This window comes from Hyperolius riggenbachi, chromosome 10, assembly GCF_040937935.1.
Source record: "Hyperolius riggenbachi isolate aHypRig1 chromosome 10, aHypRig1.pri, whole genome shotgun sequence".
Lineage (NCBI taxonomy): Eukaryota > Metazoa > Chordata > Amphibia > Anura > Hyperoliidae > Hyperolius > Hyperolius riggenbachi.
This window is the reverse complement of record NC_090655.1, coordinates 127,117,260-127,261,438: the sequence shown is the minus strand read 5'-3', so window position 1 is coordinate 127,261,438 and position 144,179 is coordinate 127,117,260. Positions and strand designations below refer to the sequence as shown.

The 144,179-nt window shown below is 43.9% G+C and overlaps 1 protein-coding gene and 1 pseudogene across 1 annotated transcript; one reads left to right on the top strand and one right to left on the bottom strand.

Annotated features, from left to right (window-relative positions):
* Nucleotides 1-67,793: 67,793 nt before the first annotated feature.
* On the bottom strand, nucleotides 67,794-67,937 carry LOC137537365 (U2 spliceosomal RNA; annotated as a pseudogene).
* A 6,417-nt stretch (nucleotides 67,938-74,354) lies between these two features.
* Nucleotides 74,355-120,346, top strand: NOLC1 (nucleolar and coiled-body phosphoprotein 1). The gene is made up of 15 exons (XM_068257951.1): nucleotides 74,355-74,555; nucleotides 78,937-78,992; nucleotides 81,011-81,132; nucleotides 86,084-86,205; nucleotides 86,683-86,845; nucleotides 87,804-87,889; nucleotides 91,165-91,321; nucleotides 93,598-93,741; nucleotides 96,624-96,875; nucleotides 99,835-99,972; nucleotides 100,526-100,681; nucleotides 101,868-102,458; nucleotides 108,084-108,187; nucleotides 114,078-114,164; nucleotides 119,908-120,346. Exons 1-15 carry the CDS (start codon nucleotides 74,445-74,447, stop codon nucleotides 120,064-120,066), a joined length of 2,448 nt encoding a protein of 815 aa, XP_068114052.1. The 5' UTR covers nucleotides 74,355-74,444; the 3' UTR covers nucleotides 120,067-120,346.
* Nucleotides 120,347-144,179: the final 23,833 nt, after the last annotated feature.

The window sequence follows — 144,179 nt, the reverse complement described above, 5'->3', positions numbered from 1 at the left end:
CCTAACCTGCAGAGGGTGTGTGTTCCTGAGTGAGGTCTGAGGTCCTGCAGACATTAAATCTCTGCAAGCACCCCTGACATAAATTTGTTTATAGTAGAAAGTTATATAGAGGTCTAGCCATGATGTTGGATCTTCACAGACAGTGAAAAGGATCAGTGTCTTCTGAAAGGAGTTTTGGATGTGCAAATAAAATGTATTTGTGGAATGGTTGTTATGATGGGAACACATGGAAGGTGTAGGTTAGTGTTATGGATTCGGAGGGGGTAGGTGAGTCTTAAAGCATATCTGAACTAAACCAGAAAATGCGACTTTTACTCACCTGAGGATTCCTCCAGCGCCCCTTAGCGTGTCAGGTCCCTCTGCGTCTTCTGGGTTCCCTCCATTCTTCTCCTGGCAGCTTCAAAATATCTGGGACTGGAGCTCCAGGCACGCCAAGTGGGCGTGCGTGGTCCTGTCCATGTGCACTCCACAATCGTGCTCCCATTTCCGGGAGCGTGCTGTGCATATGTGGTTTATTGTTTTGGGACCCGTTCATGCACAGAATGCTCCCAGGGATGGGAGCGCCATTGTGGAGCGTGCGTGGATGAGACAGGGCATGAACAGTTGGCACAACTGGAGCTCCAGATGCGGATATTTCAGAGATGCCAGTGATAGAACTGAGGGGGGCCAGAGGACACTGATGATCCTGACTCACTATAAACAAACAAACAAACACAGAACATTTATATTGCGCTTTTCTCCTGGCGGACTCAAAGCGCCAGAGCTGCAGCCACTAGGACGCGCTCTATAGGCAGTAGCAGTGTTAGGGAGACTTGCCCAAGATCTCCTACTGAATAGGTGCAGGCTTACTGAACAGGCAGAGCCGAGATTTGAACCCAGGTCTCCTGTGTCAGAGGCAGAGCCCTTATCCATTACACTATCCAGCCACTATAGGGGGCTGGAAGAAGCCCCAGATAACTTAAAGAGGAACTCCAGTGAAAATAATGTAGTAAAAAAAAGGTGCTTCATTTTTTACCATAATTATGTATAAATGATTTAGTCAGTGTTTGCTCATTGTAAAATCTTTCCTCTCCCAGATACACATTCTGACATTTATTACATGGTGACATTTTTACTGTGGGCAGGTTATGTAGCTGCTCCTAGCTGTTTTGGCTGTTTGGCTATAAATGTTATACGCTATAGCAGCATAGAGGGTGGTATAGCGGCTGGGAACGCGGAAAATCACTCGCGTTCCCAGCCTGTCGGCGGCTGTCGCCGAACACGGAAGTAGCCGCTGGCGGGGACAGGAGGATCGGAGCGGAGTTGCAAGGGCACCATCCAGCTTCAGGGGGCTGAGGGATGCCCCGGGTGAGTTAATCTCATTTTTTTTTTTAACTTAAGTATTCCTTTAAGAACATGGAAATATGTTGTAGCAGACAGCATACATTCTTCAGAGGGTGGATTTGTGTGACCCATTTACTCTCCCTTTTTTCTTTAGTAATACTATCTGTAACTAGATTCATCAAGCTAGGCATGAGAAGACACACCAAGCTGACTGTCAAACAATCAACTCGATAATCCAGCTTAGTAGCTGCAGGGCACAGAACTATTTCAGATGACCATTGATGTAACTTGCTTGGTCAGTTCCTTCGCACACAGTTCTGTCTGGTCAATGCCTGTCTAATAATATCAGAAGTACAGAATAACATAGCCCTGGAGCATGGTGAAATCATTTGAAAAAACAACGATGAACAATATTTAGATAGCGGAATACTACTTCCACCACACCAACAACACATAAAGAAAGTAGGTGTATTTTCAGATAATGTTTATTCATAGCTGACAGTTATTCTATGACTTCAAAGACTAGAGCAGGATTTTGGTGAATTTTTCCTGGATATATGTCAAATCTTGAATATTAAAGAATTAAAAAAATCTTTATCGTATTTTATTATATTTTTTTCCAAGAAGAACTTAAATAATGAAAGCAGATTTGCGTAGAGCAATTTTTTTTTTTGCATTCAAAAATGTATTAAAGAGTGCACATAGTAGAGTACAAACACCACCATTAACGGTGGAAAAAAACAGTTATACAACCATAAGTAACAAGCAACAATGCTGCAGACAAGGTGTAAACATTGGATAAAAGTATGTATATGATGAAAGTAAGGCTATAATGGTGTTATCTTCGGTAGTTATCTTCAGACGCTGTTGACCTTTCCACTGAAGGAAGAGGCATTACCCAGAAGTGGATCTAAGCGACCACGGGTCTTCGCCCACACCCCCTTGAGGGGAGTGCAGGATTTCGCTGCCTAGTGCCCAGCCAGGTCACAACTGGGATAACCTCAGCAAGTGGTCAGGAGAACAGCGACGCTAATATGTGAGATGAAACAGACGTAGTCAGACAGTAGCCAGAGGTCCGGGGCAGGAGAGAGCAGTGTAGTGGGGTCACAGGCCAGAGGTCGGGGCAGGCGGCGATCAGGCAATACGAAGTACAATCCAAGAGTCGGGGCAGACGGAAATCAGGGGAGGTCGGGGTCACAAGCCAAGGGTCAAATCAGCAAACTAATCAACAAAGTTTCCACGAGGCTTACGCCAAGCTGTCTGAACGAGCAGCACTGGAGTAATGGCCAGTGCTGCCTTTATACAGGATTTTGGCGCCGAAATTAACGCCCTGCGCATGCGCACTGCACGCGCAATGCAGCCCCATGCACAGGCGCGTGCAAACGTCTGCACGCGCAACACCAACAGCTTGCGCGCATGCGCACACAGCGCAACTCCCTGCGCCGCCAACCAGGAAGTCCAAACGCAACAGCAAAGGACCCCCTGTGCGTGCGCACCCCGGAAAGGACACGAGACCGACGCCGGGACCTGAGATGGTGAGTGTGACATTGCCCCCCCCCTAAGGGCAACCTCCGGGTGCCCTCAGGGGCTGGCTTTTCAGGGAACCTCTGGTGAAACTGTCTGACCAGTCTTGGGGCATGAACATTAAGAACAGGTTCCCAGGTATTTTCCTCCATGCCGAATCCCTTCCATTTCACCAAGTACTGGACAGAGTTCCTAACCCTCCTGCTATCCAAAATCTTCTCCACCTCAAATTCTTCGGTTCCATCCACCAAGATTGGTGGAGGAAGAGCAACAGAACGGTCCGGGAAGTTACTGGGTATAACTTTCTTCAAACACGATACATGGAACACCGGGTGGATTCGCAGAGAATTAGGAAGGGAAAGCTTGAAGGCCACTTGATTAATCTGGGTCAACACTGGAAAAGGACCAATGAATTTAGGGCCCAACTTTTTGGAGGGACAACGCAATTTCAGGTTTGTAGTGGACAACCAGACTAGATCTCCAGGAAGTAACTCGGGACCCTCTCTTCTTAGTCTATCAGCGGCCCTTTTTCCTTTCTCCATAGCTTGTTTCAGGACCTTCTGAACCGTGCTGAAATTGTCTTTGAGTGCTGCCACCCTCTCCTGGACTCCAGAAACTGTTGACGTAAAGTTAATACCAGGTAGGAAGGAAGGGTGGAAGCCATAATTCACGAAGAAAGGGGACTGATTAGTAGCAGAATGGATGGAGTTATTGTATGCAAACTCGGCTGTAGCTAACAGAGGAAACCAGTCATCCTGTGAAGCCGAGATGAAGCATCTTAGATACTGTTCGAGGGTCTGGTTGGTCCTCTCAGTTTGTCCATTGGATTAAGGGTGATAACCCGAGGATAGTGATGAGTGTATTCCTAGGCACTTACAAAGTTCTTGCCAGAATCTGGACGTGAAATGGACTCCTCGGTCAGAGACCACATCCAAAGGTAAGCCGTGCAGACGAACAATCTCCCTGAGAAAGAGGTCAGCCGTCTCAGCGGCGGAAGGTATTCCTTTGCAGGGGAGGAAATTAGCCATTTTAGAGAAGGTGATCCACTACAACCAGGATGGTGGTAAAACCCTGGGAGGACGGTAACTCGACAACAGTCCATGGCGATATTTTCCCAAGGTTTCTCGGGTATAGGCAAAAGGTTCAGGAGACCCCATGGTCTTGCACGCGGAGTCTTTGAACGGGCACACACTTCACACGAAGCCACAAACTGTCTACAGTCCTTGGAGATGCCAGGCCACCAAAAATCCCTTTGGACCAGATCAAGAGTCCTGTATTCACCGAAGTGACCCGCAAGCTTACCGTCATGGCAAGCTTGGAGAACTGGGAGACGAAATTCAGAGGGAACAAACAACTTGCCTTGGAAAAAGTGTAGCCCCTCTTTAGCCGTTAAATCAGGGAGCAGGTCTTGCGGTATCTGAGATTGCTTGATGGCGTTCAGAAGGTTAGACTGAAGGATGAGGAAGTGCTGAGGAAAGAGTATCTTCTCTACTTCTGGACCAGGAACGGTTTCTGAATGGAACATCCGGGACAAGGCGTCAGGCTTGGTATTCTTGGAACCTGGCCGATAGGTTAAATGAAACTTAAACCGGGAGAAGAAGAGGGACCACTTAGCCTGGCGTGGCCTGAGTCTTTTTGCTGAGCAAAGGTACTCACGGTTCTTGTGGTCCATGAGAATGAGTATAGGATGCTCTGCCCCTTCCAGGAGATAACGCCACTCCTCTAGTGCGGCCTTAATAGCCAGCAGTTCCCTGTCTGCCACATCGTAGTTTTCTGGAAAAAAAGGCCACTGGATGGAGGATGGAGCTCGGGCCAAAGCTCTGAGAGAGAATAGCCCCAATAGCAATCTCGGATGCATCAACCTCCAAGGTGAAGGCCCTAGAGGGATCCGCATGCTTGAGGATGGGAGCGGAGGTGAAACTAGTCTTGAGTTGCTCGAAAGCCCCTTGAGCCTGTGGCGTCCATCTGAATGGAGTACAAGTACTTGTTAGCTGAGTAATGGGAGCCACGATCGACGAGAAATTCTTTATGAACTTTCTATAGAAATTGGCAAACCCGATAAATCTCTGGACTGCCTTCCGATCAGTCGGTACTGGCCACTCCTGAATGGCAGAGACCTTCTGAGAGTCCATCTCCACCCCAGCAGGAGAGATCTTTAGGCCTAGTAACTGAATGTTCTCCTTGTTGAACTCACACTTTTCCGGTTTGGCATACAGCCTGTGACTGCGAAGGCGAGCAAGAACCTTCTTAACATGCCCCTGATGTTCCTCCTCCGAGGTTGAGAAAATAAGAATATTATCAAGGTAGACCACTAGGAAGTCATCAATGAAATCCCTGAAGATGCTGTTTACAAAGTGCTGAAAAGTGGCAGGAGCGTTGCAGAGGCCGAAAGGCATCACTAGATACTCGTAGTGGCCAAACCGGGAACGAAAGGCAGTTTTCCATTCATCCCCTTCCCGGATCCGGATTAGATTATACGCCCCTCGCAGATCCAACTTGGAGAAGATACGGGCAGAACGGAGTCTGCGAAACAGGCCAGGCATGAGAGGAAGGGGATAGTGATTCTTCACCGTAATCTTGTTAAGTTCTTGATAGTCTATACAAGGGCGAAGTGACCCGTCCTTCTTCTCAACGAAGAATATTCCCGCTCCAGCAGTCGAAGTAGAGGGGCGGATAAAGCCTTTCTGAAGATTCTCTTCAATATATTCCTTCAGGGCCTGAGTCTCTGGTTCTGAGAGAGGATAAGTTCGCCCAAAAGGAATAGGCGCCCCTGGCTGGAGATCAACGGGGCAATCATACGGCCGATGAGGTGGAAGAGAATCTGCCCCAGTCTTATCGAAGACATCTAGGAAGTCATGATACATGGCAGGGACTATGTCCTTCTTAGGAGAGTTCAAGCAGAACAGGACCCCAGCACGAGGGAAACAGCAGCGTGCACAGTACTCAGAGTGGAAGGATACTTCCCCAGTAGCCCAATTAATAGTATGGGTCATGGGTCCGTAACCAGGGCATCCCCAGGATTACAGGAAACAAAAGTGATGGGAGTAAATCAAAGGACAGATACTCCTGATGCTCTCCTTGAACGGTTACTAATAAGGGTAAAGTCTCAGAGATGATGGGGCCAGATCCAAGACTTGATCCATCGGCCAGCTGAATAGTAAGAGGATGGCGTCTGGTCCATGTAGGGAGCTGGAGTTGTTGGGCCACTGATGCATCCAGGAAACAGGAACAAGCTCCAGAGGCAATGATGGCTCTAATTTCGATGATCCTTCCTCTGGGGCCCTGCAAAGAAAGGATGAGAGGGATGTGAGAAGATGCAGGCGGCAGACCAGGAGCTCTATTGAAATGCACTGTAGACAGAGGCTCACCCGAAGGGCAGACAGGGCATTTCAGCCGAAAGTGGCCAGGTGCTCCACAGTAGAGGCACAGGTTAGATGACCTTCTCCGTTGTCTTTCCTCCGAGGAGATAGCAGGCTGAGCCAGTCCCAACTGCATCGGTTCAGGTTCTTCGGATACAGGAGTAGGGTCAAAAACTGGACCAGAAGGAGAAGGCCAAGTGGGAAGGCTTCCTAATGGACGAGAGCTTCCTGACCTCTCCGCTCGTCTCTCCCTCAGACGCCTGTCGATCTGAATAGCCAGGCGGATAAGTTCCTTCAGGGTGTCAGGAACTCCCACCCTGGCCAGTTGGTCCTTGATGGCGTCTGACAATCCTTGACGGAAACGGAACTTCAGAGCCGAGTCATTCCATGACACATCAGCTTCCCAGCGCCTGAACTCTGTGACATAGTCCTCTACTGGCCGTCTCCCTTGCCGCAAGGTCTCAAGGGCCAACTCAGCAGAAGAAGCTCTTCCCGGGTCATCATACAACTCAGTCATGGCGGTAAAGAAGGAGTCCAGGTCGCTCAAGGCAGGATAGCGCTGTTCGACCATATGGAGAGCCCAGGCCTTAGGTTCTCCTTGAAGCAGCGAGATGACAGCCCCCACTTTAATCTCCTCATTAGAATAGGTTCTTGGGAGTAAGGAGAAATAAAGCCGACAGGCACTCTGGAACCAGCAAAACTTTGTGCGGTCGCCAGAAAACCGCTCAGGAAGAGGCAATCTTGGTTCGGGTGCAGGGCCCTGTGCCGCGGCAGGTTCGGGATTGACGGGAGGAGCAGGGGCAGGAGCAGAAGCTAGCACCGCGGATCCGGCAGGCGGAGCAGAAGGGGGCCGCAGCTGGTCCCGGATCTCCATATAGCCTTTCTGGATCTCGTCCACAGACAGTCGTAACTGCGTAACAAGTTCATATAGGATCTCCACAGGTGAACGAGTCTCACTAGTGTCCATAATGGCTGCTCGTTACTGTTATCTTCGGTAGTTATCTTCAGACGCTGTTGACCTTTCCACTGAAGGAAGAGGAGTTACCCAGAAGTGGATCTACGCGACCACGGGTCTTCGCCCACACCCCCTTGAGGGGAGTGCAGGAGTTCGCTGCCTAGTGCCCAGCCAGGTCACAACTGGGATAACCTCAGCAAGTGGTCAGGAGAACAGCGATGCTAATATGTGAGATGAAACAGACGTAGTCAGACAGTAGCCAGAGGTCCGGGGCAGGAGAGAGCAGTGAAGTCGGGTCACAGGCCAGAGGTTGGGGCAGGCAGCGATCAGGCAAAACGAAGTACAATCCAAGAGTCGGGGCAGGCGGCAATCAGGGGAGGTCGGGGTCACAAGCCAAGGGTCAAATCCAGGAGTCAAATCAGCAAACTAATCAACAAAGTTTCCACGGGGCTTACGCCAAGCTGTCAGAACGAGCAGCACTGGAGTAATGGCCAGTGCTGCCTTTATACAGGATTGTGGCGCCGAAATTAACGCCCTGCGCATGCGCACTGCGCGTGCAAACTTCCGCGCGCGCAAAACCTAACAAATTGCGCGCATGCACACACCGTGCAACGCCACGCACCGCCAACCAGGAAGTTCAAACACAACAGCAAAGGACCCCCTGTGCGTGCGCACCCCGGAAAGGACACGAGACTGACGCCGGGACCTGAGATGGTGAGTGTGACAAATGGTTGCACATGAATCAAATGAACAATTAAAAGAAAAAGTTGTGCACCTCTGTGTACACTAACCATATTGAGAATACAAAGTATATACCTGCAACATCTTAAAATAGTAAGGGGTGCAAGGCCAAGTACCTACCCACATGTATAGAGGTGATAGAGAAGAAGGGAGGAAGAGAAAGAGGGGGAGAAGGGGAAAGGAAGATAGAAAAATCAACAACAGAGAAGCCATAAAAAAGGTGTTCATCAATCCCATCAAATAAAAGGAGGCCATGGGCCCATATGCAATTAACATGTTCTCCTAAGTTTTCTCCTTTTTCATCTTCTACAGTATTTAAAATAGGTTTCAAGCATCTTTCAACTGAAAAAGTACTGAAAAGTAGGTGAAAAAGTACAATCAAAATTAATTTGAGTATTTTCTTGCTTTCTGGTCTCCTAAAGGGTATTTTGTTGACAAGTTTAAAAATATCACTTAGGGGAAAACTCAGGAGAAAAAATGAATTGCATATGGGCCATGGGCCCATATGCAATTCACCTTTTCACCTGACGTTTCTCCTAGGAGAAAAAATTTCACCTTTGATTTAAAATAACTTTTTAACACTTTGCAATGGAAAAAAGTATCAAAAAGTAGGTATAAAGTACTATTAAAATTATTTTGAGTATTCTTTTGCTTGCTGGTGGTCTAAAAAGGATTTTATTGACAAGTTTTAAAATATCACCTAGGAGAAAAGTCAGGTGAAAAGGTGAATTGCATATGGGCCATGGTGAGAAGGCTAAAGGTTTTGTCCTTTACATAATTTACAGGTAGGAGACCAATAAGAAAGGAATATACCCCAAACAACAGGAGACCACAAGTATAATATGTGTAACCACTTCACAACTGAGGGGTTTTATGTAACGATTGGTGTCCGCACCCAAAGAGAATCTGATTATTGGTGATCTGCAGTATCACCAACAATGCAGATATATACCTGATTATTGATGATCTGCAGAATCACCAATAATACAAGTATAACTAACCACTGGACACCTGATAACATGTAAGTGTTTGGTGCAACAGTAGATAAGCATGGGCCACCTGAGGAGCAGGTGGCCCTTGACCATATGAGGAATATCTCCTTAGTAAAGGGCTGGAGATAACCAGAGAGCCGGTGATTCCCTGAACTGCTGGGAATCAGACTCTACTGCAGTCAAAGGACTCCTATGGGATAGAGTCCCTGACTGGATTGCAGAGAATCTCCTCTGAGAGACGGAGTCTCTGCAGCTACCTGACACCTAACCGGGTGGTGTCACAGGTAGTACAGACAGGCTGATCACCCAAGGAGTGAGTGACAGCCAGAAGGGTCATCCAGGCCGGATCGGCAACACACGAGCAGATAAGGTACAGAGACAGAAGGCTGATTCGGTAACCAGGTACAGGCAGGGTCGGCAATAGGTAATCAGATGTGCATAGGTACCGAATCAGATAGCAGGAGAGAGGTCAAGAGAGCAATAGGTCATAACAGATATCAAGCAGAGGCCTAGTCTAGAGTGTGAGGTCTGTGGTCTCAACACTCAGGAACTGGTCTAAAGAATAACACAGTACTGACACAGTATCCCTAAGCTTGGGTGTGAGGTCCGTGGTCACAACACCCTGGAACTAGTCTAAGGTATAACACAGCAATGACACAGTATTCCTAAACTTGGGTGTGTGGTCCTTGGTCACAACACCCTGGAACTGGTCTAAAGAATAACACAGTACTGACACAGTATCCCTAAGCTTGGGTGTGAGGTCCGTGATCACAACACCCTGGAACTGGTCTAAAGTATAACACAGCAATAACACAGTATTCCTAAACTTGGGTGTGTCGTCCTTGGTCACAACACCCTGGAACTGGTCTAAAGAAAAACACAGCAATAACACAGTATTCCTAAACTTGGGTGTGTGGTCCTTGGTCACAACACCCTGGAACTGGTCTAAAGAGTAACACAGCAATAACACAGTAATCTGGCTAAGTGTGAATTCCCAGGTCCACCTGGTTCTAACACACTGTGGGATCTGACTATGGTCTGAGTGCTAACACATAAGCATTCACAACGGCAGACAACCTGAGACTGACCAGCGAGATCTATATATAGAGCAGCACTCCTCAGCGCCACCCAGCGCTGTTCAGCCAATGACGATCTGCGCTGGGATCAGCTGATCAAGCTGATCAGCTGATCCCTCTCCTCTTGGCATAAAGGTCCTGCCTCCCAGCGCGCGCACGCGTAGCTCTCCATCTGTGTGCACTAGAAGGCTCAGATACACCAGACGCATGCTGCTGTGCGGAAACCGGCGGACAAAACAAATTGGACAAACCCACATAATACTGTATATATAAAAAATGACTGTCCTTTACATGTTCTATTATATACATTTTTAATAAGAAAAAAATAACTATCCACCGGAAAACTACTGTTTTCAGTGTAGCAATAACACACTAATATATGGGAAAAACCCTTGGGAATTTATGTAAATGTTTTTAATGTTTTATCAAGAAAAATTAAACATACCGATTGAAAACACAAGTGAGAGATCACTCATCTGAATGTTTCCCCTTATTCTTCAAGAAATAGTTGTCATTAAGCCAACATTCAGTACATAGAGGAAATGTTCTCCAAAATTGAGGCAAGTTGCATGCATTTTCACCACCTAGTAGTAGATATTATCAGTGGCGTACCTACCCTACTTCAGGTGCTCACAGCACCAGGTGTAGCCATGTCTAGGGGTGCCGCTGTGGTGCTCAGCCACTGTGTTCTTCCACCTAGGACCTTTTCTCATAGTTTGGGCAACATTCGTGAAAATAGCAGCAGATAGTGCAGGGCACTGTACTACTTCCTACACTAGATATAACACCCCTACCCCTACCTGTCCCATGGGCAATGTGTCTGCTCGCTTGCTACACACAGCCTGCAATGAGTGAATGTGCAGAGCAGCAGGGTGAGTAGAGAAAATGATTGCTGTGCTGCAGCTGGGACATTAGCAGGGAGAGGTGGCAGGATGTGTTTAGTGCTTCAGAAGTTGCCTGTCATTAGTAGCCATGTGCACTGGCTGCTGTAATACCAGAGTATCCCGGGCTATTGATTATTTATCCTGATCAGAGTAATTAATCAATAATGCAGGGCAGTCTGCTGTTGCAGAAGCCAGTGATACAGGTGCTGACGGACAACTTCTGTAGTGAGCAGAGAAGCAAGCTTCTGGCAATTTAGGTTAGCTTGACTGCAGGTAATCTTATCTATTTTCCCTAATCGTACCATAGTGATTGTATAATGTCCTACCATATTATTATTGTGTATTTATGTAGCACTGACATCTTCTGCACCATTGTATATAGTACAGAGTTTCATAATGGTTAGCTACATCCACATCGTGACGACTCCTTTTCCCCAAATATCCCAAAATCCCAACCTATCAACGCTCCCATCAATTTTTTTGGGGGGGATGGTGGTGGTGGTGGTGGGGGGGGGGGGGGAGTCTGTAAATAATCAGCACCGGGTGTCAAATCCCCTAGGTACGCCACTGGATATTATTTTTTTAACTTCAGTATGAGTTTGCAGGATCAATTAGGCTTCTTTCAACTGTGTGCTTGTCAGGCAGTTTGGCAACCCATCTACCAACAATTCAGTACAGCCAAATGGTAGTGTTTGTAATTCCACCAGTTTGATCAGATGTGACTCCATGTGATGGATGTCTCTCCACTGCAAGCCGGTGCATAAAATCAGCTGAGAGTCAGTGGATATACCACATGCACCTGCCCAAGTGAAACTGGCCTTATGTTTTCTAGTATTCTCCAAACTCAGTTAATCAAGCCCTTGTAATTGTCTATTGTAGGTTAAAAACAGAAACCAATAATGGCTGAGCCTGTGAGGTTCACTTCAATTAACTTTCTGTCTGGTCTAGTGAAGATGAAAGCAAATGACAGCTCATACCTGAGAGCAACCAATTTGTTCCATCTAATTGCAGCCTGCTGGCAGCAGGGCACGGTTTCTATGAATGTAAAGTCCTCATTTTTGGGCCCTCCAAGTATTTGCGCCATTTTAAGGGATTTATGACTGCTTTAGGTAAGCAACCAATGCAATTTCAAGATGGAACAAGGCTGTCCTGGCATACACATAGTGCAAACATACATTAATTGTTGATTTTTTTTTTTTTAAATAAAAGAATGACAGAGAGTTTATTGAATAATGCAGCAAGAATCACATATCACAATACAGAAAAGCTACACAGAAAATGCAGGAATTTTTACTGTTTTGGACAAACCTCCTGTGCACTAAGCAGAGTTTGTGTTTCATAACCTCACAACGAAGACATGAGACAACTGCCTGTCCATCCTGTATGTAGCATTCCAGGTTTCTAACAAGGAAAACCACGACTTTTACGTGGTCTACTGTGAAAAAAACCTTCTCAGTCATCCCTTTCTCTCTATATTTAGAAGACCTTGAAGACTTCACCAGGTATCTCCGGGTTTAGCTCTTATAAGTAATGCTGTAGCGTTTCTAATGCTAGCACTCACATCAACTTGAATATGTGAACATTTATAGTTTTATAGTTTGGCTCTAGCTCTGTCTTCAGATCTGGTTAAAGATGCTTGAGCATAGCAGTTGTTCTACAGTCATCCATTCACGTGAAAGCATATATAGGAAACAACACTTCTGTTGATGGATATTTTGGATTGCAAATACTATTGATGATGTCAGGGATAACCATAGTTTATGTACCTTTACAGTTCTGTATTAAATACCTTAAAATTATACCCTAATGCTGATTTATTTATTTTAATAAGAATCTTATATTGTATAAAGCCTCTAATGAAGCAGCCTTCAGGAGTTGTGTTACATGTGACACATGTAACACAACTCCTGAAGGCTGCTTCATTAGAGGCTTTATAGGTCTTTGATTATTGTGACTGTTAAGCTTTAAAAGATATTTATGGTCGAATTAAACCCCTTGTTGTTGTAGCTTATCACACAAAGCAGAACAATAAGTGGTGCCTAACAATGCTGACAATCTTCATTTCATTCTCAAAAATGTTGATTGCAGTGTTGGATAGGGGAGTGGGTGGAGTTAGATACTTACCTCAGTACAGGGGTCTAGTCCTGGGAAAATAAGTGAGTGGACTCACTTGGAGAACCCCTGCACGGCGTGGCAAAAATGGGCGTGATCAAGCACACCGCGGGCGTGGTCATTGGTGGGGCCAAATATACATGACCTTAGCAGTGATGTAAAAGGTCTGCTGAGGAAGTTTGAGCTCTGCCGTAGTGTATCCCCCAAAAATAGATGTAATCTGACAGCATTTCACCAAAAAGACACATAATTTGGTAGAAGTTCCTCCAAAATACAGATAATATGGAAGTGGTTCCCCCAAAATACACGTAACACCCAAAGGACATATAATCTGGCAGTAGTGGTCCCCCAAACAGAAGCCGTTTCACTAACATACACATAATCTGGCAGCTGTTCCCCAAAATACATAACAGCGGTTCCACAAAAATGCAGATAATCTGACAGCAGTTCCCCCAAAATAGGTACCCCCAGGTAGCCAGGTCTATAGGTGTCCCCAGTATAAGTAGCCATGAGTATAGTAGTCCCCAGTATACGTAGCCAGAGGTATAGTTGCCTAGTATATGTAGCCAGGCGTATATGTGCCCAGTATATGTAGCCAGGGGTATATGTGCCCAGTATATATAGCCAGGGGTATATGTGCCCACTATATGTAGCTAGAGGTATATGTGCCCAGTATATGTAGCCAGGGGTATATGTGCCCAGTATATATAGGCAGGGGTATATGTGCCCAGTATATATAGGCAGGGGTATATGTGCCCAGTATATATAGCCAGTGGGATATGTGCCCAGTATATATAGCCAGTGGGATATGTGCCCAGTATATATAGGCAGGGGTATATGTGCCCAGTATATGTAGCCAGTGGGATATGTCCCCAGCATATGTAGTCAGGGGTATATGTGCCCAGTATATATAGCCAGTGGTATATGTGCCCAGTATATATAGGCAGGGGTATATGTGCCCAGTATATATAGCCAGTGGGATATGTGCCCAGTATATATAGCCAGTGGGATATGTGCCCAGTATATATAGCCAGTGGGATATGTGCCCAGTATATATATAGGCAGAGGTATATGTGCCCAGTATATGTAGCTATAAGGATATGTGCCCAGTATATGTAGGCAGGGGTATATGTCCCTAGTATATGTAGTCAGGGGTATATGTGCCCAGTATATGTAGCCAGTGGTATATGTGCCCAGTATATATAGGTAGAGTTGGGCCGAACCTCCGATTTTAGGTTCGCGAACCGGGTTCGCGAACTTTCGCGGAACGTTCGGTTCGCGTTAAAGTTCGCGAACCGCAATAGACTTCAATGGGGATGCGAACTTTGAAAAAAAAAATTATGCTGGCCACAAAAGTGATGGAAAAGATGTTTCAAGGGGTCTAACACCTGGAGGGGGGCATGGCGGGTTCACTGAACAGTACAGGTATACAGTGGTGGGTTCACAGAACAGGTATGCAGTGGCGGGTCCACTGAACAGAACAGGTATGCAGTGACGGGTTTACAGAACAGGTATGCAGTGGCAGGTTCACTGAACACAACAGGTATGCAGTGGCGGGTTCACTGAACAGGTATACAGTGGCGGGTCCACTGAACAGAACAGGTATGCAGTGGCAGGTTCACTGAACACAACATGTATGCAGTGGTGGGTTCACTGAACAGGTATGCAGTGGTGGGTTCACAGAACAGGTATGCAGTGGTGGGTTCACAGAACAGGTATGCAGTGGCAGGTTCACTGAACAGGTATGCAGTGGTGGGTTCACTGAACAGGTATGCAGTGGTGGGTTCACTGAACAGGTATGCAGTGGTGGGTTCACAGTACAGGTATGCAGTGGTGGGTTCACAGAACAGGTATGCAGTGGTGGGTTCACAGTACAGGTATGCAGTGGTGGGTTCACAGAACAGGTATGCAGTGGTGGGTTCACTGAACAGGTATGCAGTGGTGGGTTCACAGTACAGGTATGCAGTGGTGGGTTCACAGAACAGGTATGCAGCCAGGAACAAGCTAAGCCTAACTAATCTTTCCCTATGAGAGACAGTCTGCAGCAGCTCGCCCTACTCTCACTAATGCAGGCACACGAGTGACCGTAATGGCCGCCGCTGCCTGCCTTATATAAGGGGGGTGGGGCTCCAGGGGCTAGTGTAGCCTAATTGGCTACACTGGGCCTGCTGACTGTGATGTAGAGGGTCAAAGTTGACCCTCCATGTGCATTATGGGGTGAACCGAACTTCCGCAAAACTTCGCCTGCGGGACGCGAACACGAACCACGGAAGTTCGCATGGAACCGTTCGCAGGCGAACCGTTCGGCCCAACTCTATATATAGGCAGGGGTATATGTGCCCAGTATATATAGCCAGTGGGATATGTGCCCAGTATATATAGCCAGTGGGATATGTGCCCAGTATATATAGCCAGTGGGATATGTGCCCAGTATATATAGGCAGAGGTATATGTGCCCAATATATGTAGCCAGTGGGATATGTGCCCAGTATATGTAGCCAGGGGTATATGTGCCCAGTATATGTAGCCAGGGGTATATGTACCCAGTATATGTAGCCAGGGGTATATGTGCCCAGTATATGTAGTCAGGGGTATAGTAGTCCCCAGTATATGTAGCCAGGGGTATATGTGCCCAGTATATGTAGCCAGGGGTATATATGCCCAGTATATGTAGTCTGGTCTTCTAGCCGCACACAGAGCGGAGCATCCCTTGCAGCTGGAAGAAGGCGGAAAGTCTCCGCCCACTTTAGCCGCCCGGCCCGACATTTCAAAACACCGGAGGGGAGAGGCAGGAAGGGGAGCACGAAGGTCAGGGAAGGGGGGGGGGAGATGTCCGCCCATCCCCGCTGTCCCCATAGCTCTCCTTCTCTGCGCTGCTCCCCTCCACACAAGCCAGGGTGAACGGCGTCCACGCTGAAGAAAAAGTGGGTGGACGCCGTTCACCCGCGTCCACGCAGGACTCGACCCCTGCCTCAGTAGCTGAAAGCCTTTAGATGGTGTAGAGCAGCCTTTCTCAACCTTTTTACCCTGGAGGAACGCTGCAAATAACTTTTGGATCTCAAGGAACCCTTGTAAACAAATTTTTAATCTCGAGGAACCCCTGCATTTATTTTTCCGGAGGCATGGTCTTTAAAAGTAGGTGAGGTTGTTAATTTCACCAACTCCTATTACACTGCCACTCATTTTACTGTGTTCATTATTATTCTGACCCCCAATTTAGTGCTTCTTTTTACAGTACCCCCCTATTATAATGTGCTCTATTATCCTTCCTCCACGATGGGGGGAAATGCCAATGAACCCCTGCAGAGTCCTTAAGGAACCCTGGGGTTCCAGGGAACCCTGGTTGAGAAGCCTGGTGTAGAGGCTTCCCTGATCCATACCGGCACAGGATCCTTCTTCATCTGGACAGGGTATGTGTTAGTACGGTCAGCAAATGTCCAGTCCAGATGGAAACGTCCACAGCGGGAACACGACCACAAGAAACCTATTCAACAAGATTTTACTGAATAGATTTAGAGGGATGCTGCACTAGAACGGTGGGCTGTAGCAGGATCTGAGAGGACTCTGTACTATACAGATGCTTCCTACTACTACTGTAAATATCTAACTTTTTTTTCACTGCAGGTATGCTTTAAAGCCCCATCTACACGATACGATTCTATTTACGATCCGATTAAATCCGACATGTCCGATCGGGATTCGATGCGATTCAGTTCAATTTGCCATTGTTTTACAATGGCAAATCAAATCGAATCGAATCGCATCCCGATCGGACATGTTGGATTTAATCGGATCGTAAATAGAATAGTAATCGAATCGTAAAAAGAATCGTATCGTGTAGATGGGGCTTAAGTTTATCGTCCACATGTAGGTATGTGAAAATGGAAGTTTTGAGCAATGGACTTCCTTCAGCAACCCATACACACCTAGTGAGTGAATGGCTGGAATGCAGAAAGACAAGTTGAAATCCCCAGTCTTACCCAAACACTATTGTACACAGCCTGTGTCTGATAAATAAATGATTTACAGTATTCTGCTATTAAAGAAAACATACATTTTGGGAAAATGAACAAAGCAACTGGGGATGTTTTTATGACATGCTTGGCGAGATAAAAACAGCATATTATTTTGCAGGGAGAAGATATAGAAAAAATTACATGGGCTGAAAATTTATCAGAAACTGATCTGCACACCGAAGGTTCAAGATAATCCCATTTGTATAATGAATGTTACGTAGTAAAAGAGCTGGAACGTGAAATCAGCATTAATTACGCTTATTGTTTCCTTGACGGATTGAGAAGCTTGTTGTATATATCAGAAAAAAATGTGGAAAGACCAGTCCCTCTTAAAAAGGCATTAAAAAGGTAAGCTGACCTTTTCCCAGAGACACCTCAGCTGTTATTGATTGTGGAGAAATCATTTATCAATGTACAAGACTCTTGGATAGGTTTTTTTCTATTCTTTCTGTGCTCCATGGAAAATACAAACATTTTCTTTGCAAATATAAAAATCTGTTCGGATTAGTAGAGGGAAAACAACGTGCACCTTCCGTCCTTTGATGTGTGTATTTATTAGCAGCAAAATTATTCCATCATATCAGGTATCTTACATGACCCATGCGTAGACCGTGGTGGTGGAGGAGGTGGGTGGCGGGTGAGGATGGCGGAGAGCGACGGCCAATTCGTGTCACACGGACACTTGGTCACGCTGCGTACCACCTAAGACCAGAGGGCCCACGAGAAGGCTTATGTAAGATACCTGATATGGAATAATTTTGCTGCTAATAAATACACACATCAAAGGACGGAAGGTGCACGTTGTTTTCCCTCTACTAATCCGAACGATTACTCTTCCTTTTACTGTCACTGTTGTGACGGAGCACACGTCCTCAAGGCGACAGACAGCAAAGATCAAGACGAAGGTGGTGAGAGAATTTTTGCTTTTTTATTTCCTTCCACTGCAATTCTTATAGGAGTGCCGCACTATACTTTTCTTTCTTGTATGAATAAAAATATAAAAATCTGATTTACAGTAACGACTCACACAATTGCCCACATTTAGACACCGCATTTAGACACCTAATGACTTACTCACTTCGAAAATCGGCACATTGCACACTCATCAGTGTAAAAGCGTCATTAAAATATAATTTGGACCGTGTTTTGATGCAATTATACAGTAATGCAAGAGACATAGGGCTTGATTCACTAAGACAAATAGCATGCACATGTGCAGTAGCCACCGACTGCTTTGTGATGGTAGCCGCTGCTGGCCAGAGGGACTTGGACCAATGTGTGGTGGGCAGGACTCCGGGGGGCTGCTAGAAGCTACCGCTAATTTCAACTCATTATTTGTAGACTTACAGTACCCTTGACCTCGTTTTAAAATAAAATGTTTTAATGCTTTTTTTTTATATTTGCTGCGCTGTGACCTTTAGCACCCCCTCTGTCCCCCACTCTGCTCAGCCGTAATGCAGAGCTTGTTGATGGGCGGGGAAGAAGTGTCAGTACTTCCTCCTCTCTGCCCGTCCTCAGGAACGCCCACCCCACTCGCCGCTATTAGTTCCTATCTTTACAGTGCGCTGGGGTGTTGCACCATGTGTGGTCTTGAGGTAATTTAGCTCAGAACGATAGTGTACTTATAGCTGTATTAGTACACGATTGTTAGCGGCAAGTGGGGTGAATGTTCCTGAGGACCGCCAGAGAGGAGGAAGTACTGACACTTCCTCCCCGCCCGTCATCGATGTCCTGCTCAAGTCGAATATTTTGGCTGAGCAGAAAGGGGGGCGCTAAAGGGAGAGGAAGTTGCTGTGATTTCTGTCACAGCACAGCAAGAAATCACAGCACAGCAAATAAGCACTTGGACAGCCCAGCCTCTGTTGGTTGTGGACCTTGTCCCGGCCCTGGGTACAAACAATGCAGATAAGATAAAAGTGCATGAACCTAGGTCACATTCTGTAGGCCATATTAATGTAGCACACATTTTAAGTAGTCCTGGGGCTCTGTTTTGCAGGAGATCATGCTCGGGGGCGGAGCTCTGCCCCCTTTTCAGTCTCGAAACCGCCGTCTAAACACTTAGTACAGCGCTGCGGTCAGCAGTAGCGCTGTACTGGGGACAGCCGTGTGAAAGCCTGGGGCAGAGCAGGGACAAGGTCCTCCAGTACCCAAGGCTGAGACACCAAAGTGCCCCCTCCATCCCTCCCACCCCAGCTGTCACACGCTGATTGCTATTAGACTAAGAGGGCCACAGGGCCCACAACCTCCCCAACACCTTAATATCTAGTTTTCTGGCCTGCAGTCACTGCTATGTATCCCCTTTTCTTATTTCTTTCTGCTTCATACACAATTAGGAATGGCAGCTGAATGAATTGTGCGCCCCCTCCTACACTGCGCCCTGAGGCTGGAGCCTCTCCAGCCTATGCCTCGGCCCGGCCCTGGCCTGGGGGACAAGAGAGCGATCGGCTCTCATAGGGTGAAGCCTATGACAGCCGATCGCGTGATTGGCTGGCTGCAGGGAGGGAGGGAGGGAAGGTATTAAGAAAAAAAATAAACATTTTTTTAAAAAAAACACAGACATAAATATTTATTAAAAACAAACAAACACCTGGGGGGCGATTAGACCCCACCAACAGAGAGCTCTGTTGGTAGGGGGAAAAGGGGGGGGGAATCACTCATGTGCTGTGTTGTGCGGCCCTGCAGCTTGGGCTTAAAGCTGCAGTGGCCATTTTAGTTAAAAATTGGCCTGGTCTTTAGGAGGGTTTACCACTTTGGTCCGCAAGTGGTTAAACTTGTATATGACTGGGGCACAAGTTATCATCACTGTTTCTCTTGAGTTTCAGAGATAAATACATGGAGAAAAGAATAGAGGATGATGAGACCCTAACTGGTGCAATGGCTTGGGCCCTAGAGGACATGGGGCCCCTGTGCGGCTGCATGGCTGGCACATGCCTATGTCCGCCTCTGCATCGGGTACGTATGTATGTATACTATTGGCTTCTGAGGAAGCTTATTGTTAAGCGAAACGGCTGTCAGGCCTCTGTCACCCCCACCGCATAACCGATGTCTGTACACCGCTGCCTAAAGGTACCCTTTTTGCAATTTACAGTGCCTCAAGCCTTTTCTCTATTGTGGATGCAAGACATATGTAAGGAGTGCACATACCGTATATACTCGAGTATAAGCCGAGTTTTTGAGACCAAAAAAGTGGTCCCAAAGTGGGGGTCTCGGTTTATACTCTGGGCAGCACGGTGGCGTAGCGGTTAGCTCTCTCGCCTTGCAGCACTGGGTCCCTGGTTCGAATCCCAGCCAGGGCACTATCTGCAAAGAGTTTGTATGTTCTCTCCGTGTCTGCGTGGGTTTCCTCCGGGAACTCCGGTTTCCTCCCACATTCCAAAAACATACAGATAAGTTAATTGGCTCCCTCTAAAATTGGCCCTAGACTACAGTACTTACACTACATAATATAGACAGATTGTGAGCTCCTTTGAGGGACAGTTAGTGACAAGAAATATATATATACGCTGTACAGCGCTGCGTAATATGTCGGCGCTATATAAATACTAAATAATAATAATAATATACTCGAGTCGCTATTTTTGCAGACCCCCCCTCCCATGCTGGCAGTGACGGCTATGTGTCCCCCGGCATGAGCAGACTGCTCCTTGTTGTCCGCTGCCGTTAGATGGCCGTGCGCTGCTTCCCTCACCAGATCCCTCAAAAGCAGAGCGCTTTTACCAGTCTGCACCGCTGTCGACCTGCAGTCGTCTATCCGTGCAGAGGAATGTCTTCACAGGTTAATCCGTGTTCCCCCGCGGCGGGTGCCCGCCGGCAACAGCAGAACGCTACATGGTACTTCATGTACCAGTCTGCACCACGATGATTGCACGTGTTCACAGGCATCATAGCAACGGTTGCTATGATGCCCTCTAATGGCGCCTATGAACAAGTGCAATGATTGCAGCGCTCTGCTGTTGCCGGAGGGAATCCGCCGGGGGGAACACGGATGAACCTGTGAGACGTGCATCTGCACGGACGGATGACTGGAGGAGAGTGCGGTACAGACTGGTAAATAAAAGTGCCCACAGCGCTGTGCTTTTCCCGGGGGACACTCAGAGGGGGCGGGGGGGGGGGGGACACGGAGGTCTGTAAAACTACCACATACTACTCCGGTCTGGTTAAGGGGCCGGTGCACGGACATCTAATGGCAGTGCACAGCACAGAGCAGTCAGCTCATGCCGGGGAACATTAAGTAAATACAAACACCACATAGCTATCTTCTTGTGAAGGGGGACAATTGGAGGGGGAAACAGATGTGTGTATAACTACTGCATTCTTAATTTGCATGGTCTGGCAGGGGTGGAAGGGGGTTGCACATGGCAATCTGATGCTGACAAATGGCTCATGCATGGCTCATGCATGCTGCACAGGACATGCATTAGCAATTAGGCCATCAGGAGATGCTTGGTACACTGGACAGCTTTGACCCATCTCTTCAGAGGATTTTTGCAATTTACTAAGTGTGCTTCCTGACCTTGTGTACCCCCAGGAATTATTGTGCCAAAATCTGCACAATATTGGCAAACAACCATCAAAATCTGCACAAGACAGGGGCTCCACAATGCCATGCACATGTGGGGGCTGTATACCCTCAGTTTATATTCAAGTCAATCATTTTTTCCATATTTTTTAGGAAAAAGCTGGGGGGTCGGCTTATACTCGAGTATATACAGTAATTGTTCGGTTATTATCCAGTGTGTTGAGCCAGTCCACTTCTGATTCACATCTAGCGCCAGTTTCTCTTCTCCTACTTCTTGTACTTGGTAATGTAATGATTTGAATGCAGCTCCTCGACCATGGAAACCCATTCCATAAAGCTCTCCACGCACTGAATCTGAAGGCTATATGAAGTATAGAAGTATGTAGCTATTGACTTTGCAGAACGTTGGTGGGGCATACCACTTTGTGGCCGTGTTCTCGATTGCTTCTATCTTTACAATACTATTAACAGTTGACGGTGGAATATTTAGTAGCAGAGAAATTTCATGAATGGATTTATAGCACAGGTGGCATTCTATTACTGTACCACACTGGAATTTATCGAGCGATCCATTCTTTCACAAATGTTTGTAGAAATAGTCTGTATTTCTGAATGTTTGACTTTATTCATCTCTGGCCATGGAAGTGATTGGAAGTTTGGAACATCTAAATTCCATGATTTGGAGGGACGTTCAAGTACGTTGGAAATATAGCGCTGCGTAATATGTTGGCAGCTTTATAAATACAATAAATAATAATAATAGTGTACATTTCTCATAGTATACAGTATGTAGCATGTTTATTTTATCCTGGTTTGATACAGATATGCATATTTTTAATATGTAGGCCTACGTATGCTCAAAGCTCATCTAGGTGCTCAATGCTGGCACTAAAATTTGGCCTGAGAAAGTCAGTCTTAAGTTACGCACGAAACGCGTTGACTTGTTGCAAATGAAATGTCCTGTTATATTCTGAAAATTTCTGTCATCCTTGAGGTAAGCCACCTCTTATTTTTAGTTACCAATGTTCTGCAGCCACATGCTAAGTGATGCCCTTGGGAGAAAAGAGGTTAACATGACAGATGCATGTTAAATTAAAAAGAAAAACCTCTTGTGTAGCAGATAAAAGCAAATGTCTTTTACTTTCTAGGTGGAAGATACTGACGGGGGGAAGGGGAGGTCCATGTTAGTGCTGGTGTAAATGAAAGTTATTGATGTTCTGCAGACGGTGGCGGTATTGTGCCTGAGCGTGTACAGTTGTAGCTTCAGCTTACTGAACAGTTGCATCCCTACTCACACAGGTAAAGTAGGGCTATGCAAGAAAATAATTTTGACAATACTTTTTCCCCTGCGTTTTGGTATTTTTTTCAATTGCAGAGTGCTGAAAATATATTTTAAAAAGAAGATAAAAAATTATCTCCTAGGAGAAAACTTAGGAAGAAAAGTGAATTGAATAACCCTTATTCAATTCACTTTTTCTCCTAGGTGATATTTTGACATCTTATCAATAAAATGCCTTTAAGCCACAAGCAAGCAATCAAATACTCAGAATAATTTTAACAATACCTTTTCATTTTGTTGGTAATTTTTCAGTTGCAAATGGCTGAGGTTATTTTAAATAGAAGATGAAAAATTATCTCGCATAGAAATCACAGGGCAGGAGAAAAAGTGAATTGAATTTTGGCCACTGTATCATCTGATTATTTCTTCACATAATCACCTCCCTTATTTAAGTAGTTATCATATATTTCTACAAGGTTTTTAATCCCTTTGTTGGAGTAGCGACACACTTTTCGCATTTGTATTGGAGGAATTCAGTGAGGCACTTCATGTTAATGTTGCTGACCAAACAGTTACCGGTGTCCTGCAGTCACATGACAAATGGTGCAAGGAGAGAAGAGGTTAAACGGAGGAATGCAAGTTAAATTATACTAAAAGAATACCTTGCGTGGTAGGTTAAAGCAAAATGCTGTTAATTTCTGGATAACCCTCATATATACCAGATGTGTTTTGGACAAAGTTTAATTGATGTCTGTAGACAGTTCCTTTGTAGCTCTCTTCTAACACTGACTTGAAAGACTTTATTTGTTTTGCCTGATATAAGCTGTTCTACTCCTTTGTTATATTTCTGCTTCCAGGTGGCTTATTCTATGAATAGACTAATATGACTAGTTCCATTTAAGGCGAGTGTGTTCAAATACACATATGCATTGTGTTCATATGTACATTTTTACACTATACTAAATCCAGTCATGTATAAATATTTAGAATTGAAGATAATCTATATAATGCCCATTAGAGTACTTACATGGAATGTTCAACACTTTTATGAAGGTGTACTATACTATGTGCTGTCTAGTTAAATACATTATATTAACTGTACAACTTCTTGTAAAATAGTGAGAGTCATTTTAAGTATCGGGTTAATTTTATAAGTTCTTTTATATAACCTAAGGAAGTTAGTGTAGCTCATAAAACAATGGCCTCAATTCACTAAGATCATGCTGGAGATAATAAGGCAAGAGAAAACTTACCTCCACACAGTGAGAGAGTTATCTTATCTCTTCATTCCTTAAGTTACCTCCTCTGTAGTTAATTTACCTCCTCTGTAGTTAATTTACCGCCTTTGTAGTTATTTTCACACGCAGTTAATAAACAGCCTGTCTTTCACTGTGGAGTTATTTTAACCTATTTTGGTTCCTGGACGTAGTTTCTACGTCCAGGAACCATGCGCGCTACCGCGCGCCCCCGCGGCCGATCGTGCGCGTGCACGCGCACTCCCGGCCGCGGATTCGGTAGCCAAGGAATCAATGTATCGGGCTATGGAGCCCGATCATTGATTCCTCTCCCCCGCTGAAAAAGCGACAGCTTCTCTTGGAAGCTGAGCTTTTTCTGGCCGTCTCCTTCCCAATGCGTCACTCTAAGCGCGTGCTACGCTTAGAGTGACGTCATGTAAACAAACTCATGGCCGCCATCTTGTGGCCAAAAAGTAATACTACACCTGAAAAAAACAAAACAAAAAGAATTAACACACATTTACATTATAAATCTATTGTTTACCTCCCACCCTCCCAAAAGTACCCAAATAAAATGTTTAGTATAAAAAAAAAAACATTACAATAAAAAAAAAACCATGTAAATATTTACCTAAGGGTCTAAACTTTTTAAATAATGTAAAGATGAAATATTTCTATATTTTTTTTTTATTTTAAACTTGTAAATAGTGATAGATTTAAAATGGAAAAATTGCACCTTTATTTCCAAATAAAATATTGTCGCCATACATTGTGATAGGGACATAATTTTAACGGTGTAATAACCGGGACATATGGACAAATACAATACGCAAGTTTTAATTATGGAGGCATGTATTATTTTAAAACTATAATGGCTGAAAACTGAGAAATAATGAATTTTTCCATTTTTTTCTTATTCTTCCTGTTAAAATGCATTTACAGTAAAGTGGCTCTTAGCAAAATGTACCCCCCAAAGAAAGCCTAATTGGTGGTGGAAAAAACAAGATATAGATCAGTGCATTGTGATAAGTAGTGATAAAGTTATAGGCTAATGAATGGGAGGTGAACATTTATCACGTGAAAACGACGGAACCTGAATGGGTTAAGGATTGAAGAGTTAACTTAAAGACAGAAGAGTTAACTTTAGGTTTGCCTGAGGTAAAATGTTTGCTAAATACAACATGCCTCATCACCATGGTGACCACTCTAGACGCGTTATTGAAGACAGGAGATAAGATTAGTGAATTGAGGCCATTATTTAGTGCTAAAGCAAAAATAAATCATTTTGGCTAAAGTCTCCATGATCTTCTGAAAAAATACTCTTACATTTCATTTTGCTGATTCCAAATTTTTGAGTACCTTTACTTGTGATAGATCGACCTCTGTTGGTAGGTTGGTACTTGTACAGGTTTTGATAAATACATTTTTTGTTGACAAGCGAGCATCATGTTTCAAAAAAGACCTCCCTCCTCACAGCACCTGCACCCTTTTTAACGTCTGCCTGATGAACCCTGTGTGTTCTAGTAAAATGTATTGTAATTGTAGTTTGCTTTATATTATTTTGCACCTTATCAAAGTCATTCTCCCAGTGGACCTAAGTTACCCTCCTTTTTTAATGTTATATCTATTTATATATTTTGGTTTTAGTTTTATTTATTTATTTTCTATTATTTTTTTGGGAGGGGGGCAGTTATATTATACATTCTGTAATTGCTCAATTATTAATAGTTTTTTGCTGAATTCAATTTTTTGTTTGACTCTCATAAGTAGTCTAAAAGTGTGCCTGGTTTTGGCATTCGTTGTACCAACTAGATGCTGGCAGCATAAAGGTGGCCACACACCATACAATTTTCTTAATTACTTAATTCAAGGGTTGCAATCACGTTTTTCTGATTGATTGTAACATTTTAAAAACTTGACCAATATACCAAACATACAGTATTACATTTTCCCCAATTATGAAAAATAAAAATGACTATATATTAAGAAATTGACACTCTACCCTACACCATTCCATTTTCAAACAAAAAGGATCAGAAGAATCCACCACTCCCAATCAATTTAGATCAAAGAAAAACGGGAAATCTGATTGGATTTCTTGCTCGAATAAAAAGAGCTTTACATTTTTCGGACATCTAATTTTTAACGAATTGCCATGTGTCCATTAGTGCTGCACTTAGTTCCCCTTTCTACTTCATAGATTTGCTAAAATTGTACAGTCAAGATTGTATCATTGATGAGCATCGTAAGCTAGCATGCTTACCTTGATTTTTTTCCTTTTTCGTGCTCCAGTGATAATGCAGTGGTCACCTAGCCTGATGTCATACAGTAGTGGTTGCACAAACCTCTATGAAGTGCACGCTTTACTAAGGCCTAGTTTACAGTGCTCAGTTGCATTGCAGAATAATTTTCCATGTCAAATCACTGCCCATACATTGGGCATATATATAGTGAGTGTGAACTGCAATGGAGGCTGGGCATAGACTTAAATACAAAGACTTCATGCAGCGAATTAGAACAACATGCCCAGTTACAACACAGTATTGTGAACAGGCTCATAGAGTTGTATGGGCAGTGAGTTGACATGCAAAATAATTCTGCAATGTAACTGAGCACTGTGAACTAGGCCTTAAAGTTGCCATACACCATAAAATGTTTTAATATTTATTTTCAATTCAAACAATTCTAATCATTTTTTTACACATTTTATTTTTATTTATCAGAAAATGACAATAAAGATTGTATCAATTAATATCAATCAATAAAAAGCAACAAAACCCATAACCATCCCTCATTCCTCCCACATTGCTCTCCCCCTTATTCTTTGCTGTACAGTCATGGGCTCAGGAAAACATCTAAATTACCTTCTGTGTTGTTCTTTTTCTCCAAAGACCGAACTTTACAAATCATTTTTGATTTCCACTCTTCCCAGAGTGCCTTGCAGTTGTTTATCAGCATACCATTCTGAATATTTAAACAGTTCCATTAAACTGTCCATATCCGTTAGCAGGATTATATGAAGAAAGTACAATTTCCATTTTTTGGAGAAAAAGTAACTTCCTTTTGAAACATTATGGCTTAATTCACAGTGCTCAGTTGCATTGCAGAATAATTCTGCATCTCTACTCACTGCCCATAAAATTCTAGTAGCAGTACTACTACTACTACTGAGTAGAGTATTGTACTGTGCCCATACAATTCTATGGGCCTGTTCACAGTATTGCATTGTAACTGATTGTTTTATTCAAACTCGCTGCTTGAAGGCTTTGTAATAAAGAGAATCTGAAGTGAAATGATTTACTAAAAAAAAAAAAAATACATACACCAATAGATCTTATCAGTGCAATTAAATTGAAGCTGTTACCGATGCTCTGTCGCCTTCCGTTTGTCCGCCAATTCACTTTAAAATCTGTTATTTCCTGAAAAAGACAACCACGGCCTCTGAATAATTTATGGGTTACAGCTTTTCCCTCTGTGCGGCGATGTGCACACATAGCTAAGCCCCTTTTCATATACATACATTGGGAATACACAGGAACACGCAGTGCATCCAGCAGCTTCAGCTTCTCTCCAGCAGAGAGGCTGCTGTTAGACCCTGCTGCTGTGAGACTATGCTGCCTCACAGACTCGGGAGCGCGCATTGGAGGAGCGGCATAAATTGGAATGTGGCTGAAGGGGACAGAAATGGGCGGAGATTGGCAGTGATTAGCACAGAGAGGCAGAGCGATGATGACCAGCTCTGCCTCTTCCTGCAAGCATATTCTCAGACCGAGTGGGTCGTAGAGAGATAAAAGCTGCTTATCTGGACAGAGCCGGGACAAGGTCCTCCAGCACCCAAGGCTGAGACACCAAAGTGCGCCCCTCCATCCCTCCCACCCCAGCCCTCACACACTGATTGCTATTAGACTAAGAGGCGCCCCAGGGCCCACAACCTCCCCAACACCTTAATATCTAGTTATCTGGCTGGTAGTCACTTCCATGTATCCCCTTTTCTTACTTCTTTCTGCTTCAAACACAATTAGGAATGACAGCTGAATGAATTATGCGCCCCCTCCTACACTGCACCCTGAGGCTGGAGCCTCTCCAGCCTATGCCTCGGCCCGGCCCTAGGGGGGACTCAGTTTCAATTGGGAATACCACAGAAGACAAGGTGCTTAACTCCTAATTATGATTTAAGAAAAAAATAGCTTCAGATGCTATTTAACGTCTATGTCCAGTCTCCATTGCAGTTCACACTCATTGTAACACATTATAATGTGCAGTGCCGGATTTACATCACAGGAGCCTATAGGCACAGATGTTCTGACCACCCCATGCTTTGTCCTAAATAAACCTACAAACACCCACCGAACCACACCGCAAATGTACTGGCTGACCCAGCTGTCACTTTTCTCTTAATTCCCTTGTCCATCATAGGTAGCGCCCCTTAGTATAAGGTAGCCGGAGCTATCCTCAGTATTAACCTTCCTGGCTGTGCATTTCTGTCTGGATTTTCAAGAATTTGAGGCCTCCAATTCTTAAAGAGACACTGAAGCGAGAATAAATCTCGCTTCAGTGCTTATATTCAGTAGGGGCATGTGTGTGCTAAAACGCCGCTATCCCGTGGCTGAACGGGGGTCCCTTCACCCCCAACCCCCCCCCCCCCCCCCCTGCAAAATCAACGACCAACTTGGCATCGCCGCCTCTCCCCCGCCCCTCTCACTGAAGGAAGACTGACGGGGCGGGGGAGAGGCGGAGATACGCGCTGACAGACGCGCGTGAGGCAGGGCTGCGGCCATTAGCCCTGCCTGAATGCGGAAGTGATCCCCCGCTGCACGGAGGGGATTTAGGAGGTAAGGGACCCCCGTTTAGCAGCGCGATAGCGGCGGTTTAGCAGGGGCACACGTGCCCCTGCTGAATATGCACGTGAGATTTATTCTCGCTTCAGTGTCTCTTTAAGTCATAACTCACCAAAATATATCAGAATAAGAGCCTGGTACACATTCTGCATATAAATAAAAGACTGGAACACAAAATTGTTGAAATCATTAAATTTATCAATAAACCGAAAAAATTGCTAAACTGTACAAATAAGGCAGCAGATTATTATACAGTATGTTCATATATACATAATACACCTCCTGCTTGTGGTATATTTTGAAACAGGGAATGGCGACATCACAATCGGGGCAGTAGAAGTATGATTCCTTTCGGAATGTATTCCCTCTGCTATCAGTCTTAGACGGCAGACAGAGAGTAGTCCAAATCCAGGCAGAGGTCGGTGCAGGCTGCAAACAGAGAGTAGTCAAAATCCAGGCTAAGGTCGGTGCAGGCGGACTGCAGAGAGCAGTCACAATCCAGGCAAAAATCTGTAACAGTGAGGCAGAAGCACTTAGATCAGGAGCAGTTGGGAACCAAATGGCTACATAGTTACCAAACCTACTTTCAAATGAGCTTATCTGCCAGGGCAGTGAGCTGACACAGGGGAAAGATCAAATTACAACTTGTGATTTGAGACAAATGAGGAGGCATTAGACAGGCTAAACTCTGTATAACAGGGGCATATCTAGAAATCACTGGCCCCCTGCGAAAATTTGAATGGGCCCCCCCATCCAAGGCTCCTAGGGAGGGGAGTTAGCCGCCTTTCCACCATCAGGCGCCTGTAGGCACGTGCCTACAGTGCCTTATGGTAAATTCGGCCCTAATGCATGAGTGTGAACCTAGCCTGAGGGTGGCATCCAGTCTTTCCAAACTTGTAGATCAGGTAGGGAGGGGGACGTGGGGTATATCAATCTGTTGAAAAGTGCATCTCTGCAGAATGTTTGTTCACTAAGAAATAATTCCTAGGCTCGCAAAATGCTAGACTAAACATCACTGGGAGCTTGGGTTACATAACAATATATAACTATAGCAAGTGTTCCTAAAACCAGGATAATTTCCCACTTTACCATGATTTTTTTTTAAATTTAATGTATGCAGTTTAAAAATGGACCAGTTGAATGAAGCCAAGGTGAGACTTGATTGGTCTGTTTCCAAGCTGCATACATTTGTATAAAATGTGCATAATTCTGTATCAACTCTGAATCATTTGCATCTCATTGACCATCCCTAGCAACAGTCACTTACACTCCTGGGACATGGCAGTGGTAACTTAGGATCCAGGCACTGGCCTTCCAAGTTATGATATGAGATAGCAGAATATTTTAATTAAAAAAATGTTGTTAAGAGGAACCCCTCAGCACAGCTCAAGTCCCAAATACCATGAAAAATTCAATATGAAGATATATATTTTTAGCCTTTACAAACAATAAAAGAACTGTTTTAGTACAAGATTTGTTATTATAAGTCTGTGCATAGGACCTATAAGAAAGGCTACAGATGGAGAAAGATGGAAAGGGGTCTTTGGTTCACAAATAGGGGCTACTCTGAAATGAGAGACAGTTGGGAGGTATGAGGTCATAACATTATAAAAAAAAAGAGGAGTTTGGAGTAAACCCTATTTATCTTTATAAGAGTTCTGACTGGTTTCCATGAGCAACAGTTGCTCATGGAAACCATGATCAGTTAAATAGAGAGGATAGATACAATATATGAAGCTCATCAGTCAATTTAAAAGCATTGCATAAATGATGTATGAAAGCATGCAGCAAATTATGGGAAATACTGCCCTCTAGTGTAGGGATGGGGAACTCACAAAGGTAGAATTTTAGACACACTGTATTCACTTAAAGTACCCCTGAATTGAGAGGAGAGGGGATCTGGTGGTTGCCATATTTATTTCTTTTTAAACAATCTAGTCAGGCTTCAGTCAGAAACAACTGATCCGCATGATTGCACAGGGTCTATGGCTAAGAGTATCAGAGACAGAGGCTCAGCAGGACAGCCAGCAATCTGCATTGTTAAAGGTTTAGGTGTTTTCAGTTTATATTCACTTCAGGTGTGTGTTCAGTTCATGTGTGCTTTAGGAGCAGATAATAATAATATGCAAACTCTAGTAAACACAACAGCCAAATTTCAGGATACTATTGTAAGGTTAACAATTAATGCTAACAGACTACTATGGATTGGTGAAAAATCAGTGTTGTTTGATTGCAAGAGTTTGCAGACCTTATTTAGGTTTTATCCAGGGCCGGATTTGTGGGCAAGGCACCAAGGCTGGTGACTTGGGTGCTGGGAATGCTGGGGCAGTGTTGCCGTGTGTATACACCATGGCATGTCTAGACTGTGATTCATCTTCGCTGTCTATCTGCCACCCACATCCACAGACCCAATTCTGCAAGTTTGTCTGTGCTCGCTACACAGCATTTCCTTCTCTCGGCCCCCTTCACTTGCTACACTGGCCAGCATATTCAGACCTCAGATCAGTGCTGGCCAAGGCTCTCAGTGATGAGAGAACGAAAGGTGCTGTGCAGGAGAGTTGCTGCTCAGCTCATGGGTCGCTGCCTATAAAACTTACTGTACTGGGGAAGGGTGACTGTCTGTATTCTTTACTGTACTGTACTGGGGGAGGGGGCTGCCTATACACTTCATTATACTGTACAGGTAGTCCCGAATTAGCGAACGAGATAGGGACTGTAGGTTCGTTCTTAAACTGAATCAGTTCTTAAGTCAGAACACTGTGCAATCTCGGTCCTCTGTACCTCCTCTGTGTCCCCCTGTGCCTCCAGTGCCCCCTGTAATTGTTTATAAGCAATTTTTTCTTCTTTTTTTTTTCCAAAAAAATTTTATTAAATTTTCCATTTTCAAAAGATACATTAAGGCTAACAATATGGCCAAGTAGTATCGTAACAGTCAACGTAACATTGGTCAGACGTCATACAATAACCGGGTGATAAACATAACATTGGTCAAATATCATGCAGTAAGAGGAATGATAACATAATCAAAATGTAAACTAGGGAATAGTGCATATTAGAGACTTTATAGAGATGTGACCCAGAGGACCATGTCCAACTATCTGGGGCAAGTATATGGGTGGGAAGGGGGTGGTCCTAGACAATGGCCAGGGAAAACTGTGATCCCCCGTGCTCGTCGTCCAGCGATAGACGGGCAACAGAGAGGTCGCTCATGATAAGCTCAACTGGGGAGTTTAAGCGGAAGAGAAAGAATCAGGAAAGAGAGAGTGAAAGGAAGATGGAAAAGGAGAAAGAGAAGAGGAAAAAGAGAGAGGAAGAAAGAAAAGGGCCATCCCGACTCATAGCCTCCTGATCAAGGAACTCTCCATGAGGGGGTGTTCTAATTGAATCCAGGGGTCCCAAATCTTCTCGAATTTTTTGTGAGTGTCCTTCAGGATACTGGTTAGCTTTTCATTAGTCATGAAGGAGTTGATTCTGGATTTCACCTCATTAATGCTGACCGAGGGTTTTTTCCAGTTGCTGGCAATGGTCATTGTAGCTGCTGAAAGGACAAAAGAGGCCAGTTTGTTCTGGGGTAAAGTCAGCAATTCTATTTTTTCGTGCAAGAGAGCATGCCAAGGGTTTTTGGGGATGGTTATGTGAAAGAGGGATGAAAGTAGCCTAAAAACTTGACACCAGAATCTAGTGAGCCTGGGACAGGTCCACCAAATATGGAGCATGTCTCCGTGTGACCTACAGCCACGAAAGCAAAAGGGGCTGGCAGAGGGGAACACCTTGGCTATTCTTGCCGGAACAAGATACCAGCGGGTCATAACCTTATATGCCGCCTCTATGGTGTGAAGATTCGATGAGCAGCAGGAGATCCTGCTCCATATATTAAGCCAGTCCTCTCTGTCTCTCGTGCCCGACAGATCGGATTCCCATCTGGTAATGTAAGCGTGGGTGAGTGGGTGTTCTGGTCGGGTCAGGAAGGAGTGGATTGTGGAGATTAACCCTTTGGAGTTGGGGCGGTGAAGACATATATTCTCATATGGAGTGGGGTCGAAAGGGGGCTCCCTATTTTGAGTGAGGGACTGCATCCAATGTCTTATTTGTAGGAATCGAAAGTATTCTCTCGGTGGGACCTGGAAGTTTTCTTGTAGGGCTGGCCAACTGTACACCCCTCTAGGGTTAATAAAGTGCATAACTTTGGTGAGGCCGTTATCGACCACCATCTGAAGGCTTCCGGGTTCTCATACCCTGGGAGAAAAAGTGGGTTGTTAACCAGAGGTAGCAGGGGGAGGTGGGGGGATAGGAGATGGGAAGAATACCGGACTGAGTCCCAAACTTGGAGGCTATGAAGCATGGGGGGGCTAAGGGTAGTGGGCCGCATCTTATGCGGTACCCAAAGGAGGGTGCTCGGGAGCATAGGGGCACTATCTGGGATCTCGAGAAACACCCAAAGAGGGGTGTCACAAGTTTGAAATACCCGTGTTAGTTGAGTTATAGTTGCTGCTCGGTAGTATGAGCTAATCTGGGGGACTCCCAATCCACCGTCTAATTTATGAGCAAAAAGGGTTGACTTATTAACTCTAGGATGCTTACGACCCCAAATGAAAGATTGTATTTTATGCTGGAGGGTGCGTAGGTAATGGGGGGGCACTTTGACAGGGAGGGTCCGAAAGTAGTAAAGAAGCTTAGGTAAGAAAGTCATCTTAATTGAGTTAATTTTCCCTAGCCATGAGAGCGGGAGTGTAGACCATCTATCCTTTAGTGTAGATAGGGATTTGAGCAGTGGTGGGTAGTTGGCCACGAAAAGGGAGGCATAGTTAGGGGTTAAGGTGATGCCAAGGTAGGGTATAGATTGGACCCATTGAAAGGGGCAAAACTCTCGGAGTTGGGTAGCGAGGTGCGGTGTAAGAGAGATGCCTAAGGCTTTAGATTTTGCCATATTAATTTTTAGACCAGAGACCAGAGCAAATTGTTCAAGGGCTTTGAGGGCATTTGGGATGGAGATATGAGGTTGTGTGAGGAATAAAAGGGTGTCATCCGCAAACATAAGTAGCTTAAAATCGATTTTCTCAAAAACTACAAGTCCAATTTGAAAAACTTTTTTTTAACTTGTTCCAATGGAAACACTGAATGCATGCAGTTCGTATTAGCGGGTCATTCGTAAGTCGAGCGTTCGTAAGTCGGGGACTACCTGTACTGGGGGAGATGGGTGGCTGCCTATACTGTACTGGGAACTGGATAGACCAGCACCCGAATGGGGACAGACGTGTGCTAGAGTGGAAAGACCCAATAGCCCTCAGAGGGTCAGCAAAGTCCAACACGAGAAGTCCACAGCACCACGTCAGTAATGTATAGCTCTTTTATTAAAAGAAATACAAAGAGATAGCCATAACAGCGACAGACGCTGTTTCGGACAAAGTCCTTCCTCAAGCTGTATCAGGCTCTCTCTGAAATACAATCCAATTGCTACTCCTATATATACTAGCTGTCAAAACGACATAACCAATCAGGATGCAGGGTATATGGAGGACCTGATGGGGAACTGCAAGAAAGCCAAGTAAGCTACACCCACTAAGATGAAGAGCCAATCGCTGTCAGACCCAATAATTCAAATATTCCCTTACCTCCTCCTTCCAACTGACAAAAATGTAGAGGACCTGATGGGGAACTGCAGCTCACTCCCCGTGTGCCATGCCAAAACACTTCCTGGAACGTCATGGTGACATCATGACGTACGCATTGACGCATGCGTAAACGTAAATATACGCGTCAAAAAATCCGCATGATTACATGCGTACAAGTGTCTGCGCATCCGTAAAAATGTCCGCATGAATCCCAAAAGTGGGAAATAGAAAAAATGCAAAAAGGCACAATCAACATGTACACAAGTATAGAGCGTACAATATGCAAAGTGATGATGGCATGACAATAGGGGATATCAAAGACCATGCTAACCTACATTAGCCAAAATATGTTCACCCATAAAAAATTAATGGTTGAAAAATGGGCCTATCTGTGAATATCAAAGATCAAAATACAGGTTCCCCCATATCATATCTGCATCCCGACCACATAAAAGAGACACACATTACAAATATTAAAGCCATAGATATAAACCAACAACTACTTACACTAAAAAAGAAAGAGATTGTGGATCACAATATATCACAAGCATGCCACCCCCCAACCTCCACCAATAACCAAGCTAGACCAAGTATCGAAGACAACGGAGTTAGATACAAAAAGAGAGATCATAGTCCCTGTTCAGTCCACTATTACCCAATGCTCCCAGGCGTTTAATCCAGAAAGCTTCCCTCCTGAGAAGATCCTTCGCTCTATCCCCCCTAAAATCGCTGGGAACCCCATCTATGACTTGAACTCTCAGTTGCGAGACCGTGTGGCGGCACACAGTAAAATGCTGAGAAACAGCTTGTTCCATATTAAGTGTTCTAATAGCAGATTTGTGAGAGGAGATACGTTCGCGCAGCCGTTGTGTGGGTGAAACCACACAACGGCTGCGCGAACGTATCTCCTCTCACAAATCTGCTATTAGAACACTTAATATGGAACAAGCTGTTTCTCAGCATTTTACTGTGTGCCGCCACACGGTCTCGCAACTGAGAGTTCAAGTCATAGATGGGGTTCCCAGCGATTTTAGGGGGGATAGAGCGAAGGATCTTCTCAGGAGGGAAGCTTTCTGGATTAAACGCCTGGGAGCATTGGGTAATAGTGGACCGAACAGGGACTATGATCTCTCTTTTTGTATCTAACTCCGTTGTCTTCGATACTTGATCTAGCTTGGTTATTGGTGGAGGTTGGGGGGTGGCATGCTTGTGATATATTGTGATCCACAATCTCTTTCTTTTTTAGTGTAAGTAGTTGTTGGTTTATATCTATGGCTTTAATATTTGTAATGTGTGTCTCTTTTATGTGGTCGGGATGCAGATATGATATGGGGGAAGCTGTATTTTGATCTTTGATATTCACAGATAGGCCCATTTTTCAACCATTAATTTTTTATGGGTGAACATATTTTGGCTAATGTAGGTTAGCATGGTCTTTGATATCCCCTATTGTCATGCCATCATCACTTTGCATATTGTACGCTCTATACTTGTGTACATGTTGATTGTGCCTTTTTGCATTTTTTCTATTTCCCACTTTTGGGATTCATGCGGACATTTTTACGCATGCGCAGACACTTGTACGCATGTAATCATGCGGATTTTTTGACGCATATATTTACGTTTACGCATGCGTCAATGCGTACGTCATGATGTCACCATGACGTTCCAGGAAGTGTTTTGGCATGGCACACAGGGAGTGAGCTGCAGTTCCCCATCAGGTCCTCTACATTTTTGTCAGTTGGAAGGAGGAGGTAAGGGAATATTTGAATTATTGGGTCTGACAGCGATTGGCTCTTCATCTTAGTGGGTGTAGCTTACTTGGCTTTCTTGCAGTTCCCCATCAGGTCCTCCATATACCCTGCATCCTGATTGGTTATGTCGTTTTGACAGCTAGTATATATAGGAGTAGCAATTGGATTGTATTTCAGAGAGAGCCTGATACAGCTTGAGGAAGGACTTTGTCCGAAACAGCGTCTGTCGCTGTTATGGCTATCTCTTTGTATTTCTTTTAATAAAAAAGAGCTATACATTACTGACGTGGTGCTGTGGACTTCTCGTGTTGGACTATACTGTACTGGGGGAATCTGCCTGTACTATTCTGGGGAGGGGTGGCTGCCTATACTGTACGGGAGGGAGGCTGCTTATACTGCATGGGGGTGGCTGCCCAAACTGTACTGGGGGAGTCATCCAGCAATCTATACTAAAGAGGGAGTCATATGGCTATGTATACTGAAAGGGGGGGTCAGGAGGGGGGCTTTCCATAGGAGGGGGGAATCTGACTACCTATTTGCGGGGGTCATCTGGCTACCTATACTGAAGGGAGAGCATCTACTAATACTGATATCTAGGGGCACATAGCTACTTAATTATTATCTCAAGGCAACTTGTGGTTTCATTAATTTATCTTGAGGCACCTGACTACTTAATTCCTTTGTTTGGCATGTGACGTTTAATTATTTAATCTGGATATTTGTGACTACTGAATATTTTATCTGGAAGCATGTGGCTACTTAATTATTTTATCTGGGGAAATGTCCCTAATTTTTTTTTTTTATCTTTGGCACCTAGCTACTTGATTATTTTATCCAAAGGAATGTGACTACTAAATTCCTTTATCTATAGATATAATTGTTGACGTTTAATTATTTCATCTGGATATTTGTGACCACTTAATATTTTATCTGGAAACATGTGACTACTTAATTCTTTTATCCGGGGAAATGTCATTACTTAATTTTTTATCTTTGGCACATAGCTACTTGATTATTTTATTCAGAGGAATGTAACTACGTAATTGTTTTATCTGGAAACACGTGACTACTTAATTCTTTAATCTTGCGACACACGGCTACTTAATTCTTGTGTCTAGGGATGCCATGGATTCTTAAATTTTGTATCCGAGGGTAAACTGGCTATTAAATTCTGTAATCTGGGGAACCAAACTGCACTTTCGAGGAATAAAAGTGTGTGTGAATTGTTAAAGAGTGTTTGGGTGTGAGTGTCGGAGCGGATGGCCCATGAGGCCGGGTGAAACAGGTTCATCAGGCGGCATGGGCCCTAGAAAAAAAATGAAAAAAAAAATATTTCTCAGTTTTCAGCTGTTATACTTATAAAATAAAATGTGCTACGATAGATAAAACCCACATGTTTTACTTACCCATTTGTTCCGGTTATTACAACGTTTAAATTGTGTCCCTAGTACAATGTATTTCCTTTTAGTTTTTCTTTATACTGTATCAATAATTGCAAACCTTTATTTACAAAAAAACAAAAACAAAACAGTAATATACCCTCATGACAAATATTAAACAGTCCCTTAGGTAACTATTTATCTATTTTTTTATGAAATAATTTTTTATAAGTGTTTTTGGTAACTATGGGGCAGAGGTGAAAGAAGTTAAAAATGAATGAAAATGTATTTTTATATATAATAGTGTATGTGGGTGTAGTTTTACTTTTTGTCCACAAGATGTTGCCACACTTAATTCCTGTATACTGTGAACAGTACACAGGAAGTGGTATGTGTCTATGTTTTACTTTCACTTTGTGAATGAATGCCGGCATCTGGCTGACGCTGGCTTTAATTTAGAACAGGCACTGTGATCGGCTTTGGGAACAGCTGTTCCCATTCACTGATCATGGACCGGTGGGATGGCGACAGAAACGACCAGGAGGATCACGGCTATCTCGAGCAATGCTGTAAATAGTATCTACGCCCTCGGTGTGCAAGTGACGCTTTAAGGGGTGTAAATATGCGTACCAGCGGTAGGAAAGGGGTTAATCTTCCAACTGACTGTAAGTGCCCACTACCACAACCAAGTGCAGTTGAACTGCGCCTGAGCAAGTGCTTCCATTTAGTGGGCACCTTAAAGTGCGCAGACTGCTATAAAGTTTTCATATACTAGTTAAGAATAAACACAGGGCACACTTAATATTGCATTTTGTGCCTGTTTTAGATACCCTTTAAATAAAAGCCACTCCAATTTTTCAGGATCACACAGGTCCTCAGCTTCAATCAGTCCTATCATACTATAAGAAGATTAATGATAGAGTGGCAAATCAAAATTATAACATGTTCTGAATGAAAGGATCTACATATATATCACTTGCTTCAAATTCTGGTGTTGCATGGCTTTTCTTTAATTGGCTAGTGCTTAACTTATGTGTTTACTATAATTAAATCATCCCCTGCAGTCCTGAGCTCTTTACAAACGTTACATTGCTCGCTATTCACGGCTGGCAAGCTGCGCATGTTTCCATTCTCTTTAAGCTTTCCAAAGAAAGTGAATTTAAACATTATAATTTTAATGTCAAAGGAGATCACTTAGCTGAATGGATTTACAACAATCCTAGCACAAAAGAATCATGGCGAGAAACAACCACACTTAAGCATGTCTCGAGTCGAGACGTCAATAACCGCCTGGCATTTTATCTCGGTTTCTGTTCCTTCTACTGCTGAGGAATCACAAATACTTAAAAAATCCCACAGCTTTCAAACCAGTTACAGAGTTGAGTAAATTACATCTGAGTTAGTGTAGTATGTTTTCCATTATTTAAAGTGTCACTGTACCGAGAGCCATATGAAAGCTGCCATATTTATTTCCTTTTCAACAATGCTACCTGCCTGGCTGTCCTGCGTATCCTGCACCTCCAATGCTTTAAAGAGAACCTGAGGTGGGTTCTAAGAGCACACAGAGGCTGGGTCTGCATAATATGCCCTGCCTCTGGTGCTATACTGTCTCCCCCCAGGCCCCTCCTGTGCTCTGCTATCCCCCATAAACCACACAGCTGTGCTAGCGACATAGCTAGCCGGCTGTTTACATCTACACTAGTGTTGTCCGGATCATGAACGATTTGGATCTTTGCAGGCCCCTCATGCGTTCTGCTATCCCCCATAAACCACACAGCTGTGCTAGCGACATAGCTAGCCGGCTGTTTACATCTACACTAGTGTTGTCCGGATCATGAACGATTTGGATCTTTGATCCAAATCTCTTTTATGAGTCGAATCATCCGAATCATCAAAATTAGTGATTCGGTTCACAAAGGGGGTGGAGCCAGGAGGGGCACGCCCCCCTCTCAGTGGGCAGGGGGGTCCTGGAAGCAGAGCAGAGATGGATCGCTCAGTTGGAGGGGAGCCAGCTTTGCACAGGGACAGGTAGATGAGAGAGGGGACATGGGTGCCACTGCCAGATATGGCTCAGAAGCACAGCTCAGTAACTTTGTAGACAGCGTGCTGGGCTAGAATGACAGGGCAGGCACTGTGATTGCAGTGCAATATGATCCTCCTGCACTGCTCTAAACAGCAGCACTTAAAAAGAACCCGAGGCAGGGTTCTGCGAATAAAATCCCCATACAGAGGCTGGGTCTGTCTATAGAGCCCAGCCTCTGTTGCTATATAGATCGCTCCTAATCGGCCCCTGCACTCTACAATACCCCATAAATCACAGCCGCGCTATGCGCGCTGTGTTTACCTCACTCCTGTCACTCTCGCCACTCCCCCCGCCTCCTGCATCGCTCCGGTCCCGCCCACGTCCCTTCCCTCCAATCAGCGGCGAGGGAAGGGACACGGGTGGGACCGGAGCGATGCAGGAGGCGGGGGAGCGGCGAGACTGACAGGAGAGAGGAAAACACAGCGCGCTGTGACACGCTGCGTGTCGCCAGCGCGGCTGTGTTTAGGGGGGTATTGCAGAGCACAGGGTGGGCTTAGGGGCGAACTATATAGCAACAGAGGCTGGACTCTATAGACAGACCCAGCCTCTGTATGGGGATTTTATTCTCAGAACCCCTCCTCGGGTTCTCTTTAACTTCTGGGAATGCTTTCTTTCACTGAGACGTTTGCATTCAAAGTATACAGATGAACATATAGGTGAAATATATGTAAAGCATATGATTGCAGCATGTGGGTATTGTGTGCAAACAAACATTTTTGCTCTCTGCTCGTCCCTCCTCTCTTCTCTGTCCACTCCCTGCCCGTCTCTGTCCACCATCTCCCCTTCTCTGTGTGTCCACCCCCCTCTCCTTCTCTGTCCACCGCAGGGAAAGTCCTGTCCTGCTAGTCATTTCACCCACGAATGCTTCCCTAGTAAAATGATCCGCGATTCGGATCAAAGATCAGGATCTTTTCAATGATCCGATTCGAATCATCCGAATCATTGAAAAGATCCGAACTTCCCATCTCTAATCTACACTGTCACTCTCGCCGCTCCCCCCGCCTCCTCTATGTCGCCACTCCCCGCCTGCGTCTCTTCCCTCCAATCAGCGGGGAGCTGATTGGAGGGAAGGGACGCAGGCGGTGATCTGTGAAATAGAGGAGGCGGGAGAGCGGCAAGAGTGTGCTAATAGGATTCTTAGAAGCCACCTCGGGTTCTCTTTAAGCCACTGACCCAGAACAAGGTTGCAGATTATGTCCTCTTACTAAACTCTGACCACACTAACCGCATGTTTGTGGCGGGCGTGTGAATCAGACCCCAATAAAATAAGAAATATCAGAACTGCCAGGCAACTAGCATTGTTTAAAAATAAATAAACATGGCAACTTGCAAAATCCCTCTCACGCTTAATTAACGAGATTGTGTGCTGACTATTGCTTTTTACTTACCTTAACTAAAGGGTATAGTTCTACAAATTGAGAATATACCCCTTTGTCACACTGCTGTGCTTTGGATTAGATACTGTCTGCCTAATTTATGATGCAGGAAAAAAATTGCAATTAGCAGGAATCGCAAAAAGTGTTCCCTGCAGCATTTTGCTACGATTCTGGAGCAATCTTGATACAGTGCTTATAAAAGCGCCGATTGCGATCGTTGTGAATCGTGAGCCTGTACAGTGATTTTACCACACTAATCACGGTGAAATCACCCACGCAAAATGGTAGCACTTGATAGGTGTGAATGGGCCCTAAGGTCTCACTACGCTAACCACATGCTTGTTTCAGGTTTGTGACTCAGATGCTCCTGAAAACAAAAAGCTCAGCAGGAGAGCCAGGCACTGTTTAAGAGAAAATACATATGGAAGCTTCCATATCTTTCTCGCTATATTATATGTAATTATAATTATATCTAAATACATTTCAACCCTAGATTTTATTTCAAGGGGAAAAAACTAACAAACTTTGAACTTGCTTGTTTGATGCTCAAATCATGGACATCTGCCTATGACGCCCTTGCTCCAGTTCGCATTAAACGGTCTACACCACTTCACCATGCACGGTGGTTTGACAGCTCACTAAAGGACCTAAAGAAAGAAGCGCGCAGACTAGAAAGGAAGTGGCGAAAAACTCAGAATTCAAAAGGTAAACAAAAGTTTGCTTTCGTAAAACAGAAAGAATTTGCGATAATTCAGGTTGGAGTGAGCTTGAGATGTCTCCCAGAGCAACACTGCTGAATATATGCAAATTAACCATTGTACCCTTAGAAGCTAAACACACCTCCAGAACCGCTGGAATGCAATGATGTTTCAGCTTGTTAATTTGTACAAGTCTGGTAAGGGATCTGAAGACCTTACATCATGCCCAGGTTTGGTCGTCCAAGCAAGTTCTGGAGCAGTCCACAAGATGCTAAATGAAGTATCTATATACCCTAAAATGCCATCATGGGACCTATAGCAGGTTCTTGCTACTGTTGATATGAAAGTGCATGCCTCTACAATCAAAAAGAGACTGCACAAAAACGTTAAAGTAAAACTCAAACATAAGTAAAAAAAAAAAAAAAAAAAAAAAAAAAAAAAAAAAAAAAAAAGGCACATACCTATGGCGAGGGAAGGCTGTGGATCCTATAGATCCTTTCTGGTCTGCTCTTGGTGTCCTGGTTCCAGCACTGTCAACCCCGTTGCAGGTATTCGACCTCCGGGAGCCCTTGTAAGGCTTTGAAAGCACTCATGTTCCCGAATGCTTCCAAAAAGGTATGGCTCCATACTGTGCATGCGCAGTGTAAAGCTGCCTGTCTTCAGAAGCACTCGGGGATACAAGTACTTCTGAAGCCTTCCGAGGGCTTCTGGAGGTGGTAAATTTGAACGAGGGACTTCGCTGGACCGAGGACAACAAGAGAGGATAAGGAAGGCTCTATAAGATCCAGAGCCTTCCCTCTTCATAGGTAAGTGTCTGACTTTTTATTTTGCTACACATTTGCTTTAACTTGCATGAGAAGTGTGCAAGGAGGACATATTTGCTCTCTAATGCTGAGTACACACTATGAGATTTTATGGTAGATTTACTGTCAGATCGATTATTTCCAACATGTCCGATTTGCTTTCCAATCGATTTCCTATTAAAGTTAACGGAAATGGATCAGAAAATGCTCGGAAATCGATCTGAAAGCAAATCGGACATGTTGGAAATAATCGATCTGACAGTAAATCGACCATAAAATCTCATAGTGTGTACCCAGCATAAGAGAAACATCATGCCCAGACTGAAGTTTTTCAGACAGAAAATAGACAAAGACCAGGACTTCTGGAAGAATGTTCTTTGGACAGTTGAGTCTAAAATGTGATTATTTGAACACCAGAACAGAGGACATGTTTTTGTAAAAACAATATAGCAATTCAGGACGATAACCCCATACCAGGTGTCATGGTTAGGGGATGCTTTGCTGCAGCAAGACCTGGCAAGCCCACCATCACACATCACAGAATCCACCATGAAGTCTACTGTGTATCAGAAGGTGCTTAGGAAATAGTGAGACTATCTTTTAAAAAATGGAATCTAAAACAGAACTAGAACCTGTAACATGACAATGATCCAAAACTTACCAGTAAATACACCAAGAAACGACTTCCTGAAGATTAAAAAAGAGAGACTCTTGGAAAAGCCAGCCTTATCTTAATCCCGTTAAGGATGTGACATCACACACGTGCCATGTGGTATATGCACCACCATGTGTAAGCTCCGCGTGATGCCAGCGCTCAAGGGAGACAACGGCGGAGACTAGGAGTTGTGGCAGCTGAACAGGTGAGATTCACAATACATGGGCACCAGGGGAAGGGGGAATGCAAGACGCACGACATTAACATTTTGGGTGGGGGAGGGCCAGACAGGCGGAATTGGCAAGGTCGCAAGGCCTAATCCTGACAGCACCGGCCCGTGGTGTATGAGCAGCTAACTGATTTTTCTCCAAGAAAGATCTGTCTCTTCGTAGATCAGCCCATACATTGCTAGATTTATGGGCACCTTAACCTCTTTGGCAGTAATCCCAAACCAGGCTCAAGGTAAAAAAAAGGATTCTAGGAGTGGTAATCCCGAGCTTAGCTGGGGGTAGCAGCCAGGAAGTATATGGACGCAGTGCAGGGCCAGTTCTAACTCACCTCCCCTGGATCTTTACACTCACTGCCCATCTTCAGGTTCTCAGGGGCTCTCAGGGCCAGATTTATCAAGAGTGTCTGAGACAAAATATTAGTAGGTTTTTAGAAATCCGTGCAGAACTGTCTCAGACATCCTAAGCAATCACTAGATAGTGCAGATTCCTTCTTAAACTGTAAGGAATAGAGGGAGCTAGGAAGGTCTCTCAGGCAGTGTAGTGTGTGAGAGAAATTACTGTTGCTGAGGTAACCAACACACCTGCTGTCAGTAAGCTCTGAGTGAGGGGGGAGGAGCCCTTCACAAATCACATCTAGTCTGCACTATCTGTAGAACTGCTAATGAGCACTTTTTAATCTGCAGCCGTTAAGGAATGGATTTGCACTTTTCTTAACTGTAGTGTAGCTCTAGAAATCCACGCTAAACTGCCACTATTACATAGGCTTTGGGATGTTTCTTACCATCATGCAGAATTGTTCTTCTGCTAGTTAGAACAGTTTTAGAAGAAAAAACTGTCAGTAATGCTTTGATAAATCTGGCCCTCAATCTCTCAGATAAGATTGCCGTTTGTCACATGACGACAGATGCCAATCTCACCATTGGGGTAGAAAGCCCTCCGGAACACAATAGGAAGAATTGCAGCGCTGTATTCCTGGGAAGTGAGTAATGTGAAGGACTGCTGTAGATCTCTCTGGGGGGCATACATATTAGTATGCTGCCCAGTCAGTTGGGTGCATGGTGAGCTGAATGACGGCTTACCCTGCTGTTGAAATACCATGCGGTGTTAAATACTATTCCCCCTCCAAGCTGTAGAAATAGCCAGCACCCAAATTATACAGTGGTTTGCAAAAGTATTCGGCCCCCTTGAAGAAGTTTTCCACATTTTGTCATATTACTGCTACAAACATAAATCAATTTTATTGGAATTCCATGTGAAAGACCAATACAAAATGGTGTACACGTGAGAAGTGGAACGAAAATCATACATACATTTATTTTTTTAAAATAACTGCAAAGTGGGATGTGCGTAATTATTCAATCCCCTTGAGTCAATACTTTGTAGAATCACCTTTTGCTGCAATTACAGCTGCCAGTCTTTTAGGATATGTCTCTACCAGCTTTGCACATCTAGAGACTGAAATCCTTGCCCATTCTTCTTTGCAAAACAGCTTGTAACGATTGGTGTCAGCACGCAGAGAGAATCTGATTATTGGTGATCTGCAGTCCCCATGTGGAAAACTCCCACTCTACAGACTTTCTCCTACTAGTCTCCTCCTTTCTGAGTCCGGGGTTTCCCTGGCCCTGGTAAACGTTGCAATGTACCCGGTGAGGTCTGACGAGAAGTTTTACCCTCTAGAATGTCTCGCTGGCAAGGGCCCAGATTAGGCATCCAGTCCTTTACCGTCTCCGCAGGTGCCCTGACCACCTTTCGAGGTAGGCCGGTCTCAGGCTCAGAACTTTTAACTAAAGTTTCTGCTTTGACCTGCTCTGCCACTCCTCCCACCTGTATCTTGGTAGAACAAACTGCCACTCTCTCCAAGCAATTCTGATGGCAATAAGCTGACCATTCCAGTAAGTGACCTGAAGCCCAGTCAGTCAATCTGTGGGGAGTGGAGTTGCAACCAAGGCATACCAAGAACAATGGTGGAGGTTGTCATGGGCATAACCAGGAACTGTAATCCCTCTTCATGCAACGCCCCTAAACAACATGACAATAAAGGGGTTTGAAGAAGAGATTGACTACTCTGCAACGGAGAGTCATCCACTGCAGTGACCAGAATCTGTCGGTCAAGTGGGGACAAAGGTATTCCCAATTTTTTAACAAAATCGTAATCAATGAGGTTTGCCGCAGAATCGGAGTCTAAAATGGCTTCTGCAGAACTAGTCTGACCCTCCCATGTAATAGAGCAGAGAAGGAGCAGACGATCATTGTTTAAAGGAAACGACTGCTCGCCTATGGTGTTGACCAACCCCAGACGGCAGCATTCTCATCGCCCCTTAGCCCCATAAAGATTGCGTTTTCTTGGCCCTCTGTGATTCTTTTTCACCTGACTCAACCCTGAATACCCGATTTGCATCGGTTCGTCTGCGGGTGATGGAGATCGAGAAGAGTCGTGTAAGACAGACCTTCTAGCATTCCTACCACGAACCTGTCTCTGGTAGCGCAAAGGGCGATCTATCTGTACGGCCAACTAAATTGTCTCGTCTACAGATTTGGGCTCAGGATGTCCAATCACCACATCATAAACTGCATCCGACAACCCTGCCAAAAAACAGTCCAACAGTGCAAATGAGCCCCATCTCGCAGATACTGCCCATTTCCTGAACTCCGCTGTGTAATTTTCAAGTGGATCCTTGCCTTGCCGTCTTGAGCTTCCGCTCAGCGGTAGAGGCAATGTCCGGATCATCATAAATTAATAAATTATAGCCATGGCTTTAAAAAATGCCTCAACCGAGGCCAAAGCCCCATCTTCTGGCTGGAGATTATATGCCCAGGTCTGGGAATCCCCTGACAACAGAGTCTTAAACGTAATTCTCTGTGCCACGGTTCCAGATGAATTAGGCCTCAACTCAATGTATGATAACACTCTATTCCTAAAGTTCTGAAAGTCAGATCTGTGACCAGAAAACCTTTCGGGTACAGGCATACGTATGTCTGTGCTAGGAGGAGATCGCACTGAGTTTATAGCTGATTGAAGTTCCTGAACAGCCCCAAATAGCTGGCTGATCTGGGTCTGTTGGTTCAAAGTTACCCCGGAAAGATTGTTTACCGCGGTAGTCAGGACTTCAACATGCCTATACAGTGCGTCCATTTGGTTTGGGTCTGCCATTCTGTAACGATTGGTGTCAGCACGCAGAGAATCTGATTATTGGTGATCTGCAGTATCACCAAGAACGCAGATATATACCTGATTATTGATGATCTGCAGAATCACCGATAATACAGATATATTGCTAACCTCTGGACACCTATATAGTGTGAGTGTTTGGTGCAACATTAATAACTTTGAGTGAGGACCACCCAAGGAGCAGGTGGTCCTTGGCAGTATGAGAAATACCTCCCTTTGGAAGTGCAGAGATCTTGCAGCAGCCTGAGACATCCAAGGGGGCGGAGTCCAAGGCTAAATAGCAAGAAGACCCGGTGGCTAGTGACCCTTGGAAGATGGGCGTCACAAGCAGGTCTGGAGAATAAAACAAATGATAATACAGTTCCCTAGTCTTGGGTGCGAGGTCCGTGGTCTCAGCACCCTGGAACTAGTCTGGAACATAACACAAAGATAATACAGTTCCCTAGTTATGGATGCGAGGTCCGTGGTCTCAGCACCCTGGAACTAGTCTGGAGTATAACACAAATGATAATACAGTTCCCTAGTCTTGGGTGTGAGGTCCTTGGTCTCTACACCCTGGAACTAGTCTGAATAATAATACAATGATAAACAAAAGTAATCTGGATCAGTGTGAATTCCCAGGTCCTCCTGGTTCAAGCACACTGAAGGATCTGACTATGGTCTGAATGCTTCCACGTAAGTGTTCGCAATGGCAGACAACCAGCAACTGACAAGCAAGCTGTATATATAGTTGCAGGACTCTGCCGCCCCGCCCGAGCCACTCGGTTAATAAGGAGTCCAGCAGGAATCAGCTGATCGTCCGGATCAGCTGATACCTCTGCTGCTGGTATAAAGGTCCTGACTTCTGGCGTGCGCGTGCGTAGCTCTCCATCCATCTGTGTGAACTAACAGACCCAGCCACACCAGACGCATGCTGCTGAGTGCAAACCGCCGCGTTGGACGCGGAAACATTCGCCTTACTGCCAGTACATGCGGCGGCTTTTCCACGATCTCTCACACAGCTCCAGCTCAGTGAGATTAGATGGACAGCGTTTGGGAACAGCAGTTTTCAGATCTTGCCACAGATTCTCGATTGGATATAGATCTGGACTTTGACTGGGCCATTCTAACACATATTTTGGTTTTGTTTTAAACCATTCCATTGTTACCCTGGCTTTATGTTTAGGGTTGTTGTCCTGCTGGAAGGTGAACCTCCTCCCCAGTCTCAAGTTTTTTGAAGACTCCAAGAGGTTTCTTTCCAAGATTGCCCTGTATTTGGCTCCATCCATCTTCCTATCAACTCTGACCAACTTCCCTGTCCCTGCTGAAGAGAAGCACCCCCAGAGCACGATGCTGCCACCACCATATTTGACAGTGGGGATGGTGTGTTCAAAGTGATGTGCGGTGTTCGTTTTCCGCCACACATAGCGTTTTGCATTTTGGCCAAAAAGTTCCATTTTGGTCTCATCTGACCAGAGCACCTTCTTCCACATGGTTGCTGTGTCCCCCACATGGCTTGTGGCAAACTGCAAACGGAACTTCTTACGCTTTTCTGTTAACAATGGCTTTCTTCTTGCCACTCTTCCATAAAGGCCAACTTTGTGCAGTGCACGACTAATAGTTGTCCTATGGACAGATTCCCCCATCTGAGCTGTAGACCTCTGCAGCTCGTCCAGAGTCACCATGGGCCTCTTGACTGCATTTCTGATCAGCGCTCTCCTTGTTCGGCCTGTGAGTTTAGGTGGACGGCCTTGCCTTGGTAGGTTTACAGTTGTGCCATTCTCCTTCCATTTCGGAATGATCGCTTGAACAGTGCTCCGTGGGATGTTCAAGGCTTTGGAAATCTTTTTGTAGCCTAAGCCTGCTTTAAATTTCTCAATAACTTGATCCCTGACCTGTCTTGTGTGTTCTTTGGACTTCATGGTGTTGTTGCTCCCAATATTCTCTTAGACAACCTCTGAGGCCGTCACAGAGCAGCTGTATTTGTACTGACATTAGATTACACACAGGTGCACTCTATTTAGTCATTAGCACTCATCAGGCAATGTCTATGGGCAACTGACTGCACTCAGACCAAAGGGGGCTGAATAATTACGCACACCCCACTTTGCAGTTATTTATTTGTAAAAAATGTTTGGAATCATGTATGATTTTCGTTCCACTTCTCATGTGTACACCACTTTGTATTGGTCTTTCACGAGAAATTCCAATAAAATTGATTTATGTGTGTGGCAGTAATATGACAAAATGAGGAAAACTTCAAGGGGGTCGAATACTTTTGCAAACCACTGTATTTAAAATCCTGCTGCGCGGCCATGGACATTTCAACATTATGTCTACGGCAACGCTCAGGTCAGGCACAGCACGAGGAAGAGTGCGAGCCAAAGTGACCTGCTTCGGTCTGGCAGTATGAGGGACAGATTTCTCTCCTACCTCCCTCTCTGCAAAGTTGCGTGTGTTGGATAATATTAAGTTCACACTTTCTTGCACCGATTTCCATGACCACAGTTGTGTCATGTGACCTGCCATCAGTACGTGCCAGCATGTCACATGATGGTCATGGAGATTGTGGAGATATATTGGGGTGCTGATGCGGTTAAGGATAATACAGTAATATATTTTCATTTTCCCATTTTTATATCTGCTGTGGTATGTCAAAGGTGTAGATATGCAGGCTAGATTCATGGACTGTTCATGTATTTGTGTGGGTGGGTCACTAGACCTACATTTGCATCTAAAGAGGTCTTCAGTGAATATGACCAGTCACCTTCAATAGGCAAGGAAGCAGCTCATTAAGCCACTAGCAGTCACTTTTGATCTACTGTCCCAGGTGTGATTGTCTGCGTCTGTCTACAGGATTACAGGCAAACTGCTACCTGTAACCAAAATTCAATCTTTTCATGGATGTGCTAAAATACACTTTAACCAAGGAAATAATGTGGAGGAAGCTTTTTGATGTCTGCAGAGTTCAATGGGTGAGATTGTGTCCTGCCAAACTTCAAGAAGCTAAGACAGGAACCCCCTTTGAAGTTTGCATATCACAAGAAAGATTATGACAAGCGTTCGGTGATGTCACAAACGGGGAAACTGCATTAGTTCCTGGGGGCTGGACATTAAATGCCCCAGGGGACACTTCGGACTATTTAAGGTGGCCCAGGACAGCCACCGGGATCTTCTCTCGGAGGTAGCGAATAGCTAGGGAGGATCGCGACTCCTGGTCGAAACGGCGTCCTCCCGTCAAACAACGTTCTAACCTAAGCTGGTAACGTTCTTTTTTCCCCCGTTTATTTTTACACAAATATCCGTGTGTGTTATCTTTGTAACTCTTAATTGTGTAACTTTTTTACTTTGTCTTTTTGTAATCTTTTTGTATGTATTAAGTTCTGCATTGTTCTACGTTTTTCTAGAATATTAAATTATTATTTAATAAGTTTGACTTCTGCCGTACTAAACTAACACTCATAGCCTAGAAGAGACTGAAGTGTAACCGTGTATAAGTTCATGCCTAGTTGTATGTTTGAGCAACACTACCGTATGAAATTGTAATTGCATTGTGTGTGGGGGCGTTTGTCATACGTTGGCCTAAGCGCGCAGCTGACCCAACGTACGAACAACGCCAGTGCGAGTAGCGACAGCAGAGTGGCTAACAGTATCGTTCGGAACGACTGTTAGTGGGTCTTTGCTTCACGACAGTGTAAGATTGCAACTGTGTGTGTGTGTGGGTGCGTGGCGTTCCCGTATTTGGCCTAAGCGCAAAACTGACCCAAATACGAAAACGCGGAGTGCGCGCTGAGGACTCGACAGCAGAGTGGAAGTGTCTAGCGAACCGCTAGTGGTGGCAGTGAGAGGTGTTCTGAGGGGTCCCAGCCTTGTTTTAGCTTGACTAAGGCTGCTTCCCCTCTCAGTCTGGTCAAACCCGCAGTCGGGAACCGTATACGCAGGCGTGCTGCGGGCCGGTTCCTGACAGAGATCACCGCTGTAAGATAAGATTGAGTAAGTTAAACTAATAATGACAACTCTGCAGGGAAGGACGGAGGAGAGGGGAGGTATGTGGGTCATTTGAGAAATGCGTGGAAAAAAAAGTTTTCCCACCCCTGGGATAGAGAGTGCAAAGTTTTTCCTATTTAACCACTTCCCTATCTAAGGTTACTGCCACCTAAAAACCACAGCAATTTTCACATTTCACACCTCCCATTCAGTGCCTAATAACTTTATCGCTACTACACTGAAATGATCTATATATTTTTTTTTTTTTTGCGGGACAAACTTGGCTTTCTTTGGGTGGTACTTTTTGCTAAGAATTATCTTACTTCCGATGCATTTTAGAGAATAAGGGAAACAAATAAAAAGGTGCTACTGTAGATAAAACCCACACATTTTATTTGCCCATTTGTCCTGGTTATTAAAACATTTAAATTATGTCTCTAGTACAATGTATGGTGGCAATATTTTATTTGGAAATCAAGGTGTAGGGGAAAGAGGGGGGCTAATTGGGGCTTTATTTTTTTAATGTATTATGTACTGTAAATGTATTTTGAATTTTCGTCCATTAGATATCCCCATACTTCATCATGTGTACTGTGAACAGTACACCGGAACTGTTGTGTTTGTGTGTTTTTACAGTATAATATCATTATAGTAAACTCCAGGCCCAGGAAAAGTGGTTTACTATATCAGAAATTGTTCTAGAAATAGCCCAGCATGTCCTGGTACATTCTCTGCTGCAAAGGACAAACTCTGTCCTCCCGGTGGAGGTACAGTACAAGCACTTGCAAATTTGGTGAACTACAAGGTTAAGTATACCTTAGGGCTGCATAGCCAAGCTGGACAATAAGCTAGTACAGTTTTATTATATCAGATTTTACTATACCAGACGTTCCTCTCATAGACTTATAATGGATATTGGCCGGGATTTGGAGAGGTGGTTTACTTTACTATATCAGCATTTATTATAATGAGATTATACTGTACTTTTATTTTATGAGTGACCACAGGCATCTCGCTGATCAATCATAACAGGCACTTTGATCAGCTTTGGGAACACATATTCCCATTCACTGATCACAAACAGGTGGGGCAGTGACAGTGGCGCACGCACAATTGCACATGGTGAGGAAAAAATACAGAGATGCATATCTATAAGTGAAGTTTTCATGGGTGTAGATATGCAACCTAAGGATTCCTTAAGTTGCTAAAATATACAAGTATTATTGTAGATATGTTTTGTTTAATAATTAGATCAAGGTTAATCTTTGTTATTTACATGCAATGAAATCACTTTCTTTTCCAGAGATAAATAAAAACAAGATTACACATTGCTGTGTGAACATTTCTTAGTGACAGTGAAGAGAAAAAAAAAAATGATATAATGAATTGTATGTGTAGTATGGATCATTAATAGAACATTAGTAGCAAAGAAAAGAGTCTCATATTTTTATTTTCAGTTATTTTCAGCTGTTTTTCTATAACATTGCATCATTCTCTAATATTTGCAGTTTACAAATTACACTCTGTATTTTAAATGATGAACCAGAGCAGAGCTAATGACCCTTTGATCTTCCTGGCAGAAAAACCTTATAAAAAAAACAAACCTTGATCTTTGACTAAATTAGTCGGAGAAATCAGATAAGCTCATTTGCATAGTTAACAACTGAAATTTCTTAACTCTTCCTGTACTGGAAACAATATAAGACTCATATCTGTGCTACTTATGTTCTATTCATTAGTTGTACAACACATACGATACAAATTGGAGAGCTCAGAAAAGTGTAATGAATAGCGGAGATGCCTTCGCGCGGTCTAGCAGCGGGGCGGCTGTCTCCGCGTTCAGGCCGGCGGTTTCCGCGCAGCAATATGTGTCTAGTTTGCCTGGGCCTTCTAGTGCACACAGATGGAGAGCTACGCACACGCGCACCACAAGACAGGACCTTTATGCCAGCAGGAGAGGTATCAGCTGATCAGGCCGATCAGCTGATCCCAGCGGGACTCCTGATTGGCTGAGTGGCTTGGGCGGCGCTGCGGAGCGCTGTAAGTATATATAGAACTTGCTTGTCAGTTGCTGGTTGTCTGCCGTTGCGAATACTAACGTGTGAGCACTCAGACCTCAGTCAGATCCTACAGTGTGTTAGAACCAGTTGGAACTGGGAATTCACACTTAGCCAGATTCCGCTCTTGAAGTTTACTGTGTTATACTTTAGACCAGTTCCTGGGTGTTGAGACCAAGGACCTCACACCCAAGTATAGGATTACTGTGTCATTGCTGTTATACTTTAGACCAGTTCCCGGGTGTTGAGACCAAGGACCTCACACCCTAGCATAGGATACTGTGCTATTCTTTAGACTAGTTCCCGGGTGTCGAGACCAAGGACCTCACACCTCAGACTAGGATTGTGCTTATTGATATTTGTTATGACCTCTGGCTCTGTTGACCTCTCTCTTGCTTTCTGATTCGGTACCTCTGCCTATCTGTCTACCAGTTGCCGACCTGGCCTGTCTGACCCTTCTGGCTGTCACTCATCCTTCGAGTGATCAGTCTTACTGCACGACTCGTGACACTAACCCTCCAGGTGTCAATTAGCTGCAAGGGCTTCCTGCTCCTCAGGAAGTCCTTCCTGCAGTTCAGTCAGGGGCCTCTACTCCATAGGAGTCCACTGGCTGCAGTACAGTCTGATTCCCAATGTATCAGGGAATCCTTTGCTGCAGTACAGTCTGATTCTCAATCCATCTGGGAAGCCTTGGCTGCAGTACAGTCTGTCTCTCCTCCGCTTCAGGAGGTCAGCTTGAGTACAGCCAGTGGCCACCTGCACCTCAGGGGTCCACTAGCTGCAGTAGAGTCTGTATCTCCCGCTCCTCGGAAGATAACCTTTCTTACTGTTGCACCAAACACTTTACCACATTAGGTGTCCTGTGTGAAGCTATACTGGTATTATTGGTGATTCTGCAGATCACACATAATTGGGTATAGCGTCTGCATTATTGGTGATACTGCAGATCACCAATAATCAGAAATCCTCTGTGTGCTGACACCGATCGTTACAATAAGCCCCGAAGCTTTAACTTCAGTATTGTTCCTTACAATGATCAGTCAAGGTTAATTTCTTGAAGGATTTTCTTGCAATCCAAGGGACTCTCAAAAGTCTTCTCCAGCACCACAATTGAAAGACATGAATTCTTCAGTGCTCAGCCTTCCTTATGGTCCAACTCTCACAACCACACATTACTATTTGAAAATTTTGACTATTCAAACCTTTGTTGACAAGGTGACATCTTTGCTATTTATTACACTGTCCAAGTTTGTAATTGCTTTCCTTCCAAGAAGTTAGGCCCCATTCACACTTGCGTTTTTGCAAGTAAACGGACCGGATCCTGATCGGATCCTGACCTGATCCTGATCAGAACCGTACAGTTCCGATCCAGATCCGATCCGGTCCGTTTGCATCAGGCATGCATCAGGCTGCCATCCGGATCCGTGGACAAAAAATAGCGAAATTTAAGAAAAAAATGTTGGGGTCAGCAGAAGGTGCACCTGGTGCACCTGTAGAATCAGGTTCCTCCGCTGTAGGCCTCATCTCCACCTCCGACATTCTGCCAAACAGCTCCAGCACGTCTGTCACTGCTGCTCCACTCCAGACATGCTTGGCCCATGTGTCCCCATCCGAAATGGCCGCTTGGATACGCATAGGAAGTGGGGTAGAACGTCAGGTTTATGTAGGCAGTGTGTTCTGTGCCTTCCGTTTCCCATTGGTTTCTGTGTTTCGGATGGTGCTGTCAGGCTCAGGTCCGGCTCCGGGCCGAGTGCATGGGCTGGAGATCCGGACCCAAAAAATAGCGCATGTTGGAAAAGAGTCCGGAGTCCGGATCCGATCCGGCACGTACGGAACGGAAGCGTGTGAACGTCCGCATAGACTTTACATTGCTATGCGGAACGTAAGTTCCGTTTGTACAGTATGCGGTCCGGATCAGATCCGGAAAATCCGGATAGCGAATGCTAATGTGAACCGGGCCTAACTGTCTTTTAATTGTATGGCTGCATTCTCTGGCTACAGTGATCTTTGAGGCCAAGAACACAAAGGGCTCTATTCATAAAACATTTGCGGTAAAAAAAATCTTGGAGGGAAAACACTGCATCTGTATTTTAGACTTTTGTGTGCTAATTCATAAAAAAAATTTACACTTGCGATAAAAGGTCAGGGAATTCCCGCACTAAACTGGCGGTGCTGGCTGAGTTGATACATTTGCTGGCTGAGTTAATACATTTTCTCCGTGCAGAGACAATTACTATAAAGGAGGCAGCCCCAGCATCCCTTTACATGGCCATTCTTTTTAAATGGACTCCGAGCAGTGCAAAAACTATGGAAAGATGCATATCATTTTAAAGCTCTCTTTCTCCAGTTTCCAATGATATATAAACCGCCACCCTACGCCTTTTAGTTTTCACTATTTTCGCGATTGAAATTGATTTCGATCGCGAACATGGAGAAAACTAAAAGGCGTAGGGTGGCGGTTTATATATCATTGGAAAGAGGGGAAAGAGAGCTTTAAAATGATATGCATCTTTCCATAGTTTCTGCACTGCTCGGAAGTCCCTTTAAAACTGCCTCTGTTTGCCCTGAATCTTCTCTGAATCTGTATATTAGTCTTTCTAAACAGTCTTTCTATATGTTTCCATGGCAGCACGGTCGGGTAAAGTCCCCGCCCACTTGACCCCCATAGGACCCTACCTATAAATTTCTCCCTAGACTCCCCCCCTACAGTCTTTTTTTTGTCCTCTGAATCACTCGACTCTGGACCCATACCAAGTGCAATTAGAACAAGTTTGAAGAGAAGTAAAGGCTTCCTACCTTTTTGCTTACAGGTTCATCCTCTCCTGTAAATGGGCCCCGGTAAGGTCTAAATGATTTAAAGTGGGCAGCTCCATTTCTGGTCATGGACGGTAGATACAGTGATGTAAATCCTCCGGGTATCCTTGATACTAAGTGGCATTTTTTCTTTGGTCGGAATGCCGCTTATGCAGCCTGTTCCTTCTTAGCCATGCGGTGGGCGGACGCGCTGGCGTGCGCTCCACCGCTAAATACTCTCTGCTCGCCGGCCGGAACTGTTGTGGGCGTACGCATGCCATGCGTTCCAGATGACGCGACATCCGGGAGATTACTTCCGGTGCGGCGCGTCCTCTTTCCCGGCTTTGCCTCTTACTATTGGCTGTGAGTAAGAGAGCCGAGCCCCCATTGCTGATTGGGCAGTAGACCGGAGGAGGGATATTTAAGTCCCTCTCTCCGGCTTGTATTGCGGCAGAGTCTCCTTGCCGTGTGGGGAGGAAGACAGTACGCTGGAGGATTGGACCTCTTAAAGAAATACTGCAACACAATTTCCATATTATATAAACCGGATGTAAGTTAAATTTAGGATTAAGGAAGTGACTAGATTTTATATTTGGTGACTGCCTTGAACTAGTTTTTTTTTTTTTTTTTTCTTACAGCAGACGCTGTATAATGGAACAGGAACTGCAACAGCACATTGACCAGCTGCAGGTTATAAGGTAGGAAGCGAACTATAGGTAAGTATTTCTTTTTTTTTTAGCAAAAAGAGGCTTGGCTCACTGAACATTTTAATATGTTTCAGCCTGCCAGAAGATCTACTGACCGAACAGCCTGGTCCATCATGGGTAATACCAGTCGAGAGACCAACTCTGCCAAGAGAAAGATCTACCTCAAGATCCCGTTCACGCAGAAGATCCAAAAACCGATCAAGAAGCAGATCACGCAGAAAGTCCAGAAATAGGACAAGAAGCAGATCACGATCACGCAGGTGGTCTTCAAGAAAGAGAAGACGACACAGCAGATCATCTAGTAGAGAACGTTTCTATCACCGACCATCACACAAAGGATGCTGGGCCTGTGGAGAAAGAGTATTACCCGGCAAGCGGGTTTGTCAGGAATGTTTCAATACTATGTCCAAAGACGTGGAACAACCCAAGGATGTGGCAGTAATGATTAAAGAAGCGGTTAAAGAATCCATGGACCAATTCATAGCAACGCTATCACTTCCTCGAGTTTCGCCAGCAGAAGATCTGCCTATCAAAGCGGATCAGGCGCAGGCGGAGGAGAATGAGCAACCAGACGTAGGCTTCAATTTTAACCTCGTCCAGCCGTTTATTGAATCAGTACGTGAAGCTATAGAGTGGCAGGACGAAGAACCGCAGGAGTCCACATCCAGTAACCAGAAGGAGAACTACGCACACCTGAAGAAATCATCAAAACCTTTTCCACCAATAGCAGCAATCCATCAAGTCATTCTGGACGAATGGAAAAAAAACAGATAAAAAAACGGTTCTGACAAACCGTCTGGGTAAACTTTATCCAATGGAAGAAAAGAAGTTGTCAGCACTAGACGAACCTCCTAAAGTGGATGCTTCGGTAGTAGGTTTAGCAAAACACATTACATTGCCGAGAGATGACGCCGTTTCATTTAAGGATCCTCTGGATCGTAGAATTGATGCCGAATTTAAGAAAACGTATACATCAGCGGGTGGAGCCTGCAAACCGGCAATAGCGCTGACATCGATAGCAGAAGCCTTAAGAATATGGATAGACAATATAGAACAAGCATTACGTGCGGACGCGGATAAGGAAACCATCATCCCAGCTCTTGACGATATAAAACTCACGGCCGACTTTATGGGTGAAGCCACAGTCGATATAATTAGATCCTCAGCAAGGGCTATGCTGCATGCGGTGGTAGCCAAGAGAGCCTTATGGCTGAAGAACTGGTCAGCTGACGCCACCTCTAAGCAGGACTGGTGCAAGATACCGTTTGACGGTAAGAGTCTATTTGGAGACGAGATGGACACTGCAATAAAGCGTGTGACCGGAGGGAAGTCGGGAATAATTCCGCAAGATCGTGCGGCTAGAAGACCTCCCTATCAGAGAAATACTTTTCAGGACAGATATAGAAATAAAATCACCAGTCGTCCCTTCAGAAGTTTTAAGAAAAACTGGCAAAGTTCTCAATCAACGTTGTCAAAAATGAATAGGCAGAAGAAGTCTCAGCCTTCTTCACAAACTAAGTCTTTTTGATGCGCAGCCCGTCCAGATCTGCCCGGTGGGAGGAAGACTACAGAGGTTCGGACAGGTCTGGACGGAGAACATTCAAAACCACTGGGTTGTAGACACAGTTACCTGGGGTCACCCTTGGAAATTCACAGCGCAACCACTGAACATTTTCAAAACAACGAACATTCCGGTCAACAAAGAGAAAAGGGCAATACTTATGAAGTATGTTCAGGAGTTAATTCGGAAAGAGGCAGTATGTCAAGTTCCAGATACAGAGAAGGGGCTGGGGGTGTATTCACCTCTCTTTTTTGTCCAAAAGAAGACCGGCGATCTGAGGCCAGTCATGGATCTCAGAAGATTGAATTCGTTCATCCACTTACAACGCTTCAAAATGGAGACATTACAGACTATCCTACAAGTAGTGAGACAGGGGGATTGGGCCATCACTATAGAGGCATATCTTCATATACCTATAAACCCGGAGTATCAGAAATACCTCAGGTTCACAATTGGAGACCTACACCTACAATTTTGTGCCCTTCCATTTGGGATCTGCACAGCTCCCAGGACTTTTACAAAAGTAGTGCTGGCAGTGGTAGAGTTCTTGAGGCTCAGAGGCCTCAGACTCTACCACTACTTGGACGATCTGCTATTACTACATCAAGACAAGAGTCAGATATTGCAGCACAGACAGCTTCTAATGGAACAACTACAGGCATTTGGTTGGAAAATAAACATGAAGAAAAGTCGCTTGGAACCCTCAAGAGACTGTGTATCTAGGGGCACGTCTCCAGACCTGCATCAACACTGTCAGCCTACCAGAGGAGAAAGCCCAAGGGATAATACAACTAGCACGGAACATGATGTGCTCTCCAGTAATCACGGCCAGACAATGTCTAAGCCTCCTGGGGACTCTGACCTCGGTCATTCCCATGGTCAAGTGGGCACAATGGCACTCCAGACAGTGGCAAACAGGCTTCCTATCACAATGGCACGGAAAGAACATGCGACAACCAATCTTAGTGACTCATCAAATGAGGAACAGCCTACTTTGGTGGACAAGAGCAAAAAAATTTAGCTACTCCTCTAAATATCCAGAAGCCCTTAGGGATCATGGTTACTACAGATGCCAGCCAGAAAGGCTGGGGAGCGTACCTGCAAGATCACCATGTGCAAGGTCTGTGGAGACACCAGGAAGGTTCAATACCAGCCAACCAGTTAGAGATCAGAGCAGCTTTCCAAGCGTTAACAGCCTTCCACGATCACCTTGTAGGCAAAGATGTCATGTTACAAATGGACAATCGAACGGCTGTGGCCTATGTAAAGAAACAGGGGGGCACCCGGTCGAGGACATTGTTGAAAGAGATATCCCCAATATTCCAACTGGCAGAGAAAAGCCTCAACAGTCTTTCGGCAGTATACATACCTGGCAAGGACAATGTCACAGCAGATTACTTAAGCAGAACAACCCTCAACAACAACGAGTGGGAATTGGACACAGAAATATTTCAGAAGATCTGCCATCAATTCGGAACACCACAGGTGGATCTGATGGCGACGAGAGTCAACCGCAAATGTCACAAATATATCTCCAGACACCAGTCATCATCAGCAATTGCTACAGACGCCCTGACGACACCCTGGAATTTCAAAGTGGCGTATGTCTTTCCGCCAGTACCATTAATTCACCGGTTACTGCTAAGATTGTGTCAGGAGAAGGTGACGCTCATAGCCGTCATACCTTTCTGGCCACGGAGACCCTGGTTTCCCCTGCTATGGGACCTGAAAATCCAGGATCCATTACGCCTTCCGTTAATACCGAAGTTATTGACACAAGGACCGATTTGTCATCCCAATCCGGGCAAATTAAACCTCACAGTCTGGAAATTGAAAGGGGGAGATTGGAGAAACTAGGTTGTTCATCTGAAGTAATAAACACCATAATGACCGCAAGGAAACCATCAACGAAAGCAGCATATCAGAGGGTGTGGTCAAAATTCCAAGAGTTCGCAGCCATGAATGAGTTCGACCCGACTAAACCATCGGTGATCCATGTTCTGAAATTCCTGCAATCTGGTCTGGACAAAGACTTAAGTTATTATACAATACAATACAATACAATAACATTTCTATAGCGCTTTTCTCCCATAGGACTCAAAGCGCTTAGGCTCTCTCAGATTCAGTAATTAGTAGGATGAAGTATTCACACAACAAAAGTTATATTTCTGCAAATACCAAACTGAACAGGTGGGTTTTCAGTCTGGATTTAAACACGTCCAGGGATGGAGCTGTCCTGATCTGTTGAGGTAAGGAGTTCCAAAACGTAGGGGCAGCATAACAGAAGGCTCTGGGACCAAAAGTTTCCAAGTGGACTCTGGGTATGACTAGATTATTAGAACCTGTTGATCTGAGAATGCGGGGATTGCTACGCAGCTGCAACATATCTTTCATGTATCCAGGGCCTAAATTATTCAGGGATTTAAATGTCAGTAGGCCGATCTTGAGTAGGACCCTCCATTCTATAGGTAGCCAGTGAAGGGAGTGCAGGACTGGCGTTATGTTGCAGTGACGGGGTTGGTTGGTTAGCAGTCTGGCAGCAGTATTCTGTATCAGCTGTAGTCGGTACAAGACCTTTTTTGGAAGGCCAGTGTAGAGAGCATTGCAGTAGTCCAGTCGGGATGTGATGAAGGCGTGGACTAAGGTTGGCAGATCTTCTGGGGGTATGAGGTGCTTGATTTTTGCAATGTTCTTCAGGTGAAAATAGGATGATTTCACCACAGCAGAGATTTGAGTTCTGAACTTTAAATCCCAATCAATTAGAACTCCCAGGCTACGCACATGATCAGAGCTGCGCAGATCCGTGCCTCCTATTCCCAGTGGTGAAGACTGCAAGTTAAGTTGTTTTGTTATCATGCTCTGCCCTCCTATCAGAAGGACTTCAGTTTACGCTAAAGACACAAATTTCAGCATTATCAGCTCTCGCAGATCAAAGATGGGCCTTACATCCTCTAGTTATACAATTCTTGAGGGGTGTTATGAAGAAAAAACCACCAATAAAAGCGTTCTTTCCGCAGTGGGGCTTACCGCTAGTTCTGAATATGCTATCAGAGTCTCCTTATGTTCTAACTAGCGATTGTACACTCCTACAACTGACATACAAAACGGTATTCTTAGTCGCCATGTCATCGGCAAGAAGAGTATCAGAACTTCAAGCAATAGGCTGTGGAGAACCAAGTCTAACTTTTTACCCAGACAGAGTGGTAATACGCCCAATGCAACACTTCATTCCGAAAGTATCCTGAGTACCACTTCAACCAACAGTGGACATTACCGACTTTTCATGATGATGATAATGAAAATCCACATCCATTAGATGTGGGAATGGCCCTTAAAACTTACCTTATTAAAACAGCAGACCTACGTAAGACTGACAGACTGTTTATAATCCCTGCCGGTTATAGATCAGGTCAGCCAGCCACTACAGGGACTATTGCGCAATGGCTGGTAAAGACCATTCAGTGTGCATACAAGGGGAAAGATCTTGATCCTCCTCAACAAATTACTGCACACTCGACTAGAGGACTAGCAGCATCTTGGGCGGCCCTTAACAAAGTGCCGGCCGACAAAATTTGTCAAGCGGCCAACTGGTCAACAATTAACACCTTTATAAAACATTACAAAGTTGACCCAGCTGCAAATTCATCACTCAATTTTGGTGTTTCTGTATTGAATGTGAAGTAACATTAAATTTTTGTTCAGCATTGCACCTCATCCCTCCCTGTGTTGTTATTCTTAGTTAGCTCCCGACCGTGCTGCCATGGAAACATATGGAAAGCCGAAAATTGTATACTCAATTAAGTAATTTTCCTTTCCAGATGTGTCCATGGCAGCACGGGGCTCCCTCCCATAGATTCGGTGATTCCGAGTCCAAGTTTAAGACTGTAGGGGGGAGTCTAGGGAGAAATGTATAGGTAGGGTCCTATGGGGGTCGAGTGGGCGGGGACTTTACCCGGCCGTGCTGCCATGGACACATCTGGAAAGGAAAATTACTGATAGGTGAGTATACAATTTTCGGCTATTTAATTGCCACAGCTTAGAAGAAGTTCCAGAAATGTTAAACATGCAGGGTTTCTGATGTGAAATTTATCTGAAAACAGGTACCCAAGGGGTTAAAAAACACAGCCTTGGTATTCTGGGATGCAGTTTTTGTTCTGCTCTCACTGCTGCTGCCTGGGAGGTCTGTCTCTCCATTAGCTTGCCTGTTATTGCTGGCTTATCGCCTTATCTAAACAGCCGGGTTTTCGCCGCTCACATTCCGCCTGCTCTAAACTTTATGAATTAACCTTCAGTGACATGTGTTGTGATAATCTCCGCACAAGGCGGTAATTTCCCTGCACTGCTCAGGAATGTCAAATTTTCATGCGGAAACAGCTTTTATGAATGGACACTTTGCTAAATGGTCGGTAAATTCAGCTGTTTTGAGCATTACTGCATGCGGGAATGCTTTATGAATAGAGGCCAAAGACTGATACTGCTTCCATTGTTTCCCCCTCTATGCGCTGGAAGGTAATGAATCTTGTCATGATCTTAGTTTTTTTCATATTAAGCCTTACGCCAAACTTTTGCATTTTCCTCTTTCACCTTCAAGAGGTGTCTTAATTCTTCTTCACGTTCTGCCATTAGGCCTGGAACTCGCTAGCTGCGCTTTTCTAAGCGCTTGTGATTTGAAAAGCTTGCTAATGTAATGCTATGTGTGTGATCCCACTTGAGGGATGTGATTTTTTAATTGCTGATAGTTGTATTTACTCTATTCTATAGGTGCCCACCAACAGTACTATTTTCAATAAAGAATTGCTCATGCGATCAGATAAATGTGATCAGATTAACATAAAATAAGCCATGTTGATGTCCCAAATCAAGTGTAAATGATTCTAAAGTATTCAATGACAATTTAGTCAATCAGAAAAACTGTTTTTATAATCAGTTGCGAAGGATAGGAATTACAGATTGGTTTGTCGGTGAAATAGTTTATGTATTACGACATTTTATATATAATTGCATCTGATAGTTTAGGCAATTCTTTGCTGAAAATTGTGCCATTAGTAGGCACCTTTAAGAGAGCCCGAGGTGGGCACACAAAATTTTAAAACGTAGGCTTCCTGATCCAGGGGGCAGAGCGAATCAGGTGGCCGCAAAATCTGCCACTCCCCGCCGCCACTGGCCCACTTTCACTTTCGTGACCTCTGGGTCACAATGCTGGAATTAGAAAGGAAGGAGGGGGAGCGGCAGGCGAGAGAGAGAGAGCTGCCCAATGGCAGCTCTGGAAACCCTGCAGAAATAAACAGGGAATCCCTCTCCTCTAGGTTTACCTCAGAGATAGCGACAAATAATGAGAGAGCGGCAGTGGGTGGATACAGAGGCATGTCATGAGGCAGAGAACATGCCTCTATGTCCCATCTACCCCCCATGGAACCGCCTCGTGTTCTTGTTAACCACTTGCCGACCGCACGCTTATACCGTGCGTCGGCAAAGTGGCAGCTGCAGGACCAGCGACGCAGTACTGCGTCGTTAGCTGCAGGCTGATTAATCAGGAAGCAGCCGCTCGCGCGAGCGGCTGCTTCCTGTCAAATCACGGCGGGGGGCTCCGTGAATAGCCTGCGGGCCGCCGATGGCGGCTCGCAGGCTAAATGTAAACACAAGCGGAAATAATCCGGCGGCCGGGGATCGCCGCCATGTGACAGGGGACGTCCTGTCACTGGCTGCACAGGACGGATAGCGTCCTGTGCAGCCTCGATCACCGGGGGGGGAGCAGGTAGGAGAGGGAGGGGGGAATTTCGCCGCGGAGGGGGGCTTTGAGGTGCCTCCCCCGCCAGCCACACGCAGGCAGAAGAGATCAGACCCCCCCTGCACATCATCCCCATAGGGGGGGAAAAAGGGGGGCAATCTGATCTCTCTGCCTGCACCCTGATCTGTGCTGGGGGCTGTAGAGCCCACCCAGCACAGATCACTAAAAACCACGCTGGTCCTTAAGGGGGGGTAAAGGGTGGGTCATCAAGTGGTTAAAGCAAACCTGAAGCAAAAAAAATATATGATATAATAAATTGTATGTGTGTGGCTACCAGGATAGAGTGGTTCTGGTCAATCTATAAGGGTTACTGAACAAGTGGCGAATGTGATAAACTCCATGCGTCCAGAGATTGACTAATCTTACAATTTTTTTAAAGCATCATTCTTGCATGATAAAAATTTCAGGCGCATTCACTTGCATCTACTGGTTTTATCTATCTATTGTTTTATTTATCCTACTATTGGAAGACTTGCAACCTATATGTGTAGAAACTTAATGTGGATCTGGTTTTAAGATTCAACATCTCTTCTTTTGCTGACGAATGCTATTTGGGCTTAGCATTAGTGTTCTACCATTTTTGGAGGATCAAAAGCAAAAACCCCTTGCATCACTTTAAAACAGCATTGACATTTTTTGTGCGACAACCTTTTTGGCCATTAGTGATCCTGAGCCTAAGCTGAATAGAGGGATGCCTCAGGATCCTACTGAAGCTACCCTTGGTGCTCCAATGTCTCCGTCGCTGAACGCGGCTCCCCTCCACATCGGGGCCGTGCATTCTCCTCTGTTACGAGCCATGCAGTAGCCACGTGAGCATGGCCATGCATAAGCAGTAGCACGGAGCTGCGGTTTCGGCTTACTGCGCATGCGCGGGCAGGTTCATTTGGCCACACTGCAGGAAGAGGAGCTGCGCTGCCCCAATAGAATTAGTGACAATGCATTGTCGCTAATCTTCCAGGGGGCCGCACTCAGAGCAGCGAGGGAAGCTTTAATAGGATCCAGAGGCTTTCCTCTCTTTAGATAAGTATCTCATTTTGTACCCGAAGTTAGGCTTGGGTACTCTTTAACCACTCTGCGACTGTCTAATGCTGACTCGTGGCCACAGAGTGGCTTCATTGTTCTTCCACCATGCCATATGGCGTCATCTCGCGAGGAGCGAGATTAGATGGGAGCTCACACGAGCCAACCAACAGCCACAGCGATCAGCCTGCCAGCGGCTGATTAGCACTGGCAGGCTGTTCTCTTTACTTATAATAAAAATGTAAATAGTGCTGACATCTTGCTCAGCACTGTACAAAGTATATTGCCTTGTCATTAACTGTCCCTCTAATGGGTTTACAATCTAATCTCTGCCATAGCATATAACCATAGCCATATAACAAAACATAGTGTAGGGCCGATTTAGGGGGGAAAAGGAAGGGGGATAAAAATAAATACAAAAATGTGTCTTTTTTATAAATAAAAACAAACAAACCTGACAATTGCAGCAGCAATCAGAGACCACCAAAAGAAATCTATATTTGTGAGAAGAAAGGGGTGTAAATTTCATTTGGGTGCTAAGTTGTATGACCGAGCAATAAACCATTAAAGTTGTTAAGTGCGGAATTGAAAAAAAATGGCCTGGTCACTAGGGTGGTATAAACCTCTGGTTCTCAAGTGGTTAAGAGAGAATATACATATATATTTTTTCTTGCAGCAACAACACAAGTATGTACGTGAGGTGGTTGTTTGAATGTGTATCAGGATCCTGCCGACATTTTTGTTTATGCTGCATAAATTTGTATTCGAGTTTTCTATTTGGAAATAAATTAATGGTTTTACAAACCTGACTGCTCTATCAGTTTATGTGAGCACCTCAGATACTCGATATACAGTACCACATTCTGCATTTCACAGTGCGATGTTAAAGTCGCACGTTAGAAAATGTTCCAACGTAGACTAACGCACAGCAATGCAAAGTCTGTGCGACATTCACAGTGCACATGTTGCGTTGTGTGTAATGTGTAGCAATATTTAGAAAGTGCTGCATGCTGTGTGTTTAGCATTACATATGCTGCATTATGTGTGTTGCACATGCTCAGTAATGTTGTTGTTTTTTTTTAAATGTAACGCATGCGCCGTTTTCGTTCCATCATTATGTAACGAAAACGGCGCACCAAGAGACACATAACGTAGTACAAAATAACATCCAATTTTATAACCTACATGCGCTGCGTTAGGGGCACGTTGTGCGACTTTAACGTCGCATCAAACGCACCGTCCCACTGTAAAAGAGGCCTAAGGGCCTGTTCAGACTATCTGCGTATGAAGAATGCGTTTAAAATCAAAGAAACGCAAGTTGAAAAACGCATGTGTTTTTCTTGCGTTGTAATGCGTATTCTATTGCGTTTTGCACACACACGTGACCCAGGGGAAAAAAAAGAATTATGGGAACCGCAGAGGAAAACGGACGCTAAAAACGCAATAGTACGCATTTTTGATACGCGTCCATAGACTTTCATTGCGTCCGTTTCTATGCGTGACGCACAGAACTGCGTGCAGCAATGCGGATAAGAAACGTATGCGTCTTATACGCATACATGTGAACTAGCCCATTCAAAAGCATTAGGAGCCGTTTCTATGCGTTTTTGGTATCCGGACACATTCCCTGAAAACGTCTAGGAACGCGCATAGTCTGAACAGGCCCTTAGTGTGAAGAATCACTAAACTGAGGCTGTAGCCAGTTAATTATTTGCACAAGTACTACTGCTCCAGGATCAACACTCTTGCATAGATAACTGAGTTTCTTTTAAAGTGACGCTGAAACTGAAAAAAAAAACAATGATATAATGAATTGTTTGTGTAATACGATAATTAATAGAACATTAGTAGCAAAAAAAAAAATAGTGTCATATTTTAATTTTCATATATATAGCTTTTTTTTTTTATAACTTTGCATCATTCTCTAATAATTGCAGTTTCCACAATACACTCAGCATTTTAAATGATTTCACAGAGCAGACTGTGACTCTTTTAATTTTTCTCTGCAGAAAAACCATAAACAAAGAAGAAACAATGAGAGACAGTTGAGATAAAAGCTTCAAAAGAGAGTGCTGTCCAACTTTACAAAGTCGCAGAGCTCAAAGAAGCTTTTTTGCCTAGATAACCACTGAAGTCTCTTCCTGTACTTGAAACAATATGAGACTCATATCTGTGCTAATAATGTTTTATTTCTTAGCTGTACTACACATCCAAATCATTATATCAGAAGTTGATTTTCACTTCAGATTCCCTTTAAGGCCTCATTCACATCAGGGACGTTTCAGTGTGCTGTGAAAAGCGTTCAGCAAGGTATTGATTTTCCCATGTAACTAAATGTAGCTGGTTCAAATCTATGCACTGCGCTGAGCAGCGTTACAAAAACGTAGGGTTGCATGCATTTCTGTGCATTGAGCTGTAAAGCGCACATCAATGCAAGTGAATGGGTGCGCTTTTTTGGCGCATAAAGGCGCGTATAAGCACATAGAAGAGCATGCGTATTTTTTACCCCTAATTGGAGAAAAAAATACATTTACATACAAAAACAAAGTTTTACCACGCATTTTCACACGTTTATCAGCGCAGCAGATGTGAACGAAGCCTTACTCTCTTTTTTTTTTTTTTTTTTTAGCTTTCTTGGCTCCTGTTGCATGCAACAGGAGTCCCGTGTAAGCAAGGCCTTAAAGCCCATGCACGGAAAAAGCGTGAGTGCATAAAACACTCCCACAAAACGTGCATGGACAGCCACGGCCCCACAATACAGCAGGGCCCTTCCGGTGTTCCCCGAAGGGAACCTTCGCTCTTTGTCTTTCGGCGCAGGGGGTTTCTTGGGTCCTCCAACACCCGAAGGATAGAAGGACCCCAACCTGCCCAGTGGTTACCCAAAGGGCCTGGCCATGTGGCATCCCACATGGTCAGTGGCTCCCCCAAAAGGGAGCCGGGCGGGAACCGAGGTCCCCAGGGGACAAGTCCCCGGTGCCAGCAAGCTGGCCCCGACCTTGCGGCCGGAGTTATAAAAATTCCGCACTCTCCCTAGCCAAAAGGCCGGGGCACTGCGTTAGTCGGCAATGCATATGGGCAGTACAGACCTAAGCACCTTACTCCGCCTTGGGGTGTTGCAGACCCAAGGTTTTTCAGGTACTCCTGGATCCGCAACTTCCAGGGGCAGTACGCCTAAGCAAAGCCCTCGACCCTTCAGCTTCGACCAAGGTATTGATCCATTCAGTCAGATCCATTCAGTCAGCCTCTAGTGAGTTGATGGACCAGGATGGACACCTGTTATCGGAAGACCAGAGGCTTGTGCCCCCCCCACCCGATCATTCCTTAAAGGTATCCTACCCCCGGGTGACAAGGCCGGGTTCACTGGAACATGCCTCCCTGAGACTGATAAGAACAGATACTACACTTGATCTTAGCCAAAAGGCCGAGAAGCGACTCTTCCTGTACTGAAAAACAATATTTTTTACTCACTTCTTTGTAGTGTTGTCCGAATCCTGAACGATTCGGATCTTTGATCCAAATCTATTTTGTGAGTCGAATCATCCGAATCACTCATTTTGATGATTCGGATGATTCCACTCACAAAATAGATTTGGATCAAAGATCGCAAAGGGGGCGGGGCCAGGAGTCCTGGAAGCAGAGCAGAGATGGATCGCTCTGTTGAAGGGGAGGCAGCCTTGCACAGCCACAGGTAGATGAGAGAGAGGGGACATCGGTGCCATTGCCAGATATGTGTAGAGCACACATACTGGCTGAAATGTGCTGCTCATTATAGGTTGTTCCCAGTGGCGGACACAGCCAGCAGTGGGCCCCTGTGCAAAATTGTAATTGTGGGCCCCCTACGACCTGCGGCGCGGCAAAATATGGGCGTGGCTACAAAAATAGGCGTGGAAAGAACCTGCGGCGCGTAGCGTCGCGGCAAAAAAATGGGCGTGGCAATGACCGGATGAGGGCGGAGCTAACTGTAACTTAAAGCGAACCCGGGGTGAGGGTTTATTTCCTTTTAAACAATACTAGTTGCCTGGCGGCCCTGCTGATCTATTTGGCTGCAGTAATAAACTGAATTACACCAGCAACAAGCATGCAGCTAATCTTCTCAGTTCTGACAATATTGTCAGAAACCCCTGACCTGCTGCATGCTTGTTCAGGGTCTATGGTTGAAAGAATAAGAGGCAGAGGACCAGCACGGCAGCCAGGCAACTGGTATTGCTTAAAAGGAGAGAAATATGGCAGCCTCAAGATTATTCTCACCTCAGGTTCCCTTGAAAAGTGCAACGCAAAGACAGTGGGCCCAAGTTTTGGTGACCCTTTCCCCAGAAAATTCACATAATTGTGCAGGTTTTCTCAAGAAAATACACATCATGTCGGCAGATATGCCCAGAAAATACGTGCAATCAAGTCGGCAGATATGCCCAGAAAATACGTGCAATCAAGTCGGCAGATATGCCCAGAAAATACGTGCAATCAAGTCGGCAGATATGCCCAGAAAATACGTGCAATCAAGTCGGCAGATATGCCCAGAAAATACGTGCAATCAAGTCGGCAGATATGCCCAGAAAATACGTGCAATCAAGTCGGCAGATATGCCCAGAAAATACGTGCAATCAAGTCGGCAGATATGCCCAGAAAATACGTGCAATCAAGTCGGCAGATATGCCCAGAAAATACGTGCAATCATGTCGGCAGATATGCCCAGAAAATACGTGCAATCATGTCGGCAGATATGCCCAGAAAATACGTGCAATCATGTCGGCAGATATGCCCAGAAAATACGTGCAATCATGTCGACAGATATTTGCATACATGGAGAAATGAAAATGGCAGCGCATCTAACCAAGATGCACCTGACATTGCATAGGGCTAACTAGCCTCTTAAAGGCACAACTGTGCTCATAGCAGTAGAACAGGTGCATTAGAACTAATGCATCTCACAATACAATAATGGAAGCAAATCCATGCGTTACACATTATTAACTTATTAGGGGACCTTACCCTTGTCTTATTGAGAGAGACATCAGTTCAGTAGCAGGGACGGCTCGTGCAGCCTTCTCTCGGGGTCCCCGCCCTAACCTACGTTTAAAATCACCCAGCAATATGGGAACATGCTTGCAGCATTGCCTTGGGAGCAGCCGGCCATATAAAGGGGAAGGGGCGTGGCGTGGGCGGCGCCCCAGGCTCTCTCACTGCCTGGGGACACCGCCCACAACCACACCCCAACCCAAAGGAAAGAAAGTTACAATTGCATACATGGAGAAATGAAAATGGCAGCGCATCTAACCATGTCGGCAGATATGCCCAGAAAATACGTGCAATCAAGTCGGCAGATAGCCCAGAAAATACGTGCAATCATGTCGGCAGATATGCCCAGAAAATACGTGCAATCATGTCGGCAGATTTGCGCAGAAAATACATGCAATCATGTGGCAGACCTGCCCAGAACATACACCTGCTAATTTAAATAAAAAAACAAAAACATTTACTCACCTGCAGCAGCAGACCTTCTGTCCCAGCCTCCATCCAGCGCGCAGCTCCCATGGGTGGTTGGGTGGATAGGTAGCCTGGTGGGTGGGTGGGTGAGTGGGTGGGTTGGTAGCCTGGTGGGTGGGTGGGTAGGTAGCCTGGTGGGTAGGTAGCCTGGTGGGTGGGTTGGTAACTAGCCTGGTAGGTAGGTAGGTAGGTAGGTAGCCTGGTGGGTGGGTTGGTAACTAGCCCGGTAGGTAGCCGGGTGGGTGGTTAGGTAGGTAGCCTGGTGGGTGGGTAGGTAGGTAGCCTGGTGGGTGGGTGGGTAGGTAGGTAGCCTGGTGGGTGGGTAGCCGGGTGGGTTGGTAACTAGCCCGGTAGGTAGCCGGGTGGGTGGTTAGGTAGGTAGCCGGGTAGGTAGGTAGGTAGCCGGGTGGGTGGTTAGGTAGGTAGCCGGGTGGGTAGGTAGGTAGGAAGCCTGGTGGGTGGGTAGGTAGCCGGGTGGGTGGGTAGGAAGCCTGGTGGGTGGGTAGGTAGCCGGGTGGGTAGGTAGGTAGGAAGCCTGGTGGGTGGTTAGGTAGTCGGGTGGGTAGGTAGGTAGGAAGCCTGGTGGGTGGGTAGGTAGCCGGGTGGGTAGGTGGTTAGGTAGCCGGGTGGGTAGGTAGGTAGGAAGCCTGGTGGGTGGTTAGCTAGTCGGGTGGGTAGGTAGGTAGGAAGCCTGGTGGGTGGGTAGGTAGCCGGGTGGGTAGGTGGTTAGGTAGCCAGGTGGGTAGGTAGGTAGGTAGCCGGTGGGTAGGTAGCCTGGTGGGTGGGTAGGTAGCCGGGTGGGTAGGTGGTTAGGTAGCCGGGTGGGTAGGTAGCCGGGTGGGTGGGTAGGTAGTCGGGTGGGTGGTTAGGTAGGAAGCCTGGTGGGTGGGTAGGTAGCCGGGTGGGTAGGTAGGAAGCCTGGTGGGTGGGTAGGTAGCCGGGTGGGTAGGTAGGTAGGAAGCCTGGTGGGTGGTTAGGTAGTCGGCTGGGTAGGTAGGTAGTAAGCCTGGTGGGTGGGTAGGTAGCCTGGTGGGTAGGTGGTTAGGTAGCCGGGTGGGTAGGCAGGTAGCCCTTTTAGTAGCTATCCGAGTGGGGGGCCCGACTCCTATCCTCCCTCCCTCCCTCCCTTCCTTCCTCACCTCGGAGGGCCCCCCTCCCGATATGCGCGGCGGGAGAGCGAGCGGCAAATACAGGAAGTCTTCGGCTCTCCAGGCAGACGCTAGAGGGCTCCGCTGCTTGGTCTCCAATATGTCTCCAACTCTGTCGACATATTGGAGACCAAGCGGCTGAGCCCTCTAGCGCATGCCTGGAGACCCGGATTTGCCGCTCTCCCGCCACGCATACCGGGAGGGGGGCCCTAGAGGTGAGGGAGGGAGGATAGGAGTCGGGGCCCCCCGGGGGAAAAAATAATAAAAAAATATATATATTAAAAAAAAAAAAAACTTAACGGGCCCCTGAAGAAAACGGAACTTCAGGGGCCCTCGTGCGGCAGCACGGCCTGCACGGCCGTATGTCCGCCACTGGTTGTTCTGTAGTTGTGCACAGTGAACACATTGGAAACTTTTGGCACAGCTCAGTAACATTACAGGCAGCATGCTGGGCTAGGACAGGGCAGGCACTGTAATTGCTGTGCAATATGATCCTCCTGCACTGCTCTAAACAGCTGCACTTTACTTCTGGGAATGCTTTGGGGAATGGGAGTTGGGAGTATACAGATGAACATATAGGTGAAATATATGTGAAGCATATGATTGCAGCATTGTGGGTATTGCGTGCAAACAAACATTTCTGCTCTCTGCTCGTCCCTCCTCCCTTCTCTGTCCACTCCCTGCCCTCTGTCCATCTTCTCCCCTTCTCTGTGTGTCCACCCCCCTCCCCTTCTCCTGTCCTGCTAGTCATTTCACCCCTAAATGCTTCCCTTGTAAAATGATCCGAGATTCGGATCAAAGACCTGGATCTTTTCAATGATCCGATTCGAATCATCCGGATCATTGAAAAGATCCAAACTTCGCATCTCTACTTCTTTGCTACTAATGTTTAATTTCATAGCAGTACTCGAGGTACAGACTAACCAGAAAGCTCATGGTGACCCAGAACTCATTGGAGTGTATGAGGGTCTACAATAATCGTAAAAGCCCCCTTACTAAAATGATAAGTAAAAGAAAAGTTTGCTTTCTTAAAACAGAAAGAATTTGCGATAATTCAGGTTGGAGTGAGCTTGAGATGTCTCCCAGTGCATCACTGCTGAATATTTGCAAATTAACCATTGTTACCCTTAGACGCTAAACACACCTCCAGAACCGCTGGAATGCAGTGATGTGTCAGCTTGTTAATTTGTACAGAGCCATAATAATCCAGCATGCATACAGACTGTTTCGGATTGTTTGATCCTCATCAGTGCATGGCACATATTTTGCATATATTCAGCAGTGATGCACTGGGAGTAGAGATGGGAAGTTCGGATCTTTTCAATGATCCGGATGATTCGAATCGGATCATTGAAAAGATCCGGATCTTTGATCCGAATCTCGGATCATTTTACTACTGAAGCATTCGGGGGTTGAAATGACTAGCAGGGCAGGAGAAGGAGAGGGGGGTGGACGCACAGAGAAGGGGAGAAGATGCACAGAGCGCAGCGCAGGGAGTGGACAGAGAAGGGAGGAGGGACGAGCAGAGAGCAGAAATGTTTGCACACAATACCCACATGCTGCAATCATGCTTTACATGTATTTCACCTATATGCTCATCTGTGTACTTTGAAAGCAAATGTCATACAGTGAAAGAAAACATTCCCAGAAGTGCAGCTGTTTAGTGCTGAGTGCAGGAGGGTCATATTACGCTGCAATCACAGTGCCTGCAAAGTTACTGAGCTGTGCTGAGCCAAAAGCTTCCAATGTTTTCACTGTGCACAACTAGGGAACAGACAGCCTATAATCAGCAGCACGTTATAGCCAGTATGTGTGCTCTACACATATCTGGCAGTGGCACCCATGTCCCCTCTACCTGTCCCTGTGCAAGGCTGGCTCCCCTGAGTCCCCTCCAACAGAGCGATCCATCTCTGCTCTGCTCCCCGGACCCCGCTGCCCGCTGAGGGGGCGTGTCGCTCCTGGCCCCGCCCCTTTTGCGATCCGAATCACTCATTTTGATGATTCGGATGATTCGACTCACAAAATAGATTCGGATCAAAGATCTGAATCGTTCATGATCCGGACAACACTAACTGGGAGACCTCTCAAGCTTACTCCAACCTGAATTATCGCAAATTATTTCTGTTTTAAGAATTGAAAGCACACTTTTGTTTTTCTTAGCTGTACTACACATACAAATCATTGAGATTATTGTCACCTCCAGTTAAAATGTCACTGTTGCTTGCTTTGCTTCATTCAAACCTCAGTGACACATTAGGAGTGAAAAAACTGGGCTTTATGCATTACCTACATGTATACTCTAAGCACGCAGCACACGGATTTAGCGTGTACTAGGACCTGCAAGCATGCGTAACAACATCTGAATACTCCATCTTCCTACACCCTCACTCTCTCAAGCTGTTCCGATGACATCATTAGTAAGCGCCGACAGTAGAGATGGGAAGTTCGGATCTTTTCAATGATCCGGATGATTCGAATCGGATCATTGAAAAGATCCGGATCTTTGATCCGAATCTCGGATCATTTTACTACCGAAGCATTCCGGGTGAGATGACTAGCAGGACAGGTCTTTCCCTGCTGTGGACAGGAGAAGGGGAGGGGGGTGGATACACAGAGAGAAGGGGAGAAGATGGACAGAGGGCAGGGAGTGGACAGAGAAGGGAGGAGGGACGAGCAGAGAGCAGAAATGTTTGTGCACACAATACCCACATGCTGCAATCATATGCTTTACATGTATTTATTTCACCTATATGCTCATCTGTGTACTTTCCATGCAAACGTCACACAGTGAAGGAAAGCATTCCCAGAAGATAAGTGCAGCTGTTTAGTGCCGAGTGCAGGAGGATCATAATGCACAGCAATCACAGTGCCTGCAAAGTTACTGAGCTGTGCTGAGCCAAAAGCTTCAAATGTGTTCACTGTGCAGCACTACGGAACAGCCAGCCTATAATGGGCAGCACATTGCAGCCAGTATGTGTGCTCTACACATATCTGGCAGTGGCACCCATGTCCCCTCTCTCTCACATCTACCTGTCTCCCTGCAAGGCTGCCTCCCATCCAACAGAGCGATCCATCTCAGCTCTGCTTCCAGGACCCCGCTGCCCGCTGAGAGGGGGCGTGTCGCTCCTGGCCCCGCCCCTTTTGCGATCCGAATCGTTCATTTTGATGATTCGGATGATCGACTCATTAAATAGATTCGGATCAAAGATCCGAATCGTTCATGATCCGGACAACACTAGCCGACAGAAGTCGTGTCTTCCTTTTCTCCACGTGATTGCGGTGTGTGCAGCGTGTAAGAGGCCGGAGCCATGGCGGACAAAACGGTTGTGCCCAGCGATCTGTTTCCCTTTGTGTTGCGATTCCTGCGGGAGAATCTGTTCACCAGCACGGCCAATGAGTTCAGCAGGGCCACAGGAGTGGTGAGTGGAGAGCGGGCGGGTGCAGCTTTCTTAGTGCCGATGTCACACACACTGCTGCAGTTCTATAATCTAGAATGAATAAGCGAGCGGTCTATAAAACACTGTCCATTAATTTGTAATGATTGATTATGTAGCCTTACACGTGCAACTTTATTATATTCAATATAATATTTGTAGTTATAAACGAGGTTTAGCTAAACCATATTTCAGTGCTGTGTAGAGATAAGTTGTAAAAGGGTGGTTTAGTTTCCTACCGATATTTTAGGCCTCGTTCACATCATTTAGCGCAGATGGCTGTGCGATTGGAACGCAACGCGTCCGATCGCACGCCATCTGCGCTCCTATGCGCTGCGCTGCAGATCCCATTCATTACAATGAATGGGATCTGCGCTGTGATTCCCAAAAATGCGTGCAGCACGCGATAGCGCAATCGCGCTGCCACGCAGCGCATATGATGGGAACGGTAGAAGGGCTGTCTATGCCCTTCTACCGTTCTTGCGTGTCGCACACTATACGCGCTGCCAAAATGCGGACGGTAGCGCGTATAGTCTGAACGAGGCCTTATGGATTTATGGCTTTTTATAGGCACAATGCAGTGACCACAAAAGTTAGATACCACTGGTGGAACAAAGTAGTGAGGGAATATGCTTATCATTCTGCCAGCTCCCCTATTAATTATTCAGCAGTATTTTTATTGGTAATGTATGTTGTAGGCCAGAGCTGATACCTCCCCAGTACCAATGAGGATGGGAAGGAACCCCTGCCTTTGGCTGGTATCGTGTAGTTTTGATTAGGTAAACTGGATACAAACCACACATAGTACTTTGTGTGCTGCCATATGTAGTAATGTAAATTGTGGCTACGATGGCGTTAAGAAGGTAATTTGGGTGCTGGAGTCTCGTCTATACTATAGACAAATTCCGGCTATAATTTGGAAAGCGATAATAGGTGTTTGGCCATATTCTAGCTGAGTCCTAGGAGAGAGGGGTAAATTAGGCTGCAGGTTATCAGAGGTGGATTGGTAATGCCAGGGAGTACGTTGGGCTCTGGGTTATCGGAGGACTAATAAGTGCTCGGCTCTAATATATAATGAAGCGTCAGAGTAAGTTAGGCGCTGGCCACACTTGTAGCTGCTTATGCCTGCAGGTTTCATGCATGAGAATGGGATGCTCTGTGCCTCAGTCAAGAGCTGATTTAATTGGCTCCTGATCACAGTGAGCCAGTCACTGTGATCAGGAAGTTAAAAAAAAAAGAAAAAAACGGCCCAGGTTCTCGAACACGGTAAATCCAGCGCTGGAGACTTGGGCGCAGCAGCGCAGGAGACTTGGGCGCAGCCGGCGCCACCATAGGCCGTAATAGGAACTACGGCTATCGCAGGCACATGGAGTAACTTCAGCGCCGTCAGAAGACGGATCTGAAGTTGCTTTTAAAACAATAATTCGGCTTCCAGCTATTGCTGGAAGCCGAATTATTTCATTCCCCCACTATCCATGTCGGCCTGGAGGGGGAATAGTAATTAACACGGCCCGGACTTGTGCGGCAGCAGGATTAGCCATATACTGGCTGTGTCCTGCGCCCAAGTCTCCGGCGCCGTTCTCTCTCGTACGCCAGGTTCTACTGTCAGCAATGAGTTATTTAAGCCGCCTGTTATTTTATCCAAATCTGAGTAGTCTTGTTTTAAGTTCCATTTAAGCCTCTTTACACAGGCCCAGTTTACACTTGCCTTGAAATAGACACATTTTGTCCATTTCACAGAACACAGGAACTAATGTTTCAATAAATCCTATGTTGGGTATAGCAGTGTTCTCTCCAGAATTTTTTTCCAGCCGGGTGGCATGAAAAAGTAGCCGGGTGGGATGAGTTGAGAGAATGCAGGATCAGCACTTCTCTTCACAATTCTGCTTACAGCATAGGAGGAGGAGGGACGATGACAGCCGGATGCTCACCAAAACTAGCTAGGTGGACCACCCAGCTAAAAGAGCCTGGGGAGAACACTGTATATGACATTGATGGCTAACCTTGGCACCCCAGCTGTGACAAAACTACAAACTACAATGCCTCTGCCTCCCGAGTTATGCTTAGAGCTGTCAAGAGTATTGCAATGCCTCATGGGACTTGTAGTTCAACCACAGCTGGAATGCCAAGGTTAGCCATCACTGGTATAGGATCTACTCACACTTGTGCATTGTCAATGGATCTTTTCTGGGAATCGGAGCACAGAGACCCAATTTGCATGATTTTACCAGATTTGTCAAAAACCCTTGGGAATGGACAGTGCCCATTCTCACGAGTGTTTTCTGCATATGTTCCTGAACTTTTCTACTCTCCTGTCACCTTGTGTTTGGTCATCTTTGTCCTAATCAACCGTCACTGCTGCATGTGTCGCTCGGGTCCACTGCAGGGGAGAAGTGCTGGTATACAGATCAGAGTCCTGGCAAAAGCATTATCAGACTCCTTATTGGATTTCAACAGACCAATGGAAGTCCTACCTCCCCAAGGAGAATGCTCATTGGTTTACTGAGTAAGGGGCCAATGAGAAATATCCCTGGTGGGGATGTATTACACATAGGAAAACTTATACTGCTTTCTTTTTTTTTTTTTCTGTAAAAACAAAACGTGTGATATAAGTAAGGTTCTATTGTTAATTATGTGTTCAAGACAGCTGAGGTTCCATTCTCACCTGTCAGTCTGAAACGGATCCAATGGATCTGTTCTGGTAAGCAGGCTGCACTTATGTGCCATCCATGATTTTCCCGGACAGGCGGATGCATTGCCCATATAACCATATGGTTAAAACTGATCAGTCCTCGGTTCCAGCCTGATCATAACAGACTTTTCGAGTGGACATTATACTGTCCGTTCCCACTGGCTGTACATGGCCCGGCTGCAGATGGGAAACCCAGCCTTGTGGTAGCAAATATTCAGGTCTTGTAGACACCTGTGGCATTTCTCTCCTGGATCTGCAATGCAGAAAATAAGACCTCAGACAAGTTCTTAGTAGGAATAGTTCTAGATGTTCCTATGGTTCTCATCATAGGCCTAATGCGCTAAGTATCAGCAGTAATGTTGCCACGTAAATTACCAGTACGAAACACCAACAGAGTACCTCACGTTGCGCAATTAGTATGACCTTGGCAATACATGGGTAACATTCTTCTAGCCTGCATTACCATAGAAACACTCACATTAGCCATGTACCGCTAGTCACGCCAATTGTACAATGTGGGGTACTCTACTAGCGATGATACCGGTAATGTAATAGCTGGTATGTGCATCAGGCCCCATGTGACTTTTCAGTTCAGATGCATTCATCTAAAAAAGCCATGGGGAAATTTGGGAGCGGGGTGAAGCTAAAGGATGGCTTATCCTGCTCTAGCTAATCTTTTATTTCCTTTTACTGTTACCCTACTGACTACCTAATTTTCTGGTCCCACGTGTAATTTGGGTTCCAGTTTTTCTCGTAACTTGAGCTCTGGCTATTGACTGTGCCCAGTTTACTCAGGGAGTGCTGCTATAGCCGTATTTCACATTACGGCCTATGGCGGCGTCCAAATCGCAGGCTCCATGCGGTGCTCAATTTACCTGTTTTAGGTTCAGGTATGTGTCAAGTAGCTCACCTTTTCCTTTTGCTTTATCTATATGAACTGAATTGGATGTGGCTGCACACAGTTTTGAACAGACGTTTGGGTTGTGAATTGTCAGCTGTCCCACCTAATGAATGGTGCCTTGCATTCAGTTGACTACACCTACCCACGCCATTTTCTTAAAGTGATGGTTCGCTCATAGCTGGAAAATGTAAAGTGCATACACAACACTATAACTGATGCCCATATAGATCAGGATGACAGTTCTGGCTACAAGCTCATACAAATACATCCCTCTGCTTCTTCAAAAAGATTAGTACTTGCAATGGGGTGAAGGGACAGCGGCTTAGTGCTCGATGAAACAGCTTCCAGCTGGTGAAATGAGGAGCCATCACTTAAAGTGAATCCGAGAAGAGAGTGGTATGGAGGCTGCCAAAAGTATTTTAATCAATACCAGTTGCCTGGCTGTCCTGCTGATCCTCTGCTTCTAATAAGTTTAGCCATAGACCCTGAACAAGCATATGCAGATCAGGTGTTTCAGACAATATTGCCAGATATGACAATGCTTCTTTCTGGTGTAATTCAGACACTATTGCAGCCTCCATAGCACTTTCACCTCGGGTTCACTTTAAGGCTCAAGCTCGGGACGCTAATGTTGGGCTGTGCTCCTGCTTGTTTACTTCTCCGTAGCTACAATATGTTCACGTGTGAAACCTTTTTAATCTGGTTATTAACCGAAAATGTAAAGAAATGATGTCTTTCCAGTGTTACTTACCTAATTTTCCTTCTTTTTACAGAAAAATCAGGACGCCAGCTGTCCTAGTCTTTTGGATATATACAGAGATTGGCTAAAGTGAGTGGCAAATGGGGGTTGTTAATTTTCTTATATATGCTTCTCTAGCCAAACCACTAAATACTTAATCAGCGCATTAGCCATCCAAAAGTTTTGACAAGCAATGCATGCATTGTAAGTGCCCACCTTTTCATAATGGCTGTAGTGTACAAGGAGGATGGCAACAGCTGTCCGAACTTTTGGATTTGCAAGAGAGTGTTTACAGCATCCAACTTTTTTTATATCCCAATTTCAGTGTACATTTTGGAATCAACATGCATCACCATCACGTAGGCGGGCAGACTGCAGGCAGCGCACTACCAGTCACACCCAGGCAGAAAGCAGGACTTGGAACTGTGCCATGGGACATTAAATAAATAAATGACTGTTGGTTCCTGTAAATTTTACATTTGTAACAAAGTAAATGTGAAGTGAGATTAAAAGAAACAAAAAACAGATAATGACCTATGAAGAGGGAAGGCTCTGGATCCTATAAAACACAGTTCCCCAACCCTGTCCTCAAGGCCTACCAACAGTACATGTTTTGCAGGAAACCACAAACATTCACAGGTGAGGTAATTAGTGTAGTAGAGCTAATTAACCACTTCCCAACTGAGGGGTTTTACCCCTTGACCACCAGAGCAATTTTCACCTTTCAGCGCTCCTTCCATTCATTCGTCTATAACGTTATCATTACTTATCGCAATGAAATGAACTATGTCTTGTTTTTTTCGCCACCAATTAGGCTTTCTTTAGGTGGGACATTATGCTAAGAATTATTTTATTCTAAATGTGTTTTAATGGGAAAATAGGAAAAAATGTATTATTTTTCAGTTTTCGGCCTTTATAGTTTTTAAATGCATGCATGCTACTGTAATTAAGAAATAAAGGTGCATTTTTTTCAGTTTTGCGTCCATCCCTAATTACAAGCCCATAGTTTATAAAGTAACAGTGTTATACCCTCTTGACATAAATATTTAAAAAATTCAGTCCCTAAGGTAACGATTTATGTATTTTTTTAATTGTAAATTTTTTTATTTTATTTTTTTAATTACAAAAAAAAAAAATTGGGGAGTGTGGGAGGTAAGGAGTTAATTTTTTGTGTAACACTAATTTATTTCTATGTAAAAAATGCTTTAGGGTGTAATTTACTATTTGGCCACAAGATGGCAACAGTAACTTTTTGTTTAATACAACCTGCAGGAAGTACTAGGAGGCTGAGAGTTTGTTTTTTTTCACAATGATCGCGCTGCTCAGCGGAGCAGCAGCGGATCATTGCGGGGCTTAGATCAATGAACGGGAATGGATTTTCCTGTTCATTGATCTCCGGGCGGGCGGCGTTTTTTACCGGCGGGAGTGCGCGCTAGAGCCAGCGGGCAGCGGCGGGAGCGCGGAAAGTACGGATTTCTCCGTCCCTGGGGGTTACAGGATGGAATAAGGGACGGAGAAATTCGTACGGGCGGGGGTAAAGTGGTTGACTACCTCTGTGGATTTCTACAAAACATACACTGTTGGTGGGCCTTGAGGACAGGGTTGGGAAATACTGCAAGAGCCTTCCCACAACTCTCTTGGTGTCCTCATTCTAGGATGGTCACCCCTGTTGCAAGTATTTGACCAACAGATTGAATATGTGCACTTTGCCGCCTCAGGGAGCCCTCGGGAGGCTTCGGAAACATTCAGATCCACAATTGCTTCCAAAGATGGGACCTCTCTTTACTGCACTACAGAGCCGCTAGTCTTCACAAACACTCATGTCCCCAGTTGCTTCGGTAGCCTTATGAGGGCTCCCAGAGGAGGCAAATTTGGATGGGGACAGTGCTGGAACAGGAACACCATGTGAGGGCAGGGAAGGCTCCATGAGATCCAAAGCCTCCCCTCCTAGGGTTCTGACTTTTTATTTAAAAAAAAAATTGCTTTGAGTGACGGAACAGATGATTCAGTGTAATTTCTTTGTAAATAACCCTTTTACAAGTGACACCCAGCATTGCAACTAAATGTTTACATGTTTCACAATGTGTTTTCTACCTCCACATCTTCAGATCCCCAGATTCCAAAAAAAGAAAATTACCTGCTAATAATCTCCCTCCTAAAAAGACTGCAAAGGAGTCCAGCAGTGAGGAAAGTTCAAGTGAGGATGAAGAGCCACCAGCTAAGAAACCTGGTAAGGTGGTACAAAACGAGAAATGTGTCCCAGATGTCTTCTTTTCATTACTTGTTCTTTCCACCAATAGGCTGTAATCCCAGAAGATGCAGCAATATATAAAGCTAGTTTTACAGTTTCTGCTACTATAGATAACCCAGCAATATTTTCCAAATGTTATCAAGGTTTATAATAAGGGTACTAAATGAGACCGAGAATGACCTCACGGTGCGGACGGGCTTAATGGGAAGTACTCTTGGCTGGCGCTCGGTTGACTTGATCAGCCAGAGTGGCTGAGGCGTTGGGGAGAATCTGGGGACACTCTACACATGTTATATTCTCATCTGAGGCAGTTATCTGCTGAGTTTCAACTAGCTTGTATATGAAGCTTTTGTTTTTGTAGCTGTGTGGCAGAATTATCAGTGAGTGAAATATAGGGAAGGGAGCTTTTAATCTAAATTTTGGCCATCTAAGTGCTTTATTTTTAAAGTGTGTAACATAGGACCAACAGTTTAAAACTACATACACACTGTACATTTTCCTTGGCTGAAACAGTTGTCTCCTGGCATCACTGGCCTCTTATTCAGCAGATTTCCTTGCCTGTGTTTTTTTTTTTCTCTTTTTCCCCCAGCTTCTGTGGGCATTTCTTCGGACATTTCTGCAGCAGGGTGCAGCTCACAATGTTGGCTTCCTGCTATGCAGAGGATCCACTGCGTGGTCTTCAGCCAAGCACTAAGTGTATTCAGCGCATCTCTAAATTTCGTGTACATGCAGTTTTAAGCGCTAGGAAATATTGAGCACGGGGTGAAGCATGAAAACTGCTCCCCTCCTCTCGACGACGTTAATTACTACTTCTTATCTGGGCCAATGTGGACTCCAGGGTAAGACTTGATTCGGCTGCCAGCTAATGCTGGTGATTTTTGTCAACTGGGCTCAGTTTTTTTATGGCACCCAAATTACTGACTGAGTGCCGCTATAGCTGTAATTCACATTACGGCCTTTGGCGGTGCCTGGTGCGCCCACATTTCCAGCGCTGCATCTGCCTGACTCTGGAAATTTCACCCTGGATATTTTCTATGTAATTTCTCCAGGTATGCTGTATAGGAAAGGCCTAGCTTTGTTCCTTACCTGGAAAGTATTTGGTTTTGTTCTATCAGCCACACAGAAATATAACTTTATTGACAAAGTGGGTTAGTAGCTGTAAACTATTTTTATGCTTTTGCTTTATATAAAGACGGACTGCTGTGAGTAGTAGGAGTAGTAGCCTTTTGTAGTTTTGTTAATGTTTCTTTCTGCTATACCATAGGGGAGTGTAGTGCTCTCTCTTCACAGAAAAGATGATTTCCTTGTAAGGAACGATTTATTTATTTTTCCTATCTGGGAATTTTTTAACTCTTTTTGGACATTCTGTTGATATTTTCATGAACCTTCAAACTTCCATTATTTTTCAGTAGGGCGATGTCCCTAGTATTACACTTTTGTTGAGACTGACTTAGGTAATTTAAGCAACGTTTTTAGTATAACTTGAAAACTTTGCTTTTAGGGCTTGTATATGTTAATGTACAAGCAGCCTTACACATACATCATTGCAATCTACACTCAACTAAAGGATTATTAGGAACACCATACTAATCTGGCATTTGACCCCCTTTCGCCTTCAGAACTTCCTTAATTCTACGTGGCATTGATTCAACAAGGTACTGAAAGCATTCTTTAGAAATGTTGGCCCATATTGATAGGATAGCATCTTGCAGTTGATGGAGATTTGTGTGATGCACATCCAGGGCACGAAGCTCCAGTTCCATCATATCCCACAGATGCTCTATTGGGTTGAGATCTGGTGACTAGGGGCCATTTTAGAAGTGAACTTATTGTCATGTTCAAGAAACCAAATTGAAATTAAATGAGCTTTGTGACATGGTGCATTATCCTGCTGGCAGTAGCCATCAAAGGATGGGTACATGGTGGTCATGAAGGGATGGACATGGTCGGAAACAATGCTCATGTAGCTAGTGGCATTTAAACAATGGCCAATTGGCACTAAGGGGCCTAAAGTGTGCCAAGAAAACACCCCCAAAACCATTACACCACCAGCCTGCACAGTAGTAACAAGGCATGATGGATCCATGTTCTCATTCTGTTTACGCCAAATTCTGACTCTATCGAGACTCATCAGACCAGGCAACATTTTTCCAGCCTTCAACTGCCAAATTTTGGTGAGCTTGTGCAAATTGTAGCCTCTTTTTCCTATTTTTGGTGGAGATGAGTGGTAGCCGGTGGGGTCTTCTGCTATTGTAGCCCATCCGCCTCAAGATTGTGCGTGTTGTGGCTTCACAAATGCTTTGCTGCATACCTCTGTTGTAAAGAGTGGTTATTTCAGTCAACGTTGCTCTTCTATCAGCTTGAATCAGTCGGCCCTTTCTCCTGACCTCTAGCATCAACAAGGCATTTTCGCCCATAGGACTGCCGCATACTGGATGTTTTTCATTGGGACTGCTATATGAGAAGGCCATATCTACCACTACTGCAGTTCGTAACCTGTATATAGTGTTAAATTGTATGTGTTGTGCGTCTGTCCTCTTACACTAGGTCTATGCCATGTGTACCATAAGCAATTCCGAGTATAGCTCTGCTGTACTTGGCGAAATAAACTGATTCTGATTTTTCCCTTTTCACATCATTCTTTGTAAACCCTAGAAATGGTTGTGCGTGAAAATCCCAGTAACTGAGCAGATTGTGAAATACTCAGACTGGCCCATCTGGCATCAACAACCATGCCACACCAAAATTGCTTGCATCACATTTCTTTCCTATTCTAACATTCAGTTTGGAGTTCAGGAGATTCTTGACCAGGACCACACCCCTAAATGCATTGAAGCAACTGCCATGTGATTGGTTGATTAGATAACTGCATTAATGAGAAATTGAACAGGTGTTCCTAATAATCCTTTAGGTGAGTGTATTTCCCCATTGGTGCTCAATCAGTCAGAAATGTCAGAGAAACATACACAAGTACTGTGGCTCCTTTGAACGATCATTCTGTTTTTAACAGTTTGTTTCTTGTCCACATCAAATGGTTGGTTTCAACAGCTTACTGTCCAGGGCTGTGGAGTCGGAGTTGGATGATTTTTGTACCCACGCTGTAGCTTTGCAAGGGCTGTGGAGTCACAGCGTCTTGAGTTGGAGCAATTTTGGGATCCTGGAGTCAGTTTCATAAACTGCGGAGTCGGATGATTTTTGTACCAACCCCAAAGCCCTGTTCTTGTCCATATCAAATGGTTGGATACACATGCACACAGTGCAGCATGTGCAGGAATGATCAATACTTACCAACTTGTGCAGTCTCTAGTCTGAGAAAAGGATTGTTTGTTGTTGTTTTTCATCACTCTTTTAGGAATTCACTTCAGATTGATCCACAAACCATTTGATCATTTTTTCCAAGATCGTACATCAGTCAGGAGTGAATATTGGCTTGTGTGTACGCCGCCCTAGTTAAGGGGTCAGCTTCACAGATTACATGTACCGTAGTAAGCAGTGTTAAAAGTGATTTGTATTGCACTCTTTATTCAAACAAAAGTTACAAATTTTGAATCGGTGGACTGAAAGGGAAAAAATAAGATCTAGAGTTGAAATTTCTTTCATTTCGTAGTGAAATTATGCTATATTCTATAATATAGCACAAATACAAATACATTGATCCCAGATGTTAGAATCTTTCTCAGTAATATTTTCAATATTTGTCTGTTCACCAAAGTGGACCTAAACTCAGAACTTCCTCTCTGCTAGAAAAGATGAGCAATACCATTTAAAGAAATACATTTTGTTGCAGCCCACATAACTCCTATTGAGATTCTGCAGAATGGTTGTTTCCTGGCTTCGTGGGAGCACAGAAACAGCATATTAGCCTGTCTGAACGGCATACCTCGGCACAATGCTGACAGGTCAAATCACTGTGGCTCTTTATGTGCAGATATGGGAGAATTAGACACCCTGGCCCATATGCAATTCACTTTTTCACCTGAGTTTTCTCCTAGGAGATACATTTTCATTTTGTATTTGAAATAACCTTTCAGCATTTTGCAAGTCAAAAAGTACCAAAAAGTAGTTGAAAACTACTATCAAAATTATTTGAAGTATTTTCTTGCTTGCTGGTGGTTTAAAAGGCTTTTTATTTAGGAGTTGTAAAAATATCACCTACGAGAAAACTCGGGTGAAAAAGTGAATTGTATATGGGCTCCTGTTTTCTCTAAATACATGCAGGGTGGGTTTTTCTGTTTTCCTTCTCTTGGCTGGGGGTCCGTTAGTTTTCAGGAAATCAAATGCTGTTACTGCTGCACACCTGATCGAGCCCTTGCATCTGTGATTTTTCCAGCACAACCTATCGATCCTTTCAACCTATGCTATGGAAACCTGTTACCCTCCATATTTATATTGTAGTTTGAGTTTTGAGTACAGTATATTAAAGTGAGCAGCATTGTTGGCGCCATTCTTGCCTCACAGTGCTGAGGGCCCAGGTTTGGACCTTAGGCAGGACACTATTTGCATGAAGTTTATATGTTCTGCTGTGTTTTGGGGCATTTAGTCCCACATTCCAGAAACCTACAGCTACGTTTCTGGTTTCCGAAGTTGACCTTAGACTATGGTAGGGATTTTAGGCTATGGTTGGGATTAGAGCAACGCTGGGCAAACTACAGCCCACGTATGCTGCTTCTCCAGGCCTCCGACAGGCGGCCGGATTCCCCTCCTTTCCCTCTCCCTCCGTGAAAAGTTACAAGTAGGCAGTGGGAGAGTTGAAACTTTCCTCGCTCACCGATGTCCCGCATCGCGTCTCCATGACAGCAGGGCATCACATGGCGTAACGCATGTCAGCTCCTCTGAGAGATGGTTGGTGATGTGATTCTGCTGAGACCTTCAGGAGATGTTAGCACTGTGTAAATACACAATAATAATAATAATAATAATCTAATTTCAGCACCACCTGCAGGAGGTAAAAAGCCTGTGACCAAGCAGCCTCCCCAGAAGAAAGCTGAAAGCAGCAGTGAGGACTCCAATGATGATTCAGAATCTGAGGCGGAAACCAAGAAAGCTCCTCCTGTAAGAAATCTTGATGTTTTAGTGCTTGCCATTAGTCAAACATTTTATCAGATTCACATGGTTGTTCTTTAATAGTACTTATAGTAAGAATGCACAAGAATAATAATTTCCAAAGCCCACCCAAAAATGATTTCAGGTATAGTATTACTTACTATATACTATAATACTAGCGATATTACTTACTCTGGTAAGCTAAGTTCACGCACTAGATTACTTTTATGGGTTCTTTTAGCAAAGCGTTTTAATTTTGAGGTTTGGTTGCCCCTTGCACCCAGAACACACCCATTTATCATAGAGAATTGTATTCCTTCCATTTTAATTTTGAGTTATCACTTGTAACTTTCGTTTCTTTCCAGTCTGCTGATTCTGTTTGTATGAAAGTATTTGTTTGCTGCAATTAATACATTTTCTATTTACGGTATTTGGCCGTAACTAATAAGTTTGTGTAAGAAAGTTAGAATTTTTTTTTTCCTAAAGAAAAAGACAACACCTTTGCCAAAGGCAGCAAATGTGAAAACTCCACCTCAAAAGAAGGCAAAAGATTCCAGTTCTGACTCCAGCAGTTCAGAAGATGAATCTCCGAAGAAAACACCGGCTGTTCCTGCAAAATCGCCTGCTGCAAAGTCCCCTGCACAGCAATGTAAGCATATTTCTGGTCTTCATCATATGTGCCATTCCATCAAGATGATCGCACTGCCTTCTCTACATTACTGGTTAATGGACATTGGAAGTGAGAGGCATATGATGGCTGCCATATTTATTTCCTATCAGTTGCCTGGCAGTCCTGACACTACTTCTCTGCAGTAGTGCCTGAATCGCACGCCAAAAACAAGCATGCATTATATCAAGTCAGACTTAAGTCAGAAACGCCTGATCTGTATGCTTGTTCAGGATCTATGGCTAAAATTAAGAAGATTATTAGCAGGATAGTGGAATAATTTGCATTGTTTAAAAGGAAATGACTGTCAGCCTCTCTATTTCTCTCTCTCCGGGTATGCGTTAAACTCTGTTCCTGTTCTAGTTTCTGGCTATATGATTTTATTATTTTCTGTATAAATATACAAATGCCATTCTTCCATTTTGTATTTAACCTTTTCTTCCTTGGCATAGTCAGAGCATGCTCACTCCTAATAAATGTACTTTTTTTATGCACATCTAGGTAATTTATTTGGTATTTTGAAAGCCTTCCAACACCTACAGTAGCAGATAAACATATGAAGCAGACATACCAAGTTGCCCTTTACCTTCCTGTGTGTATCTGGTGCCTGCTCTGCCAAAATGACTTCTACAGAAGTTGGGCAGCACAGCACCCAACACCAAAGCTAGAAACTGATAGTCTGAGCAGACCAATTTATACATGGCTATGGGCAGGGGGGCTGACTTATACTGGGGGAACATCTGGCTACTGTGGAGAGGGATATACTGGGTAGGGGGCTTATACAGGAGTCAATCACTTTTTCTTGGTTTCTGAGGGAAAAGGGGGTTCCTCAGCTTATATGCGAGTATACGGTAGTCATTTTTTTTTTTCAATAACTTGAAAAATAAGTCTCTGGAGTGGTATCGGATTACAGCTGATCATATGTTCTTTTATTGTTAAGCTGTAGCAAAGAAGGCTGCATTAGCGAAAACTCGGAAGTCGGACACTAGTAGCAGTGAAGAGTCTGATGACAGTGCTCCAGCAAAGGTAACATAGCACATCTTCCTTGCTTATACTGGGGGGAATGGAAAAAGCACTGTGCTGCAGCCTACACTAAGCACCAACTCATCCCGCATGAAGACTCTGGTACCAAAACATTTACTGTATGTAGAGTGCAGTGAAAACCATTAAGCGGTTATTTTAAATACATTAGTATTATGCTACATTTTCTCAGTAAATTACCCTATGCATCACTGGCAGTGTAATTACTTGAAACCTTTTTTCCCCAACTACCTTATTTCAAGCAAATATTATTGTTGCAAATAAATGCCTACAAGAAGTACCGTATTTTTCGGACTGTAAGATGCACTTTTTCTTCCTTAAAAGCCGCATCTGGCCAGTAACAAAGAAAATTTTTCCCTGCAGCAGCCCCTCCCCTGCTAGATCTCTTATAACCCCAGAGTCCAGAGAATAACAAAACAAACTTTCTCAACGGCACCCCTCCCCCCGCTGAGCCTCTTGTTGCCCCCAGCAAGAACACAATAGCCAATTGTTACTACCGGAGCGGCTCCAATGCCGCTTTATGCCTCTCTGATCTCCCCGGCAATTGCAGAGTCTGAAGTGCTACAGCGGAAGCCTAATGACCTGTTCCAGCCTCCCCGATCCTCCATCTCGTGTCCTTCCATGCTTGCAGCCTCACACTGGCGTTGTCTCACTGCGTGACCCGACGGTGCGCAGTCAGGTCACGTGATGGTGTACACCGTCGGGTCACGCAGTGAGATGACTCCAGACTCTGCAATTGCCAGGGAGATCAGAGAGGCATATAGCGACATTGGAGCCGCTCCGGTAGTAACAATTGGCTATTGTGTTGTTGATGTGGGCAACAAGAGGCTCAGTGGGGGGTGGGGAGGGGCGCCGCTGAGAAATTTTGTTTTGTTGTTCTCTGGACTCTGGGGTTATAAGAGATTTAGAGGGGGGAGGGGCTGCTGTGGGGAAAGTGTTTTTTTTTTTTATAATCACTGGCCAGCGGCTACAGGTTGGGGGGGGGGGGGGGGGCATGGAACAGGTTTTTTTTTTTTTAATTCTGGGCTGCTAGGAGGAGCCCCAGGAGGAGGGATGGGCACCACAGTAAAGCATTTTCCCTGCTGTTGCCAGGGGATACAGAATCTTGAGGGGTGGGGGAAGGGGTGCCAGTGTAACTGGGAGGCAGTTGGGGTTAATGTAGCTGAGGAAGGCAGCAGGGGTTACTTTAGATGGACAGTGTAGCTTAGGAGATAGTTAGCTTGGGGAGGGAAAGCTCCATAAGACACCCCTGCACCATAGATGCACCTAGGTTTAGTGATATTTCTTTTTCCTGATTTTTGTCCTTAAAACCTTGGTGCGTCTTGTGGACCGGTGTGTGTCTTATGGTCCGAAGAATATGGTAATTTTTCTCTTGATCTCAAGTAATTAGTATGGCATTGGCTTCTGTAGCCCAAGGTTAATATCAAGAGGCGAATCCCTTACCAATCTTTCTAAAGTCTCCTGCAGCTGCATAAAGATGCCATGAGTTTTATTATTTTACTGGGGGATATTTTTTTTTTTTTTTGTTTCTTTAAGAATACTGAGGTGAAAATAAACTGACTCGATAAAGAATTGTATCCATCATCCTCCTCCTAAAAATGACTTTTTTTTTTTTTTTTTTTTTTTTTTTTTTAGTTATCACATAGTTTTTTTTTATATTTAAATCTACTTCTTAAGTGTTTACGGTTTTACTGTCTCTGCTCAATGACATATTCACTGGATGATGCCAGAGCTAAAATCTATGAACTGTTGAACCTTTTTATCTCTTTCCTGCTCTCAGAAGTAACTTTCTGCCAGGAAAGTGTATTATGGCTGTAATTCCTCATCAGTGAGCGTTATCCGACTAGATCCCGATATGCCTATCTCATGTCTCATATCACCTCAGTGTTTGTTTTAAGCTTGGGCTACTCAGTGAGACTGTCTGCTTGTTAGCATTTGCTTTATTTGCAGTACACCGATTTAAAGTACTGTATTTGCTGAACTACAAGATGCTCCTCAGGATAAGACATACCTAGGTTTAGAGTACAAAAACCTGGAATAAAATATACTTGTGGATCTTCTCCCCCCAATTATGTTCCCCTTGTATTATGTGTCTTCCTGTGTCCTCCTCCACTCACCCTGTGCAAAGTAGTTTGCAACGGGTGCATGTCTCACCTGATCCTGGGAGCCTGCAGCGATCACAAAACACTTCTCCTCTCCTTCAGTCTTTTTCTCCACACTTTTGGAGGTGAAAAATACAGATAATTTTCTTACCTACTCTCAGTACTTTCCCACTTGCTGTGTGCTTAGAGCTAAGTTTGTTGAATCAGAGGAAAAGTAGTTTAATTTGTGATTTGTAAAATCACTAATCCAAAGCAACAAGTTAGCTTTCTGCAATTGGTATTTTTATTCGGTCACTAGTGACCTTAGCCCTTTTATAAACAAGCTCTAGGTCTGTCACAGGCACATGTCAGCGAGCGCACGCCTCTCCTGGCCCCGTCCTCCCCTGCAAGCTGCGCGTCATTCTTCCAGCTTTGTCTCTGCGTCCCTGCACATGCGCAAAACAAAAAACACAGGGACATGGTACGCAGAGACACTTGCTTATTATTATTATTATTATATAGTATTGGCCTACATCTTAGGTAAGACAGTTTCTTTAAAGTAAACTTGAAGAAAGCTGTATACAGGAAGTATACAGGAAGTCCCCGACTTACAAACGTAGTCCCCGACTTAAGAACGACCCACCGATACGAATGGAATGGATTCTGTTTCCATGGGAATTTTTTTCAAATTGGACTTGTAGTTTTTGAGAATCTATTTTAAAAAATTCAAGGAAAAAATGTCTTTTAAACTTGTATAAGCAGGCACAGAGGGCAGAGGTGACACAGAGGGGGTCACTGGAGGAACAGGGAGGTACAGAGGACAGAGATAGCACAGTGTTCCAACTTAAGAACAGATTCAGGTTAAGAACGAACCTACAGTTCCTATCTCGTTCGTTAACCGGGGACTACCTGTATAGAAGGTGCCGTTTCTGGCTACATTTTGAAAAAAATCACCTTATATTAGGCTGTTAATCTTTAATACACTCTGACCTGTGCGTATGAAGGTCCCATATGCATGATTGTTTCATGTGTATCGCAGACAGCTCTGAAGAAAAGTTATTTATGATGGGCAACAGGCACTTAATATGAGATAAAGATAGCAACATCTGTATTCTCAGATCAGGTACCCTTTGAATCCTGTGCTTTGTGTGTGTTACATGCGTGTGTTATATTCTGCAGCCTCCTGCTACAAAAACTCCTCCAGCCAAATCTCCAGCAGCAGCCAAATCTCCGGCAGTGAAAAGGGCAGGCCTTGGGAAAAAAAGCTCCAGCAGTGATGATTCTTCAGACAGCTCTGAGGATGAGAAAGCTGCAGCAAAATCTAAACCGAAGCCAGGTAAGGGAAATGTAACTTTTAAGGCTGACATTAGGCTTTGATGTTTATCTCTTATAGGTATGTTGCTTGCTTTACCCCCATACCTTTTACAAAATATGCATTCTGATAATTTGCAAAGGTAGACATCAGTTAACCTGAACTTTTTTTTTATTTTTTATTTTTTTTAAGTGGACCTGAACTCAGAAATTCCTTTCTGCTCTAAAAGATAGCAATAGCATAACCTTAAAAGAAAAACCTTTCTTTGTTACAACTGATACAAATCCTGAAATAAATCTGCACGTTTTCTACTTCTTGCTTTCATGGAAGCAGACATATTGTTAACATCCTGTGCTTTCTAATGAGCTCATCTTTTGTGGCAGGTGACGGGAGAGATCAAATTACACCGTGTGATTAGACACAAATGAGGGGGATATTGGACAGGTTAAACTCTCTAGACATACAGGTTGCATTTCTCTGTTTTCCTTCTGTCTTATGCTAGAGTTCAGGTCCACTTTAAATATGATCAATGGTCTTTCAAAAGGTACAACTAAACCTAAAATCAAGGCAAATCATGTTGATCAGTGAAAATTCTAAGAACTGCCTTTGAAACTGAACAGTTAAAATTGTAAAATCCTAATCTTTATATAACGGTTGTATGTATACTTCACTAAATATTATGTATTCTCAACAATGTAAAACTGCTCTATTCCTATGTTTTTTAGTTGTTACTCCATTACAATAATAAAAAATATTTTTGAAAAAAAACATTTGAAAAATTTGAGTAAATTTACTTGCTGCTACTGTCTAGCTATCCATGCAACCTTAAAGAGAATCTGTATTGTTAAAATCACACAAAAGTAAACATACCAGTGCGTTAGGGGACATCTCCTATTACCCTCTGTCACAATTTCGCCGCTCCTCGCCGCATTAAAAGTGGTTAAAAACAGTTTTAAAAAGTTTGTTTATAAACAAACAAAATGGCCACCAAAACAGGAAGTAGGTTGATGTACAGTATGTCCACACATAGAAAATACATCCATACACAAGCAGGCTGTATACAGCCTTCCTTTTGAATCTCGAGATCATTTGTGTGTTTCTTTCCCCCTGCATCTCTCATGCACTGAAGTTTCAGGCTGCTCTTTTCTTCCTGCAAACAGCTTTGCCCTTGTCTGTAATTCCTCACTATGTGAAAGCCCAGCCAGCTCAGAGGACGATTTATCCAGCTTGTAAAAGAGAAGAGAGAAGCTGCTCTAATCTAAATAATACACAGGCAGTGTGCATAGAGGGGCCTGGAAGGGGGAGTTCATAGCAGAACCACAACACTGAAGAACTTGGCAGCCTTCCAGACACAGGCTGACAAGTCTGACAAGAGAGAGATAAGTTGATTTATTACAGAGACTGTGATAGTACAAAGTGCTGCAGTAAGCCAGAACACATTAGAATAGCTTTTGGAACTTGTAGGATGATAAAAAACAGGATGCAATTTTTGTTACGGAGTCTCTTTAAAGCAAACCAAAAACGTCTGGAAAAAAAAATGCCTTAGTAGAGGGAAGTCTCTGGATTTTCCAGAGGCTAGCCATGTCCTCCTCGACCCAACCACTGCTTATCGGGACCCACTTAGTTTCCTGCCACGTTTCCCTTCATGCACCAGTGTGGCCCTACTGTGCCTGTTTGAGTAGACGTGCCTGAGCTGTAGCATGGACCTGCTTGTAGACAAGCGGCTAGGGCTAATGGTGCAGGTGTGTATTCACACAGGCAGGCACAGTATGGCTACGCTCATGCACATCCGGAAGCGTGGTCATAAGAACAAATCTGACTAAGACTTATATAAATATATTCAGGGGGTCTATGCGTGGCAACAATGCGAGCAAAAAGCACACAGTAAGCCTCCGGACTGTCAAGAATTTTTCCTCTAACTAGATAAATAGCTTGTCTTTTTTTTCTTGGAATTTACATAAATTGTAACGAAGGATTTTATTTTTTCTCTAAAGGTTATCATGCTGTGGCCAATCGTTTACAGCAGAGAGGAAGTTCTGACTTTAGTTTCACTCTAAGTGTATGATGAGTAATGGAATTGTTTTGTAAAAGGTATTAGGGTGCCTACTCCCATCTACTCAGGAACACAGTTGTGCTTGAAGTGAGGCTTTAAGATTAGGATTTTAAGCTTTAGACTGCTTTACTTTGTGTTGGTAGAAATTAAAATAGAAGCAGATATACAGCCATGCCAATGTTTTTGTGACTAAACATTTCTCCAGTTCAGCATGGGACGTAGCTAATTCTTGCTGAATTATTTTCAGGTGCCTACAGTGCCGTGCCCCCTCCCAACATAGAGAAGAAAGCCCCAACTCCGAAGTCAACACCTAAAGCAAATGCTAAGAAGGCAGAGAGCAGCAGCGACTCTTCAGATAGCAGTGACAATGAGAAGCCAGCAAAAAAGAAAGGTACCACTTTATTCAGTGCTTCATAAGCTTGCTTGACTACTTCTTCTCTCCATCAGTAATATTAACTGTATACAGTACTCGAGCAACTAAGTCAGGAGCGCAAAACTGAATAGTTCAATGTTCTATACAGGCTTAAATTTTTTTTTTATTTTTTTTTTTCACAGATTTTTTTTTTCTCAAATTTTCTAGCTTCAGAGTGGAGATCAAGGCAAATTCTTAGGATTAGTACTGGGTTCTGGTTACAACTTCTGTTTAGGTTATTATTGTTGTCTGGGTCCTCAGTGGAGCTTTGGTCTCATTTCCTTTTTATGAAACTCCAGTTATCAGGACAACATTTGTGGAAAAATCTCTGTTGGAGACACAGATGAAAATGTAAAACTGATGCTCCCCCTCCCTACTCTTGAAAGTGCCTATATTGTTTGTTTCCTCTGGAATAATTTGCTTTTACTTCTTAAGGTACCACCAGGTGGGGCCCCAAAATACACCCCCGCACCCTTGCTGCACACCTTCCTCAGCCCCTAAACAGCCATACATAACTGGATTAGCTTTTTACACTGGAAGTAAAAGTTAAACAGTCAAACTACCAAAGTGCTTGTTTAGAGTTATAGCATTCCCATTGAATGTAAAGTGGAACTGAAGGGTCCTAAAGAGTTTCACTTACCTGGGGCTTCTGCCAGCCCCCAGCAGCTGACCTGTGCCCGAGACCGTTGCATACCGATCTTCTGGTCCCCCTTTCACTCCTTGCATTCAGTGTCCACTGTGCCTGCGTGGCCCTGGCCGTGCACATCCTCGTTGCCGGGAGCGTACTGCGCTAGCACAGTAGAGATTTTCTTTTACCGAACACGCGCAGGACGCTCCTGGCCACGGGAATGCATATGAGTACGCGTGACCAGGGCGCAGTGGACGTCGACTTAGAAATCTGCTTCCGCTACGAGAAGTGTTTTCCCCAGCCGCGTGACATGAAAAAGTAGCTGGGTGGCGAGTGACCGGATGGAGGGTGACCTGATGCACAACTCTTACAGCATAGGAGGAGGAGGTCATCTGATGACTGCTGGGTGCTCACCAAAATTATCTGGGTAGAGCACCCAGCTAAAAGAGCCTGGGGAGAACACTGGAGAAGAAAAATGAGTCGCGGCAGGGGAACGGATGATCAGTATGTAACGGCATGGACACAGGTCACCTGCAGGGGGCTGGCAGAAGCCCCAGGTAAACAAAACTATTTAATTTTTTTAGGGCCTTTCAGTTCTGCTTTAAAGCCTGGTACACAAATTTGGCCAATTTTACCACCACCATGTAGTATGAGTGTTTACCTACACATTCTTTTCATAGTACGGCTGACAGCTCCTCTTTAAATACTATCTCAGAGAAAAAAAACATACCCGTATATACTCGCCTATAAGCCAGGGTACCCACTTTCCCCTCAGAAACCAGGGAAAAGTGATTGACTCACGTATAAGCCCCCTTCCCAGTATAGCCCACTCCACAGTAGCCAGATGTGCCACAAGGACGATAGTTGTGTCTCAAGACGCCACTAGGTGGGGTCATAGATGAGACAGAAAATGCAACACAGGAAGAATCCCCAATCATCGCACCGCTGACACATTGCTTGCGCACTCTGCTCCACAGGAAATCTTGAGCAGCACACTCTGCACATTATGTTGCAGGAGATGGGGGGCACAGACACAGCAGGGAGTCACCTGGCAAGAGTAGAATTTCTAGTGCATTATCCTTACGCTCCTCTGCAAATAACAAAACCTGCTCCACCATCCTGTTCTGCTCCACTGACTTGCATATAAGCTGAGGGGGTAATTTTTCAGCTCATGTTTTGTGCTGAAAAATTAGGATTATATGCGAGTATATACAGTATATAAGTGGATAAATACTTGCTCTACCTACATAACATATGTATTGCACTGTCCACGTTTTCATTTTAGCGATTTTTCTACAGTAAAAAAGAGAAAATCCTTCTTAGCATTTTCCATTTCAAGTGTGGCTATTTTTAAGCCAATCCTGATGTCATTTCCTGCTCTACTCTCCTCTGCCTGATTTGCCTGCCCTTCACTATAGAAAGTGCATTGTCTCAGCATGAGAAATATTGGCCAATCAGAGAGAAACAGAGATGTGGGAGGGGAAAACAGGAGGGAAAGCGGTTTCAGCCAATCAGGCTGCATTAGTTAAGTCTGAGGGGGAAATATAGATGCAAAAAAGGACAACCCAGCATGCCCTGCAACTTCCTTTTTGTGTACCATATTTTGTGTGTACCAAATAAGAGTCAGGTACACTGGGGAATGATCATTTATCAACAAGAAAAGTAATAGTGATTTTAACTTTTGGATTGCCTGATCAGCATCCTTGCAATCAATCCTCCGCGCTACATCCAAACTCCAATAGTCAGCTAGAGATGACATATGCTGCAGCCACCCAGTGCTCAAAAGAAATAGGTGACCGTCACCGGATAAAATTCAGCAGAAATGTCATAAAGTTCCAAAATATTTATTCAGTCAACACACAAATATAAAACCGTACATAGAGTATTTACATTGTGGCCCTTATAACAGTGAAGAGTCAGTTGCACATCCAGTGCACATAAAGATAAAACAGTGTAAAAGCTCAGTCTCCACAGCTCATTAGCATCCTTATTGTTTATCAGATAAAAATAAAGAATTGATTTAATGCCCGACAGTTACACTTTAAAGTCTGTTGGCCCTTATACTACATAGGTGTTAATGGCCAATCAAAATTGAATGTGCATATGCAGCTTTATTCAGCTGGTTAGATCTGTGTTGTTTTTTTTTTTCCTTATTATTATGAAGTTTATGTGCAAAATAAATAGTTATAAGTGGCGCTGAGAATACCATTCTTGTATTTATCCTTCTGTACAGTAAAAGCCACCCCGGCAAAGTCTCCTGCAGCACAGACGAAACCTGTTGGTAAGAAAGCTGAAGCAGAATCCAGTGATTCAGACTCAAGTGATGAAGATGAAAAAACTTCAAAGCCAGCAGCAAAAGCAACACCTGGAAAGACTGCAACACCTAAAGCTCAGACAGCTGCACCTGCTAAGACTCCTACACCGGCAAAGAGTGCTGCTAAACCTGCACAAGCCAAGAAAGATTCCAGCTCCTCTGACAGCTCAGGTGAGTGTTGGCGTAAATGTGGTGCATCAAGCATATGTCATGGGGTTCATGTTACTGAATCAATAAGCTCCCATTTTACATAGAACTATTTTAATGCAATTATGCTTTTCTAATGCAGATTTAGAAATTTCTGCACTGGACAAAAACAAAAGAAACCGAAACATGTGCTTTGTAATGGAGTGGGATGTTAAAAATTCACTGTAATAACATATAGTAGAATGCAATACATTATTTTGGATGCCTGCTTTTACGGTAATTTTCCTGATGTCAGCATCAAAAACCCTTCCCCTAGCAATATATTGGCTGTAACCCTGCCCTCCCAGTGATGCTTAGCCTAGGCTGATTAGATTTGTGGAATTCTCCCAGAGCATTCTGGGAGACAAGAAATATTTTGTACTGGCTTTGGAATTCTCAGAAACAAGTGCAAATTTGGACAGAGGCGCCAGGCAGGTTAAAATGATCTAAAAACAACTAAAAAGGAGGAGTACAGGTGGACTTACCTCCTGAGATGATGGACAATCGAGATTGTTCAAATCGCAAATAACAATTTATTTTGGCACTCCGCAACGCGTTTTGCAGGTATAACCCGCTTCATCAGGCAAGGAGTGCAAGCTCAAAAAAGGTCCAATAGTGGCAATGCGCCTCTGTCTGTCAGAGGCGCATTGCCACTATTGGACCTTTTTTGAGCTTGCACTCCTTGCCTGATGAAGCGGGTTATACCTGCGAAACGCGTTGCGGAGTGCCAAAATAAATTGTTGTTTGCGATTTGAACAATCTCGATTGTCCATTTCAGGAGGTAAGTCCACCTGTACTCCTCCTTTTTAGTTGTTTTTAGATCATTTTAACCTGCCTGGCGCCTCTGTCCAAATTTGCACAGTATATAGTCCACCTTGGGTGGAGGGGACTGTCCCCTTCTTTCTATCTACAGAGAGCGACTTCTTAAACCTGGGTGGGGTCAGGTTCTAATGCTCCCCACCTGCATTTCAAGTGGTTGCCTGTGTGGTAACCCGTGTTTGTGAGTATATCCACATCTGTTAATTATTTCGCCAACTATTGTTAGACTTACTGCACTATATTGGGCTCTCGGTTTTTCTTTTTGTTTTAAGTGTCTCAGAAACAAACATTCTGCAGAGATCAACTGCCAGTACTAAAGATGCTGCCACCTGTGATAAATTTCATAAATCAGGAAGAGAAAAGATTTTATATAGGCAAACACTCTTGAAATGTATAAAGTGTGTGTGTGGAACTTCATTTTCAATACAGTTCCACTTTAAAGAGAACCAGAGATGAAGCACCCTCTTGTATTTTACCTTATAAATCAGTGGGAACATGACAGTAAACACCTAATCTGCCCTTTGTTTCATTGTTCTCTGTGTAATCTGACTGTTATCACGTCTGATAAGAATCCTCGACTGAGAAGTCAGGCTGCTCCGTCTAGCTTTGCTACAGAAAGATTATAGCTAAGTATGTATTCTGTGGTGTTATTTCAAGCCCAAGCCTGCCCCCTTGTGGCTTTGCTATAATGACTCAGCTATAATCATTCCCAGCAAAGCCAGATTTAATTGCTCAGTCTGGGATTCTTGTGACTGCTGTTAACAGACACTTTTAGCAGTGAGGAGGAAACAGAGAGCATGGTAAGTGTTTTCTCTAATGTTCTTACTGATATATATGGTAAAATACACAAGGGTGCTTCCTCTCTGGTTCCCTTTAAACCTCATGAGCTTAGGGGCCACTTTGTCATATTTAACACAGTCCTTTCTGATCGTTTAGGGTTCATTCACACTAGTTAGTGAGTTAAAATGCATGAAGAAAAACTCATGAATGGGTTTGTGAGTTGTGCACTTCCATGAGTTTTAACTCCCGACGAGTTGAAATGCACAGAAACTCACTGTTATAGTGTGAATGATGAAATGGACGTCTATGGACTTTCATGTTACCAAGTGAAATGCACACTGTGCAGTGAGTCATAACTCAAAGTATAAATGAGCCCTAAATGAGGCAATTGTTTAGTGCTCCATCATCTTATTTAACAGTGTGTTTATTTTCATTTAATGCAAGTGCAGGTTAACCTTGTGCTTGGCAGTGGGTGTAAGCCACTTCCAGTCTTATGGCCAACTTTCTATCCACTAGTTGAAGACTTTTTCTCCTGTCCACTCATTGGTCACCTAATTCACATGGCATTTACAGCCTCACATGCTTAACACAAGCCTACTGGATCTGTACTGCAGTTCTATGAAACAGCCCTCTTAAGTGTATATTGTCTGTTTATATAATGGCTAATACTTTGTACATCGATAGTGTACCGGTTAAGGGCATCGCCATTGACATGGGAGACCAGGGTTCCAATCTTGCCAAGGGTCTGTACCTATTCAGTAAGGAGTTCAAGGCAAGACTCCCCAGTACTGCTGGTGGCCTCTTGAGTGCGTCCCAGTGACTGCAGCTCTTGAGCGCTTTGAGTCCGACAGGAGAAAAGCGCTATACAAATGTTTGTATTGTATTATCATTAAAGCTAATGTAACCCTATTAAAAAAAAAAAAAGTCACATACTCACCTAAGGAGAGGGAAGGCTCTGAGTCCTAATGAGCCTCCCCTCTCCTCTCCCGGTGCTCGGTGGATCCTCCGTGCAAATCCACCGCCATGGGGACTGCGGAAGGGCGGCGGCTCCATACTGCGCATGCGTCATAGAGGGCAATTGCGCATGCGCAGTATGCAGCGGCCTGTCTTCGAAACCCCCCTTCGGCGGCGGAAGTGGCAGTATTTGACCGAAACAGTCGAATACTGCTTCTGGGGATCCTGCGCGGGATCGGGAGAGGAGAGGGAAGGCTCATTAGGACCGAGCCTTTCCTCTCCTTAGGTGAGTATCTGATTTTTTTTTTTTATTTTTTTTTACACGGGTTCCCATTAGCTTTAAAGGGTAAAGAAAGATATATATATATATATATATTTTTTTTAAACTCAGATTCAAGTGATGAGGAAGAAAAGAAAAAAGCTCCAGTTAAGCCAGCAGCCAAAACGCCACCCGTAAAGCCCTCACCGAAACCTGCCACGGCCAAATCTGCCACAGCCAAGAAGGACTCCAGTTCTGATGATAGTTCTGGTGAGTGTTATTGTATTTTACATATTAACTTTTTTTTTTTGGGGGGGGGTCTAAATGTGCCACCTAAAGCTTGAGTCTTGTCTTGAGAGTGAATGCCCAGCATGTAGTGGTCAGTGTAATAGATTTGTTTTGAAAGTTGGAGATTTTTTTCCTAGAAGAAACAGTTTTCAGATTCCTTATTTATGTTTGGCAGAGTGGGCGCAGTGGGCATTGTGTAATCGCAGCTATACTAAGGGGCCTATTTATAGCGTTGGAATATGTTGCTGCTTTACAGCTCACTGCTCATCACATTGTTTTGTAAAACAAAGCATCGGCCTGTTTTCAAAGGTGTTTAACACCACTGCAGTGAGCAATACAATCCATTCCAGCAAACAAGTCAGCAATAGTGTGTTACAGGAACTGGTTTCAATTACATGTTTTGTTCAGGAAGTGGTTAAAGAAATGTTTGGTATCTGTTATTGTTTCAGACTCTTGGATTGCTTTGGAGAATAAATTTGAAAATGTTGCTTGCTTTTATTGTATTTTAATTTTTTTTCCTGGTTTCTCTATGCAGACTCTAGTGATGAGGAGGAAAAGACAACAGCTAAACCAGCAGCTAAAACTACTCCGGCTAAACCTGCCGCTAAAACTCCACCAGCAAAGCCTGCTGCAAAGGCAACCCCTGCCAAACCTGCCGCCAACAAAGACTCCAGCTCTTCTGACAGCTCTGGTAAGAATGATGGAACGAAATGTGTTGTTCCCTACTTAAATGTAACTCGCACCTATGTACAAAAAATAGTTGGCGGCTGGTGGGGGTGGCTATCATTACTTTATTATGGGGGTTGCTCCCTAGCCCGACCTACACCCCCACCCCCAAAAGCAGCCTGGAGGGGAGAAAAACTCTGTGCATGCAGGCAGCCTGGAGGGGAGGAGACGCTGTGTGATTCACACAGCCTGGAGGGGAGGAGACCAGTCTCCTCATTTGCTCCTCTCCCCTTCAGCTGCGCCTCCCCTTTAGCTGCGCCTCTCCCATCTTCTCCCTGATTCTGCTAAGGCAGCAAAATCTGACAACTGCGGCTGCGCGGCTTCAGATTATGACAGGTCGCGATCGACCTATTGGGCACCCAGGCCCTAGAGCTTCACCGCAGGAACAAGATGGCCTGCACAATAGCATGAAGCCGCTTGTGCACTGCTTTTATCTAGGTGCATGAGTAGCTCTGCGCTATTGTGTAGGTGGTCACTTCTCCTGCGCAGTTCAGCAGCACTTGTACATAGGCAGGAGCGTGACCAGGAAGAAAGAGGGTTCTTTAAACATTTAGAAGCAGAAAGCGTGCTAAGCCCACATCTGCCCCGCACTCCCACCTACTATACTGACAGGCTACGCACGGAATCACAGATAAGTTGTAAAGCCATGAATATCTGCATGATGTACGTGATACAGATGAACTATGTTATGTAATATACCTGCACTGGTGTTGTTCATTTGCAATAAATGTACATGCTTGGACGGAGGATGCACGCTTTCTGCTTCTAAATGTTTACAGTTCAAGTGTCTTCCTTCAAGTTGTTACAGCGGAGCACACGTCCTATGTAAGCATTGTTCATATGCACAGCCTGTCAGTGGTACGTTAGCCACCAATACACACAGAACTCGCTAAATACGTTGAAGTTGACATACCTCTTAAAGGAGAAGTGCCGCACCACCTCTGTTTCTCTTTGAATAACCGAAAGAGGATTCTTGCAAGCAGCAGTGAGCTCAAAAAGTATCGGAGAAGCCTCTGGTCCATTCATTTATCACAGGTTTAGTTTAAGTAAATGTAAATTGCAGGTTAAGCGTTGCTAAACACATTGCTACCTCTTATGATTTTAGGAAAATGTATTTAAAAAAAAAAAAAATCTTATCCTTCTTATCCAAGATTCAGATAGTGAGGAAGAAGCTGCAAAGAAGGCAAAAAGTAAAGTTGCTCCCAAAGAAGCAAAGCCAGCAACAGCCATAAATGCGAAGACTGAGGCAGAGAAAAAGACTCCAGTGAAAACTCAGACCCCTAAGGTTACTGCAGTAGGGAAGAATAAGGCTGCAAAAAAATCCAGCAGTTCGGATTCTGACAGCTCAAGCAGTGAAGAGGAAAAGAAGGTTGCTAAAGCTGTTAAGTCACCGGCTGCTGCTGCACCTGCTGCTAAGAAGCCAGTTGCTGTGAATAAAACGAAGGCTAGTAGCAGTTCGTCATCAGACAGCTCCAGTGAGGAAGAGGAAAAGGCCAAAAAGCCAGCTGTGAAACCTGTAACCAAGTCCGTCCCCTCAAAAAAAGAAAGCAGCTCTGAAGAGAGCAGCTCAGAAGAGGAAGAGGTTAAGAAGCCAGCTACCTCAAAGTCTCCTTCAGCAGCAAAACCATCCACAACTCCCAAGAGTGCAAAGTCCACACCAAACAACGCAGCCAAGAAGGCTAAAGAGAGTTCTGAGGAAAGCTCCTCTAGTGAGGAAGAGGAGGAAGAAAACAAAGTTAATGGTATGTTTGTCCTTACAGTGGTTCTTTTGTAATGGCATAGAAAAAGTTTGACCACGTTTTTCCAATATGTCACTCTAAAGTAGACCTGTGCAGTGTGAACTGAGCATATATGGTGATTAAAGGACAACTAAAGTGAGAAATATATAGAGGCTGCAATATTTATTTCCTTTAATACAATACCAGTTGCCTGGCAGTCCTGCTGATCTATTAGGATGCAGTAGTGTCTGAATGAGGCTAATCTTTCAGATCTGACCATGTCAGAAATACCTGATCTGCTGCATGCTTGTCTAGAGTTTAGAAAACCAGAGCTAACCTAAAGAAAAGATTCTATACATACCTGGGGCTTCCTCCAGCCCCATACGCACAGATAGCTCCCACGCCGCCATCCACCGCTGTCTGCAACTACGAGAACTGGCTCACCGCTCTACCGTCAGTCGGAGCCAGTCTAGCGTAGCAGAGGTGTGCTCTTTGCGTATCTCTGCAGCAGTGTATGGAGAGATGCGTAGAAGGTGCACTTCTCCAGCGTAGCCCGGCTCCGATGACGTCACTGACTGGAGCCGGTTCTCGTAGCATATGGGGCTGTAGGAAGCCACAGGTATGTATAGAATCTTTTCTTTAGGTTAGCTCTGGTTCCTTTTAAGGCTAAAAGTATTAGAGGTAGAGGATTAGTACAATAGCCAGGCAACTGGTATTGCTTAAAAGGGAATAAATATGGCAGCCTCCATATCCCTCTTGCTTCAGTTGCCCTTTAAGTATAGAATCAGATGTGCACTTCAGTGAGAAATGCAAGACACTGTTGTTTTATTTCCACACCATGCCCAAGAGAATAATATGCATATTAATGCTGCTACAATGTGTTTAGAGGTAGACCTGCCTTGTGACCTGTCAATGCCGTTACTCCTTTAATCACCTCAAACCCCCCCCCCCCCCTCCCCTTCTTTAAAGAGGAACTCCAGTGAAAAGAATGTAATAAAAAAGTGCTTCATTTTTACAATAATGATATATAAATGGTTTAGTCAGTGTTTGCCCATTGTAAAATCTTTAAAATCCCTGATTTACATTCTGACATTTATCACACGGTGACATGTTTACTGCTGGCAGGTGATGTAGCTGCTTTTAGCTGTTTACAGCTGTTTCCAACTGCCAAAAAAGCAATTTCCCACAATGCAACAAGGTTCACAGACAGGAAACTGCCAGGAGTACTATGGTACTCAGTTTCTTGTGGGAGGGGTTTCATCACAATATCAGCCATACAGAGCCCCCTGATGATCCATTTGTGAATAGGAAAACATTTCTCATGGAAAAGGGGGTATCGGCTACTGATTGAGATGAAGTTCAATTCTTGGTTACGTTTTCTCTTTAACCTTCCTTCCCTATGTAAAATTATCTCCGGCAGTCATACAGACTTATCCTTGGCAGTCTAGTGACCCCCTTATATATAGAACTATCCCTGGCAGTCTAGTGACCCCCTCCTCTTTTATATAGCGCTATCCCTGGCAGTATAGTGTGCCCCCCGCCCTTTATGTACAGTTATCCCTGGCAGTCTAGTGGCTTCCCCATAGAATTGTCCCTGGCCGTCTTGTTAACCCTCGCAATCTAGTGCCCTCCACCCCGTACATGTAATTATTCCTGCCAGTCTAGTGCCTCCCCTTTCCCCCTTGTGAAGACTGGCAGCAAGAAGCATGTGGGAAAGTATTTCACTCACCTCTTCTTGGTTCCAGCGAGAAACAGCACCCCTCCATTCAGCACCGCAGCAAGCCCCGTACTGCTGCAAGTCCAGGCTTGTTGAGGTCATCAAACTGGGACCCCCAGTACTTGCAGCTATAAGAGACTGGCTGTGGTGAGAATCCCCTACTTCCTTAGTGATTGATCAGAAGCCATTCAGCATGTCTCCTGATCATGGCTCCTGACCTGGCTATCCTGCTGATCCTCTGTCTCTAATCCTTTAAAGTGGACCTGAAGTCTTGCACAAGACAAAAGGAAAACGTATAAAAATGCACTATATATATATATATATATATATATATATATATATAATGTTTAGCCTGTCTAAATCGATTTCATCTGCGTCTAATCACAAGTTGTAATTTGATCTCTCCCTGTGTCAGCTGACTGCCTCGGCAGATAAGCTCATTTGAAAGCAAAGTATGTTAACAATATGTCTGCTTCAATGAAACCAGGTAGTAGAAATACTGAAGATTTGTAACAGCTGTAACAAAGAAATGTTTTTCTTTAAAGGTTATTATGCTGTTGCGTATCTTTTAGAGCAGAGGGGAAGTTCTGAGTTCAGGTCTACTTTAAGCCATAGACTCTGAGCAAGCATGCAGCAGATTAGGGGTTTCTGAAATTTTTGTCAAATCTGACAAGATTTGCAGCATGGTTGTTTCTGGTGTGAGTCACACTACTGCAGCCATTTAGATCAGCAAGACAGCCAGTCAACTGGTATTGTTTAAAAGGAAATAAATATGGCAGCCTCCATATACTTCTTGTTTCAGATCCACTTTAAGTGTCAGTGGTCAAATGACGGCTAAATTTCCCCATTGGCTATCATTCATAAAGGAGCTGTCGGTAAGGAAAATCGGTGCGGGAAAACACCGCTGCCGGTGTTTTAGACTTCTGGCTGCTGATTCATAAAAATGTATCCAGTTGCGGTAGAAGTGCGGAGATTCCCCGAACTAGGCTGGCGGTAGGCAGGCGGTAGGCTTGCGGAGACACGGAAGCTGCCTAGTTGATACATTTCTCCGTGTTACGCTCTGCTGCAGCTGCCTGGGAGGTCTGTGTGTCTCCATTCACTTACATTATCGCCACATCAGAGGGAGCGGTACTTTCCGACTTCACACCGCTTGCGGTGATCTTTATGAATTAACATTTTGCTACATTTTATACAATAAACACCGCACAAGGCGGTGATTTATTGCTGTGCTCGGTAATGTCAGCTTTTGATGCGGAAGGAGCCTTTATGAATGCAGATTTTGCTACGTGTGCGGTAAAGTCCGCTGTTTTAAGCATTTCCGCATGCGGAAATGCTTTATGAATGATAGCCAATTGTGTGTGTGCTTGATTGTGGCGGGAGCACAAGTGTATAAATCCTACATCCTGTTAGGTTTTAACAACCACATTCAGGATGCAGGATTTACTTTGGGCAGTCCCCAGAAGGTTAATGCGATGGATAACTTCTATGCCCATTGAAGAAGCTTAAGAGCTCTGCTTACTTTACTCACTCCAAATTTTGTTCCAAATTCACTGAGCAGACTTCAGTTGTAGCTTGCAGACCAAGATCTGACTACTGCATTATAAGAGATTTTTAACAGATAAGATATTGTATCTAACAAAAAACCTATTTATTAAAAAAAAGTTCCCTTGGTGTTCAGTCAGGGATGATTTAGACTCTTTAGTGCACCTTTTCACAGAGATTTACAAGGAAAAGCTCAGAATCTTCTAAAAATAGTTTCATCTGTGCAAATCAGATATGTTGAATTGTGATGGAACTTGGCTTTTTGCTTGTAAAATTGTTCCTGAGTTTAGGTTTATTGTAAAGCTGGCCATGCAGACGTCCATTTTAAATCTACCAGTTGTTTGTCACACAATGAGCCAGGGCTGTGGAGTGGGAGTCGAGTTGGAGTAATTTTGGGTACCTGAAGTCTGATTCGGTGGTTTCATAAACTGAGGAGTTGGAATCTGATGATTTTTGTACCCACTCCACAGCCCTGCATTAAGCTGCATCCATCAGTTTGGAGCAAAAATCCTATCAAAATTACGATCGGACAATACATTTTGTTAGAGAGCAGGGGTAGACCAACAGCTCATAGCATTACACTGTATTGAACCATACACATATAAAGCAAAACTATATCTGCCCATAGAACAGCACTAAACTATGATTAGGCAGAATAATCAAATTTTATTTCAATTATGATTGCACTATCAAAATACCATAAACAATTAAATTCGGTATCTCCACAACCAAATACTGCAATAGGTAATATCATGCTTAGGTAATATATCTCCTATTAGGTGACTGCTATATATCAATAAATGTATATAATAAATGATTCCCCAGGGTGCTCCTAAATTGAGCTACCATGGGGTATAGAACCTGGGTTCTCCAGTGTCGATCAATATAGTGAGTTAGAGAAGGGCCCTGTAGACCAACAAGCAAGAAGAGCGTAGTGCATTAAGGCAATATACTTTTATACAATGTATACATACATAAAATTATCATCATCAATTATAGAAAATATGTGACAAAGTGCTGTGCATATAGGCGACTATTATCCCAGGAAACTGAACAGTGCACACAAAAGAAAGCAATACTGTACCCAGACCATAAAGGAAGCAGCCAGCAACAGGAAGATGGCATGTGGAGAGGAGGGGACCCCCGGCAGAGCTTGCCTGCATCTCTTCAAAAAGCGTCTTGACTGCTGCGATATCGGTGTAGCTGTCTGCCAGGGGCTCCCTCCTCCTCTCCCCACTCCATCCTCCTGTTGCTGGCTGCTTCTTCCATGGTCTGAGTACATTATTGCTTTCTTTGTGCGCACCGTTCAGTTTCCTGGGATCATAGTGCACCGTTCAGTTTCCTGTGACAGCCATACTATAGAACACATACTTGCAACTACATTTATTATATTTGGGCATGATCCTATTATAAGATTAAATAAGAGAAAAATATAGCTCTCTCTCAGGGTATTATGCCTATTTATAGTTTGTGCATTTTGTAGATTGACGTTTATGATGCATTGAAGTGTGCCTTATTGTCAATTTTTTTGTATTTTACAGAAATCTCATTTTATGTAGTTTGTGTAAATATGGTTGTATAAGATCAGTAATATAGTAAAATCCCCTTATAGTAAATTTCAAGGGACCTGGCTAAGTAGTTTACTATATCAGAAGTTAAACATGTCAGAAATTGTCATACTTGAAGGATACATTCGGTGGATACAGTCTTGGCTCCAATTCCAAGACTCTAAGCTACAGTCCATGTTGCAGTCTTTAGCTCATGCACTATTAAGGTAATCCACATAGGCTTTGAGTAGCGTGCAGATCGTGGGCTACAAGTGGCTGCCAGCCTGCTTACCAACCACGGCTCATGGGTCTCTGACTGATGTGTGGTGCATGCGCCTGCCCACTTTCCTTTATAGCCTGTTATAGAGTACCACAGGTGCCAGAAAATAGGTTCACTAAAGCCGGAATTGTATTATATGGGAGTTTACTACAACCAGCTTTACACCCATATAGTTTAAATTTCCAGGTCCCAGCCACACGCCATTACGTTTGCTTATACCTGAAGTTCCACTATATCGGAGTTTACTATTGTATATTCATACAGGCTCAGGACATGGGGGTCTGCATTTACTGTAATGAGGTTTTACCCTCACTTTCAATTAATCTGCTACCAAAGAATATGAGCTAGAGGTGTTTTATTTTGAGTATGCTTTAGTCATACAGGTGAAAAATTTGAAAAGCCCTTGGCAGCAAAAGGGTTGCTCTATACTTGCTCTCCAAGTTCAGTAATCTCCTGGGCTTCAGGTTCACATTAGAATCTACTGAGTAATTTATAGATGAGCTCTGTGATAATCTGAGGATTTGCCATAATTCTTGTTAAATATTACCTGTAATATGTTCTAGGTCTTGCTGGAAAACGGAAAAGGGATGATAATCAAGGACTAACGCCCGACAATAAGAAAATTCAAGTGAAAACGCCAAACACATTCCCCAAGGCTAACAAGAAGGTGAGGAAATGAGTCAGCAGAAGAGTGACTTCCATCTTGAATGTGGACTGTGGGAGATGAATGTATTTGCCTTTATATTAAAGGCCTTATTTTTACCTAATTGCTATAGAAGATGAATAAAACCCACAAATAACACACGTGGATGTCTTCATTGTGTTTATTGATGTAGTCCATGGGGTCATGCATGAATGGAGTGAGTAGTGTTATGACTGTTGTGACTGTTTATGACAGTGGTGTATGGGCAGATCAACCAAGAGACAGATCTCTCTCTGACTTAATCTAAATGGAGATAGAGAGCTGTTGGATGCCCGTACACTGCAGGCCATTTTCCGATCAATTTCAGCATGAAATCTTTCAGGAATTGGCCTTGCGCCGCCATTGATTCAGACCCCTCTCCCCCGCTGCCTGTGCAGCTCCGCCGACTCCAGGGCTCACATGCAATTTTTTTTCCTGAATTTTCTCCTAGTTGATATTTTTAAACTTGTCAATATAATGCTTTTTAAGCCACCAGAAAGCAAGCAAATACTCAAAATCATTTTGATAGTACTTTTTCACCTACTTTTCAGTACTTTTTCAGTTGAAAAATGCTGGAAAGTTATTTTAAATAGAAGATGAAAAATGTTCTCCTAGGAGAAAACTCCTAGGAATTGCATATGGACCCGGGTCTCTTCCGCTGTCTCTCCCCATGTGATGCCATCACAGCGAGTGGTGGGAAACACGGCAGAGGAGACAGGAAGGAGCTGGGCAGGTGAAATTTACAACGCATGGGGCCATTTTCAAGGGGATAATAGCCGGGGGTTTGTCAGTCTTTGCGATATCTCACACCATTATGGCTGTAATATCAGTACATGTATGGCCAGCTTTATACTTTTTAAGGTTGAAGATAAAAATTACTTAAAAGAACTAAGGTGTGAATGTACATTTTATATCACTTTTAAAGTGCACCCGAGGTAAAAATAAACTGATGAGGTAAACTATTGTTTATACTCCTAAAATTACCTTTTTTTTTGATATCCCATAGTTTTTTTTTATATTTAAACATTTACACTGTACAACTAGATTACGTTTTTTGTTGCTTCTGCTCAATGTACGCCTAATAAGTTTCCTAGAATTAGAAAATGGTCAGTAGTGCATGTATTTTATCTCCCTCTCTGCCCTCAGAAGTTGTATTCTACCAGGAAAACCTTATGGCTGTAATTTGCTTATCAGTGATGTTCACTATATTCCCTACAAGACAGAAGCTGTCCCTTCCATGCCTAAAAATTAATGTTCAGGCAGCAAAATACAAGTTAAACCACCTGGTTATTAATATCTTTTTCACTGTACATACACGTTTATCTCCTCATGTCACATGTTGCCTCAGGTACACTTTAAAGTCATACTATCTTGAGAAATATGGAGACCTAGAATATTACTAGCTGGTTTAGTAGTTTAGTCCAAATTGGTTGTGGTCTGTTGTAGACACTTCCTGGTTTTTATTTTTTAACTGTTTCTACTGTGCAGACTGCATTTCCATACAAGCAGTAGCGTTTACTCACAATCTGTCAGCATTCACACTGGGAATACCTTTCAGATATCAGTCTTCTATAGCAGAATATGTGCGGTTCAGACTGAGAAACCTCCAAGCAAGAACACCACCACTACTTAAGACCTAGCAGTAAATTACTAGTATTGCATTTAGTCTATTGTCCTAAATGCAGTACCCATAATACATTGCATAGACTGTGGGTGAAGCTATGCAAAGCATTCCTTTTTTGCATGCTTTCAGAGTTGCTAGTTTCTAGCATTCCTACAGGCCTTAACCACTTCAGGACCACAGTGCTAACCCCCCCAAGACCAGGTTATTTGTTGAAATGGCCACTGTAGCTTTAAGGCCAAGCTGCAGGGCCGCACAACACAGCACACTAGTGACAACCCCACCACCACCACCACCAACAGAGCTCTCTGTTGGTGGGTTCTAATCTAATCCTTCCCCCCCCCCCCCCCGTGTTTACTTTTGCTTGTATAAATATTTATCTGTTTGTTTTTATATTTTTCATGATTTATTTTATTTTTTGAAAACCCCCTCCCTCCCCCTAGCCAGCCAATCATGGCGGTCAGCTCTCATAGGCTTTACCCTATGAGAGCTGATCGCTCTTGTGCCTCAGGGGGACAGCCGTGTCACACGGTCGTCCCCAGTACAGCACTGCTGCTGATTGCAGTGCTGTGCTAACTGTAAAGACAGCTGTTTCGCCGTCTAACAGTCTCTCGAGCGGCGACCGCCGCTCGGAGACTGAAGTCAGGGCGGAGCCCTGCCCCTCAAGCAGGAGATGCGCACGCAGCCTGCGCGCGATCTCCTGGAAATCCCAGCCCCAGGACTTGACGCCAATTGGCGTTAGGCGCTCCTGGGGCTGCCGCAGTGGCCACACCCATTGGCGTGGAGCGGTCTTAAGATAGTTAAACAGTGGTCCTCAAATTACGGCCCGCGGGCCAAATGCGGCCCCCTGAGGCTTTTTCACCGGCCCCCCAACACAAAATGTGTAACTTATAGATGTGGCCCACTGCACTTTCAAATATCAGTGGCCTGCACATAGAATAGCCATGCCATCCACATACTGTAGAAGCCAGCTAGCAGTAATTCGCTGGCATCCAATTCTGCATCAGGTGACACTGCTGTCCAACTGGACGGCAGGTTGTCACCTGGGTATGCTTCACTGTCTAGTGCATGGGTGCCGCATGACTGAATAGCTACTGCTGGGAGTTCTCCTCCAGGCATAATTGGGGGGAATCAACACCTAGATTCAATGCAATGTTCTGCAACATAATTTTATGTATGTTCCGGCCTCCAGCAGTCTGAAATAGGTTGGGGGACACCTGCCTTAAAGCAAACCTTAGCCAGACAGAAACCAGTTACACACTTACCTAGGTGGAGAAAAGCCTCAGGATAGTCCAGAGGCCTCCCACGTCCTCCACAACCCTGCCACCACTGGCCGACACCCTCTTATTTAACAGCCGAGCTCCCCTTCGTTCACAAGCACGCTCAAACTGCGCCTGTGCGAGTACAACCTTGCCTGTGCCCTAGCATGAAGTTGCTTGTAACAAAGGTGCAGCACGGATGTGCTCATACACAGTGGCATATACAGCCACGGGAAGATATCCATCTAGCTCTTGTAAGACGGTCCATGCACGGCAACAGTGGGGTCAAGGAAGAGATTGGAAGCCTCTGGACCATCGGCTCAAGTTTATTTGAACCATCCGTTCAGCTTACTGATTCAGTACATTTCCCAGCATTAATACAAGGTATGGGTTTTTATGACTCTAGAACAGTGGTAGATTCCAGTTTTCTCTCATGATTTCCTTATAGGTCTTAATGATCAGAGTTTTTGGAGCTAGTCCTCAGGTACTAGTAGTACTAGTAGCTAGTCCTCGGGTACTAGTACATATCTTCTACATTGCTGGGAAGGCCCACAGGTTTATGAAATGGCAATAGCATTGAGAATATTTTTTCTCTGTGCATGTGGGCACCGAATACCTAGCTGCAATACATCAGTAGCATAGCTTTCCCTGATGCTTTTGTCCCAGCCCCCTCCCATTCCAGTTGCAGCAGCTCTACAGACCTGAATTCTTCCACTCCTATGGAAAGTCAGATGGTGATGCCTGAATGTTCCCAGTGGTACTTGGGCCAAAATGCAAGTTTTCTATAGCATGCAGCCAGGCAGGAGCCTGCATATGTCATCCAGATGAGTACCTCAGATGTACGATGGCCAGTCTGTTGGCATGTGGTCATTTGCTAGGCAATAGATGGCAAATAGATTTCTGTATTCAGTTTTCACTGAAGTAAGCAATGGGGAGTCTTATGACCAATATTTCAAGGGTTTCTGTTCACAATGAAACTTTTTAGGACATTCAAATTTACTTTAGGAAGAATTGCCATGAAAAGCAGTAAATTACTCCTCTGCTCACTTGAAATATCCATTCGGATGCACATCTTCTTTAGTAAATCAACCCAGTGGTACATCCAGTAGAGTGAACAAAGATGCACCAATCCAGTGCCTCAGCAGTTGCATTTGATTGTGCAATTTAAAGTTGCATACATTATCATACATTTGCATTAACCCAGACAAACCTAGAGGACAAAAATCAGAGGAAAAAATATTATACTAAACCTGGTGCGTCCATGGTGCAGGGGCATCTTGTTGAACTTTACCCCCAAGCTGTTTCTCAGATGCTCTATCTAAGCTACACAACACTAACCCCTGCTGCCCCACCACACTACACTAACTCCTGCTGTCCCACCAGCAAATTACACTGCACTACCACTTCAGTGTAAGCTCTCACCTGATGCTGTTGCCTCGCTCCTCTCCCACTTGCTCCGGTCCTGCCGCTCTACACGCACTCCTCTACTCCTCCTCCGCTATCTGCAGCTGCCAATATACACTGCAGTCGCCTGCTGCTATACACGCTCCAGTCCTCGTACTCCCTGGTGTGCTCCATACTTCCTGTTGGTGGTTCTGTTTTACTGCATGACCTCTGCGGGGCTCATGCTCTGAGGTCACCACTAAGTGGAAGTATGTGGATTGGACTCTGTATATCGGCAGTTGCAGACTGAAAAGGAGAGGCGCGTGTGTAGAGTGGCAGGACCTGAGCAAGGAAGAGAGGAGCGCAGCTGCTGGATGTGGTAGGTACTTCCCTAACCCCCCCCCCCCCTTCCCCAAATCCCCCCCCCCCCCTGTACTACTAAAGCACTTTTTCACCCACCGCATATTCACACATATCAACAAGAAAATTTAGTACGATGTGTGATATTTGTTTCCACTATTAATTCCTTCAAGCTAATTGTCCAGGTAGTTACTATCAGTGCAGATAAAAACAATGTCACCTAGAGTACTCAGCATTTTTTGTTGATATAAACCACACTTTTTCTGTTGTTTTATTAAATGGTTTTGTCAGCTCTTTCATGGACAACATGTTTCTTGTTGCCCATCATAGAATATTCTGCATCTGTCTAGTGGTAAGCCTAATATGGCACAAATATATATGTATGTATGTATGTATATACATATATAAGTATATACATATACACATATACACCAAATCCATCAGTTTACCAGTTGCAAAATTGTAAACAGGAAAAACTTTTGACACCATCACTAGAGTTAGATCATGCAGATTGTGGAGTCTGCTTTGTTTTGTGATGCTGCGGTAATACCACAGTCCTTTCTACTGGGTGTTTGTGTTGAAGTTTTAATGAATTGTTGCTTGGTGCACCATTATACGTTTCTTGACTCGTGTATAAGGCCAACAGCATAGAAAGGAGAGCAGATCCATTACAAACGCTTGTGTTGCCTTGCCTCCGTGCTTACGGATTAAGATTAGAAGTACAGGTAGAACCGGATCTTGTTCAAAAGTATTTACTGGTTTTATCTCCTTTATCTACTAATAGAACACATGGCAATGAAGTCTTGTAACTGAATTGCATGCCATTTAGGATCACATGCCATTTAGGATGCAATCCATAGAGTTTCTCAACTCCAAAGCCCAATCAACACGATGCGATTCTTTGTGCGATTCGATTACGATTCTATTTACCATTCAATTAAATCCGACATGTCCGATTCTGATTCGTTTCAATTCGATTTGCCATTGCAAAACAATGGCAAATCGAATTGAATCAAATCCCGATCGGACATGTCCAATATAATTGGATCGTAAATAGAATCTTAATCGAGTCGCACAATGAATCCTATCGTGTAGATGAGGCTCTAAGGATCTAAGAAAAGACTTTCCAATAGTTGACTGCCAAATATATCCTCTGTGAACAATAGGTCTGTTGCAGTAAGTTGAAGAATGTGGACAACGACCGATACTTAATCTTGTTTATATTTGAATTTCCTGTTTTTATGTGATTTAGGACTCTACGAAAACTCCATTTCGGCGAGTAGTGGAAGAGGAAGTTGAAGTTGACCCCCGAGTTGCTAACAATGCATTTGAAGCAAAGGTAAACGTATGGTGTTTGCAACGCTTGGTAGTCTGGTCTCTTATGCTGTGTCTAATTGTAATTTTGGTTCCTTGCACATCCATGCAATCATCTAATGAGATGTCTATTGGTTGCGTTTTCATTTAAAAAATAAACAACCCACTGTCGGTCCATCTAATACTGAATTAATGCTACAACCAAACTCCTTTTCCCTGCCTTCAGTTCTGAATAGGTTCTCATTGTCACTGAAAATGTACAGAACTGGAGGAAGTAAGCACTCCACTTTTTCCATACAGATGGGGAAGTGCTGTGCTGTGTCTCTGGACAGAAAAAAACTGTTTGGTACTGACTTTTGTACTGTGTGGCTAGTTTTACACCATGCCAGGTGGAAAATGTGTACAGTTTACTGGACATGCATTCCAGTTTAGTTCATTTTACATTAGTTTGCAGTTTTGATTATTAATTGTAACAGACAGAAAAGTAATTGCTGCAAAAGCTTTTTCCCCTATCTTTGCAGTGCTCACTCTGCTGCCATGAGTCATGCCAGTTAGGGTCCTTTAACACTTAGGGCGCGATTCCATTAGAGCGGCGCGCGTCTGTGAGACGTCTCTTCCAGGTCTGCGGGGAAAGCAGACGAATCCCAGGATATGGGATCCGCAGCCTCCCACGCCGATTCGAATGGAAAAGCCGGCCAAATCTCTAGCGGTAGCGATTCGGCCGGCGTTACCATTACTCCCTATGGCAGAGTTTCCCCGCACTATTCGCCTGCGGGGAAACTGCGGATTTGCGGCGGTTTCCGCTCAAGTGGAAACGCGCCCTTAGTCATTTGCTCTAACTGAAAGACAACTGATTTTCAAAGTGATGTCCACGTTTTACTAAGGCTCTGTTCCCACTATACGTGTTTTAACTGAAAGTTCTTTCACAATGCACTGCTATGGAGAGGCATACTAATGCATACCAAAAATGGATAGTGGGAATGGCTACTGTCCATTTAAATGTCCAAGGAAATGCCCTGCCCTGTATATTTAGTATACAGTCAGTTAGGTCTTAGGTTTGGAAAAAGATTGCAGGCTAGGACCTTCCAGATCATTTACCGGAATGACTAAAATGGATCCGTTTAAAAATCATATGTGGATGGTTCCTTTAGATAACATTTTCATGTCTATCTCTCTTCAGTCCGGAAACCGCTTTTTTATTCATGTGTTACCAACTCTGAACTTTTAAAACTAAACTGGGATCAAAACATTTGGGCTGGAACCACACTTGCCCTCTGTTCACATGTTTTTATGCAATGAGGTAGCACATTTACACACACCCGATGTTGTTCAGTTCTTCCTGTTATTCAGGTCATGTTATGGTCCTGTTTGAAAAAACATGTGGTAGCATAAACCCCTCTCGGGAGAAAACCAGGGCTGTGGAGTTGGAGTCTGAGTCGGGGCAATTTTGGGCACCCGGAGTCGGAGTTGAAGTCTGAGTCGTGGTTTTAGAAACTGAGGAGTCTGAGTCGGGAGTCGGAGTCGCATGATTTTTGTACAAAATCCACAGCCCTGTTAAGTATTAGACTGAGTCGGAGTCTGAGCAATTTTGGGTACCTGGAGTTGGAGTCGGCGTCGTGGTTTCAGGAACTGAGGAGTCGGAAGATTTTTGTACTGACTCCACAGCCCTGGAGAAAACTCTGAAAATTATGGGATTTCACCTTAGTGTGAAAGCTGGCCATCATAAGTGGAGTGTTCTGGTGGAAACTTGTGTGGTTACTGTTAGCCTTACCAAGGACATGCACTAAATGAAGTGAGAACAGAAATGGGGAGGCCCATCTGGAGATTTATTTCACGTACAAAATGGTATAAATATATGTAAATTTATTGGAGTTAGATTCCTGGTCACTGGTACAATTTATCAACCGTTCTTTAGGCTGTGGCTGATATTGGGCTTTAATAACCCCAAATGGAAAATATGGATTGAAGTCTATTTTACTATTGTATTCGTTACGGCCAGAACCCCAAGTCTGGCCACTTTGGGTTCTGGCCGGTCAAAACTAGAAATGGCCAGGTGAGGCAGCCAGTGTGCAAAACGGGGACTTTTTGCGGACTTTGGCCAGCCAGAACACATTATGGCTAGATGTGGCCAGCCAAGTCCTGAAGTCCTGAGTCCCACCTCCTTCTGTCAGTTCACCACTCCCCGCCTTTTAACTCCCCGCTGTCTCCAGGGTTTAGCTCACCTCTGTCCGCCTTCTGTCTCCCCGGCTGCATGGCTGTTCCCCGGCAATGCCCTGATAAGCTTTCCACTCCCTGCCACCTTCTGTTCTCCGATGCTGCACTGCTATCTTCCGTCTCTGTCTGCCTTCCCTCTTCGGCTGCTCTCTGAGCAGTTCACAGTTCCCTGCTGCCCAACTAAAGTGGATCTAATCTTTTCCACAGGACAAAAGGAAAACGTAGAGATATGCACCCTTTGTGTTTAGAGAGTTTAGTCTGTCCAATTCACCCTCATGTGTGGCTAATTACCAGTGTAATTTGATCTCTCAGCTGGCTCAGTTCTGGAATCTCCTCTGCCACGGCAGAGCAGCTAATTTGTAAACACTGGATGTTAATATGTCTACTTCTATGAAAGTAGGAAGTAGACAAACTGCAGAATTTTTGCAGGATTTGTTACGGCTGTAGCAAATAAATGTTTTTCTTTAAAGGTTATTATGCCGTTTTGTATCTTTCAGAGTAGAGCGGAAATTCTTAGTGCCTTTCATGCTGCCAGACAGGACCCGGGATGCTCTGGGATTTGTACATTTTGGACTTTGGCCACTTCGCAAACTGGCCGGCCATTGTCAGAAATTCCCCAGCATTTTGGACTTTGGCTGACGTCAAATCGGCCAGTTCTAGAAATTGCCGGCCACTTCCCACTTTGTCCGATTCCTGGTTTTGGCCAAAACATATTCAATGTTTGTTGAAGTACATATATCTCTCTGCACACCAATTACTAAAAACTTCAACACACAACAAAGCTTCAGATCAAAAGAGAAGCTTGTATATATACATATGATTCGGTACACCAGACCCAAAGGTGGATATATTGCATGTAAAACGTGTTTAGAACAAAGTGCACAGTGCATTTTACTTGCAAAATAATTTTTGTAGGAATGTGCGCTTTTGCACATTCATTCAAGCTGAATCACTGCAGTAGGATCACCCTCATAGGGTTAAATTAGCTTAGAAGTGCTTGCCATGTGAACCAAATTTTACAGCCTTCATGCCTTCCCCCATCTACCTCGCAGTCAGGCGAGTCCCATGTACAGTGATGCCATGTAGGGTCATGATGAACCGTGATCCCTACTGCAGCCAGGCCTCCTTAGTAACTTAAAGGAATCTTAACAGCTCCTAATTTCAAATAGCTGAATGTGCTGCCGAGTCAACAACCCAGCCCCCAAGCACATCAAGTGTGACATGTTATCTGTTCAAAGCACAATAGCCCCCCCAATGCTGAATGGATTTGTTTGATCTTAGCTTCTGGACAATTAACCTCCCTGCCGTTATAAAAAAATGCTGCGCACGGCAGGGAGGGTGTTTTTTCGCATTATTTTTTTTTTTTTAGCATGTAGCTAGCCTAGCGCTAGCTACATGCTTCCCCCCTCCCTGCGGCGTCCCCCCGAATGCGCCGATCGCCGCCGGCGCATATACCCATCCGGAAATCCCGTTCTGAACGGGATTTCCAGGAGGGCTTCCCCCGTCGCCATGGCGACGGGCGCGATGACGTCATCGACGTCGTGACGTCAGAGGGAGTCCCGAACCACCCCTCGACGCTGCCTGGCACTGATTGGCCAGGCAGCGCACGGGTCTCGGGGGGGGGGGGGACACCCTCTGTCGCGGCGGGTTGCGGCGAATCGGCGGGGAGCGGCGGCGATCGTAAGTTACACGCAGCTAGCAAAGTGCTAGCTGCGTGTAACAAAAAAAAAATTATGCAAATCGGCCCAGCAGGGCCTGAGGAATCCTCCGCGGCAGGTTACCCCGAGCTGAGCTCGGGATAACCGGCAGGGAGGTTAAAGAGAATCTGTACTCTAATATTCTTACACTAAAAAGCATACCATTCTATTCCTTATTTTCTCCTGTGCCCCTCTGTGCTCTTTCTGCCACTCTCTGCTGCAATCCTGGCTTGTAATTAACAGTTTTAGGCAGTGTTTACAAACAAACTAACTAACCAGCTTGTGATAGGCTCACATAAACAGAGTGTGTGAGTCATACAGAGTGTGCAGGGGGCCTGCAGATGGTGTGTATCGCTTCTATCCAATCACAAGCAGCCCTTCACATTCCACACATTCAAGCCTTAGCCCGACAGACACCACAGAGGAAAGGAGATAAGATTTATTACAGAGACAATGCAATTAGGAAAGGCTGCAGTAAGCCAGAGCACATTAGAACAGGCATAGGAACTTATAGGATAGAATAACTAAGGCTGAAAAATGTATTAGAGTCTCTTTAAGTCTAATTAGAAGAGTCCTTCTCTGCCTTCCAGAATACTGCCTATAATTATCCCTTAAAGCGGAATATAACCCTGCATTTCAACTTTGCTCTAAAACATTATTTACAGCATATTATATGCAAAAAGCATTTTTTTTTTACTAGACCAGCATTGGAAGGGTTAAACACAGAGGTTTTAAGTTCCGTGCAGACATTCAGATGGTTACATTCTATTTAGTTAGTGTGTAACTGTTTATCAATAGATACATCTCTTTGGCTGTCCTCCAAGCTCCTTCTCAGTGAGAGAGATGAGTCATAATAAACACATATTTGTAAACAAAAAGTATCTAACTCAAGTTCGGATTCGGTTGCAGAAATCTCTAGGGACTTTAAAGCCCTGTGTAACCCTTCCAATGCTGGTCTAGTAAAAAAAAAAATGCTGGTTGCATATAATATACTGTAAATAATGTTTTAGAGCAAAGTTGAAATGCAGGGTTATATTCCGCTTTAAATGTATAAAAAAAAAAGGTAAAATTATTTTTTAGCAATGAGCCACATTTTGTTAGTATGCATTGTTAATGTTCTTTTGAGATGCCTGGGTGCTAAAAATGGTGCTCGGTTCACTTTAAAGGGAACCTTAACTGAGAGGTATATGGATGTTTCCATTTAAACTATGCCAGTTGCCTGACAGCCCTGCTGATCTCTTTGGCTGCAGTAGTGGTTGAATCACACACCTGAAACAAGCATGTAGCTAATCCAGTCTGACTTCAGTCAGAGCACCTGAACTGCATGCTTGTTCAGGGGTTGTGGCTGAAAGTATTAGAGACACAGGATCAGCAGGAGAGCCAGGCAACTGGTATTATTTTAAAAGGAAAAATCCACATCCTTCTCAGTTTAGGTTCCCTTTAGCAGAGACCCATCTACCACATAGATCAGTCCCTCCCCCATGACATGGACTGTGCCCCTGCTGGGAAGTAGGTTTAGTTTTCCGTTGAAGAGGAAGAGGGAGTATGAAGAGGCTTTTTGCTTGTGGCCAACTCCTTACTGTAAACTTACAAGTTGAAAGTTAAAATTTGTTTTATAATTCTGAATTCACTGTTTTATGAAATGCTATTCTAAAAAGTAAACCTGAGTTGGGGCTTTTAAATTGGCACATTGGTTTCTCAGTGAGTATAAAAGGGGAACCGCAACACTTTTTTTGTTTTGTTTCTACTTTGTGAAAATGATGCCATATAGGTTTATTTTGTCCCACAGTGAAAGTGCAATTACTTTTTGCAATGCTTTTGATACTAGTGGTAATTATTGTTCTTGTTGTATTCCAGAGAGGAGCAAAAGGAGACTGGGGTGAGAGAGCCAACAATGTGTTAAAATACACAAAAGGAAAGTCTTTCCGACATGAGAAGACGAAAAAGAAGCGGGGCAGCTATTGCGGAGGGGCGATTTCAACATCGGTCAATTCCATAAAGTTTGACAGTGAATAAACTGAAGAATGTTTCTTTTCATTTTTTTCCCTCTCCAAGTGATGAACTTTTTTTTGGATTTCGTTCTTTTGGACTGGTCGCACCTCCGATTGTTATCCTAGAACGGTGTCCGGCCAGGAGGTTTCTTTTATTTGACATCTTCTGTGTGTTTGTATGTGAAGCACCATTTTGATTTTAAAGAGTTAAATGCTATCCTTAAAGGAAGTGATTCCATCCTAGCAAGAAATTTTCATCTTGTTTTTGGAAAACAGAAATAAACTGATGTATTTTGTATTATAAATTAATTGGTCTAAATAATGATGCTTGAACAGAAGAAAAATAGGGAGTTTTCTTTTTCTTTATAGCCTTCTTCCATATTAAAACGTTGCTATTTACTACAGGTAGCAGCATGCCAATTTTGGGGGGTTAAAACAGTTATGGTGGCCATACACTGGCAGATGGCCACCAGATCTGATAGAGCCGTCTGATTGAATCTGATCAGAGAGGGATCTATTACCTGCTCACACACTGCAGACAGATTTCGGCATGAAATCTACTGGAAATCGTCCTAGCGCTGCTGCCTCCGCTTCCCCGCCACTTCAAGTAGTTTCTTCTCTCTCTCCCCCCCTCCCCCCTTGTAATGTGTCGTTCTTCATCTCCCACTACAGGCCCCAAGTGTAGAAGCCGCTCACCTACCTGCTGTCCACCTTCTGTAGTATCTTCTCTGCATCGCGGAGGGGGTCCTTGTACTCCATGACACCATCTCATGTACATGATGTCAGTACTTGAGGTGGAGTACAGACACCCCCCGGCAATGGAGAGGAGGTGCACGGCGGATAGGTGAGCTGCTTCCACACTTGCAACGGGGGAGGGAGGGAAGGCACACACATTACATGAAGGAAGGCCAGCTGTGGGGCTCGGCAATCATTGGAATATTGAATGCCATCACTGTCGAGCGCCCGACCAAGCCCTTTCAAGCAAGACCTGATTGTTTGTTTCAATCGATCCGGCTGGAAACCTATCAAATGGATAAATAGGGTGGCCATGTTGCCGCATCTATCGCTACCAGGTTCAATCCTTACGATTGAATCCGCTGTCATTGCTGCAAATCGAGTAATGTATGGGCAACTCACATCCATCAGGGATCTATATATATGAGTGTGAGATGCCATTGTTCTTTGCAGAGTTGTCCATTGTTCCTGCAGAGAACAGACATGATACTGGTCCATCCACTGATATTGACTGCTTTTAAAGAATAGCAAGCTGATCAAGAGTCTACCCACTATTAATGCATCCTGTGATGTAATGGCAAAGCATTTGTTTGTAGCTGCCTTTGCACAGATTTAAAGAGACACTGAAGCGAATAAATTTCACCCTTTTTACCTTATTTGCTTCAGTAGTCTCAGCACAAGTGAACTGCCGCATCCCCCACCGCAAAACGAGGGGTTTAGACCCCCCAAATCGCCGGGCAAACATCCACGACCAGCTTGGTCGTGGATTTTGCTGTGCTGTGGCAGAGCTTTCAGCTTCAGCTCTACCTCTCCTGACGTCAATCGACGAGCGGATCTCTGCCTCTCCACGCCCCTCTCTATGAAGGAACAGTGAGAGGGGTGAGGAGAGGCAGAGATCCGCCGCGATTGACATCAGGAGAGGCAGAGCTGAAGCTGAAAGCTCTGCCTCTTTCAGGAAATGCCAGCCAGATTGCTCCCCGGGGATTTAGTGGGTCTAAAGCGCTTGTTTAGCGGCAGGGATACGGCGGTTTACTTGTGCTGAGAGTACTGAAGCAAATTATAAGGTAGAAAGGGCAAAATTAACTTGCTTCAGTCTCTCTTTAAGGCTGCAGTTCATGCTGCAAGGTTAAAGCTATGCACCTGCATCCAGTGAATGTCGCCCAGATAGTGTGTGGAACAATCATTGCACAGACACCATGCTGGACAGCCTGTTTTGTTCTGTGAGAATGAGTGCTTTACTGCAGGGACTACAGTGGAAGAATAAAGGTCAACTCTTAGTTCACTAATAATGCAAACACTACATTTTCCAAATGATCCTTCCATAAAAGATTTTTCTAGTCCAAAAGGTTCTATCGTGGTTAAAGCCATGAGCTATGAACAATTGCTGTATAGACATGCTGTTCAGTTAACAGCTCATCAGTATTACTGTACAGCTGTACTGGAGGATGCATGGATAGTACCACACTCCAGAAACTTACTTTGAAGTTCCTGCAGGTGCAAGAGAAGTCTGGGGACAGCCGTCTGGCTAGTCGGATTACTACGTGGAAAGTCAGTGATATTGGGGGACACCGGTACACAATACCTCAGGAGCAATCCTTTCAACCAAGGAAAATCTAAAGTGTGAGTGCTTGGCTTGGGTCTGCAATCACAAGAACTTGCTCTTATCCTGAACTAAAGCTAACTGTGATCCTAGCTGCAGAAACTTCATATTAGCGATTTCATAACTAAAAGGGTCCTCCTGAACTATGGGATCTGTACATCAGCTTCCGTCCGGAACTGTGTGCTTTACAAGATTACTCCATAGCCTCCGTTACACGGTTTTTGAAATTACCTGTTCTAAGCAGGAACCATAAGGTGGCAAGTGAAATGGGTGGTGTTGGTGAGCTGTTGTAGCAACAAGTTTACTGTTACAATATATACTGTTATTCATTTAAAATTAAATGGCAAAAATGTCTGTTTTCTTATGATAGCATTTCTGTAAGAACTGAATCTGAGTGAGGTCTTGAAATGGCTTGTAAACGATTAATGCCAAGTACAGGTGCCACAAGATGACTACATTTGTTATATTCTGCCCCCACAGCAAGTAACTTTTGAGTTTCGGTGCTCATGGAGCTAGGTCTAGCTGCTGGGGTTAGACAGACTGGTTTCAGAATACCATATTCTTTTCTCCATTCTCATTTCAACTTCTCTGACTTGGGCCTGTGCTCCTTTCCCTCTACCTCCACAAACCATTCAAAGCACCGTTTTTGGCAGCTGATGAGCCTTCTTTAGCTTATAAGTTGAAGGAAGGGGGATCCTAAAGAATCAAGGTTTCGTTTTTACCTGAAAATATATTTTTCTGTGTACCCAAGCAGGAGCAGAATAAAGGTACTTGCAAGCATCTCGTGGTACCTGCACCTTGGGGAATGTATAACTCTTTTTACAATACTTGTTCTAAGTTTAGTGTTGAACAGAAACCTTTTTCGCAAATTGAAGTCTCTAGCTTAACATTCAGTCAGCCAGCTTATTGAGCAACATCTGCTGATTTTGGCTGTTTCTCTTTGTGGGCCAGTGGAATATTGCATGATGGCAATTTCTGCTCATCACTATGTAGCACTGATAGGAAATATAATATGAAGACCAAGTCATTGTAATAGCTACCAATAAAATACATTTTTTTAACAATGGTTTACTGAATTCGTTATGGTTAAATAATTTTAGATTAATTCAGCGGAATGACATTGGGGCACATGTAGTTTGGTGGAAAAATTAGCTTAAGTACTTCTTCAGTGTTTCTTGGTTAGCAATAGTAGCTCACTAATCCAAGTACCTTAATTGATACAGTAGATATGTTCTATAGAACAAATTGCTTGGGCACTTTCTGACCTATTTGGCTGAATTCAAAGCTGCTTAAAAGGACTACTGTTGTGAAAACATGTAAATTGTGGACACATGCCTATAAGAAGTACATTTCTTCCAGAGTAAAATGTGGGTGATTTTGCGTTCTCCCTTTATTTACAAAAGCACTCCCTGGAAACTATACAGAGATGGCGTCCAGCCTCCCTACTCATTTGCACACTATTTTGGCAGTCGGACTGAGCAACTGAAGATGAGTGCTTTTGAAAATAAAGAAAACACTAAGGGTTCAGACACACTATGGCCTCTTGCACACTGCAAGCAAATCAGATTCAGATTCAGATTTTTAATCTGTTTTTACATCCGATTCCGATTCAGATTTTTAATCTTAACTGCATGCTGCGTTTTTTGATCCGTTTTTCTGTTGAATGTATTCAAGGAAAATCGGAAACGGAATCGGAAACGGAATCGGAAAACGGATTTGCAGTGTGCAGGGAGCCTATAAGTTTTTTTGAGCGCTTGCGATTAATTAGCACTTTCTGAGCACTTTTTTTTTAAAATAGCTCCCATTCACTTTCATTAAAATCATGATAAAAATAGCCACCATCGTGTACGTTTTTAGGTGATCGCAGTGATTTTTACTGCGATGTTAATGAAAGTGAAAGGGAGCAATTTTTAAAAAGTTCTCAAAGCGCTAAACAATCACAAGCGCTCAAAAAAGCACTTCGTGTGTCTGAGCCCTACAATTCCCCTACGTGGAGATGGACTAGTTCAAAGTGAAGGTTACATAGCAAAAAATCAGTCACAGAAAATGTGACTGAAAGTATGGAAAAGGGAGGGGGACAGTGTTTGTGACAATAGTGGAACATGGACATAGTTTGAAAACTTGTTTCTTTACATGCACGATTTACTGCTCATCCATATTCAGTTTTATGCATGAGAAGGGCGTGACCTTGAGTGAGTAACTGCACTGGCTCAGCCCAATGTAGACTATATTGGCTTATAGGAAGTTGCATTTTTAGACTCCACTTTCTGAATATGCAAACAGCAGAGATCTTGACTCTGCATGGATGTATACAGCTACAGGTAACTACAGCTCAAAAATGGATTTCTACATTTTGAAAAAAAACAATGTACGCAAAACAATTTCTAGTCTTGCAGCTCGTGCTGATATTTAAATCCTGCCGCACAACAAGGACAAACATTGCAATCCTCTGAAATCAGATTGCAAAAAGAATTACAGTACAGTATACCACTTTAGTTTATTTTGAATGCTATATTGCTAATCAATATTGCCACATCTTAAATAGTTGTTATGAGCTATATTTACTGAAATCCTATGTGCAGTCTGGTTTCAGTGGGTTGGAAAACAAAACACTTTTTGAGTACACCATGCCTGCTGAAGCGGAAATCCAGATGACTGTGTACGTTCTTACAGATGAAAATCTTACTGTATCTTTTTTCTGCTTGCATTTGCTGCGTCATGTGATTCCTATGAAGCGATCTGAAAGCTGCCCAATATAAATGCCAACTGAAGCAAATTGATGTAGTCTGATGACTTTGTGGCTGAAGCAGGGAGCACACTTGTAAATGTGAAGAAAGCATGCTGATTATAGTATTGCATTTTTACTAATCTGCCTTTTTAACAAGGGGACAAAAAGTAGGGATAATAAAAATTGCACCCTGCAGAAAGAAAACACAGAGACAACAGGAGCCCAAATGGTGCGTGCAGTATATCACAGTACCAGAAGTATGTAAAATAAGCGGATGAATTATACTCACAAAGGTGGGTTGCAGAAGGGCAACCGACCACTAGAAGCAGGTGGAGATGTATAACCCCGACTCCACTCGGGTGACCAGTCAGAGCTGGAGGTGGTCACACTCTTGATAAAAAGCAAACCTCAAATGACCTAAATTGGTCAAAGAGGGTTGATGCCCCTCCAAATGGAGGGTGAAGGCACAGGATAAAGGTGAGAGGCGCCCAGAGAAGATAAAATTAGTTCAAAACACATAAAATGGAAAAAGTGAGGGGGCTTACCTCAATGAAGACAAATTCACGTATTAATAGAATTTTATTGCACTGGCAACGTGTTTCTTGGGTACATACCCACTTCCTTAGGCCAAATAGCAGTGCCTAGTAGTGCTTGTAGCCACAAATAAGGCACCTTGAAAGGCCTGAAGAAGTGGGTATGCACCCACGGAACGCGTTGCCAGTGCAATAAAATTCTATTAATACGTGAATTTGTCTTCATTGAGGTAAGCCACCTCACTTTTTTCATGACCGTACCAGACAGGCACAGTAACACTGTCAAAGTTGACCCTCATGATGCACTATGGGGGTGAATCGTACTTCCGGAAAAGCTTGCGGTTCTCTGTGAACGTGAACCCCCGGAAGTTCGCCGCAAACAGTTCAGGCCATCTCTAAATGAAAGTGAATGGGCTGGTGCACACCAGAGCGGTTCATATTTTCCACAAACGCAAACTCGGGGGCTGCAGCATTTTTTTAGATTTCTCAGGCGTTTCTGCCTCAATGTTAAAGTATAGGAAAGTGGAAAACCTCTCTGAAAAACGCTAAATCAGAGCGGTTTTCCAGGCGTTTTTGTTACAGAAGCTGTTCAGTGACAGCTTTACTGTAACAATATTTTTAATCTGCTACACAAAACGCTCCAAAAAACGCTAGGCATGTTTAGAAAACCTGCCTAGAATCGCTCTGAAATCTGCTTCAAAAACGTCTAGCGTTTTGCAGATCTGCTAGAGGTTTTTGGTGTGCACTGGGCCAAAGTCTGTTAAAAAAAAAAATTACATTAGGCTTGGTTTTACATAAAGTTAGATCGCCAAAAGCCAATCAAAGTGGAAAGTAAAATGGTTGCTACGATGGTGTGCTGTGGTCTGATTGGAGTCCAGTGCGATGCGTTTTACACCACAGGTATTGTGTCTGAGTGTAGGCTGCAGGCAGCGTTCTACTTCTTACTTCGCCCTCCCGCTACCTTTCTGTCCTGCTGATCCTGTAGCTTTAATTCTCCAAGCCACTGACCCAGAATGAGTATGCTGATCGGGACCATTTTAATCATATGTTTGTATCTTTGTGTGCAGCATCTGCAAAGATTTCTATCTGATGGGGAGTTCAGCTCAATAGAATAGACTGTGTAGGTATGGCTCTTGCTTGAGGGTGTCAATGATGGCCTTCTATGAAGAAGTTGTGGAGCACTCCTCAGATGTAATGTGGATGTGCCACGGTTGAACCAGTTGCACTCCAGTCCCTTAGTTGTAGAAAGTAGAAAGACCGGCACCATCCATCCGATTTGCAATAAAGCTCTTTTATTTGCTTTTCAAAAGCATATCAGCAGTACAAGCGACGTTTCAGGGCAACCGCCCCTTTATCAAGCTATGCTGTGCAAGACAATCTGTCAAATAAATTTCAACTTCCTTATATATCCCAGCAGCCCACCAGAACAGCCAATCACTGAATCCCACTGTCATCACTGACCAATCATTGCAATCTCGCCCTATGCGGACCTGATGGGAGACTGTAATTCTGGTTACGCTATTGGAGGATTCAAACTGTGTTTTCCCCACCTTACCCATCTCACCAGCGGATGTCTCTATTCCGGCGCACGCCCTCTGCTGTAAGCCACCCCCCCCCCAGGCCGCCGCACCGGCGGACCTGATGGGGAACTGGCTAGCGAGACGCGGGTCGTGATGGCCTTCTGGACAGCAGTCAGGTCGGCAGTCTTACCCATGATTGCGGTTTTGAGTAATGAACCAGGCTGGGAGTATTTAAAAGCCTCAGGAATCTTTTGCAGGTGTTCAGAGTTAATTAGTTGATTCAGATGATTAGGTTAATAGCTCGTTTAGAGAACCTTTTCATGATATGCTAATTTTTTTATAGGAATTTTTGGGTTTCCATGAGCTGTATGCCAAAATCATCAATATTAAAACAACAAAAGGCTTGAACTACTTCAGTTGTGTGTAATGAATCTAAAATATATGAAAGTCTAATGTTTTTATCAGTACATAACAGAAAATAATGAACTTTATCACAATATGCTAATTTTTTGAGAAGGACCTGTATTGCTTGGTGGACTTTCAACTAACCGACTGGCACCCCTCCAGTCTGTACTGAACTCTGCTGCTTGTCTCTGTTCTGTTCATCTCTGTTCTCGATCTTCCTCTCAGTAGTGGGCCGAAATTTTGCATTGAAATTCGCAATTATGCACCGTAATCGTAATGTGAAATTTCAGAAAAAATCATAATGAATTTGGTATGTAATAGTAATTCAGAATTTCGCATAATTTTTGCGCAATTTTGTGAATTGTGGGCTGACTTCTATTTTAAAAATTTTTAAAAATCTATTTTAAATATGCAAAGAAAAATGTTTTTTAAACTGTTATTTTTCAGAGTTTAAAACCATTTTTTCTTTGCATTTTTTTAAAATCGATTTTCTCAAAAACTACAAGGTACTTTTAGAAAATTCTTTTGACTTGTACCCACTATTCTTCTTAACATATGTAGCAATTTTGGTGTCACTAGCATGCATGGGTGCTTTGCTATAATCTGTCAAAGTCGGCATGAAATTGTGTGAAAATTACGTTAAATTTTAGGCGAAATTACGAATCACTGTATGAAATCAATTGAAGTTACAAATCATAAAGACGTATAAGCATAGATGCGAAAATGTATGTAAATTTTTCGTAATTGTAATTAGCTGATTACGATTATCACTGCTTCCTCTGCTGCTCCTCTCTGTCAAGCTCTTCACTGGCTACCAATTAACCAGAGGATCCAGTTCAAACTCTTAACCCTAAACCTACAAAGCTCTCTACAATCTCTCTCCACTGTACATCTTCTCACTAGTCTCCAGAGACCAACCCAACCGCAATCTCAGATCTGCACATGAGCTTCTTTTATCCTTTTCTACAATTACTTCCTCACATTCACATGTACAAGACTTCTCACGTGCATCACCCCTCCTCTGGAATGTCCCTCCACAGCACATCCGCCACTCTCCCACCTTTGAAATCTTTAAATGCACTCTCAAAGCTCACCTTTTTTGACAAGCATATGCCCTATCTTAGGCCATGCACCCTTCAACCTCACGTCTAGTTTTACTCCTATCTAAATAACCTAACCGCTCACTGCCTGTATATATACTGTATACTTCCACACCTCTTGTTTCCAGCCCATTCCTTTAGATTGTAAGCTTGCAAGGGCAGGGTTCTCACCCTTTTGTGTTTTGGAATGCTATTCATTTAATAGCTTGCACTTTATGTATTTTATTACATCTGCTATTGTAATCACCAGTTCCAGGTTTCCACAGTTCCAAGTGTCCATATTTGATGTATATTATTGTCTGTATAATTATGTATCCCTTGTTTGTTATCCTACTTTGTACAGCGCCACAGAATATGTTGGCGCTTTATAAATAAATAATAAAAATCCCCTTTATTTCTATGTTCACAGGTGATGTCATCTGTAAATTGTCTCCTGTTTTCTCCACAAGGTGGCACTAAACTTTTAGCACTGGTGAGGAAAGTATTTTCACTAGAAAGTGTATATGTTATTGGCACAAATGTATCAGTGCCTATTCTCAATGCAACCACTGCTGAGCATATGACTGGGTGGTCACACCACATCAATTACAGCTAATCAAGGCACCAAGTCTGACAACACAGGCACTGGAAGTGGTTATAGTGTACATACTTCTTGTCCTCAGCACTCTGGAAATGCTACTGTAGAGAGATTAAATCCAGCACAGGCGACCTTTCATGACTGTATAAATTGCCCTTTGCTATAATAATAATCCGAACATTTGTATAGCGCTTTTCTCCTGTCGGACTCAAAGTGCTCAAGAGCTGCAGCCACTGGGACGCGCTCAAGAGGCCACCCTGCAGTGGTAGGGAGTCTTGCCTTTAACGCCTTACTGAATAGGTACAGACCCTAGCCAGGATTCAAACCCTGGTCTCCCATGTCAAAGGCGGTGCCCTTAACCAGTACACTATCACTACTTTGCTATAGTGTAGAAAAAAAAGCAAAAATCGGTTGTTGATTTATAAAGAGCTAAGATATTCTGTGATGATATACAGAGTAAGAAACAAACATGGGTTACATAATAATACATACAATGGTATACATAACAGAATAACTAGATGTAGTAATCACAGTGACAAATGTAATATGATGAATAAATGTGTAGAAAATGTCAAGACTCAAAAGGGGGAGAGAGTCCTGCCCTTGCTCTGGACTATAAGACGCACCTAGGCTTATAGAGCAGAAATCGGGGGGAGAAAAAATACTAAACCTGGTGCGTCTATAGTGCAGGGGTGTCTTATGGACATTTATCCCCTCTCCTCCCAACTGTCTCTAAGCTACACTGCTCATCTGCAATACACCAATCTCTGCTTCCCCCACCAGTTACACTACACTAATCCCTGCTGCCAAAGCCCTACCAACTAAACTACACAGCAATACACTGCACTAAACTACACTAACCGCGCTCCTCTCTCCCTGGCTACAGTCTTGCTGTCAGATAGCTCCTCTTGTTCTTCTCCTGCGGCTACCGATATCCAGGAACATTGCGGCCGCTTGCGGCTATACAGCTCTGCTGGGTCCTCCGTACTCCTGGTGGTGTACATCCTGATTACTGTTGTGTTACTGTAACCCCAGTGGCGCACATGCACTGCTGTTGTTACAGTAGCACAACAGTTTTGGAAGTTGGGAGGTGAACATGGTTTGCTGTCAGCAGTGTGATTAGCAGGGGAAAGTGGGATGGAAGAGAGGGACCAGGGTTTGATGAAATGTCACAATATACTTGTAGTTTTTCCTGAAGCAATTAAGGGAGGTGGTGGGGGGGGGGTCATTTTATCACAAAACTTCTCACCTACTATATCCTTTCTCTGCTGGTGAAGTTAAGTGTACAATCTTAAGTAATCACTGAAGCGTATTCAGCGGAATTTGGAACTTTGTTATTCTGTTCAGCTAGAATGGCTTGAAGTGAGTGACTACATATGATAAAAACTAACATGCGTCTTGGATGATAGCATGACTGCATGTATAATGCATAGACTTGTGTTGAAAGTGCAATCCTGTGAGGAATCCGCACATAATGCAGGGATCTATTATCCTGTGGGCAACAAGCAATTAGATTATGTTAATACAAGCTCCAGTTAGTTGCGTTATGGCTGTGTGAGTGTTTACTGTGGAATGCATGAAGGAGGCTGGCCCACTACCTGCCCCATATTTCTTGTAAAGATATGAGTGTGAGCACTTGAGTACCAGTTATGCTCCAGAAATAAACACTATATATTTTTGTAACAAGTGAGGCTTGCCATTCTTCTTTCATTCCCTAACCTTTGATATTTTGTGTATAAATTTAATGAAATTGCTCGTGCAGAAAAAGAGGCGGCAAAGAGACCGAAGGAGAGGATGGGATTTAGAAATGTGTTTAAAGACAGATTGAGGAGGAGAATGAGGATTTAAGAATAAAAAAATCTCATGAGAAGCTAGCTATGGAGAGAGGATAAAAGACGATGAAATGTACAACAGTTACGGACAGCAGACATAGTCGATGAATTAAGAGATTTTAAGATGGCTGGGGAAAGCAGGCTGGTAGTAAAAAACAGGTAAAACATTGTTGCAAGTAGCTGTGTGTCAGAAAAGCAGTCTCCTGTCCGTTCCATTCTGTTGTCTTCTGGTTTAATTCTAGTTGATGTGCTTTAAAGGGAAGGTTCAGGGACTGTTTAAAAAAAATAAAAATCCGCATCCACTTACCTGGGGCTTCCTCCAGCCCGTGGCAGGCAGGAGGTGCCCTCGGCGCCGCTCCGCAGGCTGCCGGCGGCCGGCCAGGTCGGGCTCCTTCCGCGTTCCAAAATGCGCCTCACGGCGGCGCGCTGACGTCATCGGACGTCCTCCGGGCTTTACTGCGCAGGCTCAGTAGTTCTGTGGAGCGGCGCCGAGGGCACCTCCTGCCTGCCACGGGCTGGAGGAAGCCCCAGGTAAGTGGATGCGGATTTTTATTTTTTTTAAACAGTCCCTGAACCTTCACTTTAAGGTGTACCTGAGGCATCAAAAAGTAAATGACTAAGAAGAAGGAAGCCTCTGAATCCTATAGAGTCTTTCAACGCCATCCTCCAGTTCACCATTGTCGAGCATGGATCTCCTGAAGATTACCGAAAAGGACTTTTTGGTAGGAACATCAGGGCCGCACTACTCCTCAGGCAGGAGTGAGGCCGTACTGCGCCTGTGCGGTAAGCCAGAGCTGCTCATGCTACTGTGCAGGCATGGCTGAGCATATGCCAGAAGAGGAATGTGGCCCCGATGTTTCAGAGGGTCCCAGACAGTGCCAGAAGACAGGAGAACAGAGGCTTCCCTCTCCTTAGGCAAGTATTTACTTTTCGATCTGTTTAATACCTTTGGCGCTCTTTAAGGGCCGAAGCATAATCGACCTAAGAGGTCAAATCGACTGAATAGCTAAGTTATGAAACAATTATAGAACATGTGACATGGCAAGAAGCATACAACATATGGGAGTTATCAATCATTTGTAGATATAGCATATCCTTCTGACCATGTTCCACCCCACCTTTGAATCCAGTTTGTATATAAGGATATTAGATTAGTCAGGAAACAAGACAATCTGTAGTCTATTTCTTTATTGCACCCGTTATTTACAAAAAGTATTCACAGATGTTCATAAACCTATTCCTCTTCAAAAAAAAAAAAAAAAAAAAAAGATCCCACATATATCACAATAGAATAACAAAAGGCAAGTAACAAGATTTTATTTCCTGAACCAGTTAGACCATTCAGAGGCATTTGTCAAAGTTGTGAAAAGGTGTTGAGGTATGCCTTCTCATTTTATAATCTGATACCGAGATTCCTGAAGTAGGTGATCAAGCAACAGTAATTTTAATAGCTCATCACAAGGAATGGTTTAGCGTAATCCTGAATAGAAATGAGACAAAATTAACATGCAAATATTTACCGACCCAGGGACACTCACCAACTGAAACTCACTAACTGAAAAGCCTTTGCTCCAAGGTATTTTACATAGACTCATTTGAGGGACGCCGGTCTTAAAGAGGAACTCCAGTGAACATTTTAGCGTTGGCAGGTGATGTAGCTGCTGCATGGTTTTTGGCAGTTAGAAACCACTGTAACAGCTATTTTCCACAATGCAACAAGGTTCACAGACAGTAAACTGCCAAAAAAAAGTACGTACTTTTCTTGTGGGAGGGGTTTCACCACAATATCAGTCATACAGCGCCCCCTGATGGTCTGTTTGTGAAAAGGATTAGATTTTTCATGTAAAAGGGGAATCAGCTACTAATTGGGATAAAGTTAAATTTTTGGTCGGAGTTTCTCTTTAAAGAGGAACTCCAGTGAACATTTTACTGCTAGCAGGTGATGTAGCTGCTGCATGGTTCTTGGCAGTTGGAAACAGCTGTAAACAGCTATTTCCCACAATACAGCAAGGTTCACAGACAGGAAACTGCCAAAAGTACGTACTTTTCTTGTGGGAGGGGTTTCACCACAATATCAGTCATACAGCGCCCCCTGATGGTCTGTTTGTGAAAAGGAATAGATTTCTCATGTAAAAGGGGAATAAGCTACTAATTGGGATAAAGTTAAATTTTTGGTCGGAGTTTCTCTTTAAAGAGGAACTCCAGTGAACATTTTACTGCTAGCAGGTGATGTAGCTGCTGCATGGTTCTTGGCAGTTGGAAACAGCTGTAAACAGCTATTTCCCACAATACAGCAAGGTTCACAGACAGGAAACTGCCAAAAGTACGTACTTTTCTTGTGGGAGGGGTTTCACCACAATATCAGTCATACAGCGCCCCCTGATGGTCTGTTTGTGAAAAGGAATAGATTTCTCATGTAAAAGGGGGTATCAGCTACTGATTGGGATAAAGTTAAATTTTTGGTCGGAGTTTCTCTTTAAGGGTCATTTTAAAACTATATTAACTATTTGTGTGTGTAATGCAAGTCCACTTTCCCCAAAATAACAGGGAGAAGCCAAAGGGTAGGGACACATTAGGCAGAATCGCATATGCGTTTTCCACTATGTGCTATGGAAAATATGCGATTCTGCCTAGTGTGTTCCTACCCAAACTGTTCAGAACTAATGTCAATAATAAATACTTAAAGAAAACCTGAACGGAACATTAAAAGTCAAAATAAGCATACACAAGTCATACTTACCTTCCATGTAGTCTACTCCTCAGTGTTTTTCTCCTGTCCCGTGTCCTGTTTGTTCACTGTGATCAAGGGAATTTTCCGTCCTCCATTTTGAAAATGGCCATTACCCATAACAGCTTTCTGGTCAGCACACAGTTAAACTGTAACAGCGACCACTTGAGCCATAGGGAAACAGACATGTACCTGGTACATCAGTTTTCCTCTCAGCTATAACTGACAGCAACTGATATTTTACTGACAGCAACTGATATATTTCAGATCTGACAAAATATTGTCCGAACTGGAAGGGATGATTGTCAGAAGAAAATGGTGAGCTTCTGAGAGGAACTGATGGCAAGGTAACTATGTAATGTTCATTTGAAGTTACCTCATGTGGTTATTTTAAATATTAAATTACTCAGTACAGGTTCTCTTTAATGGCTAATATATAGAGGAAATGACACACTTATCACTTCAGTTGTGAGCCCCCAACACTTTATATAATATTCAGTTAAAGCTCAACTACTCCATGCAGCGAGGAAAATGATTTAAAATAAACACATGACGTAGCTGCAAATGAATATTACATACATGAATATTACATACTAACCTCATCGTCAGAAAACAAAGAAAGCCCTGAGAATCCCCCTTAAAAAGATGGACTGGCCCAAAACCTGTCATCTGTCACATTTTTTAACTGCCTACTTTTTTTGCGATAGTGGTCCTTTAAATATACCAGTTGCTGTCAGTTATATATCAGCAGCTGTCAGTTACAACTCAATGTGCAAGGTAATGTCCATGTTTCCCTAAGGCTCAAGTGGGTGATATTACAGTTTAACAGTGTGCTGACCAGGTAGCTGTTAGGGGGTAATGGCCATTTTTAAAGTGGAGGACTGAGAATTCCATTGATCACAGTGGACAAACAGAATGCGGGAGAGGAGAAAGAGAGATTGATGGGTAGACTACACAAGAGGCAAGTATAACCTGTGTGTGATTATTGTTACTTTTTATTTTCAGTTTAGGCTCTCTTTAAGTGTAAATCCCCTAAGGGAGGACCAGGGTAATAAATATATATTTCAGTATAAATCCAGAAAAATTGCATTTACTCCCAATGTGCAAAAGAGAGTATAGAGGTGATGGCAGAGGGATGGACATAAAAATGAATATGCAGATAACCGGTACAGATGACAGCCCAGGAGTGGAATTATAGTCCAGTAGCTGTCAGTGGTAAAGAGGAAAGGTCTTGGCTCCACTTAAATAGGTAAAGTCATGAAATGAGGCACCTGAAAAGGATTAACATGCGGCAAATCATCCATGTGCCCAATTAGACATCGCAATGGCACCTAGTTAATGCATGGCCAAGAGGAGAGTATTGCTGCAAGTTCCATGTTTCATGGTAGATATAATGGCCCACCAGGCATGGAGACTGGCAGCATTTAGTGACAAATCACACACGTGAACTAAATTGATACACAAAGATAACCTTAGATAGAGGAGTACAATATAAAACTTAGTTTTTAATAAATAAGTTTAAAACCATTGGTACTTCTAATTATAAATAGTGATTACGGACTGCAGTGGGTTGGGAATTGGTGAAAGCAAGAAATCCCAAACTCACACTGCTATGTACAGTAAATAAATACACCCCGCACACAAAACTTTCATGTTTCTCGCCCTCAAATGGGGGGTTTAGTCAGGGGTATAAAGTGCCCAGTGCCAGAGTGCCTAGTGCTAAAGTGCAATATCTACATACAACGATCAACAACTATTGTCTCTGCACACTGACCTCACTTTTATAGTGGCATTTAGTGACAAAATATGAGAAAATAAGTTATATGGAGGTGGAGTCTGAATGGGTTATAACTTACCTAAAAAATGTATAAGAAGAAATATTTTTATTAAATCATAGAATATATATAATTATAATATCCAATTATTGGATATTGTAATTTAATCTATTTCTATAATTTAATAAATACATTTTTATCAGCATGCACCCAAGAGCCAATCCTTTCTCCTGTGGTTCCTCTTTAGTGACTAAAAGCATACACTTCTCTATATATGCGGATATCAATACAGAGTAAATAGGCATTTGAGAAGGAGCCATGAAAATGGGGCAGAGTTGGTGGACAAAAGCTGTAGGGCTTAAAGGTGGGGCAGTAAATTAACAAAATGCTACCTGATCCGGGGGCTGGGCAGATCAGGTAGCCGCCATCTCCACTGGTCTCTGCCTCTGGTGGCCTACAGTCTCCTGGGGTCACAATGCTGGAAGAGCTGCTCTCACAGAGCAGTGTGCAGGGAGGCAGGGTAGCGGCGGGGGTGGGGCCCGGGGAGAGAGAGAGCTGTCCAATGGCAGCTTTGGAATGCTTGCCGGAATGCCCCCAGTGGGTGTTTAAGCAGGGAATACCTCTCTCCTCCCTTACTCTCAGGAATAGCGACAATCGTTCTTTGGGGTTATAGCGGGGGGGGGGGGGGCACAGAGGTCTGTCTTGCAGCAGGGAACTTGCCTCTGTATCCCATCTGCCCATTCCACCTCTCCACCGCGCAATGGTTGTTCTTATCTAAACTGTGGAGAAATCTCTAAAATGAACCCCAAAATTCTCACTTGCACTGCATGGATCCCTGTCAAATTCTATGCAGCCACACTCCCATTGAAAAAAGTGCCAAGGCACTTTTTCAACCAAGCGCCAGCCAAGGTGGTTGTGGGAGAGGTGACATTACCTCACCTCTTGTGACCTTTATAGGGAGGGATTTTTTTTTATGATGCACCACAGCCCAAGTCTAGAAGCCTACAAGCCATCCACAATATGGCAACACTTTCAGTGCCATCCAAATGATGAGCAGAATAAAATAGCAAGCAGCTTGGGTAAATATGTTTATTTTACACAATTATTAAAAGTCAGAGATGATGTTAAGATGTATATTATTTAATCTAAGCAAAAGAAATTAATAAAAACTTGCATATGCATGAAGGTTAAGCCAAAAAAGGTGGAGGAGAGGAGCTAAGGCCATTATATTCCACAGAGGCACTTGGTTTGATCTAGACCTGCAATTGCCTGATGAAGCAGGGTCACGCCTGTGAAACGCGTTGCACTGAATTTTGGAGTATGTAAATAAAATTGCTTTACTTTACAATATCGACAATATCTCGTTTCTACTTGAAGGAGGTAAGTCCACTGCTACCTCTATTTTTAACTATTTTAGCTATTTTTATCCTTTTGGTGCCTCTGTTCTGTTGCTAAAAGGCCATTATATTGGTCTATTCTGCATACAAATCTTAAAGGAAACCTGAACTGAACATTAAAAGTCAAAATAAGCATACACAAGTCATACTTACCTTCCATGTAGTCTACTCCTCAGTGTCTTTCTCCTGTCCCGCGTCCTGTTTGTTCATTGTGATCAAGGGAATTTTCCGTCCTCCATTTTGAAAATGGCCATTACCCATAACAGCTTTCTGGTCAGCACACAGTTAAACTGTAACATCGCCCACTTGAGCCATAGGTAAACATGGACATTACCTGGTACATCAGTTGACCTCTCAGCTATAACTGACAGCAACTGATATTTTACTGACAGTAACTGATATATTTCAGATCTGACAAAATATTGTCAGAACTGTAAGGGATTATTGTCAGAAGAAAATGGTGATCTTCTAAGAGGAACTGGTGGCAAGGTAACTATGTAATGTTCATTTGAAGTTACCTCATGTGTTTATTTTAAATATTTTTACTCAGTACAGGTTCTCTTTAAGTTACAAACCAAATCAGTATAGCTTTATATTGAAATTGTACATCAATACATAGGCCTTAATTCACGGAGCATTATCAAACGTTTATCAAACACTTTATCAAACGTTTGATAATTTACCTCATGGGTAAAATCTCATTTTGAATTCACTAAGGTATTAAATATTTGTTGAACAATTTATCGGTAAAACATTTGATAAATATATAACATCTTAGTGAATTTAAAATGAGATTTTACCCATGAGGTAAATTATCAAACGTTTGATAAAGTGTTTGATAAACGTTTGATAATGCTCCGTGAATTGAGGCCTTAGGCTGAATATTAAAAAAAATCATCTTCATTGTACAACATAATTACCAAATAGGAGGCTAACTAATACCGGTCCTATCTAGCTAGTGAGTGAAAACAAAGAAGGGAAAGTATAAGGACCAAAGATGGTATATGGCCTCCAATGAACAATCAGCAAGTAAGTTGTGCCCAGAAAAAGGAAATAGTGAAAACCTTAAATAATGCACAGATGTACAAGGGGAAAACAAAGGGGGAGGGGGGGGGGCAGGGAGACGGAATGTGGAGGGGGGGGGGGAGAGAAGTGTTAATGAGCACTAAAGGTGGGGAGAGGTGAGAGGCAGAAAGTAAGGAAGAAGGGTGAAAATAATTGGTGGAGATGAGTTAGAGTGTTCTGGGTTGGGTGAAATGTGGAGTTGCGAGTGGTTGTGATGTAGGGGTGTGTAGGAGAGGACAAATGTGGAGAAATAGGGTAAGGAAACTGCACACTCACTCCAGGTGTTTTTTTCAGGATTTTTCATTGGGCCAAATCAAATGCAGCCAATTGTGACAATTCATCTGAAGGGTGACTTGCGCTCAGCCCACTAGTTTTCATTAATTCTGCAATGGGAGTGGTATTTTAGTCCAGACGGTTTTCTGGGATCTGCTAACAGTGGGGTACACCAGCAAGTGGAATTGTCTTTTACCCAAAGAAAATCTCTATTGCCAAGAATGTATTTCCTGAGCCAGTTACACCATTCAGAGGCATTAGTTAGAGTTTAGAAAAGGAGTTGAGGTATGCCTTCTCATCTTATAATCTCATAGCAAGATTCCTGAAGTAGGTGATCAAGCAACAGTCATTTTAATAGCTCCTCCCAAGGAGTGATTTCAATTCATCCTGAATAGAAATGAGCAAAGATTAACATGCAAATATCCATTGACCTAGGGACACTCACAACTTGAAAATCCTTTGCCTCAAGGTATTTTACATTGGCTGGCTTAAAGAGAGGTGCTAAAGAGCCATTGGCCCATATGCAATTCACCTTTTCTTCTGAGTTTTCTCCTAGGTGATATTTTCACAACTTGTCATAAAGTGCCTTTTAAAGGAAACCAGAGCCAACTTAAATTAAAAGTTTTATACATACCTGGGGCTTCTTCCAGCCCCATGCACACTGATCGCTCCCACACGGCCGTCCTCAGTCTTCTCCCTCTGCGGTACCGGGTTCCGTAACTTCAGCCAGTCTGACGCAATGTAATGTAAGTCAGCTCTGATACACTTTAAGCCACCAGCAAGCAAGAAAATACTCTGAATAAATTTGATAGTTCTTTTCCCCCAACTTTTGGGTCCTTTTCAAAATGCTGAAAAAATTGTTTAAAGAGAAGATGAAAATCATCTCCTAGGAGATAACTCAGGTGAAAAATGTAATTGCATATGGGCCATAATGCCGTAAAAAAGGACATGCTCATATTGACCCTTTGAATGCTGAAACTGAAATCCACTTTCGCCAAAATATGGTGGAGTATGTGGAGTGTCCATGTAGGGTCATGTAGTCTGACTCTAATTATCATTGATGGTCCACTACTTATAGATATGGTAACAATGTTTTTGAATCATGTCAAATTTATCTGACTGCTGATTGGGGGAGTTCAAACTCTTTACAGATGGTCTTGTAACCTTCTCTAGATTGATTGCTATCAACAGCTCTTTTTCTGAGGTTCATATTATCTGTTCTGACATGATACACATCCACAAATGTGTTATATGTGATCAGCCTTTGCTAAATGCCTGTTTTTTCTTTGTTTTTGTTTTTCTTAATAAAACGGGGTCTCTCGGTCACACTTGATTGTCATCCCATTGACTGAAAACACCAGACTCTGATTTCCACTTCAAATTACATTATAATTCTAAAGATTCACTTTTGCCACCCACAGATATGTTATTGGACCATTTTTTTTATAAACTTAGATAAAATAAAAATTATTTTGTTTGATCTCGAAGCGGACCTAAACCCAGGACTTCCTCTCTGCTTCAAAAGATAAGCTTCATAATACCCTTTACAGAAAAAAATTTCTTTGTTACTGCTTACATTTCTCCACAAAGCTGCTGCAGTTTAAGTTACTTCCTGGTGTCATGGAAGCACATACAGGGTTAACTTCCTATTGTTTCAACGTGGTTCAGTGACAGCTCAAAATACAGTGATTTATTACTAGTAGGTAAGGAAGAATTAGACAGGCTGGTATCTCTAAATACAAACAGGGTGGGTTCTTCTGTATTTTACTTCTCTCCTGTGGAAAAGTTTAGGTCCTCTTTAAAGGGCAACTGAAGCAAGAGGGATATGGAGGATGACATATTTACTTCCTTTTTAACAATGCATATTGCCTGGCTGTCTCACTGATCCTCTGCCTCCAATACTTTTAGCCATAGACCCTGAACAAGCATGTAGCAGATCTGGCATTTCTGACATTAACCACTTGAGGAAAGCCTACAGCCGATGGGTGGCGGCAAAGGCTGGACCTTAACGACCGCAATACGCCCATCGGCGGCGAGTCCTCAAGTGGCTGCTGGCCGGGGATCCTGCGCTGTTATGCGCGTGCATCCTCCAGCAATAGGCTCCGCCCACCCGCGTCGTCAACCCGCCGGCCAATCGGAAGCGCCGGCGGGTTGTTAACCCGACGATCGCCGCATAGGAAGCGTATAATACGCTTTGGAATGTTTACAAAGTGTATTATACTGGGTGCCCCCTGCCCTGTTGGTCCCAGTGTCCGAGGGACCACCAGGGCAGGCTACAGCCACCCTATGTCGCACCCAATCACACTGATCTGCCCCCCCCCTGCCCCCTGATCGCCCACAGCACCCCTCAGACCCCCCCTGCCCACCCCCCAGACCACTGTTTGCACCCAATCACCCCCCTAATCACCCATCAATCACTCCCTGTCACTATCTGTCAATGCTATTTTTTTTATGCCCTAACCTGCCCCTGCTCCCTCCTGATCACCCCCCCCCCCCACCCCTCAGATTCTCCTCAGACTCCCTCCCCCCTGTGTACTGTATGCATCTATCCCCCCTGATCACCTGTCAATCACCCATCAATCACCCCCTGTCACTGCCACCCATCAATCAGCCCCTTATCTGCCCCTTGCGGGCAATCTGATCACCCACCCACACCATCAGATCGCCTGCAGACCCGACGTCAGATCACCTCCCAAGTGTATTGTTTACATCTTTTCTCTCCTCTAAACACCCACTAATTACCAATCAATCGCTCCCTATCACCACCTGTCACTGTTACCCATCAGATTAGACCCTAATCTGCCCCTTGCGGGCACCCAATCACCTGCCCACACGCTCAGATTGCCCTCAGACCCCCCCTTATCAATTCGCCAGTGCATTATTTACATCTGTTCTTCCCTGTAATAACCCACTGATCACCTGTCAATCACCTATCAATCACCCATCAATCACCCCCTGTCACTGCCACCCATCAATCACCCCCTGTCGCTGCCACCCATCAATCAGCCCCTAACCTGCCCCTTGCGGGCAATCTGATCACCCACCCACACCATCAGATCGCCTGCAGACCCACGGTCAGATCACCTCCCAAGTGCATTGTTTACATCTGTTCTCTCCTCTAAACACCGACTAATTACCCATCAATCAACCCCTGTCACCACCTGTCACTGCTACCCATCAGATTAGACCCCTATCTGCCCCTAGGGCACCCAATCACCCGCCCACACCCTCAGACGCCAGCCCTGATCACCTCGCCAGTGCATTGCTTGCATCTATTCCCCTCTCTAATCACACCTTGAGACACCCATCAATTACCTCCTGTCACCACCTGTCACCCCCTAGCACACCTACCCATCAGATCAGGCCCTAATTTGCCCCGTGTGGGCTCCTGATCACTCGGCCAAACCCTCAGATCCCCCTCAGACCCCCTTCCGATCACCTCCCCAGTACATTGATTGCATCTATTTTCCCCTCTAACCACCCCCTGAGACACCCATCAATCACCTCCTGTCACCCCCCTAGCACTCCTATCCATCAGATCAGGCCCTATACAACCAGTCATCTAAGAGGCCACCCTGCTTATGGCCGGTTCCACAAAATTCGCCCCCTCATAGACCACCTGTCATCAAAATGTGCAGATGCTTATACCCCTGAACAGTCATTTTAAAACATTTGGTTTCCAGACTACTCACGATTTTGGGCCCGTAAAATTCCAGGGCAGTATAGGAACCCCACAAATGACCCCTTTTTAGAAAAAAAAGACACCCCAAGGTATTCTGTTAGGTGTATGACGAGTTCATAGAAGATTTTATTTTTTGTCAAAAGTTAGCGGAAATTGATTTTTATTGTTTTTTCACAAAGTGTCATTTTTTACTAACTTGTGACAAAAAAATAAAATTTTCTATGAACTCACCATACACCTAACGGAATACCTTGGGGTGTCTTCTTTCTAAAATGGGGTCACTTGTTGGTTTCTATACTGCCCTGGCATTTTAGGGGCCCTAAACCGTGAGTAGTCTAGAAAACAAATGCCTCAAAATGACCTGTGAATAGGTCGTTGGGCCCCTTAGCACACCTAGGCTGCAAAAAAGTGTCACACATGTCGTATCGCCGTATTCAGGAGAAGTAGTATAATGTGTTTTGGGGTGTATTTTTACACATACCCATACTGGGTGGGAGAAATTTCTCTGTAAATGGACAATTGTGTGTAAAAAAAATCAAAAAATTGTCCATTTACAGAGATATTTTCTCCCACCCAGCATGGGTATATGTAAAAATACACCACAAAACACATTATACTACTTCTTCTGAGCACGGCAGTACCACATGTGTGGCACTTTTTTGCAGCCTAACTGCGCTAAGGGGTCCAAAGTCCAATGAGTACCTTTAGGATTTCACAGGTTATTTTGAGACATTTGGGTTCCCGACTACTCCTCACGGTTTAGGGCCCCTAAAATGTCAGGGCAGTATAGGAACCCCACAAGTGACCCTATTTTAGAAAGAAGACACCCCAAGGTATTCTGCTAGGTGCATGACGAGTTCATAGAAGATTTTATTTCTTGTCACAAGTTAGCGGAAATTGATTTTTATTGTTTTTTTTTTCACAAAGTGTCATTTTCCGCTAACTTGTGACATAAAATAAAATCTTCTATGAACTCACCATACTCCTAACAGAATACCTTGGGTGTCTTCTTTCTAAAATGGGGTCACTTGTGGGGTTCCTATACTGCCCTGGCATTTTAGGGGCCCTAAACTGTGAGGAGTAGTCTAGAATCCAAATGCCTCAAAATGACCTGTGAAATCCTAAAGGTACTCATTGGACTTTGGGCCCCTTAGCGCACTTAGGGTGCAAAAAAGTGCCATACATGTAGCACTTTTATACTACTTCTCCTGAGTACGGCAATACCACATGTGTGGCACTTTTTTGCAGCCTAACTGCGCTAAGGGACCCAAAGTCCAATGAGCACCTTTAGGCTTTACAGAGGTGCTTACAATTTAGCACCCCCCAAAATGCCAGGACAGTAAACACACCCCACAAATGACCCCATTTTGGAAAGTAGACACTTCAAGGTATTCAGAGAGGGGCATGGTGAGTCCGTGGCAGATTTCATTTTTTTTTTTGTCGCAAGTTAGAAGAAATGGAAACTTTTTTTTTTTGTGACAAAAAATAAAATCTTCTATGAACTCACCATGCCTCTCAGAGAATACTTTGGGATGTCTTCTTTCCAAAATGGGGTCATTTGGGGGGTATTTATACTATCCTGGAATTTTAGCATCTCATGAAACATGACAGGTGGTCAGAAAAGTCAAAGATGCTTCAAAATGGGAAAATTCACTTTTGGCACCATAGTTTGTAAACGCTATAACTTTTACCCAAACCAATAAATATATATTGAATGGATTTTTTTTAATCAAAGACTTGTAGCACAATACATTTGGACACAAATGTATACAGAAATTTTACTTTATTTGAAAATTGTCAGCAGAGAAAGTAAAAAAATAAAATCATTTTTTTTTACAAAATTCATGTATTTTTTGATGGATATAATAAAAACTAAAACTCGCAGCAGCAATCAAATAGCACCAAAAGAAAGCTGTATTAGTGACAAGAAAAGGAGGTAAAATTCATTTAGGTGGTAGGTTGTATGACCGAGCAATAAACCGTGAAAGCTGCAGTGGTCTGAATGGCGAAAAGACTGTGGTCCTCAAGTGGTTAATGCCAGATATGAAAGATTAGCTGCATGACAGAGGCGCTCACTTCTGCATTTAGACCCATTGAAGCACACCTATAGACCTGAGGAAGCGGCTTAGCCGCGAAACGCATTGTCATTTGTGCCCTAATAAAGCTTGAAAAACTTCAACTACTACTG

Bases quoted from the DNA above. Each gene is read 5' to 3' on its own strand.
- NOLC1 (XM_068257951.1), top strand. From the start codon at position 74,445: ATGGCGGACAAAACGGTTGTGCCCAGCGATCTGTTTCCCTTTGTGTTG. The intron at 81,133-86,083 runs GTAAGGTGGTAC...ATCTAATTTCAG, and splicing joins GCCACCAGCTAAGAAACCTG to CACCACCTGCAGGAGGTAAA. The intron at 93,742-96,623 runs GTACCACTTTAT...CCTTCTGTACAG, and splicing joins GAAGCCAGCAAAAAAGAAAG to TAAAAGCCACCCCGGCAAAG.